Source organism: Pelodiscus sinensis, chromosome 3 (genome assembly GCF_052426305.1).
Source record: "Pelodiscus sinensis isolate ZL-2025 chromosome 3, ASM5242630v1, whole genome shotgun sequence".
NCBI lineage: Eukaryota > Metazoa > Chordata > Testudines > Trionychidae > Pelodiscus > Pelodiscus sinensis.
Window position 1 is genome coordinate 4,530,292 of NC_143054.1, and position 137,209 is coordinate 4,667,500.

General features: G+C 50.4%; 1 protein-coding gene across 3 annotated transcripts; it reads right to left on the reverse strand.

Annotated features, from left to right (window-relative positions):
* Positions 1-47,709: 47,709 nt before the first annotated feature.
* Positions 47,710-121,429, reverse strand: BLK (BLK proto-oncogene, Src family tyrosine kinase). 3 transcript variants are annotated; one of them, XM_075923239.2, is made up of 13 exons: positions 121,143-121,429; positions 93,667-93,781; positions 92,450-92,498; positions 86,433-86,529; positions 84,849-84,947; positions 83,278-83,381; positions 66,425-66,574; positions 65,778-65,930; positions 64,158-64,337; positions 63,130-63,206; positions 53,166-53,316; positions 48,849-48,980; positions 47,710-48,499 (listed from the first exon to the last, which is right to left on the reverse strand). In XM_075923239.2, the coding sequence occupies exons 2-13, from the start codon at positions 93,778-93,780 to the stop codon at positions 48,291-48,293; spliced, it is 1,515 nt and encodes a 504-aa protein (XP_075779354.1). In that variant the 5' UTR covers position 93,781; positions 121,143-121,429; the 3' UTR covers positions 47,710-48,290. The 3 variants fall into 3 exon arrangements, with proteins under 3 accessions (XP_075779354.1, XP_025036884.1, XP_025036885.1); XM_025181099.3 differs by lacking the exon at positions 121,143-121,429 and adding an exon at positions 95,173-97,116; XM_025181100.3 differs by lacking the exon at positions 121,143-121,429 and adding an exon at positions 94,844-95,166.
* Positions 121,430-137,209: the final 15,780 nt, after the last annotated feature.

Consider the following 137,209-nt stretch of genomic DNA (forward strand, 5'->3'; position numbering starts at 1 on the left):
CAAATCTCTGCTGTCTACACTGGCCCTTTTGCACAGAAGTTTTGCGCAAAAAGACTTTTGCCCGAACGGGAGAGGAATAGTATTTCCGTAAAAAGCACTGACAATCTTACACGAGATCGTCAGTGCTTTTGCAGAAATTCAAGCGGCCAGTGTAGACAGCTGGCAAGTTTTTCTGGAAAAGCAGCTGCTTTTCCGGAAAACGTGCCCAGTCTAGACACAGCCCAAATGTACGTTGGGCACCAAGCTGGGAAAAGGAGAACATACTGGACATTTCAGGAGTCCGGTATTTGTGCCTTCCATCTGGTAAAGAAATTGAGAAAATACTGGACTCCTAAAATACCGGACTCCTGGCAACCCGAGGGGGAACTAGAAGCCATCTTGGGGCCCAGGCCTCTGCGTGGATGAGTTCACCCCTGAGCAAGAATGAGGAGAGACAGCAGGGAGGACTCTGGCTGGCACAGACAAGGTCTGTGTTGCGGAGCCCTGGATTCAAGTACGTAAACTTGACTCCAGGAAACAAAGCGTGCAGGGAAGGCCGCTGTGGTCACCAGACCTAGTGGGAAACACGACCGTTTCCTTGGGACTGGGGCCGGCGCTAATCTTCCCGTCAGGCCCAGCCACCTGGAAGGAAAACTGACATTAAAAATCGATATAAAGCCAAGCCAGTGCCTCCGCTGCCTATGGAAAAATGACATAATCATTTCACGTAATCTCAGCTTCTCCTTATGTCCATTAGCCTTGTCAGCGGGGCCATGTGACAGCAGATCAAAGGGAAGGGCCAGCAACAGAGCCCCTGTCTATATGGACCTGGGAAAAATTAAACAGACTCAGACGCCAGCAAACTGCTGGAAGCTAGCAATGTTTTCTGCTGTCGGGGAATTGATTCGCGCCAATTGTGGAGCTTAGCGGTTTCCATTCATGGGGGATGCTGCAAATATTCTCTTCTCTCCCACCCACATAGGTACATGCCCAGGGAGTTTCACATCACCAGTGTTCCTTCTAATTTTTGTCCCATCCGTGTGCAGAATAAATTTTATTCTGTGTACCAAGGCATGTGTGGATGTGCACCAGCAATAGAAACACACGCTGCCCTCTGTGGGAGCTGTGCCAATCAGCTGGGCAGCACTTGACTCTTTCCTGGGCGGCTGCCCAACCGCGCAGCCTACATGGAGCACTGGTTGTCACCCATATGAAAGCAGCATCTAGAGACCTCAGCAAAGACCAAGCTGGGCGACATATTGTACAAACACGTAGCAAGAGATGATCTTAACCTCAGAGAATTTACCAACTTATTAAGTCAGGCAGAATGATCATGATGAACCCCATTTTACCAGCTGGTGCACTGCAATACGGATTTAATAGGTTGTAGGTTTAAAATAAACAAGAGGATGTTTTCTTCATGCAGCACAGTCAACCTGTGGAACTCCTTGCCAGAGGATTTTGTGAAGACCAGGGCTTTAAAAGGGTTCAAAAAAGAACTAGATAAATTCATGGAGGTTAAGTCCATCAATGGCTATTAGCCAGGATGGGTAGGAATGGTGTCTCTAACCTCTGTTTGCCAGAAGCTGGGAATGGGTGACAGGGGGTGGATCACTTGATGATCAGCTGTTGTGTTTGTTCCCTCTGGGGCACCTGGCACTGGCCACTGTCGGCAGACAGGACACTGGGCTAGATGGACCTTTGGTCTGACCCTGTCTGGCTGCTCTTATATTCTTATGTTCTCACCTCCCCTGTCACCCATTTCCAGACAAACAGAGGCTAGGGACACCTTTCCTACCCATCCTGGCTAATAGCCATTGATGGACCTAACCTTCATGAATCTATCTAACTCTTTTTTGAACCCTGTTAAAGTCCTAGTCTTCACCACGTCCTCTGGCAAGGAGTTCCACAGATGGACTGTGCACTGCATGAAGAAAAACTTCCTTTCCAAACCACGGAGTTTGCTGGATATGGGGAGGTCAAGGCTCCCCTCCCGGCTGTCGGCCCTGCTCCCAGGTGCCAGCCCTGACTGCTCGGCTCTACCTCCATCCCCGGCCCCACTGCCTCCAGCCTGACTAGATCTGTACTACCCACTGTGCCAACCCCACTGCCACTGGCCTGGTTGGGGCTGCTCTCTCGATCGCCAGCGTGGCTTGGGCTGCACTTCTGAACCAGACCAGCTGGGGCTCTCTGGTCCAGCAAGAGAACCTCAGATTTTAGAAGTTCAGCCTGTACTTCTCCATACAACACACAGTCAACCTGTGGAACTCATTGCCAGGGGATGTTGTGAAGGCCAAGACTATATCTGGATTAGACTATATCTGGTATTGGGCCATCAATGACCATTAGCCAAGATGGCTGGAGTTGCAACCCTCGATGTCCCTAAACCTCTGACTTACAAAGGCTGGGACTGGACTACAGACGATTGCCCTCCTCTGTTGATTCCCTTTGAAGCATCAGGATCTTGTGCTAGATGGACCATTGATCTGGCCCAGCAATCCCGCTGTTACGTTCTTATGCTCATACGGCCACTGTGGGAATGAGCAGAGAGTTACTCCAGAGAATTCTTTTCCAGGTGTCTGGCTGGTGGGTCACACCCACATGCTCAGAATCTGGCTTGCTTGTTATATCGGGGTCCAGGAAAGGACTTCCCCCCAGGCCAGGTTGGCAGGGACCATGGGAAGTGTTTTGGCCTGGCTTTGCTGTGTGGGGAATGGCTCCCTCGCTGGTTTGCTCTAGAGGAAACAGTGGAGTCTCTGGATCACGAAGCCTTTTAATCCAGATGTGAGCACCCCAGTCACCCAGCCAGATGTTAGGGGCGGTGGGGGTGTCGGCTCTATGGCCTGCATTGTGCAGGTCAGATTAGCTGATCGTCCCTTCTGGCCTGAGAGTGGATGAGTCTCTGCCTTGGTTGCTCCCCTGGCGTTTTGACCCCTGCAATGCCTGTGACTGCTGGAATTCTCTATCACTAGGTGACTCAGCTGACAGCGGGAGAGAGACAACAGCATTTCACATCAGCCCAGGCTATCAGGAGCCTGCCTTATCGGAGCTGTGTTTTTCTATTAGTCTAACACTCCATTGTGCATCCCCTTATCAGCTGCACCACTGATGTCATGCCTGGCGGGGAAGTGGTTTCTGCATCCTAGCATTAGGACAGCTCGCTTTTATTTGGCGGGGGAGGGGAAGGAGCAAGAAGAGGGCTTATCAGGATTCTCAGGAGATAGGCGCCCTTCTTGGCACTGTGAAGGCTGGCGGGATAATAACAAAGCGGAGGGCTTTTTCTGCACCCAGCAATTTACTCCATGACTTTCGGTTTGTCTCTGAAGCATCCTCCCTCTTTTTAACCAGCTCGTTTGCAGTTGGACAGAACTCTGATTGGAGGATCTCGGGGACCGAACCTGGGAACTTTGGAGCCTAAAGCACACGTCCTTACTACGGCTTGAGATGGGGGACTGACACGTGAGAGCAGGAACAGACGTCTACCTCGCGTTACGTGGCTCGGCCACTAGAGGGGGACAAAGACACATCGTGCCAGTGTTGGCTGTGTCGTCATTAGCCACGGCGCAGTTACCGCCTGCGTGAGGCCCACAGACGGTTCGTCACAAAGAGCGGGTTGAGTATTCTCAGCTGGGACGTGGCTCGTCCAAGTCACATGATATAGTTTTGCTACTCCTGAATGGTTGACCGCCCTGCCCGCCAAATGGTTGAATCGTGTGCGATTCCAATCCCACGCCTCCTGCATACGAGCATTACCTGCAGATATGAGTTCATGCCGGTGCTCACTGGGTACCAGTTGGGACTTTCACAGACCACAAGGAACATTTTCAGGAGTTAACTCACACGTGGACAGAGACTCGCTTCACATTCAGGTTCCCTCAAGCCCAATACGGTGAAGATGAACTTGCACCCACCACATGTCTTTATACTATCTGACCTGTAGACTCCTGTGATGTTCAAATCCCTCACCAATGCTGTCTGTTCAATCTGCTCTTAAATATCTCCAGGGATGGAGATTCCACAACCTCCCCAGGCAACTTATTCCAGTGTTTCACCACCCCGACAGGCAGGAAGTTTTTCCTAATGTCCAACCTAAGCCTCCCTTTCTGCAATTTCTGCCCATTGCTTCTTGTCCTAGCCTCAGAGGCCAAACAGAACCATTTTTTTCCCTCCTCCTTGTAACACCCTTGTAGATACTTGAAAACTGCTGTCATGTCCCCTCTCGGTCTCCTCTTTTCCAAACCAAACAAGCCCAGTTCCTTCAATCGTCCTTCATAGCTCACGTCTTCTAGACCTTTCATCTTTTTTGTTGCTCTTCTCTGGATCTTCTCCAATTTCTCTACATCTTTCTTGTACTGTGGTGCTCAGAACTGGATGCAATACTCCAACTGAGGCTTAATCAACGCAGAGTAGAGCGGAAGAACGACTTCTCGTGTGTGGTTCACAACACTCCTGTTCATGGCCGCCCAGAATCAGGTTTGCTTTTTTGGCAGCAGTGTCACACTCTTGACTCATATTTAGCTTGTGGCGCACTCTGACCCCTAGATCCCTTTCTGCAGGACTCCTTCCTAGACAGTCACTTCCCATTCTGTGTGTGTGACATGGATTAGTCCTTCCTCAGTGGAGCACTTTGCATTTGTCCTTATTGAACATCACCCCATTGACCTCAGCTCATTTCTCCAGTTTGTCCAGATCACTTTGAATTTTGATCCTCTCCACCAAAGCGCTTGCACACATATCTGGGCACACAACAAGGACTTCAACGCACTTCAGGCTTCCTCGGAAATGTCTTCCTGGCTGTTGGCTGGACTGGCCCATCGGCCTGCATTGCAAGCGGCATGTCTTCCATTGTTATCTGCTCTATCTGATCCTCTCCCCAGCCAGACCAGGAAACGTGCCCCTGTCTCTGTCTTCGACAGAGGTTTTTCCATCCTCTTCCTCCTTCAGGAAGGCCAAAGCAAAGCAGAGCCATAACAAATCGGACGTTTCCCTTTCCCCCTTGTCGCTCATTTCCCTCTCTCATTTTTTAGTTGGACCAACTTTCTCTTTTTTTGCTTCTTGCTTAGTGACAATGTGGCCACAACAGCCGGAACTTTTCTCCTGGTTCCAGCATTCGGCAGGCCCCATCCTGCTCCGGGGGAATCCGCGGGGATGCTGTTACATTTTGCTAGATCGTCAGCTGATAGACACCAGCATTGCTCCATTTGGCTCAGTGTAGCATCTCCATTTTCCCCAGCTCCAGGGTCTGCCCCCCTCGCCCCCCAACATCAGTAGGCAGGATTTCATACTCCAAGGTCTTTGCGATGGTATGTCCAACCAGTGGCAGCCCATCAATACAGGCAAACTAGGCGGTCACCTAGAGCGCCAAGACAAACGGCCACTGAGGGCTTTGGAGGCAGGGGCGCCAATCGTGCATTTTGCCTAGGGAGCCAGTTGCTGGCAGCTCGTCTAGGGCCGTTCCTGTGTCCAGCAGCTCTGTGCGAAATCTTCCCTGGGAAACCCAGCCCTTAGGAGACCTCACCTGTTTTGTGGCTGCCTTACAGGAGGTGTCCAAAATGGAGTAATTCACCGTTGGAACAATTTACGGTGGCTCGTCAAGCACTGGCAATTTTAAAATCAAGATTGGATTTGTTTTCCTCTAGGAATTATTCGGAGGCAGTCCTCTGGCCTAGTCAAGGGTGGGGAATCTTTTTTGAGTCGGGGGCTGCTGTCCCACAGAAAAATCAGTCGGCGCTGCACACCTGTGGGAAGAAGAGAAAAAAAAAGGCTTTGCTGACGTGGCCCCTGACTGAGGAAAAGAAAGACCCTCCCCACAGAGCCTAGGGGAGCCCAGGCGAGTAGATTTTGTGTGCGCCAGCCCTGTGGTGGGGTGGGGGAATGATATTGGAGCTCTAGGGCAGGCTCCCGAGCGGTAGAGGTGGTGGTCTTGAGTGTTGGGAGACAGATGCAGGCAAGTCAGGGGCCGCATCCGGCCTTAGGTTCCCCACCCCAGCCTATGTTATACAAAAGACCAGAATAGATGATCCCAACATTCCTTTTCGGCAAAGCAATCTGTGAAGGATAGGGTTGCCACATGGTTTAACCAAAATACCAAACACCCTCCCCCCCCCCAAAAAAAAACACCGGGGAAAAAATTCTGTTGAGAAAAAAAAGGGGGGAGACCAAAGTCGTTGCCCCCAAAAAAAAAGGACCCGGGGTGTGTCTAAACTTCCCCTGCGTCTAGATTGCTACCGTGTTCTTTCGAAAGTAAAAGAACGCGAACGTTTTTTCGACCACGGAAAACCTCATTTTACGAGGAATAACACCTTTTTTCGAAAGTGCTCTTTTGCAAAAAGGTGCTATGTAATGCAAACTGCGCTATCTTGAAAGACTGCCTGAGGGTTATAAGAACATAACATAAGAACATAAGAACGGCCGTACTGGGTCAGACCAAAGGTCCTTCCAGCCCAGTGTCCTGTCTGCCGACAGTGGCCAGCACCAGGTGCCCTAGAGAGGGTGGACCGAAGACAATGATCAAGCGATTTGTCTCCTGCCATCCCTCTCCAGCCTCTGACAAACAGAGGCCAAGGACACCATTTTATCCCCTGGCTAATAACCTTTTATGGACCTAACCTCCATGAAATTATCCAGCTTCTCTTTAAACTCTATTATAGTCCTAGCCTTCACAGCCTCTTCTGGCAAGGAGTTCCACAGGTTGACTACACGCTGTGTGAAGAAGAACTTTCTTTTATTAGTTTTAAACCTGCTACCCATTAATTTCATTTGGTGTCCTCTAGTTCTTCTATTATGGGAACTAATAAATAACTTTTCTTTATCAGCCCTCTCCACACCACTCATGATTTTATAGACCTCTATCATATCCCCCCTCAGTCTCCTCTTTTCCAAACTGAAAAGCCCCAGTCGCTTTAACCTCTCCTCATATGGGACCCGTTCCAAACCCCTAATCATTTAATTGCCCTTTTCTGAACCCTTTCCAAGGCCAAAATATCTTTTTTGAGGTGAGGAGACCACATCTGTACACAGGTTCTTTTTTGAAAAAGCGGCTTACTGGTTGTAGCCTAGATGCTCTTTTTTGAAAGAGGCTTGGAGTCTAGACGTAGCCTCAGAGTTATTAAGCAAAAAAAAACAAACAAAAAAAACCCAGCATGGCCCCTTTAAGAACAGGCTGGTCTCTGCCTCTTCTAACAGGCTGCTGGCAGCTGCTGGCCATCCTGTGTTCCTGCTCCAGGCCAGACAGCTCCCCTGCAGAACCAGGTAAGCAGGGCTGGGCGGGGAGCGGGAGTTGGGCCTGGTTGCTGAGTGTGTGTGGGGTTGCCAGGTGTCCGGTATTGACCCGGACAGTCCGGTATTTTCTGATTTTTTTTTTACTGATTTTTTTTTACCGGACTGTCCGGGTTAATACTGGACATCTGGCAACCCTAGGAAGGAAGGAAGTCTGGACTCAGTTTAGAAGGAACGTGAGGGATCTGCCTGGCTTTCAAGCAATGGGAGTCTGATTAATGTGCTAAGTAATTTGAGCAAAATGCCCCTGCGGTGCTGCTAAAGCCCGTCACAGCAGGGGAAAAGTTATCTGCTTATTAATTACATCGTTTGGGGAAGCTGGAGGACCGTTAGTCTGCCTCGGACAGAGGAAGATGGCGGATGCTTGCATTACGTGCTGACCCCAGGTGATGTCACGAGGGAAAGATGTTGCTGTAGATGAGGGTACCTGGTTGTATGGGCTATATGCTATTTCCTGGTAAAAGGAACATTTTAAAGTTCATCGCTGTATGCAAAATTCTACCTGAGAACGGCTCTAAGCAAAGCAAGGAAATGCAATTAATTTGCCATGTGTTTTACTAAAGTGCTGGATTCTACCCACGAACTATATAAAATCACAGACCCCCACGGCTGGCAGAGACCTCAGGAGTCATCGGGTCCAGCCCCCTGCCCAACACAGGACCAGCCCAACTCAATCAACCCAGCCAGGGCTTTGTCCAGCCATATTTAAAAACCTCTAGGGATGGAGATTCCACCCCCTCCCTAGGGAACCCATCCCAGGGCTTCCCCACCCTCCTAGGGAAATGGTTTGTCCTAATCTCCAAACTAGACCTCTCCCACTGCAACTTGAACCATGGTTGTGATCTTGTGACTCCAGTTATCTGACTTGCTAAAGGACAAATGGTGTATCTTGATGGGATGAACAGACCAGAGAAAAACTGTTGCAGCAATAAGCAAAACAAGAACATTAACCCTTGGATGGGGATTGGTGGGTAGCAGCTAGAGATGAGCCCACAGGGTCCAGATCCGGCATGTGATACACATTTTCCAAAGACCAGGTCTGTTCGGACCCAGGATTTCTGAGCCTGTTAATGTCAATGGAAAAACTCCCCCGTGGGAACTGGTTCAGAACAGAGCAGAAAGTTTTGAAATTCTGGGTCCACAGACACAGGGGCGGCCCGTCCATATAGGCGAACTAGGTGGTCTCCGAGGGCGCCAAGTTAAAAGGGGCGCCAAATGGTGGTGCAGTATCATTGAGGGGTTGGAGGTGGGGGTGCCGATTGCATGGTTCGCCTAGGGTGCCAGTTGCTGGCAGCTAGTCTAGGGCCGCCCCTGCCCAGACATGCATGACTTTTGTGCTGTCCCTGGATCAGATCAGCATTTTACATTTGAAAACATTCTTGCTAGAAAATGGCCGTTTATCTAAATGGATTTTTTCGGGTGGGAATTTTTAATTTCTTTTGAATTCTTCTGCCATAAAACAAAAACTGAGAAAGAAAGAAAGAAAGAAAGAAAGAAAGAAAGAAAGAAAGAAAGAAAGAAAGAAAGAAAGAAAGAAAGAAAGAAAGAAAGAAAGAAAGAAGCTATGTCTACACTGCACTGCTCTTACCGCTTCCTTTTTTGGAAGAGGCTTTTCCAACATTTGGCCCGTCTATACTGAAAACTCCTTTTTTGGAACATCCCTTCTTCCTCGTAAAATGAGGTTTACAGGGATGTTGAAAAAGCGTGTCTACTCTTCTGAAAAAAAAATTCAGAAGAGCAGATGCATTCCCTGGACATGGCAGAGTTTTTCTGGGATACTATCCTGGAAAAACTCTGCAGTGTAGAAAGAAAGAAAGAAAGAAAGAAAGAAAGAAAGAAAGAAAGAAAGAAAGAAAGAAAGAAAGAAAGAAAGAAAGAAAGAAAGAAAGAAAGAAAGAAAGAAAGAAAGAAAGAAAGTTCCATTTTCAAAGACAACCAGAAATGGAAAAAAAACGAAGGAGGGACATTTTTCATTGGAAGAACATTTCCCCTACTTTTACTTTGTGAGGGAAAAAAAAGTGTGTGTGTGTGGAGGGCATGAAAATGACAAAATTTCATTTCTTTAGACATTTTTCGTGGAAAAACACTATTTTTCAGCAACTCTAACTTTGCAGACTAGGATCTTAGGCATTTTAGACCCTCTTGGTCCTCAGCCCATGCACAATGCAGGGGTCTTTCCTAGCCTTCCGCGTAAGAATTGAGTCCTGGTGTGATTGATTTAGACCGGGGGGTTTCAAACGACGGGGCACGACCCAGGACTGGGTGGGGTGGTGGAATGTCAGGCCCTGGGTCTCGTGGCTGCAGGGGGATCAGCTGAGCAGTGGGGGGGCTAAGACAGCTCCCTGCCTGTCCTGTGCCACAGACTGCGCTGCGCCCCAGAAGTGGCCGCAGCAGGCTGGCTCCTAGGTTGGGGGGGAGTGCACAGGGCTCTGTGCATTGCACCTGCCCTGAGCATGAGATCCTCACTCTCATTGGCTGGGAACCTGCTGTGGCTGCTTCTGGGGCGCAGCAGGGTCTGCAGGGCCAGGACAGGCAGGAAGCTGCCTTAGCCCCTGTGCTGCATTGATGACCGGGAGCCGCTCAAGGTCGGCCCCTCCTGCTCCAGCCCTGACCCCTCGCAAATCTGGAGCCCCCTCCTCCACCCCAAAGCTCCCATCCTCTGCCCCACCCCGGATACCCCCATTCCAGTCGCATTCTGTCGGGTCGTGGCATCGACCATTTTCTTCCAAATCAAGTTTGAAACCCGCTCTTTGAGAACATGCTTCCTGCGCACCAGGAGGAAGGGCAGCGGTCCCGGCCCTGGTCCCTAGGGAACTTCAGAGCACGTAGGGTCACGTGGTTAAATCAGGAAGCCGAGAGCCCAAATTCGGGAGTCCTTTTCCCAGCTCATCTGTGCACTCGCAGGGTACCGGCGAGGAAGTCACTCCGCCCTTCTTGTGTCTTTTGCGCGGTACAGTGGGACCCCACTAACGGCATTTCCTGACTATCCGCAACCTAGTTCCATACCTAGACTGTTACTCTGTCTGGGGACTGGGGGCTTTGAAGACACAGAGCATGGTGAGTGCCAGGCAAGAGCTCCCAGATTACTTAGGGGGACACACCTCCATTCTTAGACACAACACTTCTATAAGTGGACCTCTGGTTCCAGGCTGTGAACATAAGAACGTAAGAGCGGCCAGATTGGGTCAGATGAAAAATCCATCTGGCCCAGTGTCCTGTCTGTCGACAGTGGCCAGTGCCAGGTGTCCCAGAGGGAGGGAACACAACAAGTAATCCTCATGTGATCCCTCTCATGTCACCCATTTCCAGACAAACATAGGCAAGAGAGACCATTCCTCTCCATCCTGGCTAGTAGCCATTGATGGACCTAACTTCCATGAATCCATCTAGCTCTTTTTTAAAGCCCTAGTCTTCACCACATCCTCTGGCGAGGAGTTCCACAGGTTGACTGTGCGCTTAGTGAAGAAAAACTTCCTTTTGTTTGTTTTAAACCTGCTGCCTATTCATTTCATTTGGTGACCCCTAGCGCTTATGTTGTGGGAATAAGTAAATAACTTTTCCTTATTCACTTTTTGTGCACCAAAAAGGTGTGGAAACACTTTCCTTCCTCACAGAGGCATGCAGAAGCTTGGTTACTACAGGTTGCACCTCTGAAAACTGGTACTCTCTGACCCGGCTGCTGGACCATGGATGTTCCTGGACCAGAGAGCCCTGGAGCTGAATTGCAAGAGGGCCAGTGGCCCAGCTGGGGCTGGGGACAGAGAGGCTGGAGGAGCCCTACAACAGTGCTGGGGCCACGGCATGGAGCACCCCGGCTGTCCGCAGCAGCTTGGAACCAGGGGCTAGGAAACCCCAGACACTTGGAGCAGCACGGGGCTGGCAGCTGTAGAAACCCAGGTGCCCACGGCAATGCGGGGGCCAGGACCGGAAAACCCTGGCCACCTGTGGCAGCCCGTGGCAATGTGGACCCAGAGAATCCTGACAGCCAGTGGCAGTGCGGGGTCAGGGGCTGGAAAAACCGGGCTACGTGCAGCAGCGCGGTCCAGGGCCGGAGAACCCAGCTGCCAAAGGCAGCCCGGAGCCGGGGCCAGCGGCAGCAGAGTCGGGGGAAGGTTAGAGGGGGTCAGAGGCAGGGGGCCGGCTGGTTTGGGGCCTGGACGGTGCCAGCTCAGGGGGGTCCAACCTGAGGTGGAGCTCCTTGGATGAGAGGTGCACTTGTTATCAGCAGAAGGGAAGGCTGATGGCTAAGGTACTGCCATAGACTTCCTTTATGACCTGGGGCAAGCTGGACCTGGTGTCAGGACCGGAAAGCTGCTATAGACAGCCGTGGAATGCGTGGCTGCTAGGATCTCTCTGCTCCTCACCTCCCTCCCCTTGAAACGGGGAGGAGCCGCACTTCCTTTGCCGGGCGTGTCTGGCTAGCCGGTAGCTCTTTGCACCAGACGTGTCTCTTACTCCCTGTCTCCGAATCAGAGAAGATCAGGGTTGGAAGCCACATCAGGAAGTCACCTCGCCCAGCCCCCTGTCCATAGTGCAGCACGTCGAGCGAGGTCCCCATCTCTGCGGGGGACTCCAGCCACTACTGTGAATCACGAATAGTCTGAATAGCAGCAGCTTCAGGTGCTAAGTGATTTTCATAGAACCCCAGGGCGGGCAGAGACCTCAGGAGGCATCGAGTCCAGCCCCCTGCCCAAAGCAGGATCAGCCCCAACTCAATCATCCCAGCCAGGGCTTGGTCCAGCCGGGACTGAAACACCTCTAGGGATGGAGATTCCACCCCCTCCCTAGGGAACCCAGCCCAGTGCTTCCCCACCCGCCTAGGGAAATGGTTTGTCCTAATCTCCAACCTGGACCTCTCCCCCCACAACTTGAGCCCATCGCTCCTTGTTCTGCCACCTGCCACCACTGAGACCAGCCTCTCTCCAGCCTCCTTGGACCCCCCTGCAGGGAGTTAAAATCATAGAATTATAGAACACTGGAAATGAAAGGGACCTTGAGAGATTAACAAGTCCAGTCCCCTGCCCTCGCGGCAGGACCAAGCACCATCTAGATCATCCCTAACAGGTGTCTGTCCAACCTGCTCTGAAATATCCCCAGAGATGGAGATTCCACAACCTCCCCAGGCAACTTATTCCAGTGTTTCACCACCCGGACAGGCAGAAATGTCCAACCTAAACTTCCCTTTCCTAATGTCCAACCTAAACCTCCCTTGCTGCAGTTTAAGCCCATCGCTTCTTGCCTACCATCAGAGGCCAAGGAGAACAATTCCCCCCCTCTTCCTTGTGACACCCTTTTAGATGCCTGAAACTTGCGATCATATCCCCTCTTGGTCTTCTCTTTTCCAAATTAAACAAGCCCAGTTCTTTCAGCTTTCCCATGTAGCTCATGTTCTCTAGGCCTTTAATCATCCTTGTTGCTCTTCTCTGGACCTTCTCCAATTTATCCACATCTTTCTTGAAATGTGGGGCCCAGAACTGGACACAATACTCCAGTTGAGGCCTAATCAGTGCAGAGCAGAGCAGAGCAGAGCAGAGCAGAGCAGAGCGGAAGAATGACTTCTCCTGTCTGGCTCACAACACTCCTGTTCATGCAGCCCAGAATCAGGTTTGCTTTTTTTTGCAACAGTGTCACTCGGTTGACTCATATTTAGCTTGTGACCCACTTTGACCCCTAGATCCTATTCTACAGTGCTCCTTCCTAGACAGTCACTTCCCATTCTGAAACGGATAGCAGTTAAAGGCTGCTATCAAATCCCCCCTCACTCTTCTCTTCAGCAGACTAAGTAAGCTCAAATCCTTCAGTCTCTCCTCGTAGGTCATGTTCTCCAGCCCCGAATCATTTTGGTTGCCTCCGCTGGACCCTCTCCAATGCGTCCACATCCTTTCTGTAAAGGGAGGCCCAGAACTGGATGCAATACTCCAGATGTGGCCTCATCACTGACGAATAAAGAGGAATAATCACTTCTCTAGATCTGCTGGCAATGCTCCCCTGAATGCCCCCTAATACGCCATGCATTTTATGCTGTAATATTTTAGAAAGAAAGGCCCATCGTTATATCCTCCTGAATGCATTTTCCAGCCCCTCCTGCCTTGACCCCAATTGCTTATCAGCTGGGACATGTTTATCCCTCATCTTTCCCTCCCCCTCCCCTTTTCTTTTTTCTTTCTTCTTTCCTGCTTTCTCTCCCACTGTTTCTTTCTCCGGGCCCGGCCCACATATGCTCCCTGCCTCCAAGGCCGGGGCCCAACATGCAGAGGAGTCACAGGAGTGGAATTTCAGACTAAACTTTCCTTTTGAACACTACATTTTCAAGGGCACAAGGCTTTCTCGGCTGTTGTTATGCTGCACAGTAGAACTGGAAGGTTCTGGTTTTGGCCACTGACATTTTATGCAGACCCAGTGCAAATACAGGACTTGTGATCCCCGAGGAATTTCATAAAGAATACGACAGCTTATTTTGGACGAGGTCTAGGTTGGATATTAGGGAAAACTATGTCCTTAGGAGGGTGTGGAAGCACTGGAATGGGTTCCCTGGGGAGGGGGTGGAATCTCCATCCTTAGAGGTATTTAAGTCCCGTCTGGACAAAGCCCTGGCTGGGATGACTGAGTTGGGGTTGGTCCTGCTTTGGGCTGACGACTGGACTTAATGACTCCTGAGGCCTCTTTCAGCCCTGGGATTCTGTGATTCTATGAGTATCTAAAAGGGTGTTATAAGGAGGAAAGAGAAAAATGGTTCTTCTTGGCATCTGAGGAGAGGACAAGAAGCAATGGGCTTAAATTGCAGCAAGGGAGGTTTAGGTTGGACATTAGGAAAAACTTCCTACCTGTCAGGGTGGTCAAACACTGGAATAAGTTGCCTGGGAAGGTTGTAGAATCTCCATCCCTGGAGATATTTAAGAGCAGGTTGGACAGACACCTGTCAGGGAGGATCTAGATGGTGCTTGGTCCTGCCTTGAGGGCAGGGGACTGGACCCGATGACCTCTCAAGGTCCCTTCCAGTTCTGTGAGTCTATGATTAGTGGACCACCCTATAGAATGCTACAACATGTAGGATGCTCTGTAGAATTCGATAGGCCTGACACAGGTCTGACATGGCTGTTACAGGGACCTCAAGGGATCTGGTTTATCCTGGGATGGGATGAGAATCAGGCATGACTGAGACATTTTTAGAGCAGATTATTGGTTTCTCTAGGGTTTTCCCTTACAGGTGTATTCACAGCTTTGCTTTAGGTGGCTATTCCCTGCATGGAAGAATCCCCTTTGTCCAATATCCCTGTTGTAGACCCTTCTTCTGCCCAGTCCTGAGTCCAAACTCCTCTCCCCAACCGGGCCGTAGCGGAGCTCCCGTTTGGAACTCACAGGAGAGGTAGCAATGGACAGATGGGAAACAAGACAGGAGAATACTTGGGTGATGCTAGCTGTGATATGCCAGGCTGCAGGAGGTGATGCGGCCCTCCGGGTCGTGTCTCAGTGGATGCGGGGAGTCATTCAGTCATATAACCGCATTGCCTTGATTTTTATATACATGAGGTCTCTTTGGACTCCGTAAGAGAGAGCTTCCATCCATCACAGCCCTTGAAGAGTTCAGAGAGGCACAGCCGTCCGAGAGGAGAAACATTCCTCCGAGAACTGTCTCTCGGGTGGGGAAGGGCGGGGGGAGGGGGGTGAGGAGGAAAAGATAAGGCGGCCCTAATTTGTCTTTTTTAATTGGCCCAGAATACTTGACCGAAAGCTGGTTTGTTATCCTTGGCTGTGCTCTGGCAGGCGGCCAAAGCCGGGGCCGCAAAGCAGGCTTGTGAAGAATAAACCTCTTGTGAGTATCCTGTGAAGATTCACTCCGGTTCTTGAGAAGAGGGCGTGAGTGGGAACAGAGGTGAGGTTTTTTTAAAAAAAAAAAAAAAGCGGGATGAAAAGGACACCCAGGGCTGAGTTTTCGTTTTCTCAGCAGCTGCCCCAGGCGGGCTGAGTTTCTCCAAGCCTGAAACGTGCACCGGTGTTTCACGGATGCCTCAGTTTCCTCTCCAGTCAGAAGGCCTTCTTCTGCCGGCCTTACTCCTGGTGAGTGATGCCCTACCCCACAAACAGGCCCGTTTGTTTTAAGGAGTCACCTCATGGCCTGACCGCCGCAGCCACAGAGGGGAAGTCCGACACACCCATCTACGCAACACCCCAGAATCTCTGCTGCTGGTCTAGAACTCCGCCTCCCCAAGTAGGTGGGCGGAGCCTGGCCTGGAAGACTGTATGCTCCTTCAGGCAGGGACCATCTCTTCACCCCCGTTTGGAAAGCACCCAGCACCCACCGTAGGGGTGACTAGTTCCTGTAGCCCGTCCTTAGAATCAAAGCACGTATCCTGGATGCAGAGGGCAATCCAGTGGTGAGGCCATAGCTTGGGTCTCCGGAGGGGTCTCTGCTTTGCTACAAAGTTCCTGTGGGGTCTTTGGCAAGTCACTTAGTCTATGTCGACACTGGCAGGCTCTTGCGCCAGAAATATGCAAATGGAATATAGCCGAGCCTCATTTGCATACCTAATGAGCCGCCATTTTTTGCAGCAGAGGCTCTTGCGCCAGAAGGAGTGTCTACACTGCCCCTTCTTGCACAAGAAAAACCCTCTTGCACAACGCCGTTATTCCTGAAAATAATCAGCGTAGCGGCATCGTGCAAGAGGGGTTTTCTTGTGCAAGAAGGGGCAGTGTAGACACTCCTTCTGGCGCAAGAGCCTCTGCTGCAAAAAATGGCAGCTCATTAGGTATGCAAATGAGGCTTGGCGATATTCCATGCTTAGCCTCATTTGCATATTTCTGGTGCAAGAGCCCGCCAGTGTAGACATAGCCTTAGGCTATGTCTAGACTGCAAGCCTCTTTCGAAAGAGAGCGTCTAGACTACACGTTGAACTTTTGAAAAAGCGGCTTGCTTTTTCGAAAGAAAGCATCCAGTGAGTCTGGATGCTCTCTTTCGAAGAAGCCCTATTTACATTCAAGAACGCCTTCTTTCGAAAGGGAGGAACTTTCGAAAGAAGGCGTTCTTCCTCGTAAATTGAGGTTTACCGCCATCGAAAGAAAAGCCGCGTTCTTTCGATTTAATTTCGAAAGAACGCGGCTTGAGTCTGGACGCAGGGGAAGTTTTTTCGAAAAAACCCCTGAGTCTGGACACAGCCTTAGTGTCTTGGGCCTCTGTCCCCCTTCGGTAAACTGGAGATAGTACTATGAGACTGGTGAGACACTAGACACGAGGATAATAGCAGGGGCCAGATAAAATGCCCTGGATTCTAGCTATCGCTGTCTGATCTGCCCAGGTTTACACCCAGAGATTTCTGCCCTCTTTGCCTCTACCAGGGAAGCTGTTTGAGGTGACTGTCTGGGTGTCCCTTGGATCTACTGGCCAGCCAAGGCCAAATCTAAACCCGGAAGGGCAAAGGAGCATAAAAAGCCAGGGAGCAGACAGCCTCTGGGAACCCCTGGGCAAGAAGGGATTCTGCAAACCTGGAAGGGGCGTGGCCTCAGGCAGAAGGGGTGGGGCTAGAGCAGCCAGCCCAGAATGCTGTGTCCCCCCCGAAGTCCGCAGAGCTACCGCGAGCATGTGGCACGGTGCTCCAGCTGGGATTTAAAGGAGCCTCCCGCCACCAACCCAGCTTCTGCTCTGGGCTCCTTAAATCGCTGGGCCCCCTTTGCCTCTGCCCGTTGGCGGGCCGGTAAAAAACAATCAGGTAATTTTGTCCCACCGGCTGTATCAACCTGGGGGCAAAACCTGAAGGGGAAGAAAAAGCTTCCCATGAAATTAAACACTAAAGGAAATTGGGGCAGGTGATGGGGGCGCAGGTCAGGGGACAGGAGGGACTAGAGCCATTGCAAGGCCTGGGATGGTTGGAGACCAGACGCGAAGCTCAACAAAACTCATGGGAAGAGTCGAGGAGCCTGCTGGAGAACTGCCCTGCCTCAAAGCCCATCCTTTCCCCCGTCCAGCTGGCACCTTTGCCGGCAGAGTCGGCAGCGGTCCAGCGAGGCACCTGACCATCCTAGCAGGGCGGCGTGGGCATCTGGCGCTGCTGCTGTCCGTGCCGGTTTGGAGATCAGCTGGCGCCTCCCTCCTGCAGGGTTATCCTGCACCCCTGAGCAGTGCCGGACCGAGCCCTCCGCCCCGGGCAGTGGGCCCACAGCACCTCATTGGCATGGTAAGGGGCGCCGTGCCCTTGCGAGCGGGACGTGCGCGGCCATGCCCCCAGGTGCGCGAGGTATGCGCAACCCCGCCCCCGGGCACCAACCTATGGGGGGGCCCCTGATTGAAGTGGGCAGGGGTGCCGGGTGCCTGGGTGCACAGCGTATGTGCGGTCCCGCCCCCGGGTGCATGGCGCCCCTTACCACTTCAATCAGGCACCCCCCCCTTAGGTTGGCGCCCTGGGCAGCTGCCCGGCTAGCCCCCCGCTTAATCCGGCCCTGCTCCTGAGGGGCACCTGCTGTGCCCGAAAACTTAAAGCCAATTGGAATCTAGCCACACAGAGACCTCCTGTCCCTCCCCCAGCACCCTCCTCAGCGTGCTCATGCTAAGCTTCTGGCAGGGGATCTTGGACTGTTCCACTGGGGATGTACCGAGTTTTGCCAGTCTGAGCAAAACAACTGCTGGGTTGGGCCAGCCCCAAAGACAGGGCCCCCCTCGGACACTTTTGAGGAAGGGGAAAGAACCCCACAGTTGGCAGACGCAAGGTCCTCTGCCCCTACGGGTTAGGTTTCCTCCTGACCTCAGATGGGGAGTGCCCTGAAGCATGAGGCTGAAGAGGCCTTCCAGGATGTTGGTGACTGATTATGGGAACTCCGGACGTCCTTGTGAGCCGTGGAAATATCCCATCACTTATTCAACCTCCCTTTTCCACTGGCTCTTGCTGAGCGCAGCATCTCGCTGGTGTTTCTCTTGGTGCCGAGCCTCCGGGAAGCCAGGGGACCTTTGCTGAGGCCAGCAAAATGTGGGTGACATCTACAGAGCTAGGAAGGCAAAGGCCGTGAACGTGGGGATGTGACGGCTCAGCTCCCCTGCTATGGGTGCTGCCTAAAGTCCACAGGAAGCCTCGCACTGACTGGGCTTCCAATGGGCCCTAGGTCCCCCAGGTTTTCATCTTTTCTTTCCACGCACCAGTGAAGTCTTATGACAAAGCGCCAGCCTGGAAGCTGGAGGACCTGGGAGCCAGTTCCCAGCTATGCCACAGAGGTCCCGAGAAACCTTGGGCAAGTCCCTTAAAAAAAGTGTCATCGTGCCTCAGTTTCCCCTGGTGTGAAATGGGGACGATGTGACATACCTGCCCTCTGGGGGTTTTGTAGGAGAGGGGTGAGAGCCTGAGATGGAAGCTGCTCAGTAGAAGCCCAGACCTGCCAGGATTCAGGCCACCCAGAGATGGTTTCAAAACACTCCAATTTACCAAGTTCCCTGTGGGAGTTGGAAGCTGAGTTCCCACTTGAAATTAATGGGCCTGGAGAGTTCAAATCTCCTAGGCAGCTCTGCAGGTTCCCCCTCACTGGCTCTTTTTTTCCAGATGTGGCTTTTCTGCTTCCCAATGGGAACTAGACTGTGGCCGGGCATCTGCAAATTCCCGCTCATGTGCTTCTCATGACTCATGTGGACACACAGCTCATCCTATACCTCCACGCGGGGTAGTTGGGAAGGGTTGTTACTCCCATTGTACAGAGGGAGAACCGAGGCACAGAGAATCCTCAAAGGCACTTCAGCTCCTGAGCTGGCCTATCGGTGAGGCTCCAGGGCTAAGTGACTTGCCCAGAACCACACAGCAAGTCTGTGGCGGAGCAGGGAATGATACCTCCCCCGAGTCCTGAGCTCTAGCCAGAGTCCTAACCACTAGACACACTTCCCTCCTGGCTAAGGTGGAAGGATCAAGTCCTGAGTGCGCTGCCTTTTGTGACGTCCAAAAGGCCGCATGGACACTTCAGCTAAAAATATCTCCCTAACCAAGCCCCTGACAGTAACCATGCAGGCCAGGCTGTCAGTCAAAGTAAACTTGGCCAATGTCAGCCACAGTTTGCTGTAATCTCCCCGGGGGGGTGGCGGTGCCAGAAGTGACAGCTACCTTTATCCACATCTCTGGGATGTAAACACCATTGAGAAACCCTGACAGGCGGAGCATTAGCATCTCAGGGTGCTACAGCCACTTTGCCCCAGCCTAAGTTACCGCAAAGCCCCATTGCTGAATACCCTGGGGTTTCTGCACTTACAACCCTTATCTGCTGTGGCAAAGGACCTCAGCGAAAGAGACCTCAGGGTGCGGCGTGTGGAATGTGTTTGTAATCCTCGCGTTTATAGGCAAAGACCAGGAGATCAAAGCCCCCCGGGGCTTAGAAAGCACGCCAGGCTGAAAGTTTGACATCCATTAAGATGATACACATGTCGTGCAGATTTATGAGCTCACTGATATCCTCCACCCTCCCCACCTCCCTAAATTAATGAGAGTCTTTCACATGAGTTACATTGGAAGGCGGGTAAGGGGCTGGAAGGGGTGGGAGGGAGAGACAGCAGGGAAGAGATCAGAGGGTCTGATCGTCCTTCAGCGTGAGTCCAATTTGTACCACTGAGTTTGGAGGTCCCAGCGAAAGGCTCCCTGGATGGCTTGTTCCACTCCAACCATTCTCTAGGTCTGGCGAAGCTGGAATTTGGACTGGCCGATTTTTTCCAGTCAATACTGTTTTGGGGCAGAAAGTGGAGGGGTGGGGATTCAAGTCTGGAGAGAGCTGCCTTTTGTGAAGCCCAAAGGGCCGTGTGCCATAACACAAGGCTGAGGGATCACCCCATGAAATGACTAGGGAGCAGGTTTAAAACAAACCAAAGGAAGCAGTTCTTCATGCAGCATAGTGTCAACCTGTGGAACTCCTTGCCAGAGGATGTTGTGAAGCCAGGACTTTAATAGGGCTCAACAAAGAGTTAGATAAATTCATGGAGGACAAGTTCATCAATGGCTATTAGCCAGGATGGGGAGAAATGGTGTCCTTAGCCTCTGTTTGTCAGAGGCTGGGAATGGGTGACAGGGGAGCGATCACATGAGGATTCCCTATTCTGTTCTCTCCCTCTGGGGCACCTGGCATTGGCCACTGTGGGCAGACAGGACACTGGACCAGTCCAAATTCCAGCTTCACCAGACCTTTGATCTGACCCAGTCTGGCCGTTCTTATCTGCTTTCTGTAGCACGTTCTCTTTTTCCTTGAAAACATCCTTGCAGAATGTTCAGTTTTTGACTAGAACACAAAAATTAAGGCTGAAAACAGCAGTGCTGGGATTCTGCAATAGCGTCTTCTGGGGATTCGGTTTAGTATCTATGGACTGAGCACCTCAGGGGGTCTGCAGCTCCCATGATGCCCCATGGCCTATGACACCTGTGATGTCCCATCTCTCTCGTTGATAAAGTGCATCATGGGATGTGTAGTCAGGCCTACGATGGAGAGAGGGGGCATACGGTGCCATAGTGGCATTTCCATAGCAAACTGCTTCAGTTCTCGTCGGAAATATTTTCCAGGTTTTTTTTGTTTTGTTTTTCTTGTTTCCAAAAAGTCAAAATATTGGAAATTTTGATGCAAATAGTTTACCAAAATTTCCCCCAGGGTAAAATATTTTCTAACCAATCCCAGTTGAAATGCTTAGGAGCGGCATGGAGACTTTTCATTTGCAGTCATGGACAATTGGTGTGTCTCAGGTTCTCTTCTCACTAGCATTGGACAAATAACGGATTTTCAGTTTGCTGGCAACTCTGAAATGTTTTCAGTTGGACTGAAACTATTCAGTGAACTTGAAATGAATTTGCAAACTGTCGGCTGAAATTTCATTTTTGGCTAAAAGTTCGTGTGCTGAAAATGTTTTTCCCTGCTCTATTTCCCACGCCTTATCATCATAGATGGAGTTAGCATCCTTAAGGCTGCATCTACACCCTTTAGGTTGAAATAGAATATGCAGTTTGAGCTACACAAGTTGCGTATCTTATTTTGCTCTAATTTCAAAATAGCTAATTTTTAAATTTGGCGCTGTCTATACAGTGCCAAATTTCAAAATAAACTGCTATTCTGATACGTCCCTTAGCCCCCTTGGAATGAGGGTTACAAGGACATCAGAATAGTGAGCCCATTATTTCAAAATCTATTTTGAAATAATGGGCTGGTTCAAAAGATTCAGAATAGCTCTTTTGGGATACCTCCAGTCTCCCAAAATAGCGACACAGTCTAGACATACCCTAAGTGGGAGGTTTTTGTTGAAGAAAATAATTACATAATACAGACACAAACTAAGAGGTTTCTGCACAGCTCGAGTTCCAACATTGTCTCTGCTGTTTACATGAACCACATGCTATCTAGAACTGTCAGTACAATACTCAGGGTACGTCTAGACTACAGGGTTTTGTCGACAGAAGTTTTGTCGACAGATACTGTCGACAAAGCTTCTGTCGACAAAGAGCGCCTAGACTACATCCAGTTCTGTCGACAAAGCAAGCTGCTTTGTCGAAAAAACCCTGTAGTCTAGACACAACCCTACAGGCAATAACACCTTCTGTCGACAGAACTCTGTCGACAGACGGCGTTATGCCTCGTAAAATGAGGTTTACCAGCGTCGACAAAACTGCTGAGTTCTGTCGACGTTATGTCGACAGAACTCAGCGGTAGTGTAGACGCAGGTATAGTTTTGTCGACAAAAGTCCACTTTTGTCGACAAAACTCTGTAGTCTAGACACACCCTCAGGGACATCTAATGGCTGAATAATATACTGCAACTAAAGATACCACTTATCTTTCTATAAGATAGAAAATATGGCAAAAGACTGCCTTGGATCAACCAGGAGATCTTGCATGATCTAAAAATAAAAAGGAGTCATATAAAAAATGGAAAGTAGGACAAATTACAAAGATGAATATAGGCAAACAATACAGGGATGCAGGGGCAAGATTAGAAAGGCAAAGGCACAAAGTGAGCTCAGACTAGCTACAGGCATAAAGACATTCTATAAATATATTAGAAACAAGAAGACATTCTATAAATATATTAGAAGCAAGAGGAAGGCCAAGGACAGGGTAAGCCCATTGCTTAGTGAGGAGGGAGAAACAGTAACAGGAAACTTGGAAATGGCAGAGTTGCTTAATGACTTCTTTGTTTCAATCTTCACTTAGAAGTCTGATGAAGGAATGCCTCACACAGTGAATGCTAGTTGGAGTATTGTGTCCAGTTCTGGGCATCACATTTCAAGAAAGATGTGGAGAAATTGAAGAAGGTCCAGAGAAGAGCAACAAGAATGATTAAAGATCTAGAGAACATGACCTATGAAGGAAGACTGAAAGAACAGAATGCAGGACAATGTAGCACTTTAAAGACTAACAAGATGGTTTATTAGATGATGAGCTTTCGTGGGCCAGACCCACTTCCTCAGATCAAATAGTGGAAGAAAGTAGTCACAACCATATATACCAAAGGATACAATTAAAAAAAAATGAACAAATATGGAAAGGACAAATCACATTGCAGAACAGAAGGGGAATGCGGGGGGGTGGGAAGGGGGAGGAAGGAAGGTAAGTGTCTGTGAATTGCTGATATTAAAGGTGGGGAGAGTGGGATGTTTGTGAGTTAATGATATTACAGGTGATAATTGGGGAAACTGTCTTGGTAATGGGTGAGAAAGTTCAAAGTCTTGTTAAGTCCTTGTTGGCAAGTGTCGAATTTTAACATGAATGACAGTTCAGAGGATTCCCTTTCAAGTGCAGATGTAAAAGGTCTTTGTAGCAGAATGCAGGTGGCTAAGTCATTTAGAGAGTGTCCTTTCTGGTTAAAGTGGCAAGAAACTGTTTTCTCTTTGTGATCTTGTCTGATATCTGTTTTGTGGGCATTAATCCTTTGGCGAAGTGTCTGAGATGTTTGTCCAATGTACATAGCAGACGGACACTTTCGGCACATGATAGCATAGATTATATTTCTGGATGTTTAGTTTGGAAAAGAGAAGATTGCGAGGGGACATGAGAGCAGTTTTCAGGTATCTAAAAGGGTGTCATAAGGAGGAAAGAGAAAACTTGTTCTTCCTGGCCTCTGAGGACAGGACAAGGGGCAATGGGCTTAAACTGCAGCAAGGGAGGTTTAAGTTGGTCATTCGGAAAAACTTCCTACCTGTCAGGGTGGTTAAACACTGGAATAAATTGCCCAGGGAGGTTGTGGAATCTCCATCTCTGGAGATATTTAAGAGTAGGTTAGATAAAGATCTAGACAGTACTGGACTCAATGACCGATCGAGGTCCCTTCCAGTCCTAGTATTCTCTGATTCTCTGATAGTATTAGCAATTACATAATGACGTATTAAGATTTCATGCTCAGAATCACTGCTCAGGCTCAAAGAACAGAGCTGCTTTGACTGGATGCCAGAATTAGCCAACACCTAATGGGTAAAACAATTGAGGCCAGAAGGGATCGCCATGGATGAGACTGTATCATATGTTTATATGCATGAGGCATGTTGTGTGACATATGGCAGCTGCATCCAATGAAAGCAAAACGCCCACTGCTTCCCGAGAGGAAAAGGAGGTTCCCGCGCCAGTTCACAGTTTGCTTTATTTGCTCTCGTGTTGTTATGACATCGGGACAATGACTGGCGCTTACTTGGATGGGATTGTGAAAGGAAGAGGTCTGGCACCGCCGCGATAGCACAGTCTGTGAAGGGGAGTGGGGTTTCACCGAACAGTTCGGCAGGCGTGGGCACAGAAATTCAAATCCCTTCTCCCGAGAAAATCGAATCAGTGAAGTTTCTCCTACAAATGTGATTTAACCTCTGTGGGAACCCAGCTACAACAGGTCACTCACCACACACTTATTTGTGCACTACAAAAGAGCCACGAGGGACTCTACAGATGAACTTTTTGGAGAATTTCGCTGCCACTCTCAGGAGCTCTTTACTGAGCATGTGCAAATGGGGATATTCCAGAAGCTTCTAACTTGACTCCACTTGGGTGGATTTTGGGTGGAAAGTCCATCCCTGGAATCCAAGCGACCCCACAGCCAGGCCCTACTCCAGAACACGGTGGGATGAGACCTTCTCAGTGCAATAATGACAAGGAATTTAGCTGCAGAACAAGGTGTTTTTCCTCAACGTGCTGGCGGGAAAAGGCTGAACCGTTTTAACGGAAACGCCCAAGAATCGTTCAGCCTGAGGCAAACACCCGGCATGGGAAATTCGAGTCACGGACATTCAAGTTTGGCAACGCAATTGGAGCCCAGCTCCTACAATGGCCTTAGGGTTGCCAGGTGTCCAGTTTTGAACCGGACAGTCCAGTATTTGAGCTTTCTGTTCGGGAAACAAATTGAGAAAATAGAACTGGCCGGTATTTTCTAACTCAGATGGAATGTCGATTGTGATGTCATGTCAAGCGTGTCCGGTATTTTTGTTGAAACCGTCTGGCGACCCTAAATGGCCTGTGTGCGGCAAACTTAACTCGAGGCTAGCGATGCTCCTTTGGCCACCGATAACGTCCCGCGTAGGCTGCAGGTAGGCCAGGCCCCCAGAAAGTGCCATTAGATTGCAGGAAATGAGCTGTCGCCCCTTAGGTAGGCATTGGACCCTAATCTCTTCATGCGGGGAAGGATTTGCCAAAGGAACAGGTCACTTTTTCATGGCTTCCACCAACCCTGCCTGGTTTCCCTCCCAACCTGCCCATCTGACTGTTCCAGGCGGCCAGCTTTCCGGGTGGATTTATATGCCTAGCACAAGGGTTGGTAACGTGAGATTGTCCCCTCCCCCCTGCCCCAAGACTGGAGCCAGCACCGACTTCCTGTGGGGAGGAGGAAGCCCCGAGGCTCCGCGCCGGATCCGGCTTGCGGGGAAGCGTGCGCTGCTACTCCCCTGCCACAGCACACGTGCGCTGCCTTATCCACTCTACCTAGGGTTGCCAGATAGTTTCAACAAAAATACAAAACACCCCCCCCCCCCCCAAAAAAAAAACACCAGGGAAAAAATTCTGTTGAGGGGGAAAAAAGGGAGGAGGGACCAAAGTTGTTGAGAAAAAAAAAACCAGCATTAAAACAGTATGGTCCCTTTAATTGCGTGCAGTCAGAATAGGGATAGGAAGAGGGAGTGGTTGAGCACTAAGACCCAGGGAAGGCATTGCTGCCCCTTGCTCAGGTCTTGATGGTTTTTGCTGGCGGCTATCTTCGTTTTTTAGTCGAGCCAGAAGGGAGCTTCCCTGTGGTACCAGGTAAGCAGGGGGCCAGGCCCGGGGGGTGTCCGGGGCTGGGCCCAGTTGCCGAGTGTGTCGTAGGGTTGCCAGGTGTGCTCTGAATTTTTTTACTGGACAGGAGGCAAAAATACCGGACTGTCTGGGTCAATACCGGATACTTGGCAACCCTAAGTTCCTATCTTTCCCCGTGCTGTGGGGAGACGGGGCCTGGGGGCTGTACAGCCTCCCCCCGCAAGGGAGCCCAGGGCAGGAGACCAAGCGGGGCGTGGAGTGGAGAGAGAACCCGTTGCCCTCCTCCCAGGAGAGCGGCGTAGCCCAGGGCAGGAGGGAACGCTGGACACACCACTTGTGAAAAGTTGCCGGCCCTGGCCTAGTGGGTGTGATGGGTCGGGTCCCAGAGATCCCCTTGAGACTGTTGCAATACCACGGGGTCTGCCTACCTGCCCTCTGGGTTGCCCCACCACCCTGTCCTGCTAGGCCAGAGCCTCTGGTCTCCTCCAGCGGTGCCCCAGAGTTGGGGGTCCCAGCCCACAGCAGAGCAGCAGCGACACGGAGCAACTCCGCTCTGGGGTATGTCTACGCTACAAAGTTAATTCGAACTAACAGATGTTCGAGTTAACTTTGATAGGCGCTACACTAGTGCTCCGCTAGTTCAAACTTAATTCGAACTAGCGGAGCGCTTAATTCGAACTAGGTAAACCTCATTCCACGAGGATTAAGCCTAGTTCGAATTAAGTAGCTCGAATTAAGGGCTGTGTAGCCACTTAATTTGAACTAGTGGGAGGCTAGCCCTCCCCAGCTTGCCCTGGTGGCCACTCTGGGCACCACCAGGGAAACTCTTCTGCCCCCCTCCCGGCCCCGGAGCCCTTAAAGGGTCACGGGCTGGCTACGGTGCCCATGCCAGGTGCAAGCCTGCCAGCACCCAGCCAGCAGACCCTGCACCTGGCACGGCTCGAGCCAGCCACCCGCTGCCACCCAGCCCTCCGCCTCTTCCTGGGACCAGGCTGGCGGCTCCCGGGAGCCTGCCTGGGTCCGCAAGAGGCGGGCACCCGCCTGGACTAGTGCGGAGATCGTGGACCTCATCCATGACCTCTGCACTAGGCACAGGAAAGTGGCCGTCTAGGGCAGGAGAGCTGCCAGCCTCGCCACCCAGGAGCAGGTTGGCATGAAAATCAAGGTGGTCCACTGAGACCCCCGAACCTGAGTCCTGAGCTTAGAATGGCCATCCTGGATCAGACCAAAGGTCCATCTAGCCCAGTAGCCTGTCTGTCAACAGTGGCCAACACTAGGGACCCTGGAGGGGATGGACCGAAGACAATGACCAAGCCATTTGTCTCGTGCCATCCATCTCCAGCCTTCCACAAACAGAGGCCAGGGACACCATTTCTACCCCCTGGCTAATAGCACTCCATGGACCCAACCTCCATGAATTTATCTAACTTCTCTTTAAACTCTGCTAAAGTTCTAGCCTTCACAGCCTCCTGCAGCAAGGAGTTCCACAGGTTGACTCTTTGCTTTGTGAAGAAGAACTTTCTGTTACTAGTTTGAAGCCTGCTACCCATTCATTTCATTTGGTGTCCTCTAGTCCTTCTATTATGGGAACTAATGAAGAACTTTTCTTTATGCACCCTCTCCACACCACTCATGTTTTTATAGACCTCTATCATATCCCCCCTCCGTCTCCTCTTTTCTAAGCTGAAAAGTCCCAGTCTCTTTAGCTTCTCTTCATATGGGACCTGTTGCAAACCCCTGATCATTTTAGTTGCCCTCCCCTCTCCCACCCTCTGTATTCCCCTCTCCCACCTCCTTTTCCCAGTCTCCCCCAGTTTTGTTCAATAAAGAGAGTTTCTATTTTTGAACACACATGTCCTTTATTTTGTACATCAGGAAGGGGAGCTAGGGATGGGTAAGTGGAAGGAGGTGAGGGAGGAATGGGGTATGAACCCCCGATGGGGAGGACTGGGCTGGCTCTGCGGGCTCCTCGGGGTGGAAGCTCTCCTGAAGCCCCTTGATTGACCCCCCCTCTGGATGGCAGCCTGCGGCAAGTGCAGTCGGGCTTGTCATGATTATGAGGGTTAGCCAGCAGCCTGGGGATTAAGGGGTTAACTACACCTAGCCAGGTGGAGTGACCAGTAGGAATGTAGGAGGGAGTTTCAACCTGGGACAAAGGAATTTGGGTTTTTTCCTTTCTCCTTTTGTCTCTCTGAGAGAGTTCTCTGCAGCTACAGAGAGGGACAAGCATGTCTCTCTCTCTCCAAGACACCATTCTTCATTTTCTGTAAGTAGGGTAAAGTTTAGGTAGTTTCGTTAGGTTTTATTGTGTTATGGATTGGGTATGGGATCTGAGATCTGGCACTGCTTAAAAGATGTTTTGGCTTTTCTTTGTAACTAAGTTCTAGGCCCATGGAGTTTCTCCATGAGTATATTTTGTTACCTTCCTCTCTAGTCATTATACTTGCAACCAGAATATTGTTGTAATAATAAAAGTTCTTTCTTTTCTTGTATTAACCTGGCAGTGGTTAATGGTGTGCCCTGATTTTTGTTTTAGGGGGAAGATTTCCCAAATGATCTTTCCCCTGGTTTCTTTCGCAACATTTGGGTGGTGGCAGCGGAAGTTTCATTCCCAAGATCTAGGGTTTTTAAGATCTTGGGGGAAGTTTTATACCAAAGCCTGGTAGATAAGGCTTTGGGGTACACTTGCTGGCCCCCACTTCTGCATTTATCATGCCAGAGTGGGGAAGGAGCCATGACAGGGCTGATGGCCGAGTGCTGTGATGTGCCGAGTGTGGGCACTCAGGGTACTCCAAGCCAGGACTGCTTTGCAAGCGGGGAGCCCTGAGAACTGTCTGTCTGGGGTGAGGGTCGGGTCCCTTTAAGCATAGCCCTCGGCTAGCCTGAGACAGCAGCTCCACGCTCTAAGTCCTAACCTGATGCCCTGCTGGCACTGCTTCCGGCCATCCTTAACCTCGGTTCAGGGTCGACATGCTAATTCGAATTAGCAAAATGCTAATTCGAACTAGTTTTTAAGTCTAGATGCGCTAATTCGAATTAGCGCTGTAGTGTAGACATACCCTGGGAGAGCTCAGTCAAAGGGACTTGACACAGCCCCCGTGCGACCAGAACTCCAGATAAAACCGCCTTACGCCGTATAAAGCAAGGGTGGGGAACCTAAGGCCCTGGGCCACATCTGGCCCCTGGCTTGCCTGGATCTGGCCCCTGAGGCTCAGGGCTCTCCCCCCACAGCATTGGGGAGCCGGTGCTGGTACTCCAGGCCCCCTGCCACCTCTACCTCTCCTGCTGGAGCACACAAAATCTACTAGCCTGCCTCCCCTCCCCCCAAAAAACAAAAGTTTCCCTACCCTGGTATAAGGTTTTACACAGAGCAAGCTCAGGAAATGTTCACCTCCTTTATCGACAGAGAGAGAGAGAGAGAGAGAGAGAGAGAGAGAGAGAGAGAGAGAGAAAAGCACAGCTGCTTCTGCCCCAAGTAACAATGATTTACACTGGGGTTTGTGCAATACTCCAGGAAATTTGTTACATGCAATTTCTTCTCTTAACAGTAGTTCTCATAAACTTTTCTCACAAGCTGGGAACCCTCCCAATTTTGGGCTGATCCTTCCCCCTGTTCAATCTTAGATGATTCCTGGAGTGACCTTGGGTGGTAAACGGGGAGTCCTGGCAGCTAGGCTATGTCTACACTGGCCCCTTTTCCGAAAGGGGCATGCTAATTTTCAACTTCAGAATAGGGAAATCCGCGGGGGATTTAAATAAAGATGTCCGCCGCTTTTTTCCGGCTTGGGGAAAAGCCGGAAAAAAGCGTCTAGACTGTCCCGATCCTCCGGAATAAAGCCGTATTCTGAAGGATCTCTTATTCCTACTTCGAAGTAGGAATAAGAGATCCTCCGGAATAGGGCTTTATTCCGGAGGATCGGGACAGTCTAGACGCTTTTTTCTGGCTTTTCCCCAAGCCGGAAAAAAGCGGCGGACATCTTTATTTAAATCCCGCGGGGGATATTTAAATCCCCCGCGGATTTCCCTATTCTGAAGTTGAAAATTAGCATGCCCCTTTCGGAAAAGGGGCCAGTGTAGACGTAGCCCTGCTGTTTGGTTTCCCACTTTTATATCCATTTGCCAAACACGGGAGCTCTTTGTGTTCCATTTAAATTTATCATGCTTCCAGTGGAAAAGTACAGCATCCTACATGGGTTCCAGCATCAGGAGACCTGGCCTCATGTCTTGGCAGGACCAACCCTCATCTGGCTCACAGGAAAAACAAGACAATTCACAGACCATTGTCACAAGTACAGAGCCATTAAGTCCCCGGAGAAGTGCTAATAGCCCTCACTTAGCATGTCTAGATTAGTAAAAACAGGTTTGAACTTCATATTGCTAACGGCAAATACAGGAATGCTACATGCACACACGTCAAATATAAATATTCAGCAGGTTATCACTTTCTAATGGTACGTTACACGGAGCATTCAGCATAACGCATCCTCGAGTAATGTCAGGTTCGTTGTCATAAGCACATTTCCACAAAGATATGGGGGGCAACATGACCGTGGGAGTTTCAAAAGCACCTCAATCCCTGGAAAGTGGGTGCCTAATCCTCTTAGCCATTTTCGAAAACCCTTCCCAGCTCCTCTCTGCATCTTGAGGCCGCTGCATCTAAGAAAAATCCAAAAATGGACAGACGTTTTAGGTCCATTAACGGCTATTAGTCAGGACCTAACCTCTATGAATTTATCTAGCTCTTTTTTAAACCCAGTTATAGTCTTAGCCTTCACAACCTCCTCAGGCAAGGAGTTCCACAGATTAACTGCGTGCTGTCATAGTCAAAGGATCCCACCCACGGGCCACACGTTGAGTAGTCCTGCTTTAGGAGCTGGACTGGAGGATCAAAACCTTTGTGCGGAAACCTATGTGCCTGTCAGGCCTGGCAATTCAAAGGGGCCTACCGGTGGCAGCCGAAGTGCTTCTGAGAGTTGCGGAGGGAGCTGGCATGGCATGCTCTGAGCAGCAATGAGGACTGGGAGGGGAAGAGGGTAACATGGAGGGCTGGCTGCTCTGGCCCCACCCCTTCCACTGAAGGCCACACCCCTCCTGGGAGCACAGAGCTGTGCTCCTCTCTTCCCCCCGCCTTGCCCAGGAGTCCGGGGAAGCTGTCGACTCTCTTGCTTGTAACTCCATTTCTGCTTGCACCTTCTCCACCATCTCCCGTATCTCAGGATTTTACATTCCAAGGGCCACCGCAGCATGGGTGTGGCTACAGACTCTTGTGATTTTATCTCACCATTGGGGGGTGGTTTCGTGAAAGCCCCAACTCCTGGAGTGATGTGCCTGCTTGAAAATCTTAGATTTCATTTCACAACAAAAAGTATAACTCCCCAAGGTGGGGGAGAAAAAATGAATTCTAAACACTCACATCGCAGTGGGAAAATAAACAGTACTCCAAAAATTGCGCTAAAAAATAGCCTGATCTTGAAGATTTTTTGGGGGGTGGAGAGGGGAGGTGAAAGTTTTCTGATGATTTTTGAAAGCTTGGGGTTGGCTGTGAGGCCGTAAAAGTGACCTTTTGGCCCAGATTTTCCTGGATAGTGTGTGTGTGTGTTTTTCTGTGATGTTCAGTACTTTCTCAGGACATCTAAAACATCCTGTTTTTTCATTGCATCAAAAAAAAAAAAATCTATCTGTTTGGGACTTATTGCTGCACCCAGCAGAAGTTGCATGCGTCTGACGGAACTACATTCAGAGCTAAAAATAAAAAGTCACATGAGTATATTATTTGTATCCTCATAGAACTAGAAGCCTCCTTCTTGGACCAGAACCCAGCTCTGCTTAGAACTGTACAAACACAGATCTTGTTTATACTTCCCTGGGCCGTTGACCTAAGTTACGCAATAAGGTGTATAACGTGAATAATGTGGCTGAAGTCGATGTACTTCGGTCTGCTTACTGGGGCATTTTCACTACAGCAAGTTGACAGCTGATGCTTTCTTGTCGACTCCACTTACTCTTCTCGATTTGGTGGAGTACTAGAGTCAGTGGGTGAGCACTCGGTGGTTGATTTATTATGTCTGTATTAGACATGATAAATCACCCTCTGCTGGATCAATCGCTGCCTGAAGTTCCAGTCTGTAGTGAAGACTTGCCCACAGCTTACAACAGACACTATCAAAGTTGTCAATGACATCTGATCTGTGTTACACAAGAAAACTCAGATGCTATGCTACTGGAAAATATCTGTTCTTTTGAGAAATGTACCTGTGTTGCTGTTAAATGAAGAGCCGACAGCACTGAGACTAGCAAGCCCCAAAACAAATGTACTTTTGCCTCCTATGAGCTTTCTTGTATCCCTAAAATATGTTGCCACAAAAGTCCCAGATTTTTATTTTGAAAATACAAGCGCCCTGACTTACATGGGGCGTAACTCGGGGGAAGAAAGTGATGTATTTTTAGGTTCTTTACAGCTGGTAAGAAAAGGATCAAGCCAGACTACCCAAGCTCCTATGGTACTCTCTGTATTACACATCTTTTCTTGTTACATCTGGCTCCGTTTGTTTTTCAAAGACGAAAGTTGAGGGTGGAGAACTACAGTTCACTAGATTAGGGGGTGGAGATGGATGGGGCGTCAGGAGTCGTATTTTTTCCTTTACTTTAAAGATTCAGTAGGCAAGAAGGATGGGCCAGTGCCTCAGGCACTAGCCCCGTAAGATGTGGAAAACCAGCTTTCAAGTCTCTGCTACTGACTTCCCAATGTGACAATGGGCAAGTCATTTAATCTTGCAATGGCTCTGGGAGGCAAAGCATGCCAGGAGGAAAGTGATTCAGAATGAATTCTTTGGGATCCATCCTGCCAACCAAAATATTCTCTTTCCATTTGGCTGTTAGAAAACAAATTAAAAAGAATCCCCCCTCAAATCAAAATTTCCCTGTGGCTGAAACCATCTCCATTCCATTGCCTTGCTACATTTTCAATGATGAAATAGGAGTTTCCTCCTCTCCTTGCCTGCCCCTTGACTTCTTGCAATTTTCCTCTTTACCAAAACTTTTGTGGTCCCTCTGTGCCTGGTGTCTTTGCACAGAACACGTTACAGTATCATTTGCCACTCTGCTTTCTCCTCCACTCTGGTCTTGGCAGAAGAGATGTGCCTTTTCCTCCCCCTGAGCACTGCTGAGGAAGCAGTGGGATTGCTTGGACAGCCGCCGCTTAACTAACTCTTCCAATTAAGTCATTAACTAACTTCCAAAATGTCCCAGTAGCCCACGCAGTTAGCACCAACCTCCGTTGCAGGCTCCTCCAACTCTGATGCGGGTTGGGGACAGTTCTAGCCCTTCTCTCTTCAGAGCCTGGGGTTCATGTGTTTGGTTGAGCCAGGAGAAAAGATGTCACGGGAGACTGAGTCTTAGGGGTTTTTAAAAAAAGACTGGGCATTTATGGATCATAAAAATAGCCAGAGCTATGACAGATAAGGATGAAAAAGGCTAGGTCGCCAGTTTGGAATGTAGACAAACTCTCATGCTCCAAAACAATGCCCACAAAACAGATATTAGACAGGATCACAAAGAAAAAACAGTTTCTTGCCATTTCAACCAGAAAGGACATTGTCTCAACGACTTGATTACCTGCATCCTGCTTCAAAGGCCTTTTAAGACTGCACTTGAAAGAGAATCCTCTGAACTGTCATTCATGCTTAAATTTGACACTTTACACTCATGTTTGAATAAAGACGCTAATTATCTTACCCATTACAAAGATAGCTTCCCCAATTATCACCTCTAATATCATAAGCTCACAGACATTTACCTCCCCCCCCCATTCCCCTTCTGTTCTGAAATTTGATTTGTCCTTTTCATATGTGTTCATTTTTTGAATTGTATCCCTTTGGTATATATGGTTGTGACAATTTTCTTCCACTATTTGATCTGAGGAAGTGGGTCTGGCCCACGAAAGCTCATCATCTAATAAACCATCTTGTTAGTCTTTAAAGTGCTACATAGTCCTGTTTTTTGTCTCATGCTCCAAGGCATTCACCAACCTCTGACGAATGGTGGTCAGGAAGAAACAGTCGTAGGACATTTATTCCAAAGCTGCCCAATAGGGGGAGTTTGGATTCTTCGTCTGAAACAGCTGGTGCTAGTTGCTGCCGGAGACAGCACACCAGATCTGACCCATAATGGCAAATGTTATGCCCCTAAGAATTACAGCCGCGTGTAGCCCTCGTTAGCAAGCAGAGAATCAGAGCGTGCTGACGGTGTGGTGGTGGTGTTTGTGACTCACGCATTAATTTTAACGCACAGCTGCGGCCTGTCCTTCTCACTCCCCTGCAGAAGTCAAGGCCCCTGCGCGGGTGCTGTCTGACGCAGGTTGTATCCCTCCTAGCATTCCTGCCGGCCGGGTACGGAACATTCTCGCGGGGAGGGCGGAGACGGGAACCCAGCACAGCTGCTCTCTGCTGTTACCTTGAGCTCTCGGGAACTTTACAAAAAAATATTTTGGAAGGAGTCAGCTTGTTTTGTGTCAAAGGCACACGGGAGTGTTCCAAGCAGGGGGAGGGGAGAGGTGTGGTGGCGGGGGGGACAGGATCGGATGGGAGAATTCTTCGGTAATGCCATACACAGATGGCTCCATCCCATGACCTTCACCTTGTACATTTGCTAGGGAAGATCCCTCTGATTTCTTCTGCATTCCTTTTCCGGTCTCTTCCCAGGTGAAAGCGAAGCAACTTTGGAACCAGAGCACAAGGAGAGTAGAAAGCCCCCCTCTCCAAGGGCTTGATTCTGCATTTATGGGGGTGTACACTAGGAGCACCTCCAGAGATGCAGTGACACCAGTTCACAGTACAGTAAAGTCAGGTCAGGAGCCTTGTGTTATCAATATTACTGCAGCAGCACTTCAAAGTCTCAAGCCAGCTGAGCTCGATGGAGCTAGACCCAGGTCAGATATATCAGAGAATCCTAGAACTGGAAGGGACCCCGAGAGGTCATCAAGTCCAGTCCCCTGCCCTCACGGCAGGACCAAGCTCCGTCTACACCATCCCTGACAGGTGTCTGTCCGACCTGCTCTTAACTATCTGCAGAGATAGAGATTCTACAACCTCCCTAAGCAATTTATTCCAGTGTTTAGCCACCCTGACAGGCAGGAAGTTTTTCCTAATGTCCAACCGAAACCTCCCTTGCTGCAGTTTAAGCCCCTTGCTTCTTGTCCCATCCTCAGAGGCCAAGGAAAACAATTTCCCCCCTCCTCCTTTTAACACTTTTAGATACTTGAAAACTGCTCTCATGTCCCCTCTCAGTCTTCTCTTTTCTAAACTAAAGAAGCCCAATTCCTGCAGCTTTCCTTCGTAGCTCATGTTCTCTAGACCTTTCATTATATTTTTGCTCTTCACCTTCTCCAATTTCTCCATGTCTTTTTTGAAATGTGGTGCCCAGAACTGGACACAATCCTCCAACTGAGGCCTAATCAGCACAGAGTAGAGCAGAAGAATGACTCCTCGTGTCTGGCTCACAACACGGCATTTAATGCAGCCCAGAATTAGGTTTGCTTTTTTGGCAACAGCGTCACACGGTTGACTCATATTTAGCTTGTGGTCCACTCTGACCCTAGATCCCTTTGTGCAGTCCTCCTTCCTAAGACGATCGCTTCCCCTTCTGTGTGTGTGAAACTGATTGTGCCTTCCTAAGTGGAGCACTTTGCATTTGTCCTTTTTAAGTTTCATCCTATTGACCTCAGTCCATTTCTCCAATTTGTCCAGGTCAGTTTGAATTATGACCCTCTCTTCCAAAGCACTTGCCACCCCTCACAGCTTCGTGTCATCTGCAAACTTAATAAGGGTCCTCGCTATGCTTCATTTAAACCATTGACGAAGATGGTCTATGTCTGCACCAGCAGGTTATTTTGAGATACGTTATTTCGAAATCATAACTCTGGAAATAACTACTTCGAAATAAGCGTTATTCCTCTTCTCAAGCAGGAGTCATTCTTTCGAAATAACGGGCTTGGTCATGTGGACGCTTGCCTTGTTATTTCGAAGAAAGGGGTGTTATTTAAGGGGAGTTATTTCGAGTTAAATCCCCAGTGTAGACATGTTCTGGGACAATGTCTACATTACAAGGCTACGTCTACACTGGCACCCTTTTCCGGAAATGCTTAAAACGGAACAGTTTTCCGTTATAAGTATTTCCGGAAAAAGCGCGTCTACATTGGCAGGATGCTTTTCCAGAAAAGCACTTTTTACGGAAAAGCGTTCGTGGCCAATGTAAACGTTCTTTTCCAGAAAAAAGCCCTGATCGTCATTTTCGCGATCGGGGCTTTTTTCTGGAAAAGACTACTGTGCTGTCTACACTGGCCCTTTTCCGGAACAGTTTTTCCGGAAAAGGACTTTTGCCCGAACGGGAGCAGCATAATTTTTCCGGAAAAACACTGACAATTTTACAATAGATCGTCATTGCTTTTCCGGAAAAGCAAGCGGCCAGTGTAGACAGCTGGCAAGTTATTCCGGAAAAGCAGCCGCTTTTCCGGAATAAGTGGCCCAGTGTAGACACAGCCAAGAGTATTCTGAAATAAGTTATTCCAGCATAATAACTCCTGAAGTAACGGTTTCGAAATAGCACAACCACGCTCATTTCTGAATAATTACGTGTGTGTAAATGCGTGCTTCCCAGCTACAGAGCCATGCACACACATGTGCATACATGCACACACGCAGAGCATTTGGAATCCTTTCCCACTGTCCCCTGGTAACCCAGCCAGCCCGCTGAGTGACGGATCAGTGTTAGAGGTCAACGGGGGAGGCTAGAAATCTTTGCTCACGTCTCCACCGTGCGGGTCCGACTGAGGAGCTGATACGGCGGGGATGCTAAAGGGGGTCGTGAACTACGCCCTGCTGACGCTATCAGCTGGAGTCCAGTGTTTACGAGTTGCTGCCAGGCTATTGAAGATCAGAGAGCCGCTACCCCTAAACATAGCTACTCCGGGAGAGGAGCACATCTCAGAGGGTTGATACATGCCCTGCCACTGACCTTTAAACCCCCCAAATTATCAGGGGAAGCAGCCATGTGGTGGGGCTTAGGACCACCTAGAATGCCCCCGGCAAGCCACAATGATTGAAGGCATCTTGGTGAAGAGGTGCATCGGGACGTATCTGCAGACCCCACGCTGGGGTCAAGCGGCCGAGCTCCAGTGGCTCCGTGGGGGTGTCCATCACTGTCCGTGGAGCTGTGCGGTGTCCCTGTGAAACCCCCCGGGCCCAATGCCGCGCCGGTGTCAAAGACCACAAATGCCATCAGGGGGACGTTGTGTCCATTGAAACCAGGGTAGAATTTGCTCTCGAGCAGTGCTTCTCAACCAGTGCTACGAAACCCCTCCGGGGCACTCGAGAGAAGTCGGGGGGGAGGGGGGAACCTCAACACAAGTGAAATTTGGAGAAAACTGAATTTGTGTTGTAAGTTTCACAGCGCTTTATTATTTTTGTGCTTTTTACACCCAAAAATGCCATCGCCCGCCCGGCTACGATTAAGTTGTTTAAACAAATGTGTTGCAACGGTAGAAAATGTTTTGTGTGTGTGTGTGTGTGAAAACTGTAGGTACAGGGGGTACTTATATATATTTTTTTAAAAAAAAGGGTACTTCATAAAAAAAGGTTGACACACACGGCTCTAGGGCAGTCGTTTGCAAACTTTTGTTTCTCGCAACCCAGTGGAAGAAAAGGGTGGATGCCACAACCCAGCAGAATGTGACTGGAGTGGGGCTCTGGGGTGGGTCTGAGGAGAAGCTTTGGGGTGCAAGAGGGGAGTCCGGCTTGGGGGGGGACAGGGCCTGGGCAGGAGGGGCTGACCTTGAGTGGTTCCCAGTCAGTGGTGCAGTGGGGGGGGGGGAAGGGGGCTAAGGCAGCTTCGTGCCTCTCCTGGCCCCGCACATCATGCTGCCAGCAGAAGCAGACAGCAGCAGGTTCCCAGCCAGTGGGAATGTGGAGCTAGTGCTCAGGGCAGGGGCAGTGCTCGGACGCCTGTGCGCTCCCCCCCACCCCCCTACACACACATAGGATCCGGGCCTGCTGCCGGCCACTTCTGGGGTTCAGCGCAGTCTGTGGTGCCAGGACAAGCAGGGAGCTGCCTTAGACCCCCCATTGCTCACCTGCTCCTCCAGAAGCACCGAGACCCAGCGCCCGACATCCCAGCCCCCAGCCCTGCGTGGCGCCCTGTCGTTTGAAACCCGCGGGTCTAAGGATCCCCCCAAGATCCATTTGCAAGGCCAGCTGCAATGTCAGGGCGCCTTTCAGATGCCCTGTCACGGTTCCTCAGGAGGTGTCACTGCCACCGAGATCCTCCAAGTCCAAGGTCACAAGGCTGGGGCGAGGCTGGCTGTAGGAGGGCAGGGAACGGGCTCTCTGCCGCAGAAAACTCGCACTGCCGGCTGGAAGTCATAGACTGGTGGATTTCTAGGCCAGCAGGGAGAGTCATGACCAGGGATGCTAGTTTTCTCCCCTACCAGCTTCTCCGATAAAACCCATAAACATCCCGTTTCTCTGTGAGTACAATGAAATGCCGAGCCGCCTAGCCACAAGGGGTCACCCAATGAAATGAATAGGCAGCAGGTTTAAAACAAAGAAAAGGAAGTTTTTCTTCACTAAGCGCACAGTCAACTTGTGGAACTCCTTGCCAGAAGATGCAGTGAAGGGTAGAACTTTAACAGGGCTCAAAGAAGAGCTAGGAAGATTCATGGAAGTTAGGTTTGTCAATGGCTATTAGCCAGGATGAGTAGGAACAGTGTCCCTAGTCTCTGTTTGTCTGGAGGTGTGTGACAGGGGAGGGATTACCTGTTGTGTTCCCTCCCTCTGGGGCAGCTGGCGCTGGCTACTATCAGCAGACAGGATACTGGGCTAGATGGAGCTTTGATCTGACCCAGCCTGGCCGTTCTTATGTTCTTAATTATCTCCCACTGTCAGCTGACCACAATGGTTTTCGATATATTTTTCAGCTGCCAGCCAGAGCCGCACTGCCAGGGGCTGACAGACTGAGCCCTCCCTGTTCAGCCGATTTTTTGAGGATCCCTTCCAGCCCATCTCAGTCAGATCAGCATCGCCGGGTTCCACCCTATAGGTTTTTATTTGTCCACAAAATGAAAAAATTAAAGATTCTCTGTGAACATGCAACGCTTGCACTTGCCTGTGTGGAACGAGGAGTACCGGTAGTTCGGAATAGGAAGCCTAGTTCGAACTACCTAGTTCGAGCCCCGTGTAGCCGCGCGGCATGGGGTTCGAACCAGCGGGGTTTTAAAAATGGCGGCTCCCCGCTTATGCAAATGAAGCCCGGGAAATTCAAATCCCGGGCTTCATTTGCAAGTGCGGTATGCCTACATTACCCCGCTAGTTCGAACTAGGAGGGTAGTGTAGACATACCCTTAGAGGCTTCCCTGTAGTGTAGACGCGCTGTTTTGAAAGAGTTATCTGGGGATTTGTTACTTCAAAATAAGTTTTCCTAGTGTAGACATGCCTTCTAATGTCCAACCTAAACCTCCCTTGCTGCAATTTCAGCCCATTGCTTCTAGTCCTAGCATGAGAAGTGAAATTTTCCCCCCTCCTCCTCGTATCAGCCTTTTAGGTACTTGAAAGCTGTTGTCATGGCCCCGCTCTGTTTTCTCTTATCCGGACGACACAATCCCAGTTTTTTAAATCTTTGCTCATAGCTCATGTTCTCTAGACCTTTCATCATTCTTGTTGCTCTTCTCTGGACCTTCTCCAATTTCTCCACATCTTTCTTGAAATGTGGTAAAAGGCTATGGCTGTGTCTACACTGGCATGAATTTCCGGAAATGCTTAAAACAGAATAGTTTTCGCTATAAGTATTTCCGGAAAAAGAGCGTCTACATTGGCAGGCTGCTTTTCCAGAAAAGCCCTTTTTCCGGAAAAGCATCTGTGGCCAATGTAGATGCGCTTTTCTGGAAAAGAGCCCTGATCGTCATTTTCGCGATCGGGGCTTTTTTCCGGAAAAGACTACTGGGCTGTCTACACTGGCCCTTTTCCGGAACAGTGTTCCGGAATAAAGACTTATGCCCAAGCGGGAGCAGAATAGTTTTTCTGATTTTGTACAGTAGAGCATCGTTGCTTTTCCATAAATTCAAGGGCCAGTGTAGACAGCTCGCAGCTTATTCCAGAAAAGCGGCTGATTTTCCGAAATAAGTGGCCCAGTGTAGACACAGCCTCTTAGCCAGGGGATAAAATGGTGTCCCTGGCCTCTGTTTGTCAGAGGCTGGAGAGGGATGGCAGGAGACAAATTGCTTGATCATTGTCTTCGGTCCACCCTCTCTGGGGCACCTGGTGCTGGCCACTGTCAGCAGACAGGATACTGGGCTAGATGGACCTTTGGTCTGACCCAGTACGGCCGTTCTTATGTTCTTATGTGGTGCCCAGAACTGGATGCAGCATTCCAATTGATCTGCACAGAGCAGAGCGGAAGACTGACTCCTCGTGTCTGGCTCATAACACTCCTGTGAATGCCACCCAGAATCAGGTTTGCCTTTTTTTGCAAGTGTCACCCTGTTGACTCCTCTAGCTTGTGGTCTGCTATGACTGAGGCACAGAGACATTAAGGCCCAGATCCCACTGAAATCAATAGGATTTAGTCATCTAACTACCTTTATGGATCTGGTTCTAAGCAACTTGCTCGACATCACACAGGAAGCCTGTGGCAAAGCCAGGGCATGTGACCTCGGCTCGTGCCCTAACCACTGGACCATCCTTCCTCTCTGCTGCAGCACCCGATCTCTGGCCCTGAGCTCTGAGGATATAAAACAACATGGGATGACTCTGAATATTACATTTTGGCTTTTCTTTGAACCGCTTCCCTGCCTTAGTCAGGGCCTGTGAGAACTCCAGGGGTGGAACATAAGAAAGTAAAAGCAGCCATACTGGGTCAGACCAAAGGTCCATCTAGCCCCGTATCCTGGCTTCCAACAGCAGCCAATGCCAGGGGCCCCAGAGGGAACAGAACAGGGAATCATAGACTGATACCACCTCTGTCCACCATCCAGCCTCTGACAAACAGACGAGAGACACCATTCCTACCCATCCTGGCTAATAATATTGATAGACCTATCATCCATGAATGTATTTAGCTCTTTTTTGAATCCTGTTAAAGTCCTGGCCTTCACAACATCCTCTGGCAAGGAGTTCCACAGGTTGCCCATGCGCTGTATGAAGGAAAATTTTCTTTTGTTTGTTTTATACTTTCTACCTACTCATTTCATTTGGTGACCCCCCTAGTTCCTATGTGATGGGAAGGAGTAAATAACATTCCTTGATTCACTTTTTCCACACCAGTCCTGATTTTATAGACCTCTGTCATAGTGACATAAGGGGAGGAGAAAACCCCTTATCAGGGCACAAATTAATGTTTTTTGTCTGTATTCAGTAGCTTCAGAAACACCAGATCACGCTCAGAGTTGAGGTGGGTTGGGTAAGTCATTGGTACTGATGCCAGGGAAGTAGCCCGGGAAAGGCACATTACTACCCCCTAAGGGACTAAAAACATAGCAGGGAAGGTACTTACAGCCTGGGATTGTTACCTCGGATGCTTGGGGGTTCTGAGCAGCTGTTCTCCTTGCACAACGGTTATTTTGTATGAATTAAAACAGAATCGGCGCTAAGATCGCGCGTCGGCTGTTCGTCCTCACAGGGACGGCCCTTCTGAAGCACAACTTCGTGTCCTAGTGTTTTCCATGACTGAGAGTTTGTATTGATGGAACAGCGAGGAGCCCCCATTCTGGGACAGGGGCCCGTTGTGCTAGGCACTGTACTCTCAAATCAGCCCCTGCCCCAAAGAGCTTACAGTCTAAGGAAGTGGATCTGGCAATCAAAGTAATAATGAAGTGGATTTTCCTTACTGGGTAGACTGTTCCCAACTCCAGCACAAGGACAGTATCCAATTTAGGGTTGCCAGGTGTCCGGTATTGAACTGGACATTTCGGTATTTTCACCTCCTGTCCGGGAAAAAATCCAGCAAATACCAGACACCTAAAATGTCTGGTACTTTCTGATTTTTTCCTGGCCAGGAGGCGAATATCCCAGGCTGTTCCTAGTGCTTACCGGGTTCTGCAGGGGAGCTGTCCGGCCCCGCGCAGGGAGGCAAGATGGCGGGTGTCTGCCGGCAGCCTCTTAGGGCCACTATGTGTTTCTTAAAGGGGCCACGCTGGGTTTTTTTTTTTTTGCTTAACAACTCTCGGAGTCCTTTTTTTTTGTTCTTTTTGTTTGGTATTTTTTCTGAAACCATCTGGAAACCCTAGTATCCATCCCCAGCAGCCATGCGAACTTCCCTCAGACAACCGTAGAAGAAAATACCCCCTCTCAGCAGAAAGTGGGCAGTTGTGCTCTGTGACTTGTCCACCACTGAGACGCTAACAGGACACACAGCGTCTTGCCTCGCCAAAGTGCTCTGCTCCTACAGTGTTAACGGTTTATGCCCTGCAACCCCGCTGTGAAATGCACAGCTTTGCATTACACTCCAGGGGGAAACTGAGGCACGGAATGACAATGGCTTGCCCAAACCTGCCCCAGGAAGCACCCACCCAGCCTAGAAGTGATCACGGAGCTCCTGCCTCCCAGTGTTGGGTCCCACTCTGAATAGAACGGCTCCACCATTTTGTACTTCTATGTATCTCCTTAAATGTCGCCCCCTTACGGCGGCTGTTTTCCCGCCCGGTGCGTGCGCTGCCTCTGTGCTTGAGAGTCACAGCTGACGGTGATGGGAATGTCCAAAATCAGGTTTAACTCTCTCTGTGCTGCTGGACTCTCAGCGTCGGGAGAGCAGCCTTGCGCAACCCCCACCGCACTGCCGGACTGTCACCACGGCTGCCGACGCGCACTGAAGGCAGAAAGGGAACCGCTGGGTTTGCAGATACCAGGGGACTCGCAGGGGGCTGGATTCGATGACTCCTGAGGTCTCTTCCAGCCCTAAGATTCTATGAGGAGTCAGCCACAGTGGGGGAATGCTCCTTTTGCAGTGTAAACTCAATGAACTTGAGCTGCACAGCCAATCGGCAAAAGGAAGCATGAAACTCCCTTGGCAGGGTACCACTGCACACCCCACACGGCCCCCAGGGCTGGCTTTGCTTCCGGACAGCAGGGTAAGAAGTAGCTGCTAGTCTGTTTCAGCAACACCCCCAAGGAGTCCGGTGATTATGGCGTCAGCGTTTGGAGGCTGTAGCTCACTTCATCAGATGCATGAAGGGAAAGGAAAAGAAACAGAGAGGAGGCCCCTGGAGAATTCCACTGGGATTTCAAGTTTCCATCCCACCATCAAACTTAGCTTGGACTAATCCGCCCAAGAGCTCCACTTCCTGGACACTACAGTGCAAGTAAGGGATGGTTGCGAGGGATGTGAATGGGTAACCGGTTAATCAGTTACCTGGTAAGCATCACTCTTACCAGGTGATACTCACCAGGTACCAGTTAACCAGTATCTGGGAGCAGACCGCCCCCCAGCAGCCCATCACAAGTGGAGGGCTGCTCCAGCCCCATGGGAGCTGAGACCTGGCGTCCTGGATTCAGGGAGAGTGGGGGCAGAAGCAGAATCCAGACCCCACGCACGAGGCAGCTGGGAGCCATAGCCTTGCATGCGGGGAGGCTGGGACTGGCAGCCCCACATGTGAAGGGGTCTGGAGCAGGAGGTGGTAGCCCCATAGGTGGGGAGCTGCTCCAGCCCAGCTGGGGTATGTCTACACTATGAGCTCATTTCGGAATAAGAGCTCCCAAAATAATGATTTCGAAATAGCACGTCCATGCTCCAGGGAAGCCGCAAAATGAGTCTGAGGCAGGCTCCCCTAATGTGGACGGGCTCCCTCGATTTAGAGCCCCAGGAAGCCCTGGGGAGTAATTACATTGAATGGCCCCAGGGATGAGCTATTTCGCAATAGCAGCAGTGGAGCGTCCACACTCCCGCTATTCCAAAATAGGAGCTATTCCCCGTGCAATGAGAGTTTATTATTCCGCACTAAGAAGCCTGGTATTTCACACTAATTCTGAAATAATGGGCTTGCTGTGTGGGTGCTTCCCTTGCTATTTCGAAATAACGCTGTCGTGTAGACATGCCCCTGGATTCCACGTAATAGGCAAACTGCTTAAACCTGAGATTTAACCAACCGGGATTTTACATCCCTCATGGTCACCTAAACATCACCCGATACCTGTAAGCTACTGACCTCTGTACTAACCTACATTCCTGCAGCCTTCATCTGGAATACATCACACAATCCATGGTCTACAGCCAAGCCCTAAGATACAAGTGCATTTGCTCCAATCCCTCAGACGGAGACAAACACCTACGGGATCTCTCTCAAGCATTGTTAAAACTTCAACACCGACCTGGGGAAGTGAAGAAACAGAGGGACAGAGACAGGCGGATACAGAGAAGTCACCTACTACAGGACAGATCCAACAAGGAAAGGAACAGAATACCACTGGCCATCACCTACAGCCCCCAGCTAACAGAAACACTCACCTAGCAACCAATCCTTGCAACAAACACCGTTGCCATCTCTGCTCACACATCTACCCTAGCAACACCATCATAGGACCTAACCACGGCCGCTGTACCATCAAAGGCTCATTTACCTGCACCTCTGTTCATGTCCGTTGGGCAATCTGGACTGTCTATGCAACAGAATAAATGGGCACAAATCAGACATCAAGCACAGCAACATACAAAACCCAGCAGGAAATTTCCACCCCCCTGGACACACAGGAACAGACTCGGAAGTGGTTATCCTCAAGCAAAGCAACTTCAAAAACAGGCTGCAAGGAGAAACTACCGAGCTGGAATTCACACGCAAACTTGACGCCATCAGAACGGGTCTGAATAGGGAGTGCGAATGGCTCGCTCATTACAATAAATAAATAAATAAAAATAAGTCCTTTTCCCCTTTGGGCATTCTCACCTTCTTCTCCACTTCCAGCCTGAATGAGTTAGAAGCACAGAATCATAGCACATTAGAACTGGAAGGGACCTTGAGAGGTCATCAAGTCTAGTCCCCTGCCCTCATGGCAGGACCAAACACCATCAAGACCATCCCTGACAGGTGTCTGTCCAACCTGTTCTGAAATATCTCCAGGGATGGAAATTCTACAACCTCCCTAAGCAATTTATTCCAGTGTTTCTCCACCCTGACAGGAAGTTTTTCCTAATGTCCAACCTAAACCTCCCTTGCTGCAGTTTAAGTCCCTTGCTTCTTGTCCTATTCTCAGAGGCCAAGGAGAACAATTTTTCTCCCTCCTCCTTGTAACACCATTTTAGATTCCTGCAAACCGCTCTCATGTCCCCTCTCAATCTTCTCCTTTCCAGACTAACCAAGCGCTATTCTTTCAGCCTCCCCTTATAGCTCATGTTCTCTAGACCTTTCATCATTCTCGTTGCTCTTCTCTGGACCCTCTCCAATTTCTCCACATCTTTCCTGAAATGTGATGCCCAGAACTGGACACAATACTCCAACTGAGGCCTAATCAATGCAGAGCAGAGCGGAAGAATGACTTCTCATGCCTGGCTCACCACACTCCTGTGAATGCATCCCAGAATCAAGTCTGGTTTTTTTTTTACAACGGTGTCACATTGCTGACTCATATTTCATTTGTGGTCCACTCTGACTCCTAGATCTTTCACAGGACTCCTTCCTAGGTTAGTGCTGATGTAACACTCCCACCACGGTATCCCTGCTACCTGGTTCTTTTTTTTCCCCGTCATCCATCTGATAGAGTGACTTGCAATTTACAAAAGCTTGTGAAATTGTTAGTCTCGAAAGTGCCACTGGATCCCTTGTTTTAGCTTCCGGAGGTGACTACTCAGCCTGGATTTTGTGAGCAAGGAGAGACACCTGGTGGGAACGCTGAGAAATAGCCCCTTTGGCATTTCAATGTTGCCTGCTTTAGCATACCCCTTGAACAGCTTAATAACAACCATTTCCACCATCGTTCCAGTCCTTGTGCTTCTTCTATGCCACAGCTTTTTACAAACCCGTGTTTGCTCACAAGAATGAAGTCACTTGCTGACAAGTGCTACAATGCAGCCTGCTCTGGGGCAGAACACGACAGCCATGTAACAGCACACAACACCCTCACCCAACCATGCAGGGCCACAGTTGAGAAAAGCAACTTAAGCATTTGCTTGAAGTTCATCAGGCCCATTTATGCTTTGCTGGATAAAGATGCTAGCTTGAATGAAGTGGTAGGAGACAAAGCAAAGAAGATTGAAACTTCAGGGGACTATTTAAGAAGACAGAATATAATGCTCTATCTGAAATGTGGCCCAGACAAACCCTTCATCTGGTGAAAAATACCTGCTGGGATAGAATCATAGAATCATAGAATAATAGGACTGGAAGGGACCTCAAGAGGTCATCGAGTCCAGCCCCCCGCCCTCAAGGCAGGACCAAGCTCCACCTACACCATCCCTGACAGATGTCTATCTAACCTGTTCTTAAATATCTCCAGAGAGGGAGATTCCACCACCTCCCTTGGCAATTTATTCCAATATTTGACCATCCTGACAGTTAGGAATTTTTTCCTAATGTCCAAGCTAAACCTCCCCTGCTGCACTTTAAGCCCATTACTCCTTGTCCTGTCCTCAGAAACCAAGAGGAACAAATTTTCTCCTTCCTCCTTGTGACACCCTTTTAGATATTTGAAAACCGCTATCATGTCCCCCCTTAATCTTCTTTTTTCCAAACTAAAGGGATGCTCAATTAAAATAAGTGGTCAGGACTTCGGTTTACCAAACATTTGACTTAGAGGGAAAAGCGCCCTCTGCTGGATTTCCAGGGCACATGACTGCATCCCTGCTAGAGCGGGGAGAAAGTTTTTGGATGAAACTTTCTTTCTCCAAAACTCCAAATTCAGGTTGACGGCGACTTCTGGAGACTGCATGTCACACGCACAAACAACCAAAAACTTCCAGACAAGGTCAAAGGTTTTTGTTTTGACGTCTTCAAAACAAAACATTTGGGCAGTTTGATTGGCACCAACTTTTTGTTTCAGAATGTACTTTAGCTTTTTTATATAAAAAGGCAAAATCATTTCAATATTAAACAGCACGTTTCAAGTGTTGACTCTCCTGCCCCTCTCTCCAAAAACATTTCCCCTGAACTTTTCGGTCTCCAAAAATGCAACATTTTGGGAGTGACTCAAAACTAGTAACAAAGAGAGTGATGCATTAGCTCCTAGTGAACAAATACATCAAGTTTTGACCCCTCTCTGCACTGCAAGTGCAACCCACACACCTTGGGCTATGTCTACACTGGCGGGTTCTTGTGCAAGAACTCTTGCACAAGAACACATCCACATTGCCATGTGCTTTTGCACAAGAGCATCCATGGCAGTGTGCATGCTCTCTTGCGCAAGAAAGCTCTAGTGGCCATTTTAGCCTTAGGACTTTCTTGTGCAAGAAACCCCTGCCGCACGTCCACACTGCCCTCTTGCACAAGAGGGCTTACACTTGTTAGAAAAGAGCGTAGCTCTTGAGCAAGAAGCCCTGTCTTCTGACGCCGTACCGTAAATCTTCTTGTGCAAGAGCGGGCGGGCAGCGTGGATGCTCTGCGGGTTCTTGTGCAAGAACCCACCAGTGCAGACGTAGCCCTCGTGTGGTTCACTGTCCCATGCAGTGGCACTTAGACCACAGCAACAGCTAAGAACAAGAGACCTATACAGCAGGGGCTGGGTGCCAGCTGGCTTTTAGCTCAAGGAGTAGAAGCGCCTATGCTAAACTCCAGAGGTTCCAGGTTCAAACCTGCCTGGTGGTGGTGAGCAACCATCTGTATCCCCTGCACCACTGTCATCAGGGCCACAGAGGTGCCCGGAAGGCAGAAAGGGACCAGTTTGGCTTGCAGATGCCAGGGGGAGGCAAATCAGCAAAACCAGGAGATGTGCCCTCAGCCTTCCCAGCTCTGAGGTGGAGGTTTGCACCTGCATGTGGAGAGCTATTGGCGTTGCCTCAGGGTATCGAAGAGGAGCTGAGCGGAGGAAGGTCTCCCTAGCGGGGGTGAGGGGAGGCTGCTTTATTTATTCATTTGCTGGGCCTGTTCGCCCAGTCAACCTTGCTCTGGGAGAACCGGTGGTGAACGCGCTCACAGCTAAGTCAGCAGTTTCACCAGGGCCTGGTCTCTGCCAGGAGTCAGGATTTTGGGCTCGATGGACACCCGGTCTGAGCCAATATGGCCGCTCTTACACTCTTGTGTTCCAAGCTTATCATGGTGCTGAAGGAGGGTTTATTAACGAAGGCAGAAGCGTGTTTGGCTAACGAGGTTCTTTATTTGTTGCCCGGCAATGGACACTGATTGGACCGGCCGGCCTGGCTTCCGAAGGCCCAGCCAAACCAGCGCAGCACTGACAGAGCCAAGACCGGCTTCCCCCTTGAGGATCCGCCAACTCTGACTGGAAGGCCCTGGCTCCGGGGGTGGGGAGTGTGCCAGGCTCCAGGGCCCTGCCAGTCCTTGGCATCCCTTGCCCCACAAGGGAGTCGGCTGGTCCCTATTGTGACGCCAGTGACTGTGAGGTGGACACGGGCCCTGTGGACTGGGATTCCCCTGCCAGGGGTGACTCGATATCTGCTGACCCCTCTTTTTTCATCTCCCCGCAGACAGAGCCTGCGGAGTCCCGCCTCGCCCCCAGCTGCTTCCAAAATGCATCGCGTCCTCGCACAATCTGGAGCTGATCTGCATATGCAAACGAGGGGGAGGGACGGTGCTGGAGTAGAGGTCCAAGGGGCACCCAAGAACAGTGGCCGGAGTAGGCTCCGGTGGAGGTTCCCTGCCACCCAGCGCTGTCTGCCCGGGTTTGTTGTGGTCCCACGGGGGGCGACGAGGCTCCAGGCTACAGCCCCGGCTCTGGCTCGTACTGCTTCTCCGTCGCCGTGTAAAAGTCCTCGAGGACGGACTGCAGGTACTCGAAGGTGGGCCGCTCCTCCGGCGTGTCCCGCCAGCACTTCCGCATGACGGCGTAGAACTCGCCAGGGCAGCCGTCCGGGCAGGGCATGCGGTAGCCCCGCTCCAGGTTCTGAATCACCTCGGGGTTGGTCATGCCTGGAACGAAACGCACCCCCCGGGCCCGGCGTGTTAGCTCAGAGCCACCCATGCGCAGGGCTTAGGCTGGCGGGGGCACTGTGCAGAGGCAAAGGGGGAACAGGTTGGGGAGCCCCTGGGTGCTAGGGGAGATGGGTGGTGCCGTGCCCCCAAGGACACCAACACAAGTTTGTCCAGGGCATCATTTTCCCTAAGGCCGGCCCTGCAACCTGGCCCGGGCGGACATCCCTCGGAGCTAGAGAGCAGTCTGTGTTCTGGGGCCAGCCCCAGCCCATAGTGCCCGGTGGGACTTCTGGAGCAGCGCTGTCAGCGGGAATGATGGGAGGTTTATATCCCCGAGGGGTCCTACCTGGATAAGGGATCCTGCCGTAAGTGATAATTTCTGTTAGAAGAATCCCAAATGACCAGACGTCCGATTTGATTGTGAAAACCCCATAGTTAATGGCCTCCGGTGCTGTCCACTTAATAGGGAATTTGGCACCTGTCAGGAAGAAAAGCATTGTTTAAAAGGGTACAACTGTGGTGCGCCTTCCTGATTCATACTTTGCACTGGCTGCTTGTGTATATCGGTCTCCAGGAGGTCTAATCTGGATGCTGGAGGCTGCCAATTGCACGCTGAGGCTGACACAGTCTGTGTTTAAAGCACAACAGAAACAAGGTGATCGAGCGAACGGTAGCACATCATAGGATGGACCAGTCCTGCCGTCTTCCTTCATTATCCGTGCTTGTCATGTGCCTTTGTTCCCCTGGGTTCTACTTTACAAACCAGCGAACGATCTATACGCCTGAAAAGCAGGTGCACATTCAGCTAAAAAGGGCAATCAACTCACTCCTGCACGACATGTAGCACACAAGCCATGAGTACAGGATATGAATGTTACAGAATTTGCGGAATGGCCAACAGAAGAAAACAGCTAGTAATTACGCTCATCAAGTGAAGTTAAAAAGATCAAAAAACACAGACTCCCGCCCCCACGTGTAACCCAGAGGCGTAAGCTCAGCTGAGAGCCCATGGGCTTTTATGTCATGCTGTAGAAGCATGTGGCTTTAGCCCCTAAGGTCACAGGTTCAGTACCACCTCATTCTGAATAAATGTTGGCTTTCAAACTACCTGCTGTTAAGTATCACTTCCTGTGCTAATAATTTGGGGTAAGTCTACCTAACTGTCAGGGTGGCCAAATACTGGAATAAATTGTCCAGGGAGGTTGTGGAATCCCCATCTCTGGAGATATTTAAGAGCAGGTTAGATAAATGTCTATCAGGGGTGGTCTAGACAGTATTTGGTCCTGCCATGAGGGCAGGGGACTGGACTCGAGGTCCCTTCCAGGCCTACTATTCTATGATTCTATACCCTGCACAGCCATTTTGAAATAAGCTGTTCCAGAATAGTTATTCCGAAATAGCTTATTTCAAAATAGCACGTCTACACTGCAGGGGAGCCTAAACATGAGTCCGAGGCGGGCTTTCCTAATGTGGACGTGCTGTCTTGATGTAGAGCCCCAGGAGGCACTGGGAAGGAATAACTTAGAATCGCCCTGGGGAGGGGCTATTTCGAAATAGCATCAGTGGAGCGTCTACACACGGTTTACTTCGAAATAGCTATTTCGGACTTGGCGTTATTCCTCGTGGAATGAGGTTTACAGATTTCGGAATAAGCTGTCCATTATTTCGAAGTTATCTCGAAATAATGAAATGGCTGTGTAGGCACTTGCAGTGTTATTTTGAAATAACGTTAGTTATCTCGAAATAACAGTGCAGTGTGGACGCACCCTTAGAGACAGAATCCAGAGTTTTCAGGACCAAAGCCCAGGCTGCAAACACCCGTGCTAAAGGCGTACGGTCATAAACTAACAGCATTTGCCATTTTTTACTTGGCGTGTGGCCTGGCCATCAGTCAGTAGTCAATATCTTTTTAATAACCTCTCTATTGTGATGGGAATAGAATCCAATGCATTTCGAATTAAAACAAGCCTCTGACGCTTAAGGAGAAGGAGCGGTGAATCAGTAGGATTGTATCTTTTATGCAGATCAGCTACTAGAGAAGAGCATGGTATTTACACAGTTTGCTACAGAGAGTGTGGGGAAATGCAACTATATGTACATTAAAAATATATTGGAAAATCTGTCCCACTTTTATTTACTCATGAAAACTGGAGTCTCCCTAGCATCAGTAAGGATACCATGGAGGGTTTGATTTTCTTTAAATTAAGGACAAAGCAACCCTAATGTAAACTAAATATCGGAATGATTCTGATGAAAACAGCATTTTTTTTTATTTCAACAACTCTCTGAACTCCTGGAAAACCAAACACAATGAGCCCAATATCAAAACCCGAAATCCAGGCGAAACATTTCGGGGGAAGTGGAACGTTTTGGGCGTGTGTGTTGTGTGTGCGTCTTCCCAGAGAATTCTGAAGTGTTTGTGTTTCACGGCGAGTCAGAAAACAGCTGTCTGTTGAACTCCCAAAATCCTTTTCTCAAACAGAAATATCACCCTCCCGGTAGCTCTCTGGGAGGCCTCATGTAACTTTTAAAATATCGATTCAGTTTCTCTTTTACTTTATAAAGTCTGCTAACAAGTTGAATGAGTCTCACAAACATTTTTGGTAGCTGAAGAATACACAGAATCCGAGAACACTAAATATGGAAGGGACCTCGAGAGGTCATCAAGTCCAGCCCCCTGCCCTCATGGCAGGACCAAGCACCGTCTAGATCATCCCTGACCAGTGTCTGTCCAACCTGCTCTGAAATATCTCCAGGGATGGAGATTCCACAACCTCCCTGGGCAATTTATTCCAGTGTTTAGCCACCCTGACAGTTAGGAAGTTTTTCCTAATGTCCAAACTAAACCTCCCTTGCTGATACTTGCTGATACCCTTTAAGATACTTGAAATAATACTATAGCAGAATAAACGGGGGGGCAGACAAAATTGGTGGACCTTTGGGCAAGGTGAGGGGGGCCCAACTCCATGCTCCCAGAAGGGGCGTGGCTTTGGGAGAAAGAGGTAGGGCTTGCGAAAAGGGGCGGGGCTGGAGGCTCCCCTCACCCCCATCAGCCATTTAGTGCTCCCCGGAATATGCCACCTGGGGCTCCGGCAACAATTTAAAGGGCTCAGGGGTTCTGGCTTCTGTAGCTAGGAGCCTGAGCCCTTCTGAATTGCCAGGCCCTGGGGCAGTTGGCCCCTTTTCTCCTCCTATTGGCAGGCCTGAGAACATAAGAACATAAGAACGGCCGTACTGGGTCAGACCAAAGGTCCATCTAGCCCAGTATCCTGTCTGCTGACAGCGGCCAACACCAGGTGCCCCAGAGAGGGTGGACTGAAGACAATGATCGAGCGATTTATCTCCTGCCATCCCTCTCCAGCTTCTGACAAACAGAGGCCAAGGACACCATTTTATCCCCTGGCTAATAGCCTTTTATGGACCTAACCTCCATGAAATTATCTAGCTTCTCTTTAAACTCTGTTATAGTCCTAGCCTTCACAGCCTCCTCTGGCAAGGAGTTCCACAGGTTGACTAGGCGCTGTGTGAAGAAGAACTTTCTTTTATTCGTTTTAAACCTGCTACCCATGAATTTCATTTGGTGTCCTCTAGTTCTTGTATTATGGGAACAAGTAAATAACTTTTCTTTAATAGAAGAAACTGTCTTTTGCCGTGTGTCAGTCAGTTGTGGGTAGACAAGTGAACGCACTGAACAATGGCGTTTCACACCCCTCTGGTGCCCACTTTCCATTAGTCCCACATCTTATCATAGCAGAGACCGAAAGTGGGAGTTTTGTAAGGGCACGGGCTCCGGCAGCTGACTCAAAATGCAGTTTCCTATGAGCGGCGCCGGCCAGAAGTTGCTCCTTGCGTATTTTTTCATAGGCCGCCGCATGAGACCTGCACACAGAAGCACCACGCTAGCTGGAAATGTCGCCAAACTTTGCGGGGCGGGAGCACGGGTGGTGGGTGAAGACAGGGCCCTGAACCCCATCCTGACCCCGCCTCTTCTGCCCATGCCCCGCCCCTTCTGCCCAGGCCCCGCCCCCTGCATCACGAGGAGGTGGGGTGGTGTGCAGCTCCACCCTCCCCAGCCTAGGAGCACAGGGAGAAAGGCGTGCGCACGGCCCCAACCTCTCCACAATAGCAGTTCTGGGGGGCAGAGTGTGGGCGGGGCCAGGCTTGTGGTTCAGGAAGGCAACGCCTCCCCCTGCCTAGCGTACGCGCCGCTCTTCGGTGGAGGGGAGTTAAAAATCCAAATGTTGTCAATTGTCCTTGTCTTTTAAACCTGGCCACACCAAAACCTGGGGTCAGAGAGGAGGCTGCGAGTTCGAAATCTGGAGCCGCCCCCAATTTTGCAGTTCCAGCTCATTTCTTACTGTTTCGCGGTGCACTGCGTCGGAGCTGTGGGCAGATATAGGCCACCTGCACATTTCCCTGCAAAGCCCTTAATTCGAGCAGGTCAGCATTGCCCCGGCCTCAGTGAGGCTGAGTTTATTCAGTAGCGGGGCCAGAGATCTTAGCATGAATCCGTAGGACGCCCCTCCAGCTATGGGACTCTACTCCAACCTTAAAACTCGCTCTGTTGGGCCGTGGAATTACAGGAAGGAGAAACGCAAGCGGGGAAATAGAACTTGACTTTTCCAGCTAGGCTCCTCCCTACGGCACCAGGAGCAGAACCTACCTTCTTGAGCCAAGTACTCATTCTCGATGATCCTGGCCAGGCCGAAATCAGCAATTTTACAGCACAGCATCTCTGAGACGAGGATGTTGGCTGCTCTCAGGTCTCGGTGGATGGAGTTCATTCTCTCGATGTATGCCATCCCTTCCGCAACCTAGGAGAGCAGAAAGCGCCACAGCGGTTACTGCAGGAGCATTCAAATCGCCCTCCTGGTCCCTAGACACGAAAGATGGAAATGATTTTGAACCCTCCCTGACATAAGACGGTGCTGCTATTCCATGTACTATGGGAGTGTAATCCATACATCTCCCGAGTGTGGGGCACTGTCCCATCTATTGGCACTGAGACCGCTAGCAGAGAGACTAATGAATCTGCTCTGCAGTCTTAGCTAACAGCTTTTGGCTCATGCGGTAGCGGCTCATGCACGAAGGTCCCAGGTTCAATTCCGCCTTTCGGCATCACGTAGCCCCAATCTAGATTCGGGTCGGATGGTGCTTGGTGCTGTACATTGTAAGAGACACAATCCCTGTCTCAACGCGTCAAGACAAAATGTAGCAGAAAAGGAGGGCTGTTCTTGCCATTTTACTGACGGAGAAATGAGGCACATAAGAACATAAGAATGGCCGTACTGGCTGAGACCAAAGGTCCATCTAGCCCAGTATCCTGTCTGCCGACAGTGACCAGCACCAGGTGCCCCAGAGAGGGTGGACCGAAGACAATGATCAAGCGATTTGTCTCCTGCCATCTCTCTCCAGCCTCTGACAAACAGAGGCCAAGGACACCATTTTATCCCCTGGCTAATAGCCTTTTATGGACCTAACCTCCATGAAATTATCTAGCTTCTCTTTAAACTCTATTATAGTCCTAGACTTCACAGCCTCCTCTGGCAAGGAGTTCCACAGGTTGACTATACGCTGTGTGAAGAAGAACTTTCTTTTATTCGTTTTAAACCTGCTCCCCATTAATTTCATTTGGTGTCCTCTAGTTCGTCTATTTAGGGAACTAATTAATAACTTTTCTTTATCCGCCCTCTCACACCACACATGATTTTATAGACCTCTATCATATCCCCCCTCAGTCTCCTCTTTTCTAAACTGAAAAGTCCCAGTCGCTTTAACCTCTCCTCATATGGGACCCGTTCCAAACCCCTAATCATTTTAGTATGAGATCAAGAGACCTGGCCACAGGAGACGAGTGGTAGAAGCAGAGCCTAAATCTACCTGGGATTCCAAGGCTCAGCCACACCATAATCTGTGATCCCCTGCATCTTGGAGTTTAGCTGAAAATATTGAAGCTTAAATAAAAAGAAGTCGTCCAGTTTTTCTATCATAGTCAACATGTGTTAAATGTAAACGGATTGACAGGAAACATTCTTCAGTGATCTCCACTTGCCTCCTCTCTACAGCGCAGACTTGTTTTCGTTTGCGTGGGCCTGTCACAGAATGAGCCTTAGGGGGCAGTGGAGACCCTCCAGGGACTGCCATGCAAGTCAGGTAAGCCTCAAACTCATAACTCAGAGGGAGACCAAATGTTAGTTCTACCCTGAAGCGTTAATAGGATGGGAATGGGGTAGCAAATCCTCCACACAGCCCACACACAAAGCCCTTTTAGAAACACTCCAGGTCCCTCTACACAGCACTGTTATTTCAGAATACAGTAATTCCTCATTTCACACGTGCCTGCTTAATACGTTTTTGCGATAGCACTTTTTTTTTTTAGGGAACGTTTTTTGAATTACACGACCGTCCCCGGAATAACACGATTTCCTCAGCCGGCCTGTTGCCGGCGGCTGTGCGGGGCTTCCCCCGCCTCCCTGCAAAGCAGTGGAGGGTTCGCCACTCGCCGCGCCGTTCCCTGGCGACCCCCGCTCGCCGGACGCAATGCGGGTCCCAGCAGACCCATCACAGGGGCATACTCCCAACCTAATCCCCCTCCTGTTTCGTCCCCTTCCCTTCCTCTGAGCCAAACACCTCCCCTCCCTGCTGTAACCCAGTCCCCTTTCTTCCCCAACCTTACGTCCCGGTCCCAACAGACACCACCGCTTGAAACGCAACCCCCACCTTTTCCATTATTTTCAATGGGAAAATTGATCCCGCATTGCACGTTTTCACTTAACACGATCATTTTCTGAAACATATCGATAGTGTTAAATAAGGAATTACTGTAACTGATGTTATTCCAAAATAACTTAGGGTACGTCTACACTAGCCCCCTAGTTCGAACTAGGGAGGCTAATGAGGGCGACCAAAATTGCAAATGAAGCGCGGGATTTAAATATCCCGCGTTTCATTAGCATGTTCCCGGGCAGTCGTCATTTTGGAAACCGACTAGCCCAAGATAACTGCTTGCGTCTACACACGGCAGTGAAACGGGAGTTCGAAGTAAAGCCCTTAACTCGAATTAGCTGTTAAACCTCATTCCACGAGGAGTAACAGCTAATTCGAGTTAGGGGTTTATTTCGGACTCCCGTTTCACTGCCGCGTGTAGATGCAGGCAGTTCTTCCGGGCTAGTCACTTTCCAAAATGGCGACTGCCCTGGAACATGCTAATGAAGCACGGGGTATTTAAATCCCGCGCTTCATTTGCAATTTCGGTTGCCCTTATTAGCCTCCCTAGTTCGAACTAGGGGGCTAGTGTAGATGTACCCATAGTGCGCATCTACCCTGCAAGCCATTATTTCGAAATACTGTTGAGCTGAAGGACTTCCTACTCCGACTCCTGTGACCCTCATTTCCCGAGGAGCAGGGGAAGTTGGAGGAAGAGTGTTCTCCCTTCGATTTTCTGCTGTGTAGACAGCGCCAAAAGCCAAATTAAGCTATTTTGACATCAGTGACGCAACTGACGAAGTTGAAGTTCAGTCGCTTAATTCGGCTTTTACCCTGCAATGTAGATGTACCCTCTGTGACCTGAACTAACTTGTCTATAATTTGCTTATTATAGTTTTCTTTTCCTTGTCTCTGAGAGCTGGTCTCTGCAGATTCTGAGATCCTCGGAGCAAAGGTTTGGAAAGCATCTAATGCATCAACGATAATGATGAAAGGCCTAGAAAACATGACCAAGGAGGGAAGACTGAAAGACTTGGGTTTGTTTAGTTTGTTAAAGAGAAGATTGAGAGGGGACATGATAGCAGCATTCAAGTATCTAAAAGGATGTTACAAGGAGAAAGGAGAAAAATTGTTATCCTTGGACTCTGAGGATAGGACAAGAAGTAATGGGCTGAAATTGCAGCCAGGGAGGTTTGGGTTGGACATTAGGAAAATCTTCCCAGCTGTCAGGGTGGTGAAACACTGGAATAAATTGCCTAGGAAGGTTGTGGAATCCCCATCACTGGAGATACTTAAGAGCAAGTTGGACAGACACCTGTCAGGGATGATCGAGACGGTGCTCGGTCCTGCCATGAGGGCAGGGGACTGGATTCAATGACCTCTCGAGGTCCCTTCCAGTTCTAGTGATTCTATGATTCTATGATCATGCACTCTCCTGTACATAAGAGCAATAGGACGTTTTAGCATTTGGGGGCTTTGGAGAAACAGGGGGCTTTGCAGGGGGATTTGAAAAGCAACAAGTTCAGAGTTAGCGCCGACACTGATCGGGACACTGGATACATGTGCCCTGTCAATAATGGCTAACACTAATTTGGCTGTTCACACGCCCTGCGGCGAGGGCATTACAATTTTCCACCCTCAAAGATTCTCATCAGCCTCTTGCTTACATGTGGTTTTAAACAGGATACTAACATATAGTTTCCAAATGTGTATTTCACTCTCTACCAACACCCTTCAAGCTCGAGCGCTGCTTGCCTCAGTGGAAAATGGAAGAATTGATGTCACTTCCTGTCCTGATGCTAATGAGATAGCACTACACGGAGGGCTTCCTTTCAGCATGTGTGTGCATTGGCGTGGGGGGGGGGGAAGAGACTGACCACAGGATGAAGTCGGTACAACCAGACTGTTCTAATTTTAACGACAGCTGATGCGATTGGCTGTGACATGGGTCTGAATGGTCAAGTTACATGATGCAGGCAAAGCACCACGAGTAAACATGTGGTGACAGGACATGACATCAGCGTCAGCCAGAAAGAACTGGTGATTAGCCCCATACATAGAGGTCAGAGGGGGCATGCAGAGGGGAAAGGAAAACAAAAAAACCCACAGCACTGCTGTGGCTAGCTGATGCCTCCTTTTGGTGCATCTACTAGAGTTGTCATTTTCACATCCAGCATTTGATACCCCTTGGCCTATGCGAAATCATGGTCCCTTCTGGCTTTAAATCTACCTGCCTGAAACACATGCAAGGGGAGTGGGTGAGCGGGGGGAGGAGCCTCTGGAAAGGGGTATGGCCTCGGGGGTCAGAGTAGCGTGTCTGGTTTTGTGTGATTAGGAATTTGGCATTCCGATCTGGCAGCAAGATACCACACTGCTAAAAAAATAGCAGGCTAGGCAGGTGGGGGGCATGATTGGCCACCTGGGGAGCCGTGTCCAGTGAACACTTTAAAATTCTGGTGGGTCTCTCCTCACATACGCTGGTCCACTCTAGGGAGTGATTTCAAAATGACCCCCCTTATTTCGAAATAATTAGCAGAGCGTCCACACAGCCAAGCCTGTTATTTCTAAATAATGGGCTGGTTATTTCAAAATACTTACAGCTGCTTTCCTCAGAGAATAACGCTAATTCCCAAATAGTTATTTCGAAACAGTAGTAGTGCCAACGCTCCGGTGCTGCTATTTCGAAATAACAACTCCCCAGAGTCGGCTTCCCTTCTTCCTCATGAGGAATAGGACTACTGACGCTGATGGGGGAGCTCTCTGAGTTTGATTTAGCAGGTCTCCACAAGACTCACTAAATCAAACCCCGAAAGATCAATCTTCTGAGTAGTGTAGACATGGCCTCAATGTGCTCCATCAGAGTGCTGCTGAGGTCAAGTATGGATAGAGCAAGGCATGCTGGGACCTACGGACATTGCAGCCCAGCCCAGTGAAGCTAACAGAGTCTGATGGCTTCATTATGGAATTCTGTAGCCCACATTTGACCTAGCACTTGACTTTGGTCTCTCCAGATTAGAGCTGGCTGAAATGTTGGGGATGAATAGTTTATTAGCAGAAAAATGCAGTTTGGGGGTCGACCAAAACTATTTGTGTATTTGGGTCCAATTTGGTGGATGGTTTTGGCTGTTGGTTTGTTTTTTTTTTCTGAAAAAGGTTGGAACGTTTAAACATTTTCTAAAGGAAACCTTTCCACATTTCAGTTGGAAACAACCTTACCTTTAGAAATGTAGCTAAGTTCTTATTAAACAAAACAAAAGAAACAAAAGGGTGAAAAATATCTTCCAAAAGAAACAAATGAAAAAATAAAGTCCGGCCAAACAAAACATCTTGTTCAACCTGACACAATGTTTTTCGTTTGCTTGTTTCGATAAGACAAAAAATCTCTCAGTAACACTTCCTCCCTCCCCAATATTTTGGTTTGGTGCCTACCTGAAAAAAAAAATCAGTGATTTACTCAGCTTTGCTTCTGATATGGCATTTCTCTCTCTCTTCCGTACAGGCTCATTGGTCCATATTTGCTTATATAGCCCCATGCTGAAATGAGGAGAGCGACCTGAGGGAGGGGGTGGAATCTCCATCCCTAGTCGTTTTTAAGTCTCAGCTTGACAAAGCCCCGGCTGGGTTGATTTAGTTGGGACTGGTCCTGCCTAGAGCAGGGTGCCGGATTTGATGACCTTCTGAGATCGCCTCCAGCTCTATGATTCTGTGATGAATTAACTCTGTGGCGTTTCTCTTCAGGAATTCAAAACTAACCACTGATTATTTCCTTCAAGTTACACAAAACAGAAATAACTTCTAACCGCGGAGGCTGCAGCTGCTCCTGGGTAAATTTCTCAGCGATATCACAGGTAAAGCTGCAGACCAGATTTTATCACTGGTGAAGAGGAAAAGAACTGTCATGCCATTCACCGGCGGGACAAAAATAGCTAATGGGGCTGCTTCATAGAGCTAGTTCCCTATTTCTGCCTCTGGGGAAAAAACAAGAGAAGGACGGCAAGTCAGACGGCACCTCCACCCAAATACCCATTTCCAGGTATTTCATTCCTTTAAGAAAAAAATATAAATTGGAGTGGTCTTCCATAACACCGTGGGGATTTCCCTCGTTAAATACAGTATAACTGAATATTACTGTGACGTTACCCTGCCCCCAGCAAAAGGCAGGATGGCTACGAGCTGACACTGTTGCATGAGGTACCAGGAATATATCAGTCCAGGGCCTGGAGGGATGCTACAGGAGGCTTTTTAAAACCCTCAACAGCTGGTGTAATCAACAGTATGGCTGCTATTGACAACCTCCCACCGAGGGGCAGCGTTCAACCAGCGCTGAGCGCTTTGGCGAATTCCAGCCTTCAGGGGTGAACGTGGGCAGGTCTTTTTACCTCAGTTTCCACACCTGGAAAAGGTGGATGATCTGCTCGTGGCCCTCCAAAGAGGTTGGGAAGATACATCAGTTAACGTTTGCCAAAAAAAAGTTAAGATCGTTGGGTGGGCCATACGGTAAGAATACGTTAGGCGTCTCGGTGCATATTAACCCCTCTAATTACACTGCTTCCTCATCAGAGGGGCTGAACATCCATGATGCAGAATCAAGTGAGAACGGAAGGCGCGCCGCACCTCATAAAATCGGATTCTCTTCTACACTGTCTCCCTGCACATGGCAAATTGCTGTAGTGCGAGGCCTCCTCTTCCAAAGGCCACCTGGAGAAAGCAGCCACCATTCAATAGCTCCGCTGGCAGGGTGGAGACTTTTATGTGGAGAGCCCAGCATGTTATCTTTAGGTGGCTGGCAAGAGTCGGGCTTGAAGGAGAGCTTCTTTTTTCCTCCCCTCATGAAAGCCTTGTCTACACTGGCACGTTTTTTGTCGCTCAAAACTGTCTTTCATAGAATCATAGAACGCTAGAACTGGAAGGGACCTCGAGAGGTCATCGAGTCCAGTCCCCTGCCCTCACGGCAGGACCAAGCACCGTCTAGACCATCTCTGACAGGTGTCTGTCCAATCTGCTCTGAAATATCTCCAGGGATGGAGATTCCACAACCTCCCTGGGTAACTTATTCCAGTGTTTCACCACCTTGACAGGTAGGGAGTTTTTCCTAATGTCCAAGGCTCACCAAGCGGAGGCAAGCCTTGCTTGCCAGCCACGCGGTTCAGCACGCTGCACATGCGCAGACCGTGCTGCGCGGCTGTGCCGGCATGTAATCTACCCGCCACGGGCAAGTAGATTACACTAATTGTTGAGCCCTGCTAATGTCCAACCTCTGCTGCAGTTTAAGCCCATTGCTTCTTGTCCTGTCCTCAAAAGGCAAGGAGAACAATTTGTCTCCCTCCTCCTTGAGGCACCCTTTTAGATACCTGAAAGCTGCTAGCATGTCCCCTCTTAGGGTACGTCTACACTAGCCCCCTAGATCGATCTAGGGAGGCTAATGAGGGCGACCGGAATAGCAAATCAAGCCCAGGATTTAAATATCCCACGCTTGATTTGCATGTTCCCGGCCAGTCGCCATTTTAGAAATTGACTAGCCTGAAGTAACTGCCCGCGTCTACACGCAGCAGTGAAACAGGATTCCGATTTAAAGCCCCTAAATCGAATTAGGTAGTAAACCTCATTGCAGGAGGAATACCACCTAATTCGATTTAGGGGTTTAAATTGGATTCCCGTTTCATTGCCTCGTGTAGACGCGGGCAGTTACTTTGGGCTAGACAATTTCTAAAATGGCGACTGGCCGGGAACATGCAAATCAAGTGTGGGATATTTAAATCCCGGGCTTGATTTGCAATTCCGGTCGCCCTCATTAGCCTCCCTAGATGGATCTAGGGGGCTAGTGTAGACATACCCTTAGTCTCTTCCTTTCCAAACTAAACAAGCCCAATTCTTTCAGCCTTCCCTCCTAACTCATGTTCTCTAGACCTTCCATCATGTTTGTTGCTCTTCTCTGGATCTTCTCCAATTTCTCCACATCTTTCTTGAAATATGGTGCCCAGAACTGGGCATAACACTCCAAACTGAGGCCTAATCAGTATAGAGCAGAGCATAGCGGAAGAATGATTTCTCACGACTTGCTCACAACACTCCTGTTAATGCATCCCAGAATCAGGTTTGCTTTTTTTGCAACAGTGTCACACTGTTGGCTCACATTGTAGCTTGTGGTGACAAAACAGTGAGAGTGTGTACGCACTACACCTCTTCCACCTCCGTGAGAGACTTTTGTCTTTCCCCCTCCCTTTATTGCCAAAAAAGAGCATGTGTGGACTCTGCAGTTGGTTTGCTGAGAGAACTGGCTTTTGACAGTATCCCACACTGAGGAAGTGGGTCTGGCCCACGAAAGCTCATCATCTAATAAACCCTCTTGTTAGTCTTTAAAGTGCTACATTGTCCTGCATTTTGCTTCAACTACCCCAGACTAACATGGCTACATTTCTATCACTATTCTGCCTGCCCTGGTGGCTGTGCTCAGTGTTTTGTGATCTCTGCTGCCCTTCAGGCATGCACCCCTCCCTTTTCAAAGCACAGAGACAAATAGATCCCAAAGCAGGCGCCATCTGGTCTGATGCCCCACACAGCACTGGCCAGAGGACTTAATACCCGCTTCGAGGCCAGTCGCTGTTACAAGGCTTTTAGAAAATAGTCAATTTTGATTGAAAAATGACCAGCCATGGAGAATCCACCCTTCCCCCCCCTCCAGCCCTAAGGACATTCCTCCAGTAGCTAGTTACTTTCAATGGCAAACCAATGCCTGTTTTTGCTAGTCGGAATTTGTCTAGCTTTCACTTCCACGCTGTTGTTAAACCCTTATTTGATAGATTGAAGAGCTCTTAGGGTATGTCTACACTAGCTCGTTAGTTCGAGCTAGGTAGGCAAATGAGGGCAACCGGAGTTGCAAATAAAGCCCGGGATTTAAATATCCCGGGCTTCATTTGCATGTTCCCGGGCACTGCCATTTTTAAATCCCCCTTAGTCCGAACTCCGTGCCCGTGGCTACACACGGCGCGGAGTAGGTAGTTCGAATTAGAGATCCTAATTCGAACTACCATTACTCCTTGTGGAACGTGGAACGAGGAGTAACGGTAGTTCGAATTAGAGATTCTAATTTGAACTACCTACTCCGTGCCGTGTGTAGCTGTGGGCATGGATTTCGGACTAAGGGGGATTTAAAAATGGCGGCAGCCGGGAACATGCAAATGAAGCCCAGGATATTTAAATCCCGGGCTTCATTTGCAACTCCGGTTGCCCTCATTTGCCTACCTAGCTCAAACTAACGAGCTAGTGTAGATGTACCCTTACTGTCCAATTTCCGTGCCCCAGATAAATATGAACAGTGATCCACCTTCTCTTGGACCAGCTAGTGAACTCCTTGAGTTCATCATGACAAGGAATATTTTCTAATCTTTTCACCACTTTCTTGCTCTTCTCTAAACCCGCTCCCTACCCTCTCCCTATCATGGGCGGGGGGGTGAGCCCCGCCCTTTCTGCATAAGGCCCTGCCCCCCATGGGAGCCAAGCTCCTCCCCACTGCAGAGGCAAGCCTTCAGTCCCCCATGGGAACCTCCCTAGCCCCAGAGCACCATGGGGAGGGCGCACAGTACACAGCCCCAGTCTCCCCAACCCTTGAGCACCATGGGAAGGGGGATGGCATGTGGTCCCAGCCGCCCTATCCTGGAGCACAGGGATGTCGCACAGCCTCAGCCTCAGCATGGCTGAAACTTGGGGGCAGCAACACACCATCCCCAAAATGCCTCCTGCTTCAGCCCGGCTCCTGGCAGGCTGCGCGTGGAGGAGTCTGAGCGGGTCTATGCCTGGCAGCTTGGGAAGGAAATGCCTTCCCTTGCCTCTTATGCCCCTCACCCCCTACTGGGTCTGCAAACATCCCGGAATAACACTGCACCGTCTTTCCAACACTCATCCTGGCGTCTCTGTCCACAGACCTGGGCTGACATGTCAATGAGCTTCGGGAGAGACAGCTGGCTTCCATCCTCCGTCTTCAAGAACTCCAGCAAGCACCCTGGGCGAGAGAGGAAGCGTAAGTGCTCGCTGGATGCGGCGACCGCGGCAAAAACGATGCATTCGGCTCATGTCCTGCCCGTGCGGCTTTGTCTCTACCCAGTCGTGAGTATCAAACCTGCCTCTGGCGTTTGGTGCCCTGGAGCCAGTGTGGGGGCCCCCACAAGGAACCCGCTCCCCGCCATGTTCGCACAGACCTCCATGCAAAGCACGTGGCTTTCCTTACGCAAAGCGTCATGGACAGTCGAGAGAGAAGAGACCTTCTAGGTCATCTCCTCTTCTCCCTGCTGACTCCATGGAGAAGCAGCCACGGAAAAAAATAGCAAGCACCCACCAGCCACCCAGCGATCAGATGGGGCAGTTTGGGGGTGGGTGGGGAGCACTGGGGGTGGAGCCAGGGTGGGATGAGCTTTGTGGAGGGAGGAAGTGGAACAGAAAGAGGCGGGGCAAGGGGCAGGGCCTCAAGGCTAGGGATGGGAAAGGTTAACGGGTTAACCGTTAACTGGCGGGGGCTGGGACAGCTCCCCGCCCGATGCATGCAGGGGGGCTGCTCCAGCCTCACGGGGGCGCCCACGGCAGATAGGGGCTGTGCTGGTCGTCTGCAGTGGCCTCTGTCTGCAGCGGGCCCGGGCGCCCTACTGACAGAGGCTGCTCCAGCCAGGCTGGGGGGGCGGAGAGGACACTTGGCAGGTGGTAGGGGGCCGTTCCAACCCAGCAGGGCTGGAGCGGCCTCCTCCCCACCCCCTTTTCCTGGGTTCAGCGGTTAAACGTACCATGTAACCGGTTAGCCAATGAAACGGGACTTTACATCCCTACTCGGGGCAGAGCGGAGGTGGAACAAAATGCCCGTTTCGGGGAGGTTGCAGCCTCCATGGGATTTTCCCAAGCCCCAAACCCGGGCCTGACCTCAGCCCCCAATGCCTCAAGAAGGAAGCCCGGGCAGGGTCTTTACCGTTGGCCATGTACTCGGTGACAATGTAGATGGGCTGCTTGGTGACGACGGCGTGCAGCCGGACCAGCTTGTCATGCTGGAGCATCTTCATCAAGTTTGCCTCGGCCAGGAAGGCGTCGGGCGCCATGGCGCCCTCCTTGAGGGTCTTCACGGCCACCTTCACATTGTTCTTATAATAGCCTGCCACGAAAGGGAAAGGAGGGTCCCGCGGTCACAGTGGTGGCTTGGAACAACAGGGGCAACTCTTTGTTCTGCTGCAGCTTTGCTGGGCGAGGAACAAGTCCCTGGGAGCCAGGCAATGCGTGCCTCAGTTTCCCCCGGGGAATGATGGGAGAATCGTGAAGAGATTCTTCCAAAGACCACCCTTATCTAAACCCCTCACTTTCATGGGAACGTACAAACACTCGCTTTCTGAGAGCTCCTGTCGGCTCTCTCCATCCTTACGCTCCAAGCTGGAGAGAGACCTTAAGGGTGAACATGCCTTATTCCCAGGTAGCTGGACAAATGAATTGGGATCAGCATGGGAAGAGATGGTGGGAGAGCTGAGGTGGGCCCCGCCATGTGCTGAGCATGGGGGACGTGATAGTGGGTTGACTTATGAGGAGGGATTTGGGCTTGTGTAGTCTGCAGAAGAGAAGAGCGAGGGGGGATTTGGTAGCAGCCTGCAACTCCCTGCAGGGGGGTCCAAAGAGGCTGGAGAGAGGCCGTTCTCAGTGGGGGCAGGTGGTAGAACAAGGAGCAATGGGCTCAAGTTGTGGTGGGAGAGGTCTAGGTTGGAGATTAGGACAAACGATCTCCCTAGGAGGGTGGGGAAGCCCTGGGACGGGTTCCCTAGGGAGTTGTGGAACCTCCGTCACTGGAGATATTTAAGAGCATGTCAGGTAGACATCTATCAGGGATGGTCTATACGGTGCTTGGTGCAGTCATGAGGGCCGGGGACTGGACTCGACGACTCTCAGGGTCCCTCCCAGCTCTAGTGTTCTATGTTTCTATGCTGGTAACAGCACCCTTAGGCTCCGTCTAGACTGGCACAATTTTCCGGAAATGCTTTTAATGGAAAAGTTTTCCGTTAAAAGCATTTTCGGAACAGAGCGTCTAGATGGGCACGGACACTTTTCTGCAAAAGCACTTTCTGCAGAAAAGCGTCCGTGGCCAATCTAGACGCGCTTTTCCGCAAAAAAGCCCCGATCGCCATTTTCGCCATCGGGGCTTTTTTGCGGAAAACAAATCTGAGCTGTCTACACTGGCCCTTTTGCACAAAAGCTTTGTGAAAAAGGGACTTTTGCCCGAACGGGAGCAGCATAGTATTTCCACAAGAAGCACTGATTTCTTACAGTAGGAAGTCAGTGCTTTTGTGGAAATTCAAGCGGCCAGTGTAGACAGCTGGCAAGCTTTTCCAGAAAAGCGGCTGATTTTCCAGAAAAACTGGCCAGTCTAGACACAGCCTTAGTCTTCCAGCACTTGCTCTTGAGCTTCTAGCCTCCCCTATGAGCAGTCGGCCAGGTCCTAGCAAGGCCCCTGCACTCGGGACAATTCTCAGAAAACAAGGGTTCCCTTTTCCTGTGGCTCCCGCGCGGTGCCCGGGGCTGACTCGGTGGGGCGAGGGGGCGTTGCACTTACCCATCCAGACTTCTCCAAACTGCCCCGCGCCAAGTTTCTTCACAAGTTTGAGAGACTCCCGTGGGATTTCCCATTCGTCCTTTGCCCAGGGCCTCTGGGGAACCAGGGATATGCACGGCGCGATCAGCCTCTGGCACAAACCATCCCCTTTGTCTGCATCGAGAGAACAGCCGTCAGCTCGCCAGTAAGGGCCAGAAACTCCAGCCGGACTCTCCGGCCTGAGGTAACTTGCCTCCTCCTCAGCTTGTGGGACAGCCACTCCACCTAGGCTGTTTGAGCCCCAGGAGAAAGGCCTGGCAGGCCCATGCAATGACAGATCCCCTAGCCCCACTCTTTCCCCCACCAGCTCATGCAAAAGAGTTTCTGCCATCAGAGTGCTTGCACTGTCTCACACCCCACATGCCTCTATCCAGACTCCAGTCCCTTCCAGCCATGGTGGCTCTCCCGCCCTGGCTCCTGCTGTGCCTGGCGGAGCTGCTGTGCCCTGGGAAGGGACGGTTTTGCTCCTGTGCATGTCTGATTTGGGACATTCATTTTGCTCATGGCCGTGGGTGGAGAGACACCAGGCCCGGCGGCCTCCTTCCGCCAGCAGGCAGCGTCTCTGCTGCTGTGGCCGACGGCCCTGTGCACGGCCCCGGGCCACTTACTGCAGTAATGCTGGACGAGCTGGCGCAGCGAGGAGAAGGAGGTCTTGGGGGAGATGTAATACCCCCCGCCGTCCAAGGAGCGGATCCGGTAGTGTTTGATGATGTCGCCCTCAGTAGAGCTGCTGTCTCTCACGGACAGTGAGAAGGCACCTAGAGAATAAGTAAAAGGAACCACGTTTACCAGCAGTGAGACCGACCTGAGGGCCTTCCCCTTCCTCCAGTACCTCGTGTCTGCCACGGGACCCAGCCCATCCCACAAACGGGCCCGTCTCTGCTCCGGATATTCAGGGGCAGGACACGCAACGCTCTCGCCTCCCGTCCGTTTTCCACCTTGGTGAAATCCGGGCATGCGGCCCACATTCCACAGGGGGCTCAGGAGTCACCAGAGTGGATCGAGCACAAGATCCTGCAATCTCACAGGCCGCATGCCAGGCTGAGCCTCTCTGGTCCGGCACCCTCAGGACCTGGCCGGTGCCGAACCAGAGAAGTTGCCAGACCACGGGAGGTCAATATTGTCTAGCAGCATGACCAGCCCTTCCACGGCTGACTGGGAGGTGCGTCTACGCAGCACCGTAACTCGAAATAAGATACGCCATTTGAGCTATGCAAACCGCGTACCTTATTTCGACACTATTTCAAAATAGCTTATTTTGTCACTTAGCGCAGTCCATACAGTGCCAAATTTCGAAATAAAGCGCTATTCCGAAACGTCTCTTACTCCTCGTGGAAGGAGGTTTACAGGGACGTCAGAATAGCAAACCCGAAATAATGGGCTTGCTGTGAAGACGCAGGGTAGATATTTCAGGGTACTCCGGTATCCTGAAATAGTGTTGCAGCGTAGGTATTTAGTGGTAAATTAGAGCCAAATAACAGCACCGAACTCTGAGCGCCGCAGGCCTGGTGGCTATAAACAAGCCTTATGGGACCGCGGGACACTTGGCCACGCCCATGCGAAGTGGATATCCAGCTCACTCAAATCATGCCGGACCATGGATGTTGCCAGACCACAGAGTGCCGGACCAGAGAGTGCCGGACCAGAGAGTGCCGGACCAGAGAGTGCCGGACTAGAGAGTGCTGGACTAGAGAGTGCCGGACCAGAAAGTGCCGGACCAGAAAGTGCCGGACCAGAGAGTGCCGGACTAGAGAGTGCCGGACCAGAGAGTGCTGGACCAGAGAGTGCCGGACTAGAGAGTTCAACTTGTAGATGCTTCTAAGTGTGTGTGGAGGGGCAATGAACACCATGGAACTCTATTCTGTCCCTGACGAGCGATCAGCATAGATAAAGGAGCATGGTATTTCATGACGGGATGATCTAGACAGTACTGGGTCCTGCCATGAGGGCAGGGGACTGGACTTGATGACCTCTCGAGGTCCCTTCCAGTTCTACTGTTCTATGATGCTATGTTAGTATGACCACAAGGAGCCTTAGCTTGCATTGCTCAGGCCCAGCTCTTTGAAATCCCACCAGCAAGATTAGTTTTGTCATGAAGTCACTGGAGCGATGCTCAGGAGAATGGGTCTCCGCTCCTGGCTCTATCACATGCTGCCCTTGTTATCTTTGACACGTCAACCTGTCTCCATGCCTCAGTTTCCCATTCGTAAAGTGGATCTTCTCCCACCCACGGCCTATGTCGTCTGCACGTGTCTTCTGTCCACGCGGCCATCTGGAGGGGGGAGGGGAGTGCAGCATGGGCCGATACGCTCAACCCGGCTATGATCAGTCTGGCTCGAATACCCCAAGCAATGAAGCTGCACGGGACCCTGGACAAGCCCGCCGGGGACCATGGGTATGTTCATGAGCAGCGTGGCTAGCCCCTGGTGCCATCCCACCTCTGGCTGTGGTGAGGACGTACCCTTTGGAGCTGGGATGCTTCCAACGGGTGTAGTCGACAGGAAAATGAGCATACGGTATGATCCCACGGGGAGATCACATGATTAAACATCACCAAGGCAAAGCATCAGGAAGTGTTATTACCATGGTGATGACCATCCCAGTGTCTGGCAAAACACCCCTTCCCTGACATGCAGCAGCCTTTAGTATTCAAATCCTGAGGTTTCATACGGGTCTGAAAATACACCTCTACTCTGCTCTGCACAACTCACTCCAATATCGGGCTGCCAGTGTGTGTTTAGGATGCAAAGCAGGGGTTCTCAAACTTTGTGATACCGCGACCCCCCTCTAAGTTGCTGCGACCCCCTGGGAGGTGAGGACCCACAGATGTAAAGGATTAACCAGTTAACTGGCAACCCAGTAAGCACCACCCTTACTGGGTGATGCTTACTAGGTAACTGGTTAGCCGGTGGTCCGGCCGGACTGGAGCAGTTCTCCGTCTGCAGGCCTGGCCTGGCTTGCCTGAAGCAGCCCCTGCCCGCAGGATCCCTGTGAACCATAACATTTAACAGGTTCACTTTTTAAACGGGATTTTGTATCCCTAGGACGTGTAAGGAGCAGCACTTTAAAACGTATTTCCGTAAAAACTGCCAGGCACCGTGGAGAGATTATTTCCTTTGTCTGGAGTTTGTTTCCGAACGTGGGGTAGGCCCGATGAATTTGGATGCATGTGCAATTTTTCGTGTTTGAAATGCTGGCTTCTGCAAAAGCAAATCTGCCATCGAGGACCATAAGCAGAAGTCTCCCATATCTTTGACATCAAAGTATTCCAGACACAGGAGTAGTATTCTACTGGACAGTCCGGTATTTGCGCTCTTTGTCCGGTAAAAAAAAAATCAGAGAATACTGGGCATGTGCAATGTCCAGTATTCTCTGATTTTTCCAACTGCGCACCAGCCGGAAGCCTAGCGTGGGTGGGGGGAGTGGCTGGAAGGGGGGGCCACGAACAGCACTAGGAGCCTGTGATTGCACAGAAGCCTGGCGTGGGCGGGGGGAGTGGGTGGGAGTCCGCCCCCATGTTTTATGTTTGTTTGTTTGTTTGTTGTTTTGGGGTTTTTTTGCTCGACCAAAAAATACCGGGTATCCGGTATTTTTTGGGAGACCATCTGGCAACCCTACACAGGAGGACTATGACAAATGTGTAAAACCGACCTGTTGGCCTTTTTAGGGTTTCATAGTGTGTCAGTACAAAATGTGGAGGGTCGTTGTGAAAAGGGTTTAGAAGGGTTAGCCATCTGTATCTGTGTTCCTAGTCCCCGGCCCCTCCCCCCAGCATTGCTAGTTGAATCTGGAACCCCCATCCCTCGGTGCCCGTCAGCCCCGGTCTGCAATGCTGCCAGTAATCATGTCTTGCCTTGCAATGCACCTCTAAGCCCCGACTTGCTGTTCCAGTCCAGACTGTTCAGCCAGCAAAACCGGCCTAGCCCGGGACTGGTAACCATACCCGATTGTGCTTGTCTTTAAGGCTATGTCCACATGACACTTCTTTTTCGGAAAAAGGTACGGAAATTGTGCTCTGCAATTTGCGTGCCTTTTTCCGATTTTTTTTCAGAAGAGGCTTTTCTGAAATTTGGTCCATATACATTGGGCCAAATTTTGGAAGAACCTCCTGTGACGTAGTGGGGGTACCTGGCTGGTTTCTATGCTGCTGGCTCTGGGGTAACCCCCACTGGCTGCCGTGGGGACCATGACCCAGCAAAACAGGATGAGTCACTATGCAAACCAGTATGGCCAGACACCCCCCCATGGAGAGGAACAAAGGAAGGTGGAATGCTGCCCTGGCTGGGGGGCAGGGCTGGAAGAGAGTTAGTTAGTGGCTGGCTGTTGGGGAGCATGGAGGAGACAGCCTAGGGAAAGGGGCTGGAGTTTAGGGGCCCAGTCTCCCCCATCTCAAGGGGGCCTGAGGCATCCTAGCCCAGCTCTGTGACCAGATTCCATCTGTGCTGTGCTGTATCCTGGAGAGGCAATAAACTTCCTCTATTCCACCGGCTGGTGCAGTCTGTTTGTGCCATTTCGGGGTGCAGGAGACGGGGGACCCCCAACGCGCCATCACACCTCCTCTTTCGGAAGAGCCCTTCTTCCTCAGGAAATGAGGTTTACAGGGCTTCCGAAAGAGCGTGTCTGCTCTTCTGCAAAAAATGTCGGAAGAGCAGACACAGTCACAAGACACGGTGAAGTTTTTCCGGGATACCGCCAGTATCTGGCTCATTTCAAAGTCATTTACACCGTCAGGGTTTAGAGGTGGATGCTAGTGGAAAGGGAATGTGTCCAGGGGGAAAGTTTCGATTCTCTTTTCACAACTTCAACAGCAACAAAAGATTAAAATAAAATCCATGCTAGTAGCCTCAGAGACTCACAGTAACTTCCACAGCGATAAAGCCACACGCACAGCGTAGTCCTAATGAAGACCACGGTGATACTAAGGCAATGAGTCTACCCAGCCAGCTCAAGCCACCTCACAATGATTCTGGGTGCACATCCCAACACACAGATACAACCTCGCAATAAGAATTTGGTAGCGTACCAAGTCTGCTCTCACTAAGTGGATGAGATCTGTGCTCAAAAGGAAGGGGCGAATTTTACCCTTCCAAAGAGTAATTATTATTTCTATGTTGGGGCTGCTGATTGTTAGATTAATCTCCATCATCTTACTGTTATTTACCCTCCCTCTCCTTCCCCCCCCCCCCACCATTTTGTTTGTTGTATCCATCTGATGCTCTTTGTCACAACAAAAATGACAAGGGGTTTGGCACAGGTACCATATGAAGAGAAATGTTAAAGAGTGGGACTTTTCAGCTTAGGCAAGAGGAGACTAAGAGTGGATGCGGATATGACAGAGGTCTATAAAATCATGACAGGTGTGGAGAAAGTGAATAAGGAAAAGTTATTGATTTGTTCCCATCACAAGAACAGGCAGCAAGTTTAAAACAAATAAAAGGAAGTTTTTCTTCATGCAATGCACCGGCAACCTGTGGAACTCTTTGCCAGAGGATGTTGTGAAGACCAGGACTTTAACAGGGTTCAAAAAGGAACTAGATAGATTCATGGAGGTTAGGTCCATTGATGGTTATTAGCCAGGATGGGTAGGAGTGGTGTCCCTAGCCTTTGTTTGGCTGGGGCTAGAAATGGGTGACAGGAGAGGGATTCCTTGATGATTCCCTGTTCTATTCATTCTCTCTGGGGCACCTGGTATTGGCCACTGTGAGCAGACAGGACACTGGGCTAGAGGGACCTTTGGTCTGACACAGTCTGGCGACTCTCGTGTTCTTATGTAACTCTTTGGGGCTGGGGCTGGGGTTTTTTTCCTCTTTGGGTGTATAGTAAGCAGTACAGTGAGGCCTTCATCCCTGACTCAAATCCCCCGAGTGCTACTGGAACACGAACACAAACACTCACCGCAACACAAATACACAATAAGCAAGCAGCAATGAGCAAGTAAAAGTGAGCAAGAAAATGGGATGAAGGCTACCTTGACACGAGGGGGCCTGAGTGAGAGGACTGGCAACTCTGTCCAGATAAGCACAATTCAGATCTATTGTACGAAACGGTTCCAGGCACGCAGGCCCCAGTCCAGCCTACCCCTGGGGAAGCCAGTGTATTAACCATCTCTCTGGGTACTTTTGTGTAATGCCCACAGCTGCCCCTAGCGCGCCCTCTCATGGCCAGCATGTCTCTGCATCGCCTTGCTCTGCTCTCAGGGCCCTTTCAGAACTCACTCGCCTCAAAAGGCAGTTACGGTAAATCCCCTCTTTGGATCCCACTAATCGCCCCTTCCCCCAGAACACAGTGACCCTCCAGGCCTCAAGCTCTGTTGAGTGCCCCTCCCCTGATTAAACCAGACTAACACAGAACACACATTCACACAGCCTCCTCTGGCCTTTACTGGCCTCTCCCCTGCTTAGATCGCTCTCTGGCCGCCTCCTCCATTTGCCTATATCGTTCATGGCACGTGCGGCCCATTTCACAACTTCGGATGCACAATTGGCACACATAACTGATCCGACCGTATCGGAGAATACTTTTGCATGGGTAAATCTGTGTGTTTATTCAGGCCATCTCTCAAAAAAATGGAGTTCATAGGAACTTTTAAATGGTTGAGAATAATTGAAATGGGCTAATAATTGAAACGGGCTAACATCAGGAAATCGAACTGTGCACCAGCACTGGGTGGGCCAGTATTAAGTCAGGTTATGGCCTTAGAATGTGACCCCTAGACCTTTTGGTCAAAGGTCGCTTGGCCCCTGTGATATGATCTAAAGCTTGGTGCCCCCAACACCTGGCATTTCAGGCAGTCACCTGGCCCTAAATCTAACCCTGCGCCCACACGCTCCTGCTTCTTGGGGTTTTTCCTCATTGACGTAGGGCCCTGTAGTGATGTTCCTTCTTTCTGCAGGATCTGCAGAAGTAGCTGTAATCTGTTCCCTGCACTTTCTTATCTTGGGATCACCTGGTTCAGCCTACTTTTGGCTCATCCTTCAACCAGGGCTATCTGATCCTCCGTCTGTCCAGCCCAGAACCAAGCCAACCTGGTACACCTCCATTCCTGTAGCATCTGAGTACCTCACGTGCTGTATTGCATTTATCCTCATACGCCCCTGGTGAGGCATCCTCCACCTTTTACAGATGGGGAACCTAGCAGAGGGATGTTAAATGACTTGCCAAAGGACACAGTGAGTCAGTGGCAGAAACTACAAACTTAACCCAGCTATCACAAGTCCTACACCCATGCCTTGCCTACAAGTCTAGCTTTCCTCCCTGTGGAGTTAATAGAGATCAGAATTTGGCCCATTGAGTCTGCAAAATTAGCCTGCAGATTTCTGATTCTCCTATGGGATTTTACTCCTTTGTGCTTGGAAAACACCCCTTATTTCAGGTGTGCCCATCAATAGCAAACCTTATTGGTGGTGCCTTAAGGAAAAAACAAAGCACAAAAAGACTCCATCCACTTCGGTTTCTGCCTGGGTAATATTTTCTTAGTCCTTCCAACATTCATAGCTTCAGAGATATGGAGGAAAGAAAGCTCGATATTGTGGGTAAACTCTTCCTGCCTCCCACACCCCAGAGCTGTTCATTTTCTGTTAGTTTGAGGTTAGTGAGAGCACAGCTGTTCCCACAAGTTTCAGAATAATTAGCGTTTTTAGAAGGCTTGTTTATTTCCTCCTGCTTAAGAGAATTTGCTCTCCGGTATCTGTTTCATTAGTGACCTGCTTATCAGGTTATCTTGTTCAATTCCCCACCTCACTGTGCTGTCAAAAGCCTCCCTGGTATCCTCTATAACATGTAAATATTAAAGAGGAATTGTCAGTATGGAAGTACGTTAGAAAATTGATTAAGGGACAAAAATTAGATGACTGGCACTGTTAATACCTGCATCACTACAATGGTAAGGATGAAGTCTGAACATGTAATATGCTAGCAAAGTGTGCTCACTCCTCATCTAGTGGAGGCACCGATCGCAGATAACAGCCTACTACTGTTACCAGCTAATGGAGTTACTCACTTAGCTCAAAAGGTAAGGCCAGTGCTGCAGGTCAGGAGAATAAACTGCTGATGAGACACAGAGTAGATATAAATAGCCAATGTTAAGCACAACAACAACAACAACAACAGCAAAAAACCTTTAAGAGCAGCATGAATTCAGCCACTCTGCACCAGTGTGCATTAGTTCATAGCTTTAACGATAATACTTTGTGCTTCTGTCTGTGGGCCCGGCTGCATATTTGTGAATTCACCCTCACAACACTCTTTTGGAGGGATAGCTTTTCTCTCTTTTACAGAGGTAGAAGCCAAGGGCGAGGGAGATTAAGTGATTGGACCAAGAAGATTCAGGAAGCCTGTGGCAGAGTCAGCAATCAAACCAAGAATTTAGTAAGATTAAAAGAAGGCTTGGTCGCTTATCTGGATAAAAACAGCCAGAGGTAGAACAGCAATGTAACAGAGCATGTCAGAATGAAGATGAAAAGCTTACGTTTCCCGCTGATCACCGACTATTACCGTTACGAGGACACCGTCATGAACCAGATTATGTACATCTACCCCCGTCAGAGCATCTCACACTTTCTTATGCAGCCTCCTCTGACCCATCAGAAACACAGAACTGATCTCCGCTCTCGTTCAATCTTGCCATGTCTACTTTCATATTCACGTCGCCTGAATCCAAGCCATATATTTTATTCGCAAAATCCTACTCCCTCCCCCTTTGTAGCAGTCGAATCAGGGTCAGAAAATACTGTGTGGGGATAGATTCACCCATCCCCCGCATCACTGACAAAAACAGAGTTTATTCATGGTTATTACTGATTTGCCACAGGTCCCAATCAGGATCGGATCCTCACAGTTCCAGAGACAGCACAGATGTATGGAAAGAAAAGATCTCGGTCACCAAGTGAGGCTGCTCAGGAGAGACTCAGATGCCACCCAGCTGATGAGCAGAACGCCCACAGCAAGGTTTTCTTTGTTTCGACTGGTGGTGCACATTCACACATGCCACATATAAAATTATTCCGCGCGTGGGCAGAAACAATCTGCACACCGATGAAAAGAGATTAGAGGGAACATTGCTTTCCAGTCTTTCATGTAAAGGCACAAGGTGAACCCCGAGGCTGGCATGGAGTCCTGCTGAACATGCTTGCCACAGAGCCTTACTGAAGTAAGTTACCTGGCAACAAGCAAGGCACATGTTTGGAAAGTTGTTCTCTGAGAGTAATTCTCAGTGGTTCGCGGTCATGCTCCCAGGAGGATAATCTGTCTGGGTTAAGCGTGGGGGTGAGGACTGCACCAAGACTTCCATAAAACTGCTCCTTGTTGTCTTCCTCATCATTGAGTGCTGGGGGTAGGCCCTGACGATGGTGGCATATTGCTTGTTGCTGAGTCTGAGTTGCAAAGTCATGAGGTGCTCCGGAAGCTGACCCGCAATCTTACATTTGACAGCAAAGCCAATCCCACGAATGTGTCTCTCTTTCCTTAAGCTGTCACTACTTCCATCCTCTTTTAATTGGCCCCCATTGGCCTGGTGGGTCTAAGGCCAGGTCTACACTAAAAGAGAAGGCTGAACCAAAACACGCAACTCCAGCTACGTTAATTACGTAGCTGGAGTCGATGTACCTTGTTTCGAGGTTCCCCGCCGACCCCACGGCGGGAGGCCGACGGGAGCAAACGCTTCCCTTACACCTTGCAGAAGCAGGAGTACCAGCCACCAGTGCGGGTGCCCTCTGAATTCAATTTAGCGAGTCTTAACTAGACTCACTAAATCAAACTCCGGAAGATCAATCGCGGAAGCGTCGCTCTTCCATTTAGTGAAGACAAGGTGTAAGAGATGCCATGTCAGTTTTGAGTCTTATCCATTCTCTGGCCGTTCTCTCTGCGCTGAGAGTCCATAAGAGTGTGGACGTTCCCAGTGAGAGAATCCATCGACTTACATTGCGTGTTTCGGCTGGGGAGTTGTGTGATCCCACCCGGTTATGGCCAGTCAGAAGAGCATGAGGCAGCTGACGTTCGGGGCACCTTTTCTAGCCCCCTCTCCATTCGGGGTGATCAGCGAGGATCTGGAAAAGGCTGCTCCCACAGCCGCTGCAATGCGTCTCTGGTCTCAGGCCAGCCCAAAACGAGACTTGTGACCACAGACTCTCACAGATCACTGCGCCCATCTTCCCCATCACCCCTCCCTTGTCTCGGGACTGTGTGCGGGTGTGACCCCTTTGGCAGAGGCCTGCTGGTGAACTCTTTGGGCGTGTTACAATAGTCAAGGAAGGAGACACATCTCTGGGCAGAGGCAACAGAGTTACTACCCCCCTTTCCATTGCAAGAAAGAGACTTGCCACTTAGCCACCTCCTCCTCCTCGTCAAGGGACTCCTCTCTGAGTCACAGTGTGGCTTCTGGCTGTCCCGAGGCACGTCCGCCATGCTCTTCCCGGCCCGACAGATCCAGAAGACGTGCCGAGAGCCACGCCAGGACCTGTTCATGGCATTCATCGATCTGACCAAGGCCTTGGACTTCATCATCCATGAGGCCCTTGGACTCCATCAACCGTGAGGCCCTACGGAAGGTGCTGTGTAGATTTGGCTGCCCACCGAAATTCATTTCCACCCCCGGATGACTCCCGGATGGGTGGACAGCCACCACTGTGTGCGACTGCTCAGAGACCAAACGATTCCTCAGGCTCCATTTACCGTCCCACAAGCCCGAGTCTCCTTCGGGGTTGCCTTCCTGCCAGGGCCGGGATGGAGTATTGTCCAGACGGCCTCCATCTCCGACGTCTCCAAGCAAAGTCGAAGACCACAAGATACAGAGGCCTGGGTCATTCTTGTGCAACCCACACGCCCGCTGTGGGTGGTTCTCTGTCCCTCCAAGACCACTTACAGCCCGAGCGAGTTTGTCTACAGCTGTAGCTGGGAGCCAGGTGTGGTTCCGCCTCTTGGCGTTACACTTGCGCACACAGGGGCCGACCCGCAAAGCACCGTGGTTCTTTTTGCCAACGCCTGTCTCAGCCTGGTCTCTTTCTCATCACGGAACACGCAGGCACTCTGCCACCTGCACTAACTCATCTAGGCACTCCACAAATGGCCCCCAGCGGAGATCCCCTGGAAAACGGGGTCCCTATTCTATACCGTGGCAGCCACTGACCCAGAAGTCGAGTGGCGGCTCTGCGGTGCCGGTCCTTCCTTCGGAACGTCTCAAACAAGTCGTCGTGATCGGGATCTGCAAATGAGCCCCAAGTGTGGGTCTCCTCTCCTCCCTACTCTATGGGGATGAGATTCCAGACAGTCTGCCAGGAATAGCCAGCAACCCTGCCTAAGGAGGAGTCTCAGGATCAGCTGGGAAGACCAACCTACTAACATCAGCTTTCTCTCCGCAGCCAACATCGGCGGTATAGAAATGCGGGTCACGGAAACAACAACTCTCCTGGGCTGGCCGCTGTGTCCGCACGCCTGACACGCACGTCCTCTTCTCACAGTCACACCAGGCTCACGGAGAGCAGCAGACGGACAGCTTGACAAGGGAGGTGCCCGCCCAACAAACCAGGAGGAACCGGTGCGGAACTGGTACCACACCCAGCACCGGACGTGCTCATGAGATAGGCGCGTGACCACAGAGGACAGGCAGGGCACGGCAGTCCAGACAACAATGACGTTTCATCCAAGAGGACCCTCGTTGCTTGCAGGGGAACATCTGGGAGACCTGGGCTCCTCCACCACTTGAAAACTCCCCAAGGAGCCCTCTTGGCAGGGAGCATCCTCGCTTCCAGGGAGCGCTGAAGAAGACGACGGCCTAATAGGGTAGGGCAGATCAAGTGGGACCCACCGGGGGTCAGTCCGGGGGGTTGGTTCTGTTCAGTTGTTTAGATAACGGCATAGAAAGGCACTTGCAAAGTCTGTAGATGACGCCGCACGGGGACGGGTTGCAAGGGCTTTAGAGCAGGGGAGGGGGCAATAATTGTAATGGGGGGGGCACTCCAAGATTTCGGTAAGTGGTCAAGGGCCACACTTCTCTAGAGGAGGTGTAGGGTCCGGGATGGAGGTTGGGTGCAGAAGGAAGCCTGGGACAGAGGATTGGGGTACAGCAGGGGGTGGGGGCTGAGAGGGAGTGTGTGTGAGAGCAGGGGTTGTGATCTGGGGCAGGAGGTTGGGGTGCAGGGACAGGGAGAGGGTATGGGTGCAGGAGAGTATACTGGCCTAGGGAGGGGTGCACGAGGAGGTGTAGGGTCTGGGAGGGAGTTGTGACCTGGAGGAGGTAGGGAGAGGGGGCGAGGGGTGACCTGGGGAAGGAAGTTGTGGGGGGAGAGACAAGGGGTGGGGTGCCAGAGGCAGGCTGTGACCTAGGCAGCTCCCAGCCAGCAGCCCTGCAGGAACCTGAGACAGGCCCTGCAGGAACCTGGACCACCAGTACCCCAGTGCTGAAGGCAGGAGCCATAAGCCTGAGGGATCAGATTTGGGCAAGTCAAGGGCCGTAGGTTCCCCACCCCTGGTTTAAAGCAGTGCACGCTGCTCCGTTGTAGCAGTCTCTGCGGTGGCTGCGGGCCAGATCTGATGGCTTGACGAATCCGGCCAGCTGGCTGCATCTTGCCTACCCCGGCTTTGGAGGATAGAATTAAAATTCCAACTGATCCGGGCAAGCTGGAGCGATGGTCTGAGGCCACTAGGATGAAATTCACAAAGGACCGAGGCAAAGTGGGAAATGACGGCTGAGGAAGCAGCACTGCGGGAAGGCGGCTGGGTGGCAAAGCGGATCTCACGGTGGCAAAAAAAGCAAACAGCATTCTGGGATGTCTTCGCAGGAGCGCTGGCCGCAAGGCACGCCCCGTAATTCTTCTGCGCCACTCGGCGCTGATTAGGCCTCAGCTGGAGCACTGTGTCCAGTTCTGGGCGCTCTGTTACAGCAGAGAGGTGGACAAATTGGAGAAAGTCCAGAGGAGACCAGCAAAAATGATTAACGGACTGACGAGGGAAGACTGAAAAAACTGGGGGTGAGAAGACAGAGGAGACACGACCAGAGTGTGAGCTGAACGCTTGGGTGGCCACCCAGGATAGATTCAAATGCCACCTGGCTGATCAGCAGGGCGCTCACAGAGCCTGCAGCCGGCAACATGTGTTTCTGCTGGTGGTGCACATCTGCACATGTCTCGGTGCACAGAACAAAACTTATTCCGCACGTGGGTGGAACAAATGATGGGGAACATCGGACATGATGACTGGTGTCAAGTGTATAAAAGGTTGTTCCAAGAAGGCATGAGAAAAAATGAATTATCCTTAACCTCTGAGGACAGGACTAGAAGCAATGGGCTTAAATTGCAGCAAGGGAGGTTTAGGTTGGACATTAGGAAAAACTTCCCAACTGTCTGGGCGGTGAAACACTGGAATAAATTGCCTGGAGAGGTTGTGGAATCTCCATCCCTGGAGATAGTTAAGAGCATGCTGGACAAATAACCGCCAGGAATGCTCTAGATAATTCTTGAGGCCCACTGCAGTCCCATGATTCTGCGATTCTATAAAAATGGGTTCAAAAACCAAGAGGAAAGAGTGGGCAAGAGAGGACGGAAGTATCTGAGATCGAGGCCTGTGGCTACATAGCTAATCTATTCTTGGCTTGCTTCAAGAGACCACATCCTGCTAGCCGCAGAATCAATATTAATGCTACTGAGTGGCTCTTTGAGGTGAAACTCTTAAGTCCTTTTTTTTTTCCAGATTTTCCTATCCCAGAACTTGCCCTACATAAGCCTGAAGTGATGAATGCCACCGATCTCTGTACAAAGAAACCCTCTAGCTAGAGCCAGCTCAGGAAGTCCCCACTGGGTGAGGATGAGAAAGGGTGTGGCTTTCTGTTCAGGAAAATTTTTTTTGTCATGCAGCTTCTAACATAGGGGCTTTGACCTACTTGCTGGAGACAGATGTAAAGAATCGCAGAAATGCAGAGAGTTCTCCGAGGGTTGCGTCTACCCTGCACCCTGAGCTCGAAATAAAGTGTGCAAATTGCGTCTCTTATTTCGATTCTTGTTCGAAATCGGATATTTCGAAATCTGGCGTGTCGACACCGCCCAATTTTGAAGTAAAACACTAACTCGAGACATCCCGTATCCACGGACCTAGGACACCTGTGATGGGCGTTTGTTCAGACTGGTCTTAAAAGCTTCCATGGATTCCACAACCCCTTGGAAGTTTGTGCCTCACTACTCGGGGGGCTAGGAAGTTTTTCCTCATATCAAACCTAAATCTGCCGTAAGCCTATTTCTTGTCCTATCTTCAGTGGACGCAGGGAACAAAGGATCCCATTTCTCTTTATGGCAGCCCTTAACATATCTGAAAACAGCTATGCCCCCCCTCCCCTCCTCCGTCTTCTTTTCTCAAGTAACTTGCTTGAGAACATCCTCTGCCGATGTGAGCTGGGAAGAGAGCGTGTCACCAAAACTCTAGGGCAAGCGTGGGGACCCTCCTCTAGGTCAGGGGCCGCTGAGCCATAGAAAAATGAGTCGGGGGGCTGCACAAAAGTGAGAAGAGATTCCCACATTCCCCTGCTATGTACATTGGACAAACGTCTCAGACACTTCGCCAAAGGATCAATGCCCACAAAACAGATATCAGACAAGATCACAAAGAGAAAACAGTTTCTTGCTATTTCAACCAGAAAGGACACTGTCTCAACGACTTAATTACCTGCATCCTGCTTCAAAAGCCTTTTAAAACTGCACTCGAAAGAGAATACTCTGAAGTGTTATTCATGCTAAAATTCGACACTTTACGCCGGAGTCTTAACAAAGACTCTAGTTATCTTACCCATTACAAAGATAGCTTCCCCAATTATCACCTCTAATATCATTAGCTCACAGACATTTACCTCCCGCCCCCCCCCCCCCCCCCCCGCATACCCCTTCTGTTCTGAAATTTGATTTGTCCTTTTCATATGTGTTCATTTTTTTTAAGTGTATTCTTTGGTATATATGGTTGTGACAATTTTCTTCCACTATTTGATCTGAGGAAGTGGGTCTGGCCCACGAAAGCTCATCACCTAATAAACCATCTTGTTAGTCTTTAAAGTGCTACATAGTCCTGTATTTTGTTTCAGCTACCCTAGACTAACACGGCTACGTTTCTATCACTATTCCACATTCTCCTCACACTCCAAAGTCTAAGAGCCCTGGCTAGTAGATTTTGTGGGGGCCCCCTAGGTTTGGTGGAGGGGCCAAAATGAGTTCAGTATGTGGGAGGGAGCTGCCGAGAAGCGAGCTTGGGATGTGCGGTCTGGGTGGGAGGGAGAGTGCAGGAGTGTGTTGGGCATTGGGGGGTCTGGGAGGATAGGAGGGTGCAGGAGCAGGCTGAGGGTGGGAGGGTGCAGGAGTGGGCTGAGGATGGGAGGCTGGTGGGAGGTGCAGGAGTGGAGTGAGGGTGTAGGGTCTGGGCAGGAAGGAGGGTGCAGGAGTGTGTTGGGCACTGGGGGGTCTGGGAGGATGGGAGGGTGCAGGAGCAGGCTGAGGGTGGGAGGCTGGTGGGAGGGTGCAGGAGTGCAGTGAGGGTGTAGGGTCTGGGTGGGAGGGGGACTGCAAGGTTGGACTGCAGTGGGGGGAGGGAGGATCCCTGAGCCTCAGGAGCCAAATCCGGGGGGCGAATCCAGCGCCAGGGTCGTATGTCCCCCACCCCTGCTCTAGGGGCCAAGAACCAGAGAGAGGGTCAGTCCCAGTTCTGAATAGCTTCCGCGCCCGACGGAAAAGGGAAACATGGAAGCTGGAGATAGAGCCGTCCCGCCCATAGGATGGGTTGGGGCAGCCATGCCAGGCTCTCCCGGGAATCCCCCGGGCCCAAGTCATGCCGCTTGGGGGAGGGGGCTTCATGGGAGGGCTGCAATGGGGGAAGAGGGCCGAGCGGGGTCAGAAGAAGCAGGGCGGAGGTGGAGCAAGGGCGGGGTTTGGGGGTGGGGGCGGAGCCTGGGGAGGAGGGGGGTTGCCTCAGGCCCCACCCCCCAGAGACGGCCCTGGCTGGAGAAAGCGGCTATCGAACACAAGCCTGTCAAGGTCGCTGGGAAATGGTCGCTCCAAAAATGAAACTATTTTCATCAAAATGTGCTTTCGCGTGGGCTGAGTTTCGGTGGAAAACCCAAATACTCGGCTCGGAAAAATGTTGCCAGAGGAGTGCCCATGTTGTCGGAAAAAGCCCTGCCCCTCAGGCTACATCTACACAACGAGTTTTCTTTGCAAAAAATATACTAATGAGGAACTCATTTGCATGAGTCGCGATCTCATTTGCATATTTTCCGCTGATCCATTTTTGCCTAGGGGTTTTTGAAAAGAAAACATTCGCACTGCTTGTTTTTGCACAAAAACCCCTAGGAAAAATGGATCGGCAGAAAATATGCAAATGGCATCATGACTCATGCAAATGAGTCCCTCATTAGCTTATTTTTTGCCAAGCATACTCGTAGTGTAGCCATTGCAAAAGCAACAGTTCAATGGGCAATCGCGCATGGCCTTTTCCATGGTGTTCACTCAAAATTTGACAGGGCGGGGAGACCGTTCTGGGAGTAGCCGGAGGGGGGGGGGGGCATGTTCTGGGGGTAGCCATGCCTCCCTGGTCCAGGCCCAGAACTGGGAACACACTAGGAAGGAGCATGGCGGAAAGGGATCTAGGGGTCATAGTGGACCACAAGTTAAATATGAGTCAACAGGGTGATGCTGTTGCAAAAAAAGCAAATATGATTCTAGGTTGTATCAACAGGTGTGTTGTAAGCAAAACTCGTGAAGTCATTCTGCCACTCTACTCTGCACTAGTTAGGCCTCAGCTGGAGTACTGTGTCCAGTTCTGGGCGCCACATTTCAAGAAAGATGTGGAGAAATTGGAAAGGGTGCAGAGAAAAGCGACAAGAATGATTAAAGGTTTAGAGAACATGACCTATGAAGCCAGGCTTCATGAACTGGGCTTGTTTAGTTTGGAAAAAAGAAGATTAAGGGGGGACATGATAGCGGTTTTCAAATATCTAAAAGGGTGTCACAAGGAGGAAGGAGAAAATTTGTTCCTCTTGGTTTCTGAGGACAGGACAAGGAGTAATGGGCTTAAAGTGCAGCAATGGAGGTTTAGATTGGACATTAGGAAAAAATTCCTAACTGTCAGGGTGGTCAAATATTGGAATAAATTGCCAAGGGAGGTGGTGGAATCTCCCTCTCTGGAGATATTTAAGAACAGGTTAGATAGACATCTGTCAGGGATGGTGTAGACGGAGCTTGGTCCTGCCTTGAGGGTGGGGGGCTGGACTCGATGACCTCTCGAGGTCCCTTCCAGTCCTATGATTCTATGATTCTATGAAATCTTGTGAGGGAATCGGAGCTCAGCAAAAGGAGGGCCTCGGTACCGGCCCCTCGGCTCAGAGCGCGCAGGGCCGTAGGAGAAGCAGCCAAATTGGCAGGGGGTTCTTAGTAGGAATCTCTGGCAGCTTGGCCGGCCAATGACAGGAAGTAATGCGAACCCGCCCCCCCAGCCGTACCTTTCGTGGTTTCGCTCTCCCTGACGAGGAAAGACCCGATTTTGTTGCCAGGCGCCATCAGCAGCCGCTCGGCTTCTTTTCTGCTGAGCGCGTTAAAATACCACCTGCGGGAGAAGAGGCCCGGAGCCGTTATGAGGCGCTCTGCAGAGGCCCAGCCTGCCTAGTGGTTATCTCCCATTGAAATGATGCGTGCCGTGTTTAACCTAGCAAAACGGAGGCTGGGAGGGGGCATCGTTGCTCTGTAAAAATACATCATGGGAGGGGGAAGAGCTATTTAAGTGACAGGACAGAATTGCCGGGCCCCTGGGCAAGGTGGTGGGTGGGGCTCCGTTCCGCGCTCCCCAAAGGGGCGGAGCCTCAGACAGAGGGGGCGTGGCTGCAGGGTAGCCTTCTCCCGTTAGCCCTTCAGCCCAAAGTCCAGTGGTAGTAACCAGGAGCCCCCCCTTTTGAGGAGCCCAGAAGCCCCCGGGACAGTTGCCCTTTTGCCCTGCCCCCCATCAGTGGGTCTGTCAAAGGACAATGGGGCTAAACTGGTCATGAATAAATTCAGGCTGGAATTTAGAAGACGCTTTCCAGCCCTCTCTGTAGGAGTAGTGGCAGGGGTGGCCCTAGACTAGCTGCCAGCAACTGGCGCCCTAGGTCAACCATGCAATCGGCGCCCCCACCTCCAATCCCCTCAATGATATTCCACCACCATTTGGCGCCCAATTTAAATTAGCGCCCTAGGAGACCGCCTAGTTTGCCTATATGGACGGGCCACCCTGAGTCATGGGGACACGCCACCTCACAAGCTGTAAGATGGAGCTGGTAGGCTGATGAACAGGATTGTGTGAGGTGATTGTAACAGCCAGGGACTGTGGACTCAACCCAAGCAATCCTTTTCAGTCCTAAGTTGGAGGACCCTGTGTCTAGCACCGACTACATTTCCGAACGGTTTTAGGTGGGGTAGAGTCCTTTACTGTAACATTTTCAACAGATGAGGGTCAGAGTTCTGTTCACTTTGGGCATGTCTACACTAGGAAATTATTTCAAAATAACGTTTAATAACTCCCGAAATAACAAAATCGAATTAGCGAAAGGAAGCCTTGAAATTAGACCGAGGCTACAGGGAAGCCTCGAAATGAGTCCCTTAACGTGGCCTTCAACGTAAAGCCCCAAGAAGCATGGGGGAGTAATTACTTTGAATGACTCTGGGGAGTCGTTATTTCGAAACAGCAGCTGCGGCGCATCCACTCTCCCGCTATTTCGAAGTAACTCTTTAGAAAGAAGCGTTCTTTCTCGTTATTTCGAAATAACCAGCCCCTGGTTTGGACATAACGGGCTTGGTCGTGCGGACGCGCCGCTTGTTATTTCGAAATAAGGGGAGTTATTTTGAAGTAACTCCCTCACATAGACCGGGGCGTAGAGTCCAAATATCAGTGCGAACGCACGCCCCAAGGGAAAAGCCTGTGGCGATTCTTTGACAAGTTCAGGGTACGGCTTCGCTTCTCTGGCTTCCAAGCGATCGTTGTGTGGGGCAGCCCAAGAGCCGTCACGTTCTAAAGACGAGGCGCTGATATTAGGGCACCTACTTTTCCATTTCCAAGGTATCCACTCGTGCGACAAAGTTACTGGGGATGTAGCCTTTCCTCCCAGTGGTGAGAGACTCTGCCAGCCACCAGTCTCCATCTCTGCAAATCAAACAAGACACGGCGCATGAACGCCCAACGGAGCTTCTGCCTCAGCCCTGCCTGAGGCGGCTCAGGGCTGCGGAAGCTTCTGGAAGCTTGCAAAGGCGGCGCGGCGCTCCACATACCGCTGCCCAGAGGACGTCCGCACCGCAGCTGCGCGGCGATCGAGCCCACGTGCTAGAAATAGCCGGGTGCCGGCAGCAGCCCTGTCTGAGGTTGTAGGTCCGTGCCGCTGTGGCCACGCAGCTGTTTTTAGCATGAACTGGCACCCAGCAGTCTCCCCACGCTGGGAATTGCGCCTCCTGGTGGCTGTGCGGACAGACCCCCGTTTCTATCAGCCCCCCCAGCTTGGAGGCTGGTTAGAAAGGCAACCCGTAAAGACACTGGTCTCTTCAACCCTGAGCAAGTGGGTGTTTTTCACTTCCCACCTCCGTCCCAGACAGAGACTCGGGCACTGTCTTCAATTCCTCATCTGTTCCTCGCTGCTGCTTCCTTTATTGCATTAGGCAGCTCTCTGTGTTGGCTGCTCGGAGCGCCTTCCGAAACCCTGGGGGCACCCCAGAAAATACTGAAACCCACTCTCATTAGCTGGATGTTCACCACCTGTCACAACTGAGTGGTGTAAGGCAAGTGTCTGAACCAAAAACATCCACCAAAGTCACGAACCCCCTTTGGGACAACCTCACAAGACAACAATCCCTCCAAAGTTTTTCAAACAAAGTCAACAAAATCCACCCTAAACTGGCTAGGTCCTGGCCTTTCTTCAAAGGGAAACCAAACCCACATCCTTTTGAAGGCAAAGATCAGCCCAGGCTGTGCCCACGTACACAGCTGACAAGTTGTTATTTATGCTACCTTAGCCTTTCTGAGTATCAGCTGACAGCAGGGCCATGTTGTTCGGCGCTGCCCATGAGCATGGGGAAAACAGTCCCCGAGCGAGAGTGCTTTTAAACTCAATTGGCTCAAGAGGTGTTATCATCCCCGTTCTACAGCTAGGGAGCCAGGTGACTTCCCAAGATCGCAGCGCTCGTGTGGAAAGAACATAAGCACTAGGGGTCACCAAATGAAATTCATAGGAAGCAGGTTTAAAACAAACAAAAGGAAGTATTTGTTTGCCTAGCACACAGCCAACCTGTGGAACTCCTTGCCAGAGGATGTTGTGAAGGCCAGGACTATAACAGGGTTCAAAAAAGAACTAGATACATTCATGGAGGTGAGGTCCATCAATGACTATTAGCCAGGAGGGGTGGGAATGGTGTCCCTAGCCTCTGTTTGTCAGGAAATGGGTGACAGGGGAGGGATCACTTGATGATTTCCTGTTCTGTTCCCTCCCTCTGGGGCCTCTGGCATTGGTCACTGTCGGCAGACAGGACCCTGGGCTAGATGGACCTTTGGTCTGACCCACTGTGGACGAAGCACCGAACCCCAGCCTCGGAAGTTTTGGAAAGGCTTCTCCAGCAAGTGCTGCGGATGAGGGTCACTTACCTATTCAGGATTTGAAGTTTCTCTCCCTTGACCAGCTCCAAGTCGCGGTCACTGGTGGAGGTGAACTCGTACAGTGCAATCACAATGTTCTCATCTGCTGTAAGGGAAAAAGACACGCCGGGGGTTAGGTGGCCCCCCACGGAGGGGATGAACTCGGCACGCGGTGCGTGGATATGAGAAAAGCCCAACCCCTCTCTTCTCCCACTTCCCTTGGTCGCTGCGGGACCCTCCCAGCCTCTCCAAAGACACCCTCGGCCTTCTCTTTCATTCAAGACTCTCGCTAGCCCCACACACCGAGCCCACATTTAAATCTCGTCTCGACGTTGTGCACATCTCAGAGCCGGGTCTGCGCTGGCAGCAGCGTGTCGGGAACGAGGAGTTGCTATGAAAAGCAGGCTGTGCCCACACAGCAGTGTGATGCCACAATGAAAGCCTCTGGCAGAGAGGAGGTGGCAAAGGAAAAGTTCCCACAGCTTCCCCCCGCTGGATCCTTTTCCTACGGCTTCCCCTGGGGAGACCCTTTCCCTACGGATGAGCCTTTCCTTGTGTTAGGAAAAGGCTCCCGCGCAGGCTGGAAAAGAGACACCATCCATGTTCCGCTATTTTTTCCATGTACCTGCAGAATAATTTTTGTTATATGCACTAAGGCATGTGCACCACCCATAGAAACATGCTGCTGGCTGTGGGCTCTCTGCTAATCAGCTGGGCAGTATCTGAATTTCTCCTGGGGGGCTGCCCATGTAACCACCACTGGACAAATTTGAACCTAGGATCTCCAGAGCTTAGTGCAGGATCCTCTGCAGCCTGAACTATAAAGCCAGCTGGCACCCAGTTTAGCCTGGAGCACTCCCTTGTTCTAAGCATTCTCTGTCCGTGGTCTAAGTGCCATTGCATGGGACAGTGAACCACACTAGGGCTATGTCTACACTGCACCTGTCCTGCACCAAAGCCTATGCAAATGAAGTGCGGATCAGCATATTGCTGTGCTTCATTTGCATCATTAATTAGGGGCCGTTTTGGTGCAAGAGGCTTATGTGCAAAAAGGAGCAGTGTAGATGGCTACTTTTTGTGCAAAATCCCCCTCTTGTTAGTCTTTAAAGTGCTACATAGTCCTGTCTTTTGTTTCAGCTAGACCAGACTAACACGGCTACATCTCTATTACTCTTGTACGAGAGCCGTTCTTCCAGAAACCACTGACACTAACCTTAAAAATTACAGTGGGCGAGGGAGGGAGATGTTGTCTGGGCACACAGAGTGTGAATATCCGAAGGTTCTGCCATGTCTTTACTCCACAACCAGAAGGTTAGGAATAATTAAAAAAGGGACAGAGAATAAGACAGAAAATATCTTATTGCCTCTGTGTAAATCCAGGGTACGCCCACCTCTTGGATACTGTGTGCAGATATGGTTGCCTCATCTCAAAATAGATCTCTCGGCATGGGAAAAAAGTTCAGAAAACGGCTACAACAATGATGAGGGGTTTGGAACAGCTGCCATTTGAGGAGAGATTAATAAAATTGGGGCTTTTCATCTTAGAAAAGAGGAGACTCGTGGGGGGAGGGGCGATAGAGGTCTATAAAATTATGAGTGGTGTGGAGAAAGTGAATAAGGAAAAGATATCGACTTGTTCCCATAACTCAAGAATCATAGAATCATAGAACTGGAAGAGACCTCAGAAGGTCATCAAGTCCAGCCCCCTGCTCTAGGCAGGACCAATTCCAACTAAATCAACCCGGCCAGGGCTTTGTCAAGCTGAGACTTAAACACCTCTAGGGATGGAGACTCCACCACTTCCCTAGGGAACCCATCCCAGTGCTTCACCACCCTCCTAGTGAAATAGTTTTTCCTAATATCCAACCTGGACCTCTCCCACCGCAACTTGAGACCATTGCTCCTTGTTCTGCTTTTCCAGAAAAACTTGCCAGCTGTCTACAGTGGCCTCTTGAATTTCCGGAAAAGCACTGACGATCTCATGTAAAATCATCAGTGCTTTTCCGGAAAAACTATGCTGCTCCCATTTGGGAAAAAGTCTATTTCCGAAAGACTTTTGCCGGAAAGGGCCAGTGTAGACAGCACAGTACTGTTTTCCGCAAAAAAGCCCCAATCGCGAAAATGGCTTTTTTGCGGAAAACCGCGTCTAGATTGGCCACGGATGCTTTTCCGCAAAAAGTGCTTTTCCGGAAAAGCGTCCTGCCAATCTAGATGCGCTTTTCCGAAAATGCTTTTAACGGAAAACGTTTCCGTTAAAAGCATTTCCGGAAATTCATGCCAGTCTAAACGTAGCCCTAATGTAATACTCTGCTCCCGCGTGGATCCTTGGTCACTGGACAAGGCGGTTTCATTGCTCCGTGGCCCGGCCCCGGGCCTACCGCACGGCTGCATCTCTCTGAGCCAGCGTGTAAGGAGTCTGTGTGGTTACAGCTCCCAAGGCAGAAACGCCCTCTGCTCTCCTCACATTCAGGGGGTGTGAGCAGCCCCTCCTAAGAGCTGAAGTAAAAACCCATGGGATGTGGAGAGGTTTTGTCTGGGCGCAGCCTAACGAATGCGGCAAGAGTGATAAATAGTCTACAGACAGAGGCTACGTCTACACTGGCCCCTCTTCCGGAAGGGGCATGTAAATTTCACGAGTCGTCGTAGGGAAATCCGCGGGGGATTTAAATATCCCCCGCGGCATTTAAATAAAAATGTCCGCCGCTTTTTTCCGGCTTTTAAAAAAGCCGGAAAAGAGCGTCTAGACTGGCCCCGATCCTCCGGAAAAAGTGCCCTTTTCCGGAGGCTCTTATTCTATCCTTCAAAGTAGGAATAAGAGCCTCCGGAAAAGGGCACTTTTTCCGGAGGATCGGGGCCAGTCTAGACGCTCTTTTCCGGCTTTTTTAAAAGCTGGAAAAAAGCGGCGGACATTTTTATTTAAATGCCGCGGGGGATATTTAAATCCCCCGCGGATTTCCCTACGACGACTGGTGAAATTTACATGCCCCTTCCGGAAGAGGGGTCAGTGTAGACGTAGCCAGAGTGTCTTGAGACAGAGTCGAGTCCCATTTTCTCTTTTACCTTTTCTAACAATGCCACCTGCCCGCTGGCAGCCCAGACTGCCCCTTCTCCCGGGCAGATAAAACATCTCCAGAGCAACCCGAGGTTTGTGCGAGCCAAGCCATTGGGTTGGGATTTATTGGAGACAGCACATGACCATGAGAGGAAATAGTGAGGCTCTGGAAACCAAGGCCTCTTGAAAGTGGCAGGGAAGAACTTGAAGGTCAGCCGGCAGCTTCTAGTGTGGGGAAGTTTGACGCTTCCCCCAATAGGAGGGAGGAGCAGCACCAGCGAGAGGGAAAGTTTGGAAGCAGAATGTTACTTTGCATTACGGCAGCGTTTTCTGTCGGGGAGCTCTGTGTGCATCACGCGGGCTGCTGTGTCAAACCCCACCTCATCCCTCTGAGGCAGTTACTAGTTACCCCTGGCTTACAGTTAATGAGAATGGGAGACGTGAGGTCAAACCCCTCTAGAGTCAATGACCAGGTGGGCAGATTTAAATTGGCAAGTCAAATCACCAAGTAAAAAGCCTGTTTTTAATCACCTTTTCCATTGTACGTCCTAGGGACACCCATGAAAGTGGAACCAGACTGAAACAAATCATTTTGTCATTTTGGAATGGACATTTTTAACAACTTTCCAGCCTGGGAAAAGTCTTGACATTTTGACTTTTCATCCTGATTTCAGACCAAAAAAAGGTATCGCAAAAAGATCCGAATTTCCCACGGGGATGGGAATGCGGGTTTGCACCCAGCTCAGCTTAAGAGATGTTGTTCAATTTTAACTCGAGCATTTAAATGTCTGTCTCCTTGTCTGGGCAGAGCCTAATTTTCTTATGTTGAGGTTCTTTCGATAGCCATAAGTAGAGTCGGAAGAATTTAGTGCTTATTTTGCCTGTGTTTCTAGGGCTATTCCTTCATGTGTACATTGTTTTGATTGGCTTGCATTTGTGCACAAATGGGAAATAAAAATAAATGGATCCCCCGTTTCTGAACAATCGTTTCCTCAGTATGTGCTGGAGGTATGACCGGAACGCTGATCAATAGCAACATAATCTTTCATATTAATTGTAACATTTTCCCTTCAACTGACAAAAACCATCCTCGGACTATAAATGATTAGCCGTGATGAGACCCTAAATTGAGGCCCCGATGGGCTAGGCCCTGTATGGAGACTGTGAGCTCTACAGACCAGGAACTTTTGCTTATTATGTTTGTAGAGCGCCTAACACAACTGGGCCCCAATTTGGATCGGGGCCACTAGGCACCGCCACAGTCTGAACACAGTCCTCTGCATGAAGTTTCCATCTAATGAGGCAGGAGAGGCAAAGGATGGGATGAAGGAAGAATTATGAGCCCTGTTTTTCAGAGGAGGAACTGGAGCACAGAGACATGGAAAGGCTTGCTTGGGGTCCCCGAGGCCTGATGATGGGGGTGACAAAGGGGGCAGTTACCCTGGAGCCTGGTGATTCAAAAAGACCCAGGACTCCTTGCCGCCGTGACTGCTACTGTGGCAACAGCAGCGCCTGGAGCCCCACCCCACCCCCGCCCCTTCCATCCAAGACCCCGCCCCTTGCATCCAAGGCTCCACCCCTTCTAACCCAAAGCCCCGCCCCTTCTAGGAGCACCCCCACACACATCTTGCCCAGGGGCCCACAGAAGCTGTCATTTCTCCCTGGGATCACCCAGAAAGTCTACAATAGAGCCAGACAATGAACTCAGTTCTTCTGAGTCTCAGGCTCTGTTCACACACAAAACGTGCGCTCATGTAATTCTGTCAGTGCAGCACCTTAGCGTGGGTGCTTCGAAATTGGCTGAAGCGCGCCCAGCAGTGGCTGAGTTTATTCTTTGTGAAACAGAAGCACTCCGTACAGAGCTCTCTTCAGCCAATTTCAGAAAGCCCAGCATCTACTTATCTCAACCACGGTAGTGTAACGCATACCGTTTTGGGGTATGCCTAACTCACGCCTGAATGTGTGTTACATCTCCTATGCCGAGAGACCAGAGACTTCGCCAGGTCTGGGGCGGGGTCTCAGGTGTGAGGGGAGGGGCCTTACATGGAAGGGGTGGGGCTGGCCTTTCCCAACCAGTCCCTCAGGGCTGCCTGGGCTGCAGGGCACATGCCGCCAGGGGTCCAGTGAAAATAGAAAGGCCGGGGCGGGGTTCAGCCACTGCCGCTGCCAAGATACAGCGGCAGCCAAAAGCCCTGGGCCTTTTCAAACTGCCAGGTCCCTGGGGAGCTGCCCCTTTGCCCCCTGTCGCTGGCTCTGCTCATATGCACTATCCATGGGTCTGTTACAGCAACTGTTAGCACAGGCTGGGTTTTTTTTGCTCAAACTGGACCAGCTCTTAATCTTAGTTGTGGACGTCCTTGGTTCAAATCCCCTTGTGCAGACTTTGCTCCACTTGGCCAAGTAACAGAGAACATTTCTCCCCCGAGGGTGTGTCTACACAGCAGCGTTATTTCGGAATAACCATGCCAGTGTTTACACAGCTTATTCCGACTTCTGTAAACCTCATTCCATGAGGAATAATGCCTCTTCCGAAATAGCAGGAGTGTGGGAGCACATCCACATGAGGGGAGCCTGCCTCGGACTCATTTCGAGGCTTCCCTGTAGCGTAGATGTGCTGTTTCAAAATAAGCCATTTCGGAGTATTTCTTCCAGAGTTGCTTATTCCGAAGTAAGTGTGTAGTGTAGACATACCCATAGGGTTATGCCTGGAGAGAGAAATTGACGATTTCCAATATTTCCCGATTTGCATCCCATCCTTCTAACGACTTGTCTGCTTTCCCACCCCTGAGCCACGCAGCTAAGCCAGCCTAAGATGTCGACCAGGCTAATTAGCACCTAACGGTGCATCTGCATACAAACCGTAAAAAACAAACCACAAATGAATCGATACCAGCACTAATTCACTCACCCCCCCACTCACGGCACAGTGCCGGACGAGCATCCCAGAGAAGGTGATGAAATGTAAGAATCTTACCTTGAGCGGATGGCTGGTTTGGAGGCGAGGTATTAACATGTTGTCTGAACTTGGGGAGAAACAAAGAAAGTCCATTGGTTACTTTGCTGGACGAGTGGAAGGATCTGCTTTCTGGTACAAAAGCCACTCAAGGCCTGATCCTAAACTCACTGAATTCAATGAGAGACTTTCTATTGCTTTAAATGTGCTTTGGATCAGGCCGTCTAGGTGGCTTCCAGGTGTGAGTACACTTTATTATAATGCATAGGGAGCTTGCTTGCTCATGTCCTTAAATACCCCCACGTCTCCTCAATTGATTTGGATGATCATAGCGGAGCTACCTGCTTATCTAGATTCCAAACATTGCCTTACTTGTAATTCAGTCAATTGTTACAAGGTCTGTTAACCCACGCAGGAGGCATCAATGAATCAGCTGATAAAAATGAGAAAGGAACACCACTCCACGCAAAAAAGCAAGAAACCCTGGCATAACTGTCATGAGGTGTTCCTTGCTCATGAATATCAGGGTTAATTATTTACACCTGCATAGAAAGGTTCAGAAAAGGGCAACAAAAATGATGAGGGGTTTGGAACGGGTCCTATATGAAGAGAGATTAAAAGACTGAGACTTATCAGATTAGAAAAGCGGAGACTCGGGGAAATAGGATAGAGGTCTATAAAAACATGATTGGTGTGCAAAAAGTGAATAAGGAAAAGTTATTTGCTTATTCCCACAATATGAGAACTAGGGGCACCAAATGAAATGAACGGGTAGCAGGTTTAAAACAAACAAAAGAAAGTTTTTCTTCACTCAGTGCACAGTTAACCTGTGGAACTCCTTGCCAGAGGATGTGCTGAAGATTTGGACTTTAACAGGATTCAAAAAAGAGCTAGCTAGATTCCTGGAGGTTAGGTCCATCAAACGCTATTAACCAGGATAAGTAATATCCCTAGTCTCTGTTTGTCTGAAAGTGGGAGACAGGAGAGGGACGCAGCTGGAGTCGACGTAGCTGAGGTCGGCTTGTGGCCGTGTCTACATGGCGCTGGATCGATGGGAGAAACCTCATTTCTCGTTCTGGTGGAGCTAAGGCATTGATGGGGGAGCCATCTGCGGTGGACTAGACCTGCTAAATCAACCCCCGGTGGATCGATCACCCCAGCATGGATCTCCCGGTAGTGGGGGCAAGCAGCTACGCTACCATGGGGCACAGAAAGGAAATGGAAAGCGGGTTACTTACCGGGGGCGGGGGCGGGGGCTGTTTCTTCCTGGACAATATCGGAGGCTTTGTCCTATTCGCAGCATCGGCCTGCGTGTGTGGCGGGGAGCGGTGCTTGCTCCCGTATAACCCCATCCTGCGAAAGAGAACACAAACGGAGAGGTGAGGGGCGTCTCACGGCAGACAGGTGTGCGTCAGGCTGGTGTGAGCAGGCCCCAAGCGAAGCTAAGGAAAACCAGAGGAGCTGGGACCACAGGCAGGAGGGAAAGGACAATGTTTTCCATGACCGGTACTTATAAGGGCCTCCTGACTGTCATACCGAGTGCCTCAACACAGGCCTGCAGGATGGAGCAGCACCGTTCTCTGCCTCTCCCTGAGGGAGAACTGAGCGACGCCCCTAAGTTCCCACAGGTTGCCAGTGGCAGAACCGGGCCCTCAGCAGGCATCCCCAAGGCGAACGCCCTCCTGGCTTTCCAGGGCCCCGAGCTTATGCAGGCACTGTGGGCAGGGGCGGCTGGCAGGTGGCAGAGGGGTTGAATAGCGACAGCTAAAAGGTTTCGTGCCACAGCATCTTTGCCAAAAAAAAACAGCGTTCTGACTATAACCTACTTATTTGCTTTGGGCAAATTTTTCTGCTTCTTCGATGCAGACAGCTGGGGTGGAGGGAAAGAGGAAGAAATCAAATTTAGGAACCAAACATTTCTACTGAGAAGTGAATTGTTTCAAATTTTCAGAGACCCCAGCGATGTTTCTGGGTCAGGTTTTTGAACACCAGATTAGATAGACAGTGTGTTACAAGGAGGAGGAAGAAAAATTGTTCTCCTTGGCCTCTGAAGACAGGACAAAAGCAATGGGTTGAAATTGCAGCACAGGAAGTTTAGGTTGGACAGTATGAAAAAATTCCTACCTGTCAGGGTGGTGAAACACTGGAATAAGTTGCTTAGGGAGGTTGTGGAATCTCCATCTCTGGAGATAGTTAAGAGCAAGTTGGACGGACACCTGTCAGGGATGATCTAGACAGTGCTTGGTCCTGTCATGAGGGCAGGGGATTGGACCTGATGACCTCTCGAGGTCCCTTCCCGTTCTATGATTCGATAGAGAAATAGACAGACAGACAGACAGACAGACAGATAGATAGATAGATAGATAGATAGATAGATCAGGAAATTAAATTGAAAAAGTGTCATTTTTTGATCACCTCTAATTATTTATGGTGATGTAAAATCATCGCTCGCCCTACACGCTTGTGCAAAAGAATAAGGGAGCCTTAATGTCTTTACAAGCCTGCCTATGTTATGTCCTCTCAGGGTGTCTCTGCACTACAGAGAAGAAGTTGATCTTCTAATGTTTGATTTAGCGGGTCTAGCGCAGGCCCGCTCAATTGAATGCTGAAGTCATCCCCCACTGGCGTCCAGTGCTTCTCCTTCTGCCAGGAGTAAGGGAAGCAAGTGGCACCGTGCGCGCCCATCGGCCTCCCGCTGTGTGGACGGGGATTTAAGGCACGGCGACTCCAGCTATGCAACTCACAGAGCCGGCGTTGCGTAGCTTAGGTCGACCTTCCCCTCCAGTGTAGACCAGGCCTCGGAGGGGTGGCAGAGTTGCTTCCAGGGGGCTGCTGTTCCACTTTCCATGTGCGTGGCCGGGCCGAGCTGAGGAATGTAACATTACACCCGCATCCGGTGCTGTGGTGAGGCCCCACCTCTTGGCCAACGCCTCAAGGATTGAGAGCAGACGATGCACCTAGTGATAAAGCTCTCTCACTGGATGCACCAGGGACCCACACGACATCGGTAGATAGACACAGAAGGGGGCCAGTAACACAGGCTACCCAGTGGGTTACACTATACCAAGTAAGAGGTCTGCAAGCTACAAGATGAGTTTGATTTCCCTGCTGGCCACGGCTAATCAGTTCTTCAGTGGAAACAACAGGAAGCGGGCAAGACAGGCAAGTCATCTGATTAACAAGAGGAGGAAAACTTCTTGGGCCAGCTAGCTTAGCTGGCTAGAGTGTGATGCTAATAATGCCAGGGTGGGGGAGAAGGGGTCATGCCCCATGCTGGCCGCTAAACACTCTTGGCAAGGTGGCTCATTTGCCCTCTGTGGTGGAACAGGGATGGTACTGGCCTTTTAAACTAGAGCATGTGGGTTCAAGTCCTAGCTGAGGTCACAATTGAGCTGTGTTCTGAGTTGCCACATGAGCATACAAAAGGTTCTCAGCAAACTATGGAAACTTGGGGTGCACAGAAAGTTTGTGTAGTGCGGGCAGAACTGAGCCTGGGACCTCTGGCAATTTGTACGTGAGCTAAAGGATTCATTATTTTCTCTGTAAGCGGTCTAAGTGCCACTCCATGGGACAGGGAACCACCCCCAGTAAGGGTGTGGGTGACAGGGGCAGCATTCCTACTTGCCCAATGGTCACGAGGCTGACACACGTCAGCTAAATTACATTCCCCTGGGCTAAGGATTTCTGAAGCTGACCGGTGTGGTGCTTTCAACCCAAAGGGCGCCAGCAATTTTAGGCCAGATTCTCATACGCGGATGCCAGCATACTAGCCCAGGTTTACGACTCGCCCAATATTGCCAGCCCCCCCAATGTTCAAATGTCCTGTGCCTGACCCTGAAACATCACCAAGACTGGTTCCCAAATCGTGTGATATTGATCTGTCTTTTGACTTTTGAACATCAGAATGGCCAGATTGGGTCAGAACGAAGGCCCATCTAGCTCAATGGCCTGTCTGCCCACAGGGGCCAATGCAAGGTGCCCCAGAGGGAGGGAACAGAACAGGGAATCATCCAGTGATCCCTCTCCTGTCACCCATTCCCAGCCCCTGACAAACAGAGGCTAGGGACACCATCCCTGCCCAGCCTGGCGAATAGCCATCAATGGACCTAACCTGTATGAATCTATCTAGTTCTTTTTTGAACCCAGTTAAAGTCCTGGTCTTCACAGCCTCCTCCGGCAAGGAGTTCCACAGGTTGGCCGTGCGCTGCATGAAGAAAAACTTCCTTTTGTTAGTTTCAAACCTGCCGCCTATTCATTTCATCTGGTGACCCCTAGTTCTCCCTTCTCACCCCCCACCCCCGAGGCTCTATGGGACATTGCCATGTTTCCCATTCTCCCAAAATGCTGAGAGGAGGGTGATCTGGGCCCTGCTGTGGACGGAGGACCCCATGGAGAAGAAATTACACCGATTCGCCTCCCACGCTGCCTGATCACGTGGAACTTCCATTCCTGCCCCCCCAACTCATGCTGTGCCGGTCCAACCTCCCTTCTGCCCCCCCAGAAGGAATGACGCACCCACAGCCCCACATCAATACTACCCACAGCTGCCCTTTGCCCCTCAGCACACCCCTGCTCTAGGCGTTCTTCCCTCCAGCCTCCCCAGCCTGGGGGAGCTACTGCCCCAAATCCCCTTTTCCCCATCCTCAGGTCTGGCATTGAAGGGGGTGGGGGGAGGAGCTGAGAGCAGACTGACCCATTACAGGAGCAAAGCGGGGGGGGAGCAGAGCCATGGGGAACGCGGAGAGATCTGCCCTCCTTCTGCTGCAGTCCTGATTGGCTGCTTTCCCCCAGGAGGTGGGGAAGCGGAAGGCAGCCAATTGGGGGGAGGGATCCCTTGGGCAGCGCTGTGAAGCTCAAGAGGGTGGGACCATCTCTCCCGGGGGGTGGTGCAAGCGGTGCTACTGGCCATGCAGTGGCACCGATTCCCGTTGACTTCCCAGGGGGAGGAAGGGCTCACCAGCTGACACGGAATCGAGCCCCGTTTTCACAGAAACCATTTCGCCACTGAAATGCAGCCACCTCTGGGGTGGAGTCCGATGGTAAATGAGAGCAGGACGGGGAAGGCTGAGCACACAGAAGGGGAGTTTCTGTGACATCAGATGTAAAAGATAAAATTTGCCTGAGGGGGAGGAGCTACCAGATTTCCCTCTTTGGGGAGATGCTCGGCTCTTGCAAAACGTGACTGGGAATCTGCATTCACGTGCAGGGTGTGACTCTTTGGATAGTCCACGGGACAACGCAAAGCCCCCTCACACCACAGAAGATATGAGTTCTTCAGTCCAGTCTCCCCGGCCTGGGGGAGCCACTGCCCCAAATCCCCTTTTGCAGAAATGCAGGTTCTTCCCCAAACATTTCATAAAATCACGGGGCTGGAAGAGACCTCAGGAGTCACCGAGTCCAGCCCAGAGCAGAACCAGCCCCAACTCAATCGTCCCAGCCAGGGCTTTGTCCAGCTGGGACTCAAACACCTCTAGGGATGGAGATTCCACCCCTCCCTAAGGAACCAGCCCAGGGCTTCCCCACTCGCCTAGGGAAATCGTTTGTCCTAATCTCCAACCTAGACCTCCCCCACTGCAACTTGAGCCCTTTGCTCCTTGTTCTGCCACCTGCCCCTCTGAGAACAGCCTCTCTCCAGCATCTGTGGAACCCCCCTTCAGGGAGTTGCAGGCTGCTCTCAAATCCCCCCTCCCTCTTCTCTTCTACAGATTAAACAAACCCAAATCCCTCAGTCTCTCCTCGCAGGTCATGTGCTCCAGCCCCCGAATCATTTTGGTTGTCCCCCGCTGGACCCTCTCCAGTGCGTCCACATCCTTTCTGTACTGATGGGCCCAGACTGGACACAATACTCCAGATGTGGCCTCACCAGAGCCGAATAAAGGGGAACAATCACTTCCCTAGATGTGCTGACAATGCTCCTCCTAATGCACCCCAATATGCCATTAGCCTTCAGAAGTCCGTGCCAGCGGAAATGGCTGTATAACACAGGCGTTAAGAAGACAGAGGGCATGCAAAAAGCACCCCAGAATAAAGAGAGACGGCGGCATCTGATGTGTGCGTCAAGCGATGTCTGATGGTGCAGGAAGGTTTTAGATTCAGAAAATGGCTCTGGCAAAACTACACAGAAAAGTGAACAAAGGGCCCAGCAATTGAAATTCGGGAAATATTTGAGAATGATTTCCCTCCCTTGACATTTCACCCTACTTTTTTAAGAGATGGAGACCACCAGGGCTGCAGGCATTTATAGTACAGAGAAACCCATTTCACATATCCCGGAAACATTCTGTACGCTTGACGTGTAGATATGCCAGTCTTCCATTCAGAAGGCGGCTGTGCAAAACCCTCAGACACACAGGCCGCCTAAGCGCTGTTGAGCCTGCTGGTCTCCAGAAATAGTCGAAATGTCTTTTTTTTTTTCAAAAATGTATTTTGGTCAACAAAGAGAGCTGCTTTTTTCACACACACGAAAACATTTTTGACAACACTGAATGTTTGGTCTTTGAAAAAAACCCAACCTGTGTGGTGAGAAGTTTTGTTTCACAACACCCTCTCAATTTTTATATCTCCTTCCCCATGATTTCCCCGCTGAAAAAAGAGGAGGAGGAGGTAAAAAGCAGAAAGAAAGCATGCCTGGAGGAAAGCTTATTTATTTACCAGGGTTGTAGGAAAAACATCCACAAACATATTTAGTAAATTGAAATTGGTTTTCCATTGTTGTTTAACAGTGTGATTAAAACGGCAATTAATTTTTTAAATCAGGTGACTTTGTTTTAATTAATGGTGTGAATTAACTGAAGTTAATTGACAGCCCTGTTATTTACTTCGTTCCCCTTGGAAAAATTGGATATAAGTTTTTAAAAAATGAGAGAAATGCAAGGGGAGATCCACTTTCTCAGACTTTTAATTTTTGCTTTCACTAGCAAAGTAAGAAAAAGGAATATATAGAGCAGTCAAATGATTTACAATGAATTAATCATAAGATTATTTTAAATAGTTATAATTAATCTGCTTTAATTGCATTGTTAAACAATAATAGAACCCCAATTTAAGTAATTAATAATTTTGGATGTTTTTCTACATTTTGAAATATACAGATTTCATTACAAAACAGAATATAAAGTGCACAGAACTCGCTGTATAATATTATTTTTCATTACAAATAATTGCACAGTCAAAACCAAAAATAGTATTTTTCAGTTATTTCATACAAGTACTGTAGTGCAATTGCTTGAGCATGAAAGCGCAACTTACAAAAATAGATTTTGTTTTACTCAAAACCAAAACTCTACAGCCTACAAGTCCACTCAGTCCTACTTCTTGTTCAGCCAAGCACTGAGACCAACACATTTGTTTACGTTTAGGGCATAAAATGTTTACACTATCACCTGAGAGTGAAGCAAGGCCTTCAGGTGGCACTGCTGTAATATAAAGTGAGCACCATATACTTTATATTCTGTGGTGTGAGTGAAATCGCTAAATTGGAAAATGTGGATAAACATCCAAAAATATGTGTAATAATTGTACATGGGTATTCTATTATTTTTAACAGTTCCATTAAAACTGTAATTAATTGTGCCTATATTTAATCACTTGAATTAACCGCAATTAATTAATTGGTATCCCTAGTTTTTTATCTGTCTGTCTGTCTACAGCATAGAATATTATCCGGCCACCACTATAAAATGAAGTAAATGTGTTTTTCTACTTTCGATCCCTTTTCTGCTTATTTTCCCTTGCCTCTGCCCCATTCCAGATGAGAAAGAAAAGAAATGAAAAAACAGTAAGACACAATGTTTTGAAAATCAAACTGCGTTTGGTGTTTAGGAAATGCCAGTGAAGCACGAGCGGCAATCAGTAATGAAAAGTTTCATTTGGTTTGGGAGCTTTTTGCAAAAGAATCAACATTTGTGATCAGTTTTGAGCCAAAATGTTTCGTTTGAAACTGCTCACAGGGAAAATAACGGGGGTTTTTTTTTTTTTTACCCGTTCTATCCACTCAGGTCAATGGGCGTTGAGGACAAGCATTGCATGGGATTGTTATGTTAGATAGAAATGCTCTTGCTGGAAGGTTGCTATGTGACACGGCTTTTTTTTTTTTTTTTTAAGAATTCAGAATAAACAGAACCCCCCCCCCCCCCAAAAAAAAAAACAAAGAGAGAGAGAAAACAGGCTGCTCCCTAGAACAGAGAGGTGCAACTCACCCGGCCTCACCCTAGGCTGGCTTTCTGCTGACTCACTACTGCTACTAGGTGGGGATCAGATTTTATACTTCCCTTTAGACCCCGCCCCCTCTGCCAAAAAGCCCTGAAATTTAAAGTGACAGTCGACATTTGAACAGGTTTCGGTGCACCCCAAGGATCATTCCTATTGTATGTCAGAAAATAACACAAAGGCTATAGACACGCCAATTATTCCTGCAGCAACCCCCAAAATATGTCAGCGCTTCAGGGACAAAGGGGATATCTACACGGGGATAAAAGACCCACAGCAGCTATCTGGAATCAAGCCATTCAGATTTGCAGGGCTCAGACCCCCACGTGGGAGGAAGGTCTCACAACCAAGATTCCAGCCTTTCAGCTAACATAGAATCATAGACACACATGTTCCATGCAGAATTGAAGAGGACAAGAATGGAAACAAAGCGCTTTTCTGACGAGTTAATGCTCACACGTCATTTGGAGGAAGCAGATTCTTAAAGGTGAGTTTCCAAAGTGCAAATGACTTATGTTCTTATGTTCTTAGGTAATCAACTCTCACTAGCTGTCAATGGGAACTACATGGGCTAAATTCTTTCGAAAACCCCTCTCTTGCCCTTACTCCGCTTTTAATCCGGCAAAGCTTCTATTGATTCAACACAAACAGAATTTTGGGGTTCATCCCATTGGATTTCTGGATGTCCATCAATGGGAGATGGAGCAGGCCTCGGCCTTCAAACCCAGGCATTGGTGTCACGCTAAAGAAATCTACGAGCCATGAAGTCCAGCACGCTAGCCATGTGGCTATTTGACCGGTTGAGGGTGGCTAATTTGCTATAGTAGTGGCCCCTCTAGTGGCTACTGCTTCAAAACTGGTTGGACACCACGGCCTAAGCATCTTCTCCATTTCTCACATGGAGCGCTAAGCAAATGATGCGTTTTTCAGCTCGCCAGGAATTTACAAGAAAAATCAGTTTGGGTTGGAGCTGAAAAACAACATTTTTGGTAAATCGAAATGTCACATAAAAGTTTCGGGGTTCAGCAAAAGAGTTCCTGCTTTGTATCCGCTTTGAGTACCTTCTAACAGTTTTGCTCGTTTTTAAAACGAAAACGAAAGGGGAGTTTGGAAGCGAAACATTCCGAACTGAAAAATGAACACGGTTTGTCTTTTTTTTCCCCCTCCCCGAACATGTGTTCCGAGCTTTTTTTTTTAACAAAACGATTTGGCAAATCCAACACGGATGTGCGCTATATTTTGGTATCAAGAAAGCTTCGTTTTTCTCCTTAAAAACCTTTTGTACCCCCTTCCCCAAAAGGCCAATTTACAGTGGGTCTGCCTCAAACTGTTTCATCACTCTGCCAGGGTCATGATGATCTGCCCACCTGCTGGTACATGTTCCTGGGACCCGAGTGTCCGTTGTGCACGGGACTGTCACCACTGACTTGTGCACCTTCCTGTTTTCCAGCACGTGATTGTCGGTAAGGCTGGTGTTTCGCACAAGAACATCAAGTGGGAAGTTGAAAGGAAGCGGCTAAATCACCTGACTCCTTCAAAATGAGATGGAGAACAGACTGGAGAGCGGCGGTTTTCGACCTGTGGTCCATGGACCCCTGGGGGTTGACAGACTATGTCTAAGGGGTCAGTGGAAGGCTGCCCTTACCAGAGAACGGTGGTTTTCAACCTGCATTCTGAGGACCTCTGGAGTCCACAGCCTATGTCTAAGACTTCCAAAGGGATCTGTGCCTCCATTCAAAATATTTTAGGGGCTGCAAACGAAGAAAAGTCGAAAATCACGGCTGGAGAAGAAAAAAGACCCATGTAAGGGCGCTGAAGGTTTTGCTGGTGACTTCACTGGGAGCAAGCTCAACCTTCAGGAGAACCACCAGGCTGGACAGGAATGAAACCCTAGTAGGTCTTGTCCAGCTCTGATTTTTGGGCTCTAAATTCATGAGTCCACTCCAGCTCTTTTGAGCTTCCAGAGCACCCTAACACAAAGAGGACTGCCTCCCTCTGGAGCAACCCAGCGGTGGGGCAGAGGGGGGCTGAAATGCAGGGCTGGCCTTATCATGAGGAGAACTGAGGTGGCCGCCTCAGGTGCCAGACTGTGTGTGTGGGGGGTGCCATGAGGACTCAGAGAATTGAGACCTTTCAAAGGTTTGGACCAAGCGAGGGGACACGGGGGCGTCATTTGAGCTCCCCGCCCCAGGTGCCAAAATGTTGTGGGCTGGCCCTGCTAAAATGGGGCAAAAAGCATAAACGGTTTGAACTAACAGGCTCTGTGTCTGGTGATCACCAACTTATCTCCTCATGGACTGGCACAGTAGGAAAACACACGCCCCCGTGCATTGCACAACTGTGGTGAATCAGACTCCATGAGTCAATTATATTATTTCGGTCAGCTCTGTGCTTCAGAACCTCAGCAAAGACTCGTGCTCCCTTGCACTAGCCCCGGTGCAGACCGGCAAGCAAGGAGACCATCCTTCTCGCCCCTCAGAGTTGCAGTCCGGCTGCCCGTGCAAAAGAGCCGAAGGGAGGGGGCCCAGGAGGACAAAGTAACAGAGTTTCCCAAAAAGCAGACCTTTCCCCCGCCTACGGCACCTCCCATGCAGAGGCAAATCAGATCCCACCGCGTTAAGCCCCTCAGAGTCCTGTCTGGCGTTTGCAGAAGGGTTGCATATGAAGAGACCAAGCAGCTGAAAAACCAGTCAGTGAAACCGGGGTCGAGCGGCACAAAGGGCGCTGCAGCAGACTGGGGAATCCGGCCTTATAGTTTTTATCTTCTGCCTCTGAAAAAAACACCCCCCTCCCCATCATGTAACTGGCTTTCATGCCCTGCTGGGTCGTTTTTTGTTGCGTCTCTAAACGATTCGTTACCTCAGTTAAGGCAAGAAAGAGATGCCAGATAACACAACCGTGCTGCGTGATAAGCAGCCCCCCTCAGAGACCAGCGCTGGCTCAGGCAAAGATGGTGGAGGGTGGGACCAGCTTCCTGTCGCAGGGTGCGCTGACTGAGGGAAAGCGAGGGCCTAATGAAAACATGCCCCCCTCATAGGCACTGGCCCCTGCTTTGCTGTCATAGTGCTGCCCTATTGCCCAGCGCTGCTCTGGGGCCATTGCCTGCCCAGTGGATGGATACATTTTCTGGCCAGACCGTGAAAAATCCATCTCCTCTTCCGGGAGCCTAGTCGCCCGTTCTCCCCCACCTTGCCCCAGGCTGTCAGCGCCCCGTGTCCAGCAGGCGGGCAAGGAGGAGCAGTGCTGTGGCCACACCCTCTCTTGTCAGGCCACACCCCTTTTGGAAGACTGCCAGGGGGCATGGTGGGCTCGGGGATGCAGTGAGTCTGAATTCGGGCTGCCGCCGATGGGGAAGTGCGCCCGCCCATCCTCGCACACCCACGCCGGGGCAGACACAGCTTACCGCACAGTGGGCAACACCACCTCCTCAGGCCCCAGGGGGTCACCGGCACGGCTCACCAAGACACGGCAGGACCCCGCGGCGCCCAGGCACCCCCTGGAGACATGGAAGGTGCTCCCCGGGCACGAGGAGAGAAGGGGCAACGGATGCCCTTCGTCACCGCCCCCGGGGGGCCCGAAAAGTACAGGCTGAAAGCACCCAGGTGTTCAAAGCTGGCAAAAAGCCATGTCCGGCTCGGGAAGGGACAGTCTTTCAGTGGGTGTAAAGCACCCTCCATGGAGCTATCTCAGTGACGGGTCTGGTCCTTTGGAGTGGGCAGAAATCCCCCATCCGGGGCACTAGGCCCAGGCAACACATCCGCCCACACAACAGCGCCAGCCGTTGCCTGACGGGGGCTTTGTGTGCTCCATCTTCCTCACACAAACCGCCTTGTGTCCTGTGCTGTAAGCAAATATCTGGGCCAAACCGCCCCCTCTCTTCTGTGCACACTGAGCAGAAGGGGGGAAGACGATGGGCTGAGAGGGAGTCCTGTAAACCATTCCCCCAGCCAGCGTTTGCAGTCTCCCGGGATAACCACCCCCCCCTCCGCCCCGTTCTCCAGGGACCAAAGACCTCGGCACAACTGTGCACCACACCCAAGTGGCCAGGCTAGGGGGCGGCGGACTCTGCAGGCTGGGGGTGAATGGCCGGCGGCACAGACCGCTGGTGCTCCACCCTTTCCCCCCCGTCCCTCAGCAGCCGCCACCCCTGGTGGGTGGCCCTGGAGAGCAGACAGCCTGGGTTCCTAACCTGCCGTTGAGCCCACTGATCCAAACCTGGGCGGCCTTGGCTCCAAGTTTCAGTCAGGTCAGCGGAGACCCCAGGTTGGACGTTGCACCTTTTTTGGGTGCCTCTAACACTGACCGTGCCTATTTTAGACCCTCTTCCTCTTTGTCATGGAAACCTGAGTCACTGTGTTTCCACTGCTGTCGCTTGCCTAGCCACCTGGCCTGCTGCGAGCAGCTCTGACAGGCGTCGGTAGCACGCCTGCTCCCTTTGACTCCACGTCTGGTTCACGCACGTGGGTTGATCCATTGGATGGTGTCTTCCAGGGTCCTACCTAGTGTCCCCTCTAATTTTTTCCATCCATGTGCGGAATAAAATTTGTTCTGTGCACCCAGGCATGGACAGATGTGCACCACCAGTAGAAACGCATGGGGCCTGCTGTGGGCACTCTGCGAATCAGCTGGGCGGCACCTGAATCACTCCTGGGTGGCCGCCCACGCGCTCCGCTTAGAGGGAACACTGGTCTTCGCTCCAGCCATAGCCAATAACTGATGCTTCAGAGGGAGGCTATGAACGCTACGGACGCAAGTAGCCAAGTGCACAAGGCTGTGAGTGGAGGGGTGGCTTCTTCCCTGATCCCTGCCGAGCGTCACATTAACAACATCAAGCCCCAAACTGCCAGACACCAAACCCTGGTGGAGCAACAAGATGCAAAACCTACCGCAACACCTCCACCGCTCTGATGACCCAGCCTCTCCCCAGCCCACCTTGCATGGTCCACCCATGTGTGGTACACCTCATCCTAGGCACATCCCTGAGCACGAGTGGGTGAAACCAGTCAGTCACTATGCTCTCGAATGAACTCACACCGGAACACGATAAAAGACCAAAACACCCCCTCCCTTGTGGGGGTGGGCACTTTTCACACTGTGTCTGACCTCTCAGTCCTCCTTCTCAAGGGAAACCTGCACAACACCTTCACCAGCTGGGCCTGGGAGTGGCCACGCAGAGCTCTTGTGTCACGCCGAGAGGCAGGCTCAAACCTGCCACCTTTGGAGGGGCGCCCATAGGCCTCTACCACATGAGCAAAAGAGCCAGCTGCTTCTCAGCTGAGGTTGTAGAGCACGCTCACCGCTCGCTCCGGAAGTGGTCGAGGTGTCACGAGATGGGACGGCAGGTGTGTGGGTTACATCGGCTACTCGCTACGACACGTGGACTGAATTGACACCGGATTTAGCTCTTACTACAGCGTGTAACCCACTATCCCTCCCTTCTCACAGCTCCCCTCCCCTTCTTCCAGGCCCATGGAATTGCCAGGCCTCTGGGCAAGGTGGTGGGGCCCCAATTCTGCACTCCCTGAGGGGGCGGGGCCTCAGGAAAAATGGGCGGGGCTGGGAACAGCTAGCCCTTTGTGCCACCTTGACAGCACCATGCCCCGCCCACCATCAGCCATTAGTGCTCCAGCGGCAATTTAAAGGGCCCAGAGCAAGTTGCCCCATTGCCCCCCAGGAAGCCTGCTCTTCCCCTTTCCCCCTGCGACTGAAGAGGTATTAACTCTGCTCTGATCGGTCTACACCTCAAACAAGCAGAAGCCCTGTAAGTTCCAGGCAGCTGGCAAGAGCTTGACGGTTATTTAATTGCAGGGTAGACCTACCCTACCCTAAAAATGCGTTTTCAAGAGCTGAAGAACTCTGCGTAAGCTCATCTCTCTCACCACGCCCCCAATCCCCCTCACACAAACTTGGCCGCTAAAAATACCAGCAGTGTTTTTATTTAATTGGTTTTGAAACCAGACTGATTTCTCATTTAGCTGACAATTTCTGGGGCATTGTTATCAAAACGTCATCTCGAAATTAACGTTTTTGTTTCTGGACGAAAAAAGTTTCTAGTTCACATTGAGAATTTTCCATTTTGAGAAAAGAAAAGAAAAGAAAAGAAAAGTCTCCTTATGTGACCAATCTGGCCTATAAAATTAGCAGCACAGAAAACCTCCCAGCCCAAAATACAGACAAAATAGGCCTGCAAACCAGAAATAACTAGATGAAAAGCCGTTATGAAGTGTAACAAGCCAGCACATATTTTTTTATATAACGTTTTCATAGAAAAATGTTGAAAAGCAAAACTTTGGGGGGGGGGGGGGGGGGGGGGGGAAGATAGAGAAGAAAATTAACCTGATTATATTAACTTGGTTTTGCAAAAATTCTTCCTCTTTGATAAAAAAGCTGTTGTCAATGAAAATTTGTTCCAGAATTCCAAGCAGCTCAAATCCTCCACAAACTAATGCAGCTGTACGATTTGGGGAGACAGCAAGTCCTAGGGGATCATGCACTTTGAAGATCTATGTTCTATTCATGGCTTTGCCATTGGCCAGCTGCGTGACCTTGGCAAGTCACTTCCTCCCTCTGTGCCTCAATTTACCCTTCTGCGAAATGGGGCAAAGAACATTCCCCGTGTGGGGGATACTGATGACAAGCTCTCTTTACGTTGTAGTAGTATTTAATGACATCATTGGAAGCGTTGCTTATAAGCTGCGTAAGAAGCTGTTTCTTTTTAACAATACAGCCCTGATTCCCATATTGGGGGATGGTACAAAAGGCGGGAGGTGTCAGATTTCATCAGCCCCTACTTGAAAATTCAGTGCAAATCACGAGGATCATTGTGCAATGAATTCCACATGGGCGGGCACTTTCCCCTGGGGAAACCCACTGAAGTCAGTGGGGCTTTGCGTGGGCACAAACTAAGGTGCGTTCTCTGGATGCGGTGGCAGGAGGGGGCCTCAGAGGGTTAATCCACCCACTCATATGCTATTTTTACTAACACTCAGAAGGTATGGCCCAGTTTCTTCCCCTGACCTCCTGTGGGCAGATTCCTGGGGGCTGCATGAGGCGTCATTAACCCCCATGTAGAAATTTCCCCAGTTACGGATACTAGCAGGCTCCACGCCGTGTTTCATAGACCCCGTGGCCAGAAGGGAGGATTGTGATCTTCTAAACCGACCTCTTGGGCATCACGTCCCACAACAGAGGAGACTCCAGCTTGACCACTGGTAAATTGTCCCAGATGGGAATTACCCTCTCCAGTAAAAACTGGCACCGTTCTGTTTGCATGCCCAGGAGACAGCTAACTGAGGAATCCCAGCGGCTCATGTTTGTTGACCATCCCCCCCATGGGCTTTCATTTCCCTGTTTCCACCGAGCAGAAGCAGAGATGCCGTCTGAGGATAAACCAAACCCAGGTGCTTTGCTGGAACACAGACAAGATTCACCGGGGGAGGCAGGGGACGGGGGGGGGGGGGTGTCCTCCTCCACAGCCGAAGAAAACGCTTGAGCTCGCTGCGCTCACCACAAGCTTCACTTCCTACCCCTGCGAAAAGGGAAGTTGCCTATTCAGAGCGTCGTCCCCACTGCTTCGGCAGGACGGAATCACTGTGAGGAAGGACAGCCGAGAGGTAGAAATAGCCTAGTATCAGCCACGTCATCTCAGGCAGGGTGGGGGATGAGCAGAAAGCCCACTCGAGAACGTCCTTCCGGTTTGGGACACGCTCGCTCTATTAAAAATGGGGAAACTCGGTGGAGCAAGCAAAGCTTCTCAAGTGAGCAGATATAGTGAACATAAGACTGGCCAGACCAGGTCAGACCAAAGGTCCATCCGGCCCAGCCTCCTGTCTTCCAACAGTGCCCAATGCCAGATGCCCCAGAGGGAGTGAACAGAACAGGGAATCATCAAGTGATCCCTCCCCTGTCCCCCATTCCCAGCATCTGACAAACAGAGTTGAGGGACACCATTCCTGGCTAGTAGCCATGGATGGACCTAACCTCCAGGAATTTATCTAGCCCTTTTTGGAGCCCTGTTACACTCCTGGCCTTCACCACATCCTGTGGCGAGGAGTTGCACAAGTTAACAATGCGCCGTGTGACGAAAAACTTCCTTTGGTTTGTTTTAAACCTGCTGCCTGGTCATTTCATTTGGTGACCCCCAGCTCTGATATTGTGGGAATAAGTCAATAATTTTTCCTTATTCACTTTTTCCACACCAATCATGATTTTATAGACCTCTGTCCTATCTCCGCTGAGTCTCCTCTTTTCAAAGCTGAATTGTCCAAGTCTTTTTAACTTCTCTTCAGATGAGACCTGTTCCAACCCCCCATGAATTGATCTAGGTCTTTTTGGACCCTTGTTAAAGTCCTCGTCTTCACGACAGCCTCTGGGAAGCGTCCTAGCGAGAGAACCCATTTACCAAGCAGTCTCTCTCATTCTGTCTCAGTGTCAGCCTCCAAATGGAGGCCTGGACGTAGCCTGAAGCAATCCTCTTTGGTGGGAACCCATGCATGCAGGGCCACCAACAGGAGTTGGGGACAAGGGGGGCAGCTGCCCAGGGAGCGTGGGATTTAAAAAGGCTCTCCGGAAGTGGTTCTCCAGAAGTTGTGGGCTTGGGAGGCCACACAGAAGAGGTCCAAATGCCACCCAGCTGATCAGTAGAGTGGGCAGCGCATGTTTCTCTTGGTGGTGCTCAGCCACACTGGCCTCGATGCGCAGAACAAAATTTATTCTGCACACCCATGGAAAAGATTAGAGGGAACATTGGATTCCAGGCTGTCTGTGTTGGATAGAAATGGTCACAACCTCCCAGCCTGCTCTGAGGGGCAGACAGTTCAGCTGTCAACTCCGTGCACCACAGAGGGCTGGGGCTGGGAACAGGACAATGACTGGTAGAATTTAAGGTCAGACGGGCCAATGAGATCATCCGGTCTGCTCTCCCACCTATCACAGACCATTGCATTTCACCTCGTTACCCTGCCCCACAACTAATTAAAGAACCATTGGAGCAGGGACTTGGGATTCTCACGTCTCAAGTATTTTATAAAAACGGGCAACAGCTCCCAGGGGAGAAATTGAAAGAAGCCCCACCCCCAACAAGCTACCCTCGTCAGGGCGAGATTTTTAGCCATCGATGCCAGAAAACGTCGACCTCCTCCTGACCCCGCCAACGGAGGGCCAGAGATTGCCATCGATAAGCGAACATGCGCAGAGAGGCCACGTAAGGGAACTGCGGCTGGCAGCCATTTGAGAGCGTCTGACTGGAGGCTGTGGCGACGTTGGAGACGTTGACGTGCGGCGGTTTGTGCTTTCATGGTGATAAAGCGGCGACCTTCTGCAGCTCAGAATGTATCATCAGTGAGCCGGCACTTCACCCTTGCCGGAGCACCCATCATTTCCTGTCACCATGAAATTTCATTAGCTCAAAGTGGGGGGAAAAAGGCTTCAAAATAACCATCAGCCTCATAAGAACGTAAGAACCGACATACTAGGTGAGACCAAAGGTCGATCCGGCCCAGTGTCCTGTCTGCCGACAGTGGCAAATGCCAGGTGCCCCAGAGAGGGAGGAACACAACACGTAATTATCACATGAGCCCTCCACTGTCATCCATTTCCAGACACACAGAGGCTAGGGACACCAATCCTCCCCATCCTGGCAAATAGCCATTGAGGGACCTAACCTCCATGAATCTATCTAGCTCTTTTTTGAACCCTGTTAAAATCCTACTTTTCACAACATCCTCTGGCAAGGAGTTCCACAGGTTGGCTGTGTGAAGAAAAACTCCCTTTTGTTTGCTTTAAACCTGCTGCCTATTCATTTCATTTGGTGGCCCCTCATTATATTATGGGAACAAATAAATAATTTTTCCTTGTTCACTTTTCCCACACCAGTCATGGTTTTATAGCCCTAAATCCTATCCCCCCTTAGTCTCCTCTGTTCTAAGCTGAAAAGTCCCAGCCTTTTTAAACTCTCTTCATAGGAGACCCGTTCCAATCCCCTCATCATTTTTGTTGCCCTTTTCTGAACCTTTTCCAATGCCAATATATATTTTTTTAGATGAGGTGACCACATCTATTTGCAGTTTTCAAGATGTGGGCGACTCTGGTTTTATATTGAGGTAATAAGATATTTTCTGTCTTATTCTCCATCCCTTTTTTAATGATTCCTAACACTGTGTTTGATTTTTTGACTGCCGCTGCACATTGAGTGGCTGTTTTCAGAGAACTATACCCACTGACTCCAAGATCTCGCTCTGGAGTGGTTGTAGCTAGAGGTTGACCTCCATCACACTTAGAAAAGAAAAATGCAATTCTGCCAACACCAGTCCTGTTGTCTGGGCACCCCACCTGCCAGATCAGCGCTGTACCCCCCCGGGAACCTGGATATAAAAAGGGGTAGTCATGACACCACCACCCCCGCCAGCTATCTGACGTTTCTATGCCCGCCATTTTCTTTCCCTTTGACTGCAATAAAAAAAGTTGCACAGAAATTCAACGCAATGTTTCACCTCAGGGCACTGCCAGGCGTGGATGTCCGCCAAAGGAAATGTCTGCTGACTTTTCAGCTTGGCTGGAAATTCCCAAACAGTTCAGTGTTGTTCCAGGTCAGATCAGAATTGTCTTTTTCCACCAGCACCAATTAGAAAAAAAATCAGTGATTCACACAGTTCTCCTTGCTCCTCCCCATTTTAAACACCCATTAGCTCTCTGCTATTTGGGGGAGATTTGGCACAATGCACGAGGCACCGAGGATTGGGGGCCCCAGCTCTGCCCCTTCCACTGAAGGCCTCCCTTTTTGGGGGGCCCAGAGCCAAGACCCCCCCTTTCTTAGGGAGTTCATGACCCCAATTCCTTTTTGGCATCACTTCTCCAGAGGATGCTGTTCCCCATCTATTGGCTTGACCGGCGTCCTTTGCTCCTACACACATAATTGCATGTTTGGCCATATTAAAACAGGCCCGGCCTACCCTATTACAATGCTATCCTGTCCTCGTCACTATTTACCCATCGGCCAATCGTTGCCTTGTCACCGGCAGGGCGGGTATAAGGTTGGCCCATCTGAGCGTGCCCGCTTCTAGGGGGCCGGACTGAAAATCTTTGTTCTTACTTGACTTATGACGATGCTTTCTCATGTCTTGTAGGCATCACAGCAGGTGGGCACTCTAAGGAGGGGGCTGCATGAAGAGAGGAGGCTGGCTTGGCCAATGGGAAGTGGAAGAGAGTTTTGGATATATGGGAGGTATATAATTTGGGAAACCATATATGGAAGCGGTTGGATATTAGGATAGAGAGAGGCTGTTCTCAGTGGGGGCAGGTGGCAGAACGAGGAGCAATGGGCTCAAGTTGCAGTGGGGGAGGTCTAGGGTGGAGATTAGGAAAAACTATTTCCCTAGGAGGATGGGGAAGCCCTGGGCTGGGTTCCCTAGGGAGGGGGTGGAATCTCCATCCCTAGAAATGCTGAAGTCCCGGCTGGACCAAGTTCTGGCTGGGATGATTGAGTTGGGTTTGGTCCTGCTTTGGGCAGGGGGTGGCCTCGATGACTCCTGAGGTCTCTGCCAACCCTGGGATTCTCTGATTCTCTGAAATTTGGCTGAAATCAGAGGTGAGGGAGGGGCGTATCGAGGGAGGAGCCCGACATGCAAAACTCTGAACTGAACCCACACTTCCCCAAGGTTTGAGTGTGGTCAGTGACGAGCTTTGGGGCTGGACTCCGTAGCAGCCAGTGAGGTTCCGAGGCTCAGCGGATGCCCATTGGCTCAGCACTACTGAAGTTAATGGAGCGATACCGCTGTCAGTCCACCAAGACAGGCCCGGGGACACAGGACAAGACCGATCAGGCACTCGTGTTTCCTCAGTCTCCGTGTCACAGCTATTCCCACACGAGCATGGGCCGTTTACATGGACGCTGGTCCCACGTCTAAACATTAATTCGGCTCCTGAACAGTTTATGTGGAGTCAAGAAGAAATATTCCACAGTCTCCAGGGGTATGTCTACACTACAAAGTTAGTTCGAACTAACGGACGTTAGTTCGAACTAACTTTCCTATGCGCTACACTAGCGCTCCGCTAGTTCGAATTTGAATCGAACTAGCGGAGCGCTTAGTTCGAACTAGGTAAACCTCATTTTACGAGGACTAACGCCTAGTTCGAACTAGCTAGTTCGAACTAAGGGCTGTGTAGCCCTTTAGTTCGAACTAGTGGGAGGCTAGCCCTCCCCAGGTTTCCCTGGTGGCCACTCTGGCCAACACCAGGGAAACTCGTCTGCCCCCCTCCCGGCCCCGGAGCCCTTAAAGGGGCACGGGCTGGCTACGGTGCCCGTGCCAGGTGCAAGCCTGCCAGCACCCAGCTAGCAGACCCTGCACCTGGCACGGCACAGAGCCACCCACCCGATGCCCCCCAGCCCACCCCCTCTTGCCGGGACCAGGCTGGCGGCTCCCGGGAGTTTGCCCTGGACCGCAAGAGGCGGGCACCTTCCTGGGCTAGTGCGGACATCGTGGACCTCGTCCACGATCTCCGCACTAGGCACAGGAAAGTGGCCGTCTAGGGCAGGAGAGCTGCCAGCCTGGCCACCCAGGACCAGGTGTGCATGAAAATCAAGGGGGTCCACTGAGACCCCCGACACTGAGCCCTGAGCTTACAATGGCCGTCCTGGGTCAGACCAAAGGTCCATCTAGCCCAGTAGCCTGTCTGCCGACAGCGGCCAACCCTAGGGACCCTGGAGGGGATGGACCGAAGACAGTGACCAAGCCATTTGTCTCGTGCCATCCCTCTCCAGCCTTCCACAAACTTTGGGCAGGGACACCACTCCTACCCTCTGGCTAATAGGACTCCATGGCCCCAACCTCCATGACTTGATCTCACTTCCCTTTAAACTCTGTTCTAGTTGTAGCCTTCACAGCCTCCTGCAGCAAGGAGTTCCACAGGTTAACTATTTGCTTTGTCAAGAAGAACAACTTTCTCTTACTAGTTTCAAGCCTGCTACCCATTCCTTTCCTTTGGTGTCCTCTAGTCCTTCTTTATGGGAACTCAGGAAGAACTTTTCTGAATGCACCCTCTCCACCCAACCCCTGCTTTTAGAGACCTCTATCCTGTCCCCTCTCCGTCTCCTCTTTTCTAAGCTGAACAGTCCCAGTCTCTGTAGCCTTTCTTCATCTGGGACCTGTTCCCAACCCCTGATCATGTTAGTTGCCCTCCCCTCTCCCAGCCTCTCTCTTCCCCTCTCCCACCTCCTTTTCCCAGTCTCCCCCAGTTTTTTTCAATAAAGACAGAGTCAATGTTGGAAGAAACGTTATCTTTATTTTGTACATCAATAAGAAGGGGGGCTAGGGAAGGGTAAGTGGAAGGAGGTGAGGGAGGAATGGGGTACGAGCCCCCGATGGGGAGGACTGGGCTGGCTCTGCGGGCTTCTGGGGGTGGAAGCTCTCCTGCAGCCCCCCAATTACTCCCTCTCCCCAGATGGCAGCCTGCGGCAAGTGCAGCCGGGCTGATGGCCGAGTGGTGTGATGTGCCCAGTGTGGGCACTTCAAGCCAGAACTTCTTTGCAAGCGGGGCACCCCTTAGAACTGTGTGTCCGGGGTGGGGGTCGGGACCCTTTAAGCGCAGCCCTCGGCTAGCCTGAGACAGCATCTCCACGCTCTAAGTCCTCCTTTTATGCCCTGCCGGCACTGCTTCCGGCCATCCTTAAGCCCTGTTCAGAGTCCACTCAATGTGGACTTACTAGTTCGAATTAGCAAAACGCTAGTTCGAACTAGTTTTTAGTTCTAGATGCGTTAGTTCGAACTAGCTTAGTTCGAATTAACTAATTCGAACTAAGTTAGTTCGAACTAGCGCTGTAGTGTAGACGTACCCCAGTATATTAACATTTCCCTCCCTGCTCCGATCGGGGATTTGGAAGAAGCAGAGGAAGGGAATTTCTGAAGTCCTTAGAATGCTTCTGTCTGAATTCACTACCTTTTTCTAGTTTTCCCCTGAATATATGTTTCTCCCTTGTCTAATGGTCTTCATTTCCCCTTCCCACTGCTATTATTCCTTATCAAATGTCACTTTCAAAAAAAAATCACTTCTGTCAGGATGCAGTGTACAGGAAAGACACTGACCCATTTTAGGGGCAGACCTTACAATCTTGATACCAGCAACACCCAACTGTAGTCAATGTGGCGTTTGGGTGTAGAAGGGACGGGAGACCAGGGCAAAAGGTTGTACTCAGTTATAGTAAACAGAAATTCACTTATTTACAGCATTGAGACACACCATGCGCCTCATGCATCATCACTGGGTAGTCTGCTTTTATGGTAGTTCAACTGTGTCTCATTTAACATGGCAACATCTCTTAGGCCTTTATCCTACTCCCTTTGAGGTCAATGTCAAAACGCTCATTAAGTTCAATGGTGCGGTATCAATGGATTTACACTGGCGTAGATCGGGAGTAATGTACAGTCCAGATCAGGCTCAGAATTTCTAGCATCTGGCTCCGCTTCACTTAACCAGCCTTGTAAAAATGCAGAACACGGTGGCTACTCCTAGTCTTTTCGATGATTTAGAGTTGCTCCACCCCCCACCCCCCCAAAAAGCAAAACTTTTTTTTTTTACAAAGGTACCATTTTTGTGCGAAATGTCCATTTCCAATGCTCTGATTTTTCAATCAAAACACAAACGTGTTTTTAGTGTTCACTCAAAACTGGATTTTCCCCCCGCCCCCGAGATAGCTCCAAAGATTTAAAATGAAAACATCTACTCTCGCAGGAAAACAGCATTCTCAAAAAGAGTGGGAATTTTTAAAATGTTTCACAGGAAGAAAATAAAAGCAATTTCCCCGTCAGTTGCTTTTGTATTCGGACGTTCCGCTTAAAGATGGATGGCTGCCTCCTGCATTTCTCTTTCAATACTTCTCAGTCACTGACAGTGAAATATAGGATGGAAAAAACCAGAGGTGATGTGATGGAAACCCAGATCTAGCTTTCCCTCACGTTTCTCTGTTGGCCTAGCATGGCTTTATTCTCAGTCCTCCCGTCATACACTTCTCATACGTCTTTCATAGAATCAGAGAGTCATAGAGCTGGCAGAGACATTGAGTCCAGACCCTTGCCCAAAACAGGACCAATCCCAACTAAATCAACCCAGCCAGGGCTTTGTCCAGACGGGACTGAAACACCTCTAGGGATGGAGATTCCACCCTTCCCTAGGGAACCCAGCCCAGGGCTTCCCCACCCTCCTAGGGAAATAGTTTGTCCTAATCTCCAACGTAGACCTCCCCCACTGCAACTTGAGCCCATTGCTCCTCATTCTGCCACCTGCCACCACCCTCTCTCCATCCTCTTTGGAATCCCCCTTCAGGCAGCTGCCTGGGGTGCCAACCTCTGGGGGGAGGGCGCTTGATGGCAGCTGTAAGGGGCGCTGCGCACCGGGGGGTGGGGCCACACATGTGCTGTGCACCCAGGGGCGGAGCCGTGCATGTGTCGTGCATCTGCTGCCCAGGGCTCAGGAATGGCTCAAGCCAGCCCTGCTTCAGGTAGTTAAAGGTTGCTCTCAAATCCCCCCTCACTCTTCTCTTCTGCAGATTAAACAAGCCCAAATCCCTCGGCCTCTCCTCGTAGGTCACGTGCTCCAGCCCCCCAAATCATTTTGGTCATTCTCTGCTGAACCCTCTCCAATGCGTCCACATCCTTTCTGTAGTGCGGGGCCCAGAATTGGACACAATACTCCAGATGTGGCCTCACCAGCACCAAATAAAGGGGAATCATCACGTCTCTAGATCTGCTGGCCATGCTCCTGCTAATGCACCCTAATATGCCGTTAGCCTTCTTGGCTACAAGAACACCCTGTTGACTTATATCCAGCTTCTCATCCACTGTAATCCCCAGGTCCTTTTCTGCCAAACGGCTGCTTAGCCCGTTGCTCCCCACCCTGTAACAATGCTTTTGTCTTTGATTTTTCCCATCAATCTCTTACTATTACCCATGCATCTGACGAAGCGGGTCTTTGCCCACGAAAGCTTATGCTCCTACACTTCAGTGAGTCTATCAGGTGCCACAGGACTCCTCGCCGCTTTTACTATTACCCATGGCTCTCTTAAATTTATTCCATTTGTATCTCTTTTGAGGGAGATCATCCCTCCCGTCCCAAGGTTGCCTTCAAATTTCCACATCAATCAGAAGTCCTTTACTTGTACGGGTGAAAACATTTTGCATCAGACGACCCAGATCGTTGCCCTGAGATTGGAGAGAGTGAGATGCACTGGTGGAAAGAATCCTGCTACATCTGAATTTTCCTCCACAAACAATTTTCTTGTCCCCTGTTACACCCACTACCCCATGTGTAGGTCCCGGCAGTTGAAGAGGTATTTTATCCCGGTTTGCAGGCCTGCCCCTTGTGAACCGAGTAACCATGTGCTCATAGTGTGAGTGCCGTAATAACATGTTAGAGAGAACAGGCAGGGATCTTAACCAGACTAGTGCAGCAGGGTGAAAAATATGAACAGATTGGTCCAGGAATCTTCCGAATCATTTAGCAAATAGATAATTCATTCATCAAACTTTTAATTCTTCAACCAGCCCTGTAGATGGCCCAGTCATGCTGTACAAATCAATTATTCACTGTTCTCCCCTTCTCCCCCATGATTCGGCAAATAAATCATTTGCAAAGCAATGCTTTTTGTTCTTTGGTCAGCTCTCTTGAGCCTCTTACATTCAGCTGGGAGGCCCAGGGCTGTTTCTAGCATGGCAGGGCTGCGTGCAGAACGAACAGTCTCTGTGCATTGTGTTATTGCTCATTTACTACTACTACTACTAATGGTGTGGCCCACTCATATCTCACCGGGCCTCATTTGGGGATGTTCATTATTCTGTGGCTCAGAGCTGCATGTCGAGGGGGAAACGTTGTCTCCTCCAGACCTAAGGGTACGTCTACACGGCACGGCTCTTTCGGGATACTGGAAGTATTCCGAAATAGTTCCCCCCTCATCTACACAAGCTATTCTAAACTATTTTTCGAACTAGCGGGCACGCAATTTCGCCTTCCCGGTAACCCTCGTTGCACGAGGGATAATGGGACGGCTGGAAATAGTGCGTTACATCGAAATGTGGCACTGGGGAGACACACCAAGTTTCAAGAAAAGCCATTTCGAAATAGATTCGGGCGCAACTTGCGTCTCTTATTTCAGGTGGAGGGTGCTGTGTCGATGCCCCCTAAGAGTGAGACCGTCGCTTCGTGTCCGGTTCCTCTCCCTTTCACAAGCCTGAATTTTTGCTGCTCTGACAGCACGAGGCAGATCAAGGGACACTGATGAGAAATTCGGGGAGTCTTAAATCAAGAATTGACCTCCCCTCTCCCGCCACTGATGTCAACGAATGAAGGTTTAGACCTCAACATCAAGTGGAGCAGGATTAAGCTCCAGGAGCCTGCACATTGATACCAGCGAGCAAGCACTGATGGCTTCCCAGAGCCTTTTGGGTATCCGTAGGGAAAGGGATCCATTTTAAAGTGAATTGCAGGCTCACCCCCGAACTGATTCTTGGGTAACAAAGTGCTTTACTTGTCTGCCCCGTGAGATGTGAATAAGGAAAGGGAACGTGTCCTTCTGGAGGGGCTTTGCATGTTGTGGGAGAAACGGAGTAAGAGAAAGACGGGGGACTTAAATTCACGGGGGAAGGGAAAACCCTGCAGAAGGAAAAAAAAAAAAAGAGAGCCAAGATGCTTGGGTGAGATGGATCACCTGGCCCCAAGTTTTCAAAAAGTTGGACCTTCTTGAGTGGTCCAATTGGGCTTGATTTTCAGAGATGATGAGAAATGTGGGAACTGCAGAATGGGAACTGCAGAGAAAAATAAAAAGACTAAGGCTGTCCGGAGGGGGGAATTTCGGTCCACATAGTTTAGATTTTTTCCTCTCTAGATTCTCTAGGTTATTTAGGCATCAGATTTTGAGCTTCTTTGCCACCATTCCAAACTGTGATTACCGTGTTGGAATGCCACTAGAAATATTTGATCGTGACACCCCCTTATTCTCCTGCCGGGGTCTGTGGCACTCAAAGATCCATGCCAAACCTTCTGGCAAAGCCATTTTATACTTGGGCATCACAATTTCAACTGGTATCCCAGCATTTTGCAACTGTAGATCCAATATTAACCAGGGGGCCTTTATTTCTGTGCAGCTGTTCGTTTTTCTTGCTGATGGGGGATGATATGCTGGGGACCCATTTAGCTGTAACTACTTGAGAGATCTTGGAGTAACTGTGGATAGTTCTCTGAAAACAGTCACTCTGTGTGCAGCGGCAGTCAAAAAAACCAACAGAATGTTCGGAATCATTAAAAAGGAGATAGTGAATAAGACAGAGAATATCTTATTGCCTCTCTATAAATCCATGGTGCTCTCACATCTTTAACACTTCATGCAGCTGTGGTCATCTCATCTCAAAAAGATCTCTTGGCATTGCAAAAAGTTCAGAATAGGGCAACAAAAATGATGAGGGTTTTGGAATAGGTCCCATATGAAGACAGATTAAAACGGTTTGGATTTTTCAGCTTAGAAAGGAGGAGACAGGGGAGACAGGATAGCGGTCTATAAAATCATGACTGGCATGGAAAGAGTGAATAAGGAAAAGTTATTGACTTGCTCCCATAACTTAGAAATTGGGGGTCACCAGATGAAATTAATAGCTAGCAGGTTTAAAACAAAGAAAAAGAAGTTTTTCTTCATGCAGCACACAGTGAACCTGTGGAACTCCTTGCCACAGGAGGTTGTGCAGACCAGGAGTTGAATAGGGTTCCAAAAAGAGCTAGATAAATTAATGGAGGTTTCCCTAGCCTCTATTTGTCAGGGGCTGGAAATGGGTGACAGGGGAGGAATCACTTGATGGTTCCCTATTCTATTCACTCCCTCTGGGGTATCTGGCATTGGCCACTATCGGCAGACAGGACACTGGGCGAGATGAACCTTTGGTCTGACCCATTCTGGCCGTTCTTATGATTTTTTGCAACACGCTCCTGTCCAATATAATGAGGAGCTAGGAGAGTTGATTGAGTGTTGAGTCTGCACTAGGAATCCATGCAGCGAAGGAGAATACTTTTCCTGTTACACCACATCTCTGATCTGTGGAACCCTAAGCCTTTTACGATTTTTTAATTGATTAAGTCTCCTAGCAACCCTGGGAGGTCAGTTCAAATAGCCCCATTTCCTCGAATGGACAACGCGGGCACAAAGAGATTAAGCAGCATGCTCAAGGTCGTGCAAAGAGTCAGTGGCACAGATCCTGACTCCCAGTGCAGATAGGATAGGAAAAAAACGGCCCTTTGTTTCTAAGTATTCGGGTACACAGCTCAGCGCTTCAACGATATGGTGGTGCCTAACTCTCAGAGCTGCTCCATACTTGGAGCAAGAGTATTTTGATGTCAGTGGGGGTTAGAAAGCAAAATCTCAAATGCCAAAGCACGACAGGGGTGAGATGCAAACACCACGCCTGGAGGTGGAAGGCTTGGGTTTAAACCCACTTGCCCTTAATCAGCTGCGAAAAGCAACAAGCATCATTGATCTACCAAGACCCCGGTCCTGCAACTCCCATTAACTTTGAGATCGGGCCTTGATTTCACAAAAACATTGGGGGAAGAAGCGAATCGTACATTGATTTGATTCTTTCAAGCACAAGTAGGCAACCAATGCCCGAGAGAGTCATTGCAGGAGCAAATGGGGACACTGAATTGCAATAGCCCCATGATAAATACATGAGTATGTCTTTTGCTACCTGGCAAATTTCCAACTCGACATTAATTAATGAGCAGCCTTGCTCAAATGAATGGAAAGGAAGTGTCTAATGCCCTTGGGTGCTTTAAAAAGTAGTGCCTATTACATCCGCATGTACCTAAATACCTTTACATGCCCAACAATGAATATTAAGGGGCCAGATCTACAAACAGTTGGAATTAGCATAGTTCCACAGAAATCAACTGCACTCGGCTGCTTTGCCTCTGCTGAAGACCTAGTCTCCGGAGCACTGAACCAGAGAGCCATCGGATTGGAAGGGTCCTCAAGAGGTCATTTGAGTCCTTATGACATTTCTTTAATAAGCTGCTATGGAACCAATGACCTTGTGATCCTCGCGATGAAGAGACACAGTAGTTAATTACATTAATCGAACATGAGAATTCAATAAGAATCACAGAATCGTAGAACGCTAGAACTAGAAGGGACCTCGAAAGGTCGTCGAGTCCAGTCCCCTGCCCTCATGGCAGGACCAAGCACTGTCTAGATCATCCCTGACAGGTGTCTGTCCAACCTGCTCTTAAATATCTCCAGAGATGGAGATTCCATAACCTCCCCAGACAACTTATTCCAGTGTTTCACCACCCTGACAGGCAGGAAGTTTTTCCTAACGTCCAAACTAAACCTCCCTTGCTGCAGTTTAAGCCCATTGCTTCTTGTCCTGTCCTCAGAGGCCAAGGAGAACAATTTGTCTCCCTCCTCCTTCTGACACCCTTTTAGATACCTGAAAAATGTATCTAAAAGCAGGGCTAATGGAAAAGTGCAAGCACTTACCTTGGTGTTTCTCGTGACTGGACTACAGCATTGCTCTAACGTCTAGCTATCCTTCAGCGTAGAAAAGTCCTTGATGGGGGGGGGGGGGGGTTTAGGCGCATACACCCCTTCTTGATACGTTTTAATCCTTACAACACACCCTGAGAGAGACCCTAATTCTTCTTGGCTCTGTCAGTTGACTGTTGTTAGTGGTTTCCTGCCGACAGCGGCTGAATGACAAATCTAGCTGGTTTGTCACACTTATAGTAATTAGGCACTGGTCGCACGGCATACCGCACCGTCAGAGCTAATGTTAGAACCGTGACCAGCTCTTCCTCCCGCCCTCCCACCCCAGCACAAAGTCTCCCAGGGTGCACTTAAGGCCGGCTCCCCCTCGAACCCACACCGATGCAATTCAAATGTAACTCCGCTCCAAAACAGTGTTCCAACCAGAGACGATTCACCCCCTGATGTTGTGTAGCTAAGTTCCTTCAGGATTCGACCTAACGGAAATGCTTTGCAGCCAGTGGGGCGAGGAGGGCATGAGCTAGGGCAGTCGAGAGAGGGTTTACCTCTGGCCAGATTCCAGCCTGAATGATTTGACATCCTGCCTTACTAAAATTCCCCTTTTGTGTAGTCATCTAGCTTCTCACACTGCGTTCTTGTGCGCTTTCGGTTTGGGATTGTGCAGGGCAGCCTAGCTAAAGGGTGAGTTTATATCACGGTCGTGCTCCATGCCAGAGCTGGCTGCATTTCAGAGAGACGATAAGGATTAGACCGACACCCAGGAGAGCAATTGGGCGTGGAAGGGGCAGAAGGGAGTAAGTCATGCTTCCCAGTCTCTCCCCGGCGCTGCGAGGATTAGCACTCATTGTGTGAGCATTCCAACCGTTAATACAATTAGGTCGGATATTGCAATCAGCTTTGCATGGGCAGAGCACATCAGCCGTGTTCTGTGCTGGGACAAGATTGTGTCTATACACAGCGCGGAGCAGCACTGGGACCCTTAGTTTGTTATACAAGTGGAACCTCCCTAGTCCGGCGCTCTCTGGTCCGGCAACCTCCGTGGTCCGGCATGATTGTAGTAAGCCGGATGTCCACCTTTCATGGGTGTGGCCAAGATTCCTGCAGCCCCATCAAGCTTGTTTACAGCCCCCAGCCCTGGCTCAGTGTTCTGTGTGGTTATCTCGTTCTAATTTACCCCCAAATGTCTTCTCAGAGCCCAGCAAGCAGTGGAAGCGTGGGTAATGTTGCTAGACAATATTGACCACCCGTGATCTGGAAAACTCTCTCATTCAGAACTGGTCAGGTCTTGAAGGTGCCGGACTAGAAAGGTGCAACCTGTACTTTTGTGTAGAGCCCTGCAAATCTGCAGACATCTGCTTTATATCTGCAGGTATCCACCTCCGCAGCTCATTTTTGCAGATACAGATGTGGACATCCAGGGGTTTTTCTATGAAAGGGCTGTGTGTTTTCCCAGACCGTTGTTTTTCTAGGGCTGGGTAGATGTGTGTTTTTCTGGACATTTCAACCTAGCCATCTTCCCTGAAGCTTCAACCCCAAGAGTCCATCTCTATTATTAAGCGTTGGGCAAATTTTTCAGTTCACCGGCAATGCAGAAAAAAGGAGTGGGCGGGAGGCGGGGAAGGAGGGACAGAAATAATTCATTTCCAGTCAAAGAAAATGTCTGATTTTGAGTCTGAATTTTCTCAACTATTTTTAAAGAAAATCAGTATTGAAATCAAGAGTCATTTTGAATGGAAACATTGAAACAATTTAATTGACCAAACACATCGGATTACCTCTCTTGACACATTTAATTCGGCCTCGGTTTTAATAGACCGAAACAACGTGCCAGAACTGAGATGAATTTGCGAACGTTATCACAAGGCTGAATTTCTAGCAGGAAAAATGTTCTATTGAAAAATGTTGCTCAGCTCTTCCGCGGACCCCTGTTCTCAGAGAGGCCACTGATGCTTTTTGGGCCTGGACCTACATCCAGCAACGCCTGGGAATCTTCCCATGACTTGAATGGATTTTACATCATGCTCCCCCTGAGATGGGGCGTGGATGATGGTTGACAGGCCTCGGCCATAATAAACACTGTTGGTTCAGCTGGGGAGTCCCCAGCTGACCCCGGGTTCTGTGCCAACCTTGAAATGTACAAGAGTCTCCAGCGGGGGATCTTGTACATTTCAAGGAGGAAGCACCCACATGGAGCCCTGAGTCTGTGGGACTTCCCATGGGCCCCGGGCTCCATGCGTTGTACCAACTTGGAAACACACAAAAGCGGAAGGCGGAAGTGCTTATCGACCAGTCGAGTAGTTGATGGGAGTTTCCACTACTTGACTAGTAAATGAATAGCTAGCTAATCCATACTAGACCAGGTAGGTTGGCTTAAGGTGCACAACTTATGGGGGAGGGATAACTCAGTGGTTTGAGCATTGGGCTGCTAAACCCAGAGTGGTGAGTTCAATCCTTGCAGAGGCCATGTGGGGCAAAAATTTGTCAGAGATGGTACTTGGTCCTTATGTGAAGGTGAGGGACTGGACTCAATGACCTTTCAAGGTCTCTTCCAGTTCTAGGAGATAGGTACTCTCCATTAATTTAATTTAAAATTTTTAATTTAACTCCAGCTAAACAAATGGTGCACGCTCCCATCGGCTTCCCTTACACCTCACAGGAGGAGCACCGGCCGCCACCGGGCCTACCCTCAGCATTCGATTTCGGGGCCTCCACTAGACCCATTAAATCGAACGCTAGAAGATCGACCTTTGGAGCGACCATCTTCTCATCAGAGTAGACACGCCCAAAGGGGTTGGCAATCTCGGGACATGCCCTGGTCCTCTTTCTGCTCCTGCAATCCCAGGTAGTGGCTAGGATCCCTTGGTATCTCTATAAACACAGATGGGAGAGTCTATTTCTCCCAGAACAGGCCCCCTCTAGAATACTGACATCTGCCATGCAACGGGGTGTAACCCCAATCAAGGGCACCATTTATGGGGAGCTAGGGTGGCAGTTGACCCTCCCTCCCGAGTTTGAACCCCTTGGATTTCATACTTGAGGTCTGCTTAAAGCTGCATCCCTGAGGAAGTTCTTAAATGCAACAGACTTGGAGCTGCTCCCTGTTTTTCCTTTGGGGCAGGGAGCTGGTTATAAAAAGAGGAAGACAGGGTGATTAAGAATAACAAGGCTGGGCATTCCAGTCGTTGAAGGATCTTCAGATCATCATGAAAACATTGCCGGGTACTCCACTTAAAAGATAGAGGGGGAAAGAATAGGAATGAGTGTTGTGCTGCAGGGATTTGCCTTTGGGTTACTGTGTTAAACTGACAAATGCTGCTCAAAAGAGGGTGGACAGGGCCTCGTCCAAAGCTGACTCCAAAGAGTTACAACGGGATTTCACAAAGTCGTGTGATTGGGCAACACAAAGGCTGATGGACTTCAGTGTGAAGTGCAAAGGAACGGACACGGGAAAATAGAATCCTAACGATGGATACAAATAGCTGTTTCCACTCCAGAAAGAGATCTTGGGATCCTTGTGGACAGGAGCGGCCCTAGACGAGCTGCCGGCAACTGGCGCCCTAGGTGAATCGCACGCTGGGCGCACGATCAGCGCCCCCGCCTCCAAAGCCCTCAGCAGCTGTTTATCTTGGCGCCTTAGGCGACCGCCTAGTTCGCCTGTATTGACGGGCAGCCACTGATTGTGGATAGTTCTCTGAAAACATCTTCTCAATGTGCAGTGGCCGTCTAAAAATGAAAAAGCGAACAGAATGTCAGGAAGCATTAGGAAAGGAATAGATCAGTAGTTCTCAAACTGCGCTCCACGGACCTCCACTGGTCCATGGCCACCTCCCAGGTGCTCCACTCCCACCCTTTCCCCCCGCAGCAGGGAAGCCACGCTGGCGCTCCAGTCCCGCCCCCCATGAGGTTGGAGTGCCAGCACCAGCTTGCCACTCGGAGGAGGGGAGAGGGAGAGAAAGCCCTGAGCTTCCCTGCGTGATCCGACTCACGGGGATGAAGCGCTCCCCTTCCCCCTCCCCCAGCTGGAGGTACAGCAGCATGCAGGCGCACTGCTTGGAGGCTTTCCCTGCTGCTCCCATTGGCCAACATCTGGCCAATGGGAGCAGCGGGAGGTGGTGCCTGGGACCGACGCGGAGCGTGAAAGTGGGTAAGTGCCCCCCATCATGTCTAGACCTCCACATCCCCAGCCCCCTAACACACCCTTCCACTGAGACCCCTCACTCCCAGCCTGCTCCTTCCCCTCCCCCCTGGCCAGACACCTACATCCAGCCCATTCCTGCACCCTCCCCCTGGCCAGATACCCTACCCCAACCAGCTCCTACACCCACCCTTGCTCCTGTACCCTCCCTCCCAGCCACACACTGCACCTTCCCTTGGTCTTGCCCTCTCTCGGGCCAGACACCCTACTCCCAGCCTGCTCCTGCACTCCAGCTACCCCCCAGACCTTACACCCTCACCACTTCCTGCACCCCACTTCCTGCCCAGATTCTGCACCCCTAATCCTTTCACTGACAGCCCTGTCCCACACACTGAACCCCTTGTTTTTGTCTCAACCCCAGAGCTTAGAGGAGTCCACAAAATCCACTAACCTCAGCCATAAATGAAGAAAAGAAACTTTTGTGTTGGCCATAAATGAATATTTTACGTTGTTTAAAATAAAGTTTGATAAACTAATACGAGAAAGTTAAAGCGCTTCCTTGGTTCAATCATTTCAATTAACATTTCCTTTCTTACCGGTTAAATTAAACCGTTCTCCCTAGCTGCAGCACTCGCAAAATGGCTCGGGCGTAATTATGTAATTAATGGCCAGTGATGGAGATTCCGCAGCCTCCCGAGGAAATTTGTTCTAGCACTTAACGACCCTGACGGCAAGTTTTTTGTAACGTTCAATCTAAATTTCCCTTGCGGCAATTGAAGCTCATCACATCTTGTCCTGTTCCCAGTGACTAAGGAGAACAATTTATCACTCTCCTTTTTATAACAATCTTTTACTTACTTGAGGGTCATCAGCATGTCCCCTCGCCGCCTGCGCTTCTCCAGACTCAACAAGCCCGTTTGTTTTCAGTCTTTCCTCGCGGGTCCTGTTTTCTAAACCTTGAACCATTTTCGTCACTCTTCTCCGGACTTTCTCAGAGTTTAAAGAGAAGCTAGATAATTTCATGGAGGCTAGGTCCATAAAAGGCTATTAGCCAGGGGATAGAAATGGTGTCCCTGGCCTCGTTTGCCAGAGGCCGGAGAGGGATGGAAGGAGACAAATTGCTTGATCATTGTCTTTGGTCCACCCTCTCTGAGGCACCTGGTGCTGGCCACTGTCGGCAGACAGGCTACTGGGCTAGATGGACCTTTGGTCTGACCCAGTACGGCCGCTCTTATGTTCTTCAGTTTGTCCCTCTCTTCCCCAAAATGCAGTGCCCAGAACCGGATCCAATGCTCCAGTCGATGCTTTCTCATAGTGGGTTTTGTGTCTTGTTTCCAACACTTCCGCTAACACATCTTAGAATTATGTTTGGCGGTGGGGTTTTTTTTTGTCAACACATTGTTGATGTGTGATTCACTGTAACCTCGAGTTCCTTTTCTGCTGGGACTGTGAAAAACGTGGCCACAGAAGGACGGTTCTAAATATAAGGCATGCCAAGAGAGACTATCGCAAACACTGACAGAAAGCGTCTCTCTCTGCTCAGCAGACTGGGGTGGGGGGGACCTCCACGCTGGGGGCGTGGGGGAAATTGGAGGCACAAGTGTCAGTCTCAGTTTTATTTAGGCCTGTGGTGTTACCCAGAAGTAACAGGAGACAAGCTATTGAGTATGTGTCAGGCTCTGAGTTGTGTGACAAGGACTCTGGACGCACTAAAAAGGCGAAGCCCGTGGTTTTCAAACTAGAGGGTATGACCCAGGCCTGGGTGGTGGAATGTCTCTGGGTCTCATTGCTGCAGGGGGATCAAGGGACCAGCAGGGTGGGGGGGTCCCCGCCTGTTCTGGCACCGCAGACTGCGCTGCGCCCCAGAAATGGCCGACAACAGGCCCGGCTCCTAGTTAGGTCTGTGGGGGGTGGGGGGAGGCACATAGGGCTCTGTGCACTGCCCCACCCTGAGTTCTGCACTCCCATTGGCTGGAAACATGCTGCTGGCTGCTTCTGGGTACAGCATGGTCTACGGGGCCAGGAGAGGCAGGAAGCTGCCTTAGCCCCCCAGCTACACCGCTGACTGGGAACTGCTCGAGGTCAGCCCCTCCTGCCTCAGCCCTGCCCCCGCAAAGCTAGAGCCCCCTCCCCCACCTCAAAGTTCTCCTCCTCAGCCCCACCCCGGAGCCCCACTGTTGTCACATCACGGCGGGTCGCGGCATCGACAATTTTCTTCCACTGGGTCGAGAGAAAAAAAAAGTTGAAACCCGCTTGGCTCGGGAACAGTGGACCCAACACTGAGCCACCTCACTGGCCTCCAGTGGCGACAGTGATGAAAGGAAGGGCTGAGAAAACTGAGTTTGCAGCTTGCGCCTCTAAACTGTGAGCAAGGCATCTGGGTGGCTGAAACAGCGAGTGAACGAATAACTGGCTCGGATTTCATTAGGGCCATGCGGGGTGCGTCTGCACAGCACCCTTCCCCCGAAACGGCGCCGCTTCTTTCCATCTTATTTCGAAATAGCTCCTTTCGAAATCTGGCGCTATTTCGAAATCAGGCGCCATTCCGAAACGGCCCTTGTCCCAATGAGGTTTGCAGGGACGTCGGGATAGCAAGTTTCGATATAACGGGCTTGCTCTTAAGACGCAGAATAGCTATTTCGAGAGACTGGAGGTATCCCGAAATAGCAGCGCAGTGTAGATGTAGCCTAGGTATGTGATCAGTGCCAGGAAAAATGTCTGACCAATTCAGCCTCCGGAAAGTACCTTTAAAGACATGGTCCAAGGAAGATGAATGGTCTGTAGGCAATTGTTTCACAGAGGAAAATGCCCTGCCTTTAGGGACAGAAATCAGTATAACAGCTACATGCTGCAGTAATTTTCCTGCAAGAAAAATGGTTGAAACAGTCCAAGGGCCTGCCTTCACTATGGCCAGGATCAACAGGCAGCAATCAATCCAGTGGAGGTCCATTTATCACAATAGATGTGACAAATCGACTACCGAGCGCTTTCCTTTCATCTCTGGTACTCCACCAAAACAGGAATAGGTTGCAGGTTAAAAACAAACAAAAGGAAGTTTTTCTTCATGCAGTCAACCTGTGGAACTCCTTGCCAGAGGACGTTATGAAGACCAGAACAGGATTCAAAAGAGGAACTAGATAAATTTATAGAAGTAAGGTCCATCAATGGCTATGAGCTAGGATTGTGTGCCTAACTTCTGTTTGTCAGAAATTGGGAAGGGGTGATAGATCACTTGATGGTCCCTGTTCTGTTCACACCCTCTGGGGTATCTGGCCTTGGCCACTGTCAGAAGACAGGACACCGGGCTAAATGGACCTTTGGGCCAAGCCACTCTGGCTAGTCACATATTTTTCCTCTCTTGTAGAGCTGGAAGGGAGCTTGAGAGGTTATTGAGCCCAGTTCACTGCCGGGCCAAGTACCATCCCTGACAGATTTGCTCCAGACCCCTAAAAGGCTTCCTCAAGGATCAAACTCACAACCCTGGAATTAGCAGGCCAATGCTCAAACCACTGAGCTATCCCTCCTCAGCTGTTTCCCTGAGTCAGAGGCTACACTGCCCTGGACCAGCCATTGACTGATGCTGGGAGAAGCCAACCCATGCACCCAAGCAAAGAGGGACGAGGCATTCTCGGCCGCTGCAGAAACGGATCGGGAAGGCCTACCTCAGCCTTCAGCCAGCCGCTGAGTCCCACCCTGAGCCCTGGCTAAGAAAGGAGACAGCAGGTTCTATGGGACCTGTAGAAAATTACATGACGGCACCTAAAAGACGATTGATCCTTGCTGTGGATGGAGGCTCCCCAAATGCCGCAGTAGGTTTAATTGGGGTTTCTGCGCTGGATCGTAAAAGTGGGCATTGGCAAGTGGAAGTAGGGGTGGGGTGGAACTGCTACCCCTGCCCCGCCCCTTCTGTCTGAGGCCACGCCCCTTGTGTCTGAGGCCCCGCCCCTTCCATAAGCCTAGAGAAGGATGCACCTTGCCTTACCCAGAAGCCTGGCGTGGCTGTCAACCCCGCTGCCCGTTCGTTTTCATGGCTCACTGAACAGCTGGCAGTGACAGCACAAAATAACCCCCCCGCACGCTTCGTATTTGGGCAGCACTTGGCTAAGGACCCCAGCAAACCCCTGGTACAGAGATCTCGAAGCAGGACAGAGGGACTTGGACGGCATGGAAACCCCACCATGCACCATGGAAACCCTTCACAGTTTTGCTAGGGAAAATCGGAGGCTAGTCGGTGATACAATGAAATGTCTCTACGCCGCACGGCCGCGTGGGGGAACTTTTAGAAGAGGGGAGCTGTCTGATCCCACAGCTCTAGGAGAAAGGACGGAAGGAGTTCGGACCGGGTATCCATTGGGACGGACGTTACTCCGGAGTGACTCGGCTAAACTCCGAGTTATCCATAAGGACCTTCTAAGACAGTGCCATACAGACAGGATTTCAGCCTGGCTGCTCCCCAGATCTGAGGGGGTCACTGTGGACGCTGAGGCTTCAAACGTTGTGGCAGCGATGAGCTCTTCCCGCCACCCCCATTTGAGTAGAATAGCAGATCCGGATTAAGGGGGGGGCTAGCTGGGCAGCTACCTGGGGTGCCAACCTATGGGGGGCACCTGATGGCAGCTATAAGGGGTGTTGTGCACCCAGCCACGTGGCACCCCTTAGAGCTGCAATCAGGCGCCATGCACCCGGGGCCGGGCGCTGGGCGGCGCCCCTTAGAGCTGATGGCAGCTCAAAGGGGCACCGCACACCGGGAGGCGAGGCCGCACATGCGCCGTGCTCCCAGGGTGGAGTTGCACATGCGCCGTGGGCCCGCTGCCTGGGGGGCAGGAATGGCTCAAGCCGGCCCTGTAGAATTGCCAGTGTTAGTCTCACACCGCACATTTCATGGACACACGAGGCGTTCCTCCAGGCCTGTTTGAAAGGGGCCCTACCTTGACAGATAAAAGGAAAAGGCAGAGACGGGCCTCAAAGAATAAAATTCTTTGGGGTTGGGAATTTTTTTTTAAGCCAATACACTGACATTTATTTGAAACTTGGGAGAAATTACAAAACTCACCCATGAGTGCGCCATCTACTGGCCTGTTTTACAACTAACAATAGGATCATGCTACTAAAAACTTTCCTGTTAAATGGTAGACCGGGGTGGGGAACCTCTTTTGAGTCGGGGGCTGCCGACCAGTGTTCCCGCTAGGATTTTCCAACCATGAGCGGAGGGAGTTTTGGCTTGTGCACCAGTATGGAGGTCGTGTGCGCTGGTTTGGATATGCCCCCAAGGCACCCAATTTATTAACACGTTCCCAGCCGCAGATGCAGGCACCTTCCTTCCCCCCCCCCCCCACCCCCGATGCAGCACGTCCCGTTCCCAGCTGCAGGGGAAGACCCTACTCCCCCCCCGATGCAGCTCGTCCTGTTCCCAGCTGCAGGAGAAGACCCTACTCCCCCGCCATGCAGCATGTCCTCTTGCCAGCCCCAGCTGTCAGAACAGGCCCCGGCCCTCCCTGTCGCATGGCAGCCCTGGCCACTGGAGCAGGCATCTCCTCACCACCATGTGGCCGTGGCAGGCCCAACGCTGGTGCCTCCCTCACCACGCCGAAGCAGCTGCCTGCCAGCTCTCCAGAGGAAGAAGACAGGGAAAGAATTCTTTGTGTGTGGCTGCGCAGGCACGCACTTTAACCGGGACTATGCTACTGACCCACATAAAAATCAGTCAGGACAAATGAGAAGCAAAAAAAAAAAAAAAAAAGGCTATTGGCTTTCATACAGCACAGACACACAGTATCTTTCAAAAAGTGAACAGCTCCCAGTATCAATCCCAATCTGAACCCAGGATCTCGCGGGAATTAGGAAGGCTAGAAGGTTAGGATTGCTGATTGAGAAGCGAAATTAACGAAACGTTCTCAAGAAAATCCAGCTCTCTCCCGCGTGGAGTGGGATCATGAAGACAATATGTTTTTAAATGAACAACAATGTGATCTGTACTTTTTGCAGTCAACCTGCGGAACTCCTTGCCAAAGGATGCGGTGAAGGCTAGACCTTTAACAGCATTCAAAAAAAGAGCTAGAGAGATTCATGGAGGTTAGGTGAATGACGATTAGCCAGGATAAGTAGAAATGGTATACCTAGCCTCTGTTTCTTTGGAGGTGTGTGACAGGGGAGGGAGCACATGAGGATTACCTGTAGTGATCCCTCTCTCTGGGGCACCTGGTATTGGCCACTGATGGCAGACAGGATGCTGAGCTGGATGGACCTTTGGTCTGACCCAGTATGGCCATTCTTATGTTTTATGTTCTTATGTTCTTCTTCTAGGTTCTAGTTTTCCTGTTTCTATTTTCTCCCAGATTTGTAACCATTTTGGGGGTGTATATAATATTATATCAGCCTAGGATATGGGGTCCTTTGCAGCATTACAGTCCGACTCAGCATCTCTGGCTATGTCTAGACTATGGAGTTTTTCCGGGATACCAGAGGTATCCCAGAAAACCTCCGCCACGTCCAGGGAACGCGTCTGCTCGTCTGACATGTTTTGCGGAAGAGCAGAGGCGCTCTTTTGGAAGCCCTATCTTCCTCGTGCCACAAGGAAGAAGGGCTCTTCCAAAAGAGGAGGTTTTTCTGAAATTTGGCCCAGTGTAGACCTCTTCCGACAAAACCTCTTCCAACAAAATTATCAGAAAAAGGTGCGCAAATTACAGAGCGCAATTTACGTAGCTTTTGCCGAAAAAAGTGTCAGTCTAGACATAGACTCTGTGAAAAATATTGTCAAGGTCAGTGTCTGTGTGTTCATAAAGCCTCATTTTCCAGGCAAGTCTATTTGAAGGCTAAATCTATAGTTTAAATCTGTACTCTTTGCCTTGCAAAGTCTTACAGCAGCGATGGGCCACCTAGACTAGTGAATGAGCCGGGTGAGTGGCCCTCCTTCATCTCCATGGGCCGCAGGATTGTCATAACCACGCCGACGGTCTAGGGCAGTTTTGCTCCCTGCGTTTGCGTCCCTCGAGTCGGCAGGGTGCGCCGTGGCAGTGCTTTGATTGGATGCAGCGGGAGCGCGCAGCTCTCACAGTCAACGTTGTGTCTCACCTCACGTGCCCTCGCTTTCCGTGCGTGTCACTTGAGTCATAGCGGTAAGGGGGAAAACTAGGCAGACGAAAACCAGCAGAACCTGGAAACGCTCTGTCCGGCCAACTCTAAACAGTCTAGTGGGCCGCACATAGAAATTTGAGGTTGCTTATCACTGCCCCCCACTCACACCGTGCACACGTGCGCACACGCACATCTATCCATCCCTCGGCTGGCTGGGTGACAGCTATTGTCTGCCTTAGCTATAGATTTGCCTCCCTCTACTGGTGGTTCGGCCATATTTTCTGGGCACCACCAAGCAAGCTTCGCACTTTACGTTCCGGGATCTCAAAGCATTTCACGAGCGTGGAGCTGGCAGCTGGTGGGGTGCCCAGTGGCGCGCACAAGCCTGTTGCACTCCAATGACTGGGACGATGGAGGTGACCCAGGCTTCTCTGCTTCCTCCTTGTTCTGAGCGATGGTGCATGAGGGACGGGAATGTTAGCTCCACCTACTTCCCGCCCACTTGCTCTGGGGGAGGAGTCAAGGGCATGAATCACCCACACGCCTTGAGCCAGATGCAAGTGTCAAGGAACTTACTGAGAGGCATAAGGTGAGCCAAGAGATGACAGGGGGAGCGGAAGGGGACTAAATTGGCTCCCCTCTAGCCTGGCACCAAGGGGCAACTGCCCCCCCCTCACTACGCCCCTACTCAGGAGCCATGCCATGTAAATGCCTAGTGTGGACCTAACGGTCAGGGGGCTTCCGCGCGGGAACAAATTGCCTATGCACATTGTGGACCCTCTATCCCTGGAGATATTTCGGAACAGGTGAGACAGACCCCTCTCAGGGAGCGTTTAGGTATTACATTGTCCTGCTCTGGCGCAGGGGAGTGGCTGAGATGACCCCTCGAGGTCCCTACCCATCCTGCGACTCTACGATTCGACAGCCAGGCAAGGTTTCTCCCTCTAGCCGCCCAGCGCTTCCTGGCTTCCCTCCACTGGCGAGGATGCCCCGTTCTATTTACACTGGAAATGATTGCCCCCGGGAGTTTGGAGATCTGATTTGCCCATGAGGTGAGTGAGCAGGCGAGGGAGACAGGGTGCTTCCCCCCCGCGGAGCTATTACAAGCCCCCGGATAGCAGCCTGCACTAGCAAACAGGGGCACAATCCGGCCTGGGCGCTGAGACCGGCCGTCAGCTGACAAGAGGTGCGCCAGGCCTGTGCAGGATTGAGCCCTTACTGGCTAATGCCTGGAAGATGACTCTTACCCGGGAAGGGTACATCTCAGCTCTTCCTGGCTACTCTGGGAGCCGAGCGCCGCGTAGGACGGAAGCCTCCAGCATTCGTGAGACTGGGCCTGACACGCAGACGTTTATCCCCTTGCACATCCTCTACTACAGTGGCAGGGAACCCTTTTTGGGCCGGGGGCCGCTGACCCACAGAAAAATCAGTGGGGGGCCGCACCCAAGTGAGAAGCAAACAAATAAAAACACCTCCCCCCCCCCAAATCCTCACTGAGGTGGCCCTTGCCTAAGAAGGAGAAAGACCCTCCCCACATTCCCCTCACACACCAGAGCTGAGGAGGGCCCAGCTGAGTAGAATTTGTGGGCTCCAGTCCTGGGGGGTGCAGCAAGGGGGCTGGAGCACTAGCATGGGCTCCCCAAGGCTGAGGGGAGCCCCAAACCTCAGGGCCAGAACCAGGCAAGCCGGGAGCTGCATCCGCCCTCCCTCCCAGGCCTTAGGTCCCCCCCCCCCCCCCCCCCGCGCTCCAATACAACAGCCAGGGCCCCTCTGGCTGAAAATGAACCGCCACACACACATGCGGCTACGTCTACACTGGCAGCTTCTTGCGCAAGAACTGTTTTGCGGAAGAGTTCTTGTGCAAAAAGTCTTCCACAAGAGAGCGTCTACACTGGCACGTGCCTTTGTGCAAGAGATGTGCTTTTGCACGAGAGCATCCATGGCAGTGTGGACTCTCTTCTGTAAGAAAGCTCCGATGGCCATTTTAACCATAGGGGCTTCTTGCGCAAGAAATTCATGTTGCCTGTCTACACTGCCCTCTTCAGGAAGAGCTCTTGCACAAGAGGGCTTATTCCTCATGGGGGCTGTCTCTAGACTGGCCAGTTTTTCTGGAAAATCAGCCGCTTTTCTGGAAAAACTTGCCAGCTGTCTACACTGGCCGCTTGAATTTCCGCAAAAGCACTGACTTCCTACTGTAAGAAATCAGTGCTTCTTGCGGAAATACTTTTCTGCTCCCATTCAGGCAAAAGACCCTTTTGCGCAAAGTGTTTTTGCGGAAAAGCGTCCTGCCAATCTGGACGCTCCGTTCCGAAAATGTTTTTAACGGAAAACTTTTCCGTTAAAAGCATTTCCAGAAAATCATGCCAATCTAGATGCAGCCGGGGAGAGGAATAATTCTTCCGGAAGAAGCCCTGTTTTACAACGCTGTACTGTAAATTTACTTCTGGAAGAACGCTCGTGCAGTGCAGACAGCTGGCAAGTTTACGGCTGTTCTTCCGCACTTGTTGTGGAAGTATAGCCATCTCCATGGGACAGACAGGGAAACCGAGGCCTGGAGAGGTTTAGTGTCTTGCCCATGGCCTCACAAGTCCGAAGAAGGAAACTGAGGGTGAAGCAAGTTTGATCTTCAGGTTACACAATTGTCATCTTTCAAAAATAACCCAGTGACAATAACCCTTTCAATATTCCCTGATGGGTCATGGTTTCTAGGTCTTTAATCATCACTGTTGTCCTTCTCTGATCCTTCTCCAAGGTGTCTGCATCTGTCCTGAAATGTGGCACCCAGAAGTGGACACAGTCCTCCGGTTGAGGACTAATCAGAGCAGAGCAGAACAAACTCAGCACAGAGGTAGCCCCGTCCACGCAGGGGGTAGGTCAGCTTCCTTCCATGTGTGTGTTTTTCACCCGCAGGAGCGACACAGCTGGGCCAACCTAACTGTGTCGCACACCATGGCTTATGGGGGGGGGCATGCCAGGAAGGGAGCCCCAATGTCTCACGAGCCCTTTCCTGACTTCCCACTGAACTAGACATCGTTTGGCTCATGGCACGTTGTGCTGAGACGCACTTGGCAGGGCAAAAGCACCACAAAAGCAATGAGTGACAGAGAAATAAGCGTGTAAATTGGGCCAACACTCGCTCGTGTGTGTACTAACACAATTTACTTACTGACGTGGGGCCAGATCCCAACCCTATTGAATTCACTGGCAGGCTGCGAATGGGCTTTGACACAGGCTCTCGGGTGTGCTGTGTGTTGCTGGCAGCTGCGAATGCGCCGAGATGAAACCAGCTACACAAATATGACTAGAATAGGTACAGGGGGTCAGCGCAGGCCCCGTTCTTGTGCTAATGCACTTCCCCGGCCTTTGTTACGGCGAGTGGCCATTCGCTGTGCAAGCCAATACGGAGCCACTTCTCTGCTGGTCAGAACAGAATTCCTTGGGGCCGTTTAAACTCCACTTCTATGTCATTCACATATGCAGGGCCCTGGAGGCTTTTTGTCTGTAACAACCAGCAAGGCTAGTCAGATGCTTTCACCAAAAATCCCAAACATGGCAGGCAAAAAACTTGTTGAGCAAACAAAAAACAGGAGACGAAAGTTGTTGAGCAAAAAAAAAAAAAAAGAGTCCCCACGTTTCTCACTTCCCCCCGCCCACACTAGATGTGGCAGCCAGCCTTCCATCCAAGAAAAACAGAAAATATTTTTATGCATCCCCAGTGAATGTTTTCAAAGCTACATCCACATAATGTGATTTTTTTTTCTTGGCATTAGTTCATAGAATTATAAAATCCTAGGGTTGGAAGAGACCCTAGAAGTTCATTGAGTCCAACTCCTTGCTAAAAGCAGGATCCATCCCAACTAAATCATCCCAGCCAGGGCTTTCTCAAGCCGTGACTTAAAAACCAAAAGACAAAGCAAAGCGATCACAACTGCGAAGGGACTCCACTGCTCAATTGCCTGATCCAAAGACAGATGCCTTATCCTTAGGCCATGCAGTCTGGGTAATAAATACATTTATAATCCTCTAAACTCCTCCTGCTTCGCAAGGGGCTGTAATTCCTTTCAGGGGCTTGGGTGACCTCGTAAATCTGTCATTAGAACCTTACATATCATTAGAACCTCGATATCAAATAAGACACGCCTCTTAGGGGAGGAGCCATTTTTAACTCTGTAATGGATTGGCTGGTGCATTTACAACACTGCCCTCTACTGGATGGAATTAGAGTTTCCTAAGAGGTAAAGCAGGACAAACATGGCAAATTAACTTGACACATTTTGCCGTTCCCCCCGCCCCCATCTCTCCTTTCCCGCCTCCCCCCCAAATTATCCACAAACGAACGTTGATTTTTTTTTTTAAGAACATTTTGGCTAAGTGGCCTAACAATCACTTTATGTGAAAATATTTCTGCCCATGAGCTGTTTGCGATCTGTTAACTTCCTCTCTGCCTTGCATATGGCATATGATAAGGCAGGCCGTTATTACGAGTAATACTGGTATTTATGATTATTATAGACGTGCCTAAGAGCCCGAGTCATGACTCAGAATCCCGTCATGCCCAGCGCTGTACGAACACAGAACAAGCAGCCATTCCGGTTTTGACACTATTGTGCTCGGCAATATCATGCAGGCTGCGATTTTTTAGAGGCCTCACACGCCCCTTGGTCCCTTTAAAAATTCCAGTCATAATCCATTGACTGTAGAGAACCGGCAAGTGCATTAGATGCCACAGGTTTTTCTCTTGCTTGGAAGCACCACTGCTCAGATGTGTGTCCTAGGCCCTGTTCTGCAAACAGCTATAGGAGAGTCTCCACAAGGGCTTGTGCTAGGAAGAGCGGAGGTCTTGCTGCTGCTG

Bases quoted from the DNA above. Each gene is read 5' to 3' on its own strand.
- BLK (XM_025181099.3), bottom strand. From the start codon at position 95,276: ATGGAAAGTGGAACAGCAGCCCCCTGGAAGCAACTCTGCCACCCCTCC. The intron at 83,382-84,848 runs GTAGGTGCCCTA...CTTCTCCCGCAG, and splicing joins GATACCTTGGAAATGGAAAA to GTGGTATTTTAACGCGCTCA. The intron at 48,981-53,165 runs GTAGGTTCTGCT...TCTTCCTGACAG, and splicing joins TGAGTACTTGGCTCAAGAAG to GTGCCAAATTCCCTATTAAG.